The following is a 144,179-nucleotide window of genomic DNA, read 5'->3' as shown; positions in this document are numbered from 1 at the left end:
TAAAAATAATATTTTTTATTTGTCAGACGATAAAGTTTTGGTATAGTATATGTCAAACGTTGTTGAAATGTCATTAGTAGTTACAGTTTTCTTTCTTTGCTTTAAAAAGCTTGTCTTCGTGCGTAGAAATTAGTGCGTACTTTACTTGGGTGCGTACCTTACCGATGTCTTTACTTTTTTTAAAGCAGATTGAACAAATTTGGACCTGGTAGTAAGTATATTTTAAATATCAATAAAAAATAGGAAAAAGTTCCTTTAAATTTTGTTGAATATCGTGTGCCCCGATTCGTGCGTATAACCTGGTTTTGTTTTTAAGAATATATCAAAGAGCGAAATTAAAAATTATATTATAACAGTGAACCCTAATAAGAGTGTGTGTTCTGATGTCCCTAGTATTCGTTTTGTGAAGCTTAGTGCAAAATAATGGTTATGATTAACTTTAGGTAGGCACAAATATCAAAGTGTAATTCAATATACAGGAATTTTTCAGCTTTATTTTAAATAATTTTCAGTTTTATTTTGAAAATAAGTACATAAGCAGGGCTTCGTATATTGTACTTATACTACTGAATCTAATTTTAGGTGACTCTTCAACTGTATATAAAAGTGTCATTTCAACAATGCGACTTTTAAACTATTTTTTATTCTTTTAGTATTATGGTTATGTAGGTTACAAATCGCTGTGAATTGATTATAAAAACTAAGTCGGTTTTTAGGCATTATTTAACTCTAACGATAGTGTCATTTCAAATTATATTTTACATTAATAGATAAATTGATTGTTTCTGTTCTTTTCAAGAATACTAACATCGGTAAGCGAAAGATATTTTATAATAATAAATTCTATTTTTTGTTATATTATAAAGACATAGATTTTTAAAATACTTGAAAATCAGTATTAATAACTATATAAAATTAAATAAAACATAAATAATATTAGTTTAAACTATCTACTATTTTTATAAAATATATGTTAAATAGTTGTCATTCAAATATTATCCATCGTATTTAAAAACTTCATCATTGTTTTTTAAACTTTTACCTTTTTTCATTAAACTATTTTGTCATACAATAACTTACTTTAAAATTAAAGTGCTAGTACTTAGTTATATGTACAACACTACAGTAATATCAAGGACTTTATTTATTGAGCGAAGTTAAATAAAACTGTTAAATTTTTGAAGTAGGAAAAAAATTGCTGTTTGCTAATAAATCGTATAAAAACTATATAAATTTAAAATTACTGTTTATAAAAATTTCAACTCTAACATTTGTACCTTAATTTTAAAAAAGAAATATTTATTACTTTGACTTAAAAAATATATATAAATGAAACAATAAACAAACGAAAAAACAAAATAAACTTTTTTTGTATGAAAAATTTCACTTTTAAACATAAAGCTCCTGATAAAAAACAACTTTCATTTAATAACTGTAAAAAACTTTAAATAATCCTTTAATTAAAATTATATAGTTTGTAATGAAAAACAAGTACTTTTTAACAAAATCATTTAACTTGATTACAATGAACGTTGATTTAAACGAAATTAAAGAAATAAGTTTGTAGACTTAACTTTATACTCAAACATTAGTATACGTATCTAAGTTATAACTACAACGATAATTAATAAGAAAATTATTGAAAGTCTTTTATAACTTGTTAAAGACATTATTTAATGATTTGATACACACAAAAAAGCAAAACTATACTTATTTCATCTTAGATTTACAGATAGCTAGAAAAATCAAGGCTCATTGATGTGCCGGCTGAATAGTAAAGATTTGCAAGCCTCTAGGAATAAGTGATCAAGAGCCAAGAGCCATCTCTTTAACATAACATACTAGAATCTTTTTTTATTGTATAGTTTAATAGTAAGTTTTTTCTTATATGTCGATTTATAGTAATATTTAGTTGCAAATAAAATTCGAATAAAAAATCCATTCCGAAAAGTTAAATTTTTATTAAATTAATAAAGTTATCAATCTACAAACGGTTTATCATGCTTTCACATGAAGATTGACGACTGCAAGTTTTTCGGTTGTGACTGACTGATGAGTCCTAATAAGGACGAAACCGGTCTCAGTCTACCGAAACTTGTGGTTTGATGATCGAATTGACATGATCAACCCTTTTGTTAAACTTGAGCTTGTCTCACGGCAAACGAAAATCCAGGCTTCTGCTCTGCTGACTTTCGCCGATGTTTTTTGTTGATTAATATAGTTACTTATTTTATTATCATACTACCAGGGTAATTTTTAAATACATTTAAAAACAAGTAAGTATTTGCAAAAAAAAAGTAAATTGCTTGATATATTGTTTGTATATTAAAATGTTTAAAAGTTTATTAGAATTTTTGTGGTTAAGAACAACGTTAATTTTAACCACTTCCGATATTAAAACTAAATAATATTTTATTTCAAATACAATAGATATATTTTCACTGTAATCAAGTTAAATGATTTTGTTATAAAGTACTTGTTTTTCATTACAAACAGTATAATTTTAATTAAAAGATTGTTTAAATTATTTTGATTAATTAAAGTTTTTTACAGTTATTATATGAAAGTTGTTTTTTATCAGGAGCTTTATGTTTAAAATTAAAACTTTTCATAGAAAAAGAGTGTATTTTGTTTTTTCGTTTGTTTATTATTTCGTCTATGATTTTTTGTAAGTCCGAGTAATAAATATTTTATTAAAAAAGAATGACAGAACACATTTCATTTTCTTTAAATTTATTTTAGTACTTTTGTAGTAAGGCTCATCAGAAATAGTTTCTTACTGAATTGGAATGAATACAAATTGAAATAAAATCATACTGAAATTATAGTTTTAAGATATAAAATGACGTAATAATCAAATGTTAATTTTTATTTTTAAAATAAAACTGAAAATTATTTAAAATAAAGCTAAAAAATTCCTGTATATTGAACTACATTTTGATATTGGTGCCCACTTAAAGTTAATCATAACCCATGCTGAGGTAGTGCCAGTTTATAAAAATGGTAAAAAAGACGATGTAAATAATTATAGGGCTATTTATCTTTTGTCTCCTTTTTCTAAAATTTTTGAGTCATTAGTGTGTGAGACTGAGTGGTTACTTTCTGTCAAATGATTTACTGCACTACAAACAATATGGGTTTAGAAGAAATAGTACGACTGAATTAGCAGTAAATCAGATTGTTGAGGAACTAATTGACGCTGGTGAATAAAAAGGTAGATTGTTCTGCGTTCTTGGATCTTGCTAAAGCTTTTAATACTGTTAATCATAAAATTTCAGTATCAAAACTTAAATGTTATAATATAAAGTGCTCAATGTTAAATTTTAGGTTTTCTACAAAATAATCGACGCACATTATTCAACAATATTTACAGGAGCTTTTAGTAAATTTCACATTGATATTCTACTTATATTTGCTACAAGGTCCAAACTTCAAGGAGATACTTTTTAATAAGTCAAGACATCGATAAGGTACGCCTATAAGAAGTACGCAACCGCATAGAGTACGCTCTAAATTTTTATTTACTACCAGGTACAAAACAGTGCACCCAATTTATCTTTGATAACTAATGTGTTTTTAGAAACGTTATTAGATATTCATAACTATAAATACTTACAGATCACGGAAAGAAATCAAAGTTTTCAAATAAAACAAAATGTTGTAATTTCTGGTGACATTCCAACTTCGATTGACATTTCAAAGATTTGGTTTTACACACGAATCGGGGCACACGCTTTTTAGCATTATTTGCAGGAACTTTTTTTCTAATTTATAAGGTTATGCAACATACATTTACTAACAGGTCCAAATTTCTGTGATTTCAAAAAGTAAAGACGTCGTAAGGTACGCACCCGCGTAAGGTACGTACTATTAAAAAATTTTTTTTAACTCTTCATAATTAATTTCAGATACTTATTAAATACTTAAAATTTAAAAACTTTTTGCAAGTACTATCAGAGACGAAGACAAGCTCTTTAAAGCAAAGATAGAAAACTGTAACTACTAGTGACATTTCAACTACGTTTGACATTTTTACTATATCAAAACTTTATCGTCAAATAAATAAATGTTATTACTTTCATTAAACATGTATTTTATTAAAAGCAAATTAAAAAAAAAATTGATAATAAGTTTAAATTAGTCTAAGATAAGAATTTTTTTTATTTATCAGTAGACAAAAATGCAAATATTTAAAGAAATGAAACTCTAAAATTTATCAAACTTGAATAAAATATAATAACTTTTTAAGTTTAAACTACAGACCATTTTTTAAATAAATAAACAACTTAATTTAATTTCAAATTTGATTCATCAGTTTTTGACAGAAAAGAACCTTGATTAAAACGGTACAAGTTTAACTAAACAACTATAATACAACAACTGATCTAATATAGAAACACAAGTATATTTAACATAAGTATTTTAAAAACTAACACAAAATGAGTTTAGTTGTTGTTTTTTGTTTTTACACAGTTAAGGTTTTATAATTTTAACCACTGAATCGTAAAACAAGTGAAATTAAACAATGATATATAGCATAAATTGTTTAGAATTATTATAATAGGTTTAACATATGTTTTAAACCAGTTAACAGTAAACTTAAACGTATTTAACTGTACATCTGTATCAAGACTTCATTCGGGGTACACATGCTTAATTGTAATCAAACAATATATACACCTATTTGGGCACGACTGTTTTTTAACTCTTATTTGATTTCAATATTGTTAGAAAAGTTTTAGTATACATTTTGTTTGTAATTTACCAAGTAAATATAGTATTCAGAATTTTTGTTTGTGTTATCCGTTAAAGATAAATTTTTTTTTTTATTATATCGTAATATAGGGTTGGGCAACGTACAGCCCGCGAGCTGAATCCGGCCCGCAGAGTGAAAATAACCGGCCCCCGACCGTTTTTTAAACTTAATTGGAATCCGGCCCCAAATGAAAATGACCGACCCGCGACCGCGAGCGAAGTGACAGGCCCGAAAAGGGTGTAACAAATTTATTAACAATATATTAACTAAATTATTAACAATATAATATTACAATATAATAATAGTATAACAATATAATAATAATATAACAAATTTTTTATAAAAATATGTGTCATATTTTTACAAAACAAAATTATAAGAATCTCACTTTAAAAAAATGCTAAAAAAATATTTTATAAATTAATGTGTACTAATAACTACACTATTTTGTCCTAATATTTTTTGTTGTTCTAACTTTTTAAGCGTTTTATATCGTTAGGTAAACAATATTTTAAAGTATAAGCTTCAACCAAATTTCTAAGCTAAGTAAAAAACTAACAAACGATTATAAATATAAATCTTTAATTATTTCAAAATGAACTACTACTTGTATCGGAAAATTAGCCTCAAAAATACTTTAACTTTAACCTTTTTTGTTTAAAAACAGCTTCTGTCCATAAATACTTGTTTTGGAAACTTAAGATTACATTTTAAGCGTAACTACTATATTGACTGACTTGACTTTAGCAAAACATAATATTAATACTAAAGTAGTTAAAAAACTAAAAGTAGTATGAAAGTAGCTTGAAAGCTTGAAAGTAAAATTGAAAGTTTTATCGTATTATTAAGCACATACATACTGTGTGCAATAGTTTTTTTAATATGTTTAAACTATTTATCGAAGTTTTAGTTTAAATAAACAAGAAATTTTACGCATGCATAAACTTTTAGAGAAAATAAAATAAGTTAATCTAATTTTATTGTTATATAAAGCAAAAAATAGCAATCTCTGTAGTGGCTTTTTTTTAATACACGTTTTTAATATTGTTAACATCAATGTTTTACTTTTGTTTCGAATAAAAAACTAAAAAGAGCGTAGCAGTCGCCTTTTAATTACCATGAAACGGCTTTTTATAGCTAAGCTTTACTTAAACAATCATATTTAAGAAAATAATTTCGAAATTTCCAGGTTTAATTTTTAAGAAATGTTCAAATATTTTAAAACTAAATTGACTTGAAACTATTTTAATACTCTTAAAACCTTAATTGTATTAAAACGATCTAATATTTTTAAAATTTTATTTTCGGCAAACAAAGCAAATGAAAAAAGAAACAAAATCAAACTAAAACTTTGAGTAGTAACTTTACCATAAAAATATAGTATATTTGTTATACTTAATTAGTTTTAATTATTAATTACAAGTTGTTTTTATATTTATTTAAAAAAAAAGGTCTGTAGTTTAAGCTTAAAAAGTTATTTAAACTTATTTAGTTAAAACTTAAAAAGTTTGATAAATTTTACAGTTTAATTTATTTTGAATAGTTGCATTCTTATTTTTATCTACTGATAATAAAAATTAATTTTCTTTTTAAAACAGTTCTAGTACAAGTTTGACTAAACGTTGGTTTCACTAAATATATTACTAAACTTTTTTTTTTAAATTTATTTTGTTTAAGTCAATTACATGTTTCATAAAAATAACGATAAAATTTTGATATAATAAAAATGTCAAACGTAGTTGAAATGTCACTAGTAGTTACAGTTTTCTATCTTTGCTTTTAAGAGCTTGTCTTCGTCTCTGATAATACCTGCAAAAAGTTTTTAAATGTTAAGTCTTTAATAAGTATCTCAAACCAATTATGAAGAATTAAAATTTTTTTTTTAATAGTGCGTACCTTACGCGGGTGCGTACCTCTCAAAGTGCGTACCTTACGACGTCTTTACTTTTTGAAATCACAGAAATTTGGACCTGTTAGTAAATGTATATTGCATATCTTATAAAATAGAAAAAAGTTCCTGCAAATAATGCTAAAAAGCGTGTGCCCCGATTCGTGTGTAAAAATAATACAATCATTTGTATTTATTTTAAACTAAACTTTAGATATAAAATATTATTAATTTTGATAACTTAAAAAAGTATTAACAATAACTATTTTTATAAATAAATATAACTAAAATAACAAATAAATAAACTCATGCTCTGTTAAAAATTTGTAAGTTGATGCTGAATACTTTGAGAGGGTTTTAGGTTGACCATAGTTGTTTTACTCAAGTAAGTATGGTTCCTAGTTCCTACACACAATACAAGCCATTCAAAAAATAAATTTTTTAGTTGAAAGACCTAGAACAGGGCTTGTCCTAAACTCCTTCAAGTATTTGGGCCCTAAGTTGTGGTCTAGTGTTCCAGAAATTTATAAAAGCTTAAAAATGGATCAGTTTAAATATAGTTACAAAAATTCTTGTTGAGCCAGTATACTGAGTAGGTTTTGAGTGCTCTGGTTGAGTAGTTTTCGTTGCAAGCAGATTTTGCTTAATTGATTTTGGTTGTTATTTCTCTCAATATATGTGTAGTCAGTTTTGTTTGTGTTTACTCTGATTATAATTGGCTGGTTTTGGTCTGTTTATGGGGGAAGATAATTGTATAGTTGTGCATGATTGTTTGTTTGCTGTTTTCCAGTTTTGTTATATTTTAGTTGTTAGCTGTATATATTATTTACTGTTGCATAACTTTATTTTTTTTTCTTATTACTTTTATTAGACTAAAATTAATTCTACCAATAAAAGTTTCAGAAATTAAATTTTTCTTATTAGTTTTTTTAATTTAATTTTTCTGAGTAACATTTCAATAAAATAGTTAGTTATCAAGCTTTGAGATAGTTATTTAATGCTAATGTATTCATAATGATACTAGTTTAATGCATTTTCTCAACAACTGACTGTAGGTTCTACATGGTGGCAGTGATCACATGATTGGATTGTTGGTGTGATTTTTTGTTGTGGTGCCGGTGAACACTTACTTGGGGATTTGAGTTTCATGCAGGGTTGCCACTTTACCTGGAAACCTTGAAAAACCTGGAATTCGACAATTTAGGCAAAAATAATCTGGAAAAACCTGGAATTTAACAAACTTTGAAAAAAAACCTGGAAAAACCTGGAACTTTGATCAAAAAATCTGGAATTTTTAATAATTTTAACATTTCAAGTACTAAAATTTCAATTTGACAGAAAAAATCTGTCATATAATTAAGATTTATATGTCATTATCAAAATTTTTTTTTATTAAAAAAACACATTTAAAGTAACTTTATAGCTTCTTTTAAATGATTTTGTACTATTTAATACAATTTCTTTTATATAAATTAACTTAAAACTAAAAATTGACCCAAAAATATTTACTTTTAAAAACCTGGAAGAAATTTGGAAAACCTGGAAAAAATTTGGAAAAAACAAGTGGCAACCCTGTTCATGATTTTCTCACACTTTGTGGTTTTTAGTGTTGAGGTTTTAGCCTTGTGAGTGTTCTCCAAATAGCATGTCACCAAGGTTTTTTTTATTTGTTCATTAGATAGTTTTTTGTTTATTTTATATTTTGATAATTAAAGTTAAATATTAATGGTACAGGTAAAATTACATATGATGTAACACACTCACTTTTCCCCAGAAAACGTTTATTGTTGCAAGAGGTAGAGTTTGAAACTGATGTTTTTTTAACCATAAAAAAATATTTGAAAAATTTAAGATGACTCAGAACAGTTTTATTGACTCAAAGAGTGGTCCCTCTGTTACTCTGAGAAAGCCTTGATGCATAAATCATCAAGGCAAAAACACAATTAAAGTAGTTTATAGAATTTATGAATATAAGTAAACAAACGATTATTTTTTGTTTTTTAATACGATCAATTTTGTATTAAAATAAACATTATTATAACTGTTTTGCTTAATATGATTTTAAAGGTATATTTTAAATTTTTTCAAAAGAATTTTTATGGTCTAGCCAAACATGGAAGATAACTCAAATAAGACTCCAAGTGTTTGCACTGCAAAAATAACTGATAAAGATGATGATTTTATGTTTAAAGCTCCTGAAGCAAAAATTATCAAATTAGAAAATGTAACATGCAATGAAAGTAATACAACAAAATTATCTTTTTCATCAAAAGAAAGAACCAAAGATGATAATGCTTTAAAATTAGATGAAAGACTGAAAGCAGCTGAAAAGCGTCTTAAAATGCAGTAAGTTAAATCTCCAGCAATAAAGTAATTTTAATTAGGCCAAGTTTTAATGCTTGGTTTACTTTTTAGTAAACATATAACCTTTAGACACCTATCAAAGTTCTTGTAGGTCTATATTTGGGTAGGTGTCAAATATGCATTAAGAGACACTTTTGCACAAAGGGCAGGATTGCCACAAAATGTGGAATCCTGGAAAAACCTGGAATTTGACAATTAAGGCTAAAAAAAAACACCTGAAACTTGAGAAATTTTGAAAAAAAAACTGGAATATTGAGCAACATTCACAAAAAAACCTGGAATTTTAAACAACTTTCACAAAAAAAGGTAGTACAATTTTGACTTCACACCAAAAATCTATCATATAGATAAAAAATTTTTGTCTTCATTGAAATTTTTTTTATCAAAAATCAAATTTTAAGTAGCCTTACAGTATCTATTTAATTTAGTTATACTATTTAACGCAGTTTTTTTACCTTTAACTTAACTTTAAACTAAAAATAAACCCAAAAACCTGGAAGAAATTTCTCATAAATAGTGGTAGCCCTGGAAGGGTTACTTTTGCACAAATACACTTTTTCCCGCATCACTTTTGTACAATAGGTCACTTTTTCACAAAGACAATTTTTCACCTACTAAAGTTTTATTTATATATAAATTTTTCTCAGGTTTACTTAATTTGTTTTTATTTATAATATTAACGTTACCCCAACCCCTTACAGGGTTGCCACACACTCAGGGAACTCAGGGAATCTCAGGGAATTTTCAAACTGTAGAAAATCTCAGATAAACTCAGGGAATCTCAGGGAAACTCAGGGAATTTTGGCATTTTTCTTTTAACTCAGGGAAACTCAGGGAAGTTTTGATTTTTTCTCTAAATTTCAGGGAAGTTTTTGAAATCTCAGGGAAATTTTTTTCTAGATCTAGAATGAGGTTTAGTTATCCAGTTTCAATATTTTGTTCAAAAGTAGTAATTTTTATTATTTAAGTGGTTATTTAGACCACAAGATGGTTAGAGTCAAAGCAGGTAGCTGACAGAGCCATTTTAATTTGGCCTAATGTTGTTAAAATGGTGCAGTACTGGAAAAAACTGCCTGGTTACAAACAGCCACCAGGTCAAGATTTTATAACTATAAGCAATGCTATAAAGGATGATGTTGTGAAATTGAATTTTTTTAGCTTTGTTGCCTCAATTTTGGTTCCATATTTAACAAGCTATCAGGAAAACAGCCCAAGCATTCCTTTCATGTATGATGATATACAGAAGTTAGTATACAAGTTAATGAATATTGTTTTTACTACTTCTTTCATGGAAGCCCATTCAAATGGAAAAAAGCTACTTGAACTAAATAATGAGCATTTTCAAAATAAAAGTTTTCACAAAAAAGATGTAGAGTTAGGATGTGCTGCTTCTACTTTGATTCAAGATTTGCTAAATCAAGGTAAAGTTTCTAACATTTTTTTCAAGTCATTTCACAATGCCTGTAAACTTTTTATATTTCCTATAATAATAAAAATTAAAACAAGAATGACTGTTGGTTTGAATTTTTTAAGAAGGGCTGTTGTTTTAAATCTGGCATGTCTAATTAGAATGGGTAAAGACCGTTGTGTCAGAAACTTTACAAGGTTGGTCCAACAACTTGTCAGCATGAAGATACTAAAAGCAAAAGAGGGTGATGACAGCATTAATCAATACATTGATTTTTTAAGTTCTTCTAACACTCAAATACTTTTTGAAAATTTTCTTGAAAAAAGTCACAGTTTAGAACCTTTTATTTTGACACACTCGATATCCCAAGCAAATATAAAGATTTAACAAGAGTCCTTGAGGCTGTTTTTGTGCTTCACAATGGCCAGGCAAGTGTTGAACGGGGCTTTAGTTTAAATAAGGAAGTAATATCAACTAATATGGGAGAGATGACAATAAGGTCCCGAAGAATGATCAAAGATCATCTATATGCAAACAGTCTAGAATTAAGCACAGTTGAACTAAGTTCTGAATTGTTAAAATTTGTAAAATCTTCTAAGGCCCAATATTTGGCATATCTTGAGCAACAGCGCTTTGCTAAAAATGTTCCAAATAAAGGTTATGCTTTGAGCAAGTTAGGAGAACAAAAAAGTAAACTTACAAAGATTGAGTTTTTGAAAACAGTTTTTTTCATAAATTTAATGCAGAAGCATACACATACAACCTTCCTTTTATTATTAAAGAAGAAAAATGACAATGAGGTATTAATAATTTGTGTTAGAAGAGAATTTTTTTTTTTTAAGATTTGAAAAATACTCAGGGAAACTCAGGGAAATGTAAGGTTACTCAGGGAAATTTATGGTCACTCAGGGAAGATTTTTTGGCTCAAAGAGTGGCAACCCTGCCCTTACCTTAAGTCAATAACTTTTTTTTGTATTATTAAATATCATTGTTACTCCTAACCCTTACCTTTGGTCAGATTTTTATTTCAATAACTTTTTTCTTTTTTGGGATTAATTTTTTTTTACTCTTGTGCAAAATTGACCCATGGTGCAAAATTTTCTCTTCCTGCAAAAGTAACCCTTTGTGCATTTAAGACACTTTCTAAAAAGTGTCTTTGTACATATTTGACTTGTTAGGAACATTTTATATTTAACTTAAATTTAAAAAAAATTGAGTTTGTAAATAGCCTTGCCTTATGGCATAGGCCGTTTTATGATGATATAAAAACTCTGAGTTTAACATTGCAAGGTCAAAACCAATGGTCAAGACATTAAGATAATATTTCTATAATTTATGATTCATATTGTATTTTTCTCAATTTATTGTTCATAATGTATTTTTCTCAATTTATTGTTCATGTTGTATTTTTTTCTATTTTTTGTTCATTTTGAATTTTTTTCCTTTTATTTTACATGTTTATATTAGTTTACATTTGCTTACAAGATGCTTTACAGTATCTTTTCAATGTTTTTATACTATTTAACACAGTTTTTTTTACTATAAACTTAATTTTTAATAAAAAATAGAACTTAAAATAGGTACTTATAAAAACCTGGAGAAAATTTTCAAAACCTGGAAAAAATTCGCCAAAAACATTTGACAACCATGATAATAATTTTTACATAAATAAACCTTTACAAAATAACAAGAAATAATTGAAGGAAACTAGTTCAATCTTTTTCTGATGACCAATTGCAGCGGTATGAAATGTACAGAAGATCTTCATTTCCTAAAGCTCCATTTAAAAGATTGATGCACGATATATCTGGGTGTGCTATATCACAGAATGTTGTCATTGCAATGTCTGGTATAGCCAAGGTATGTTTTGTAAAATAAATAAATAGTACTATTTACAACTAGTACTTTTTTATTTTTTGATTGCAGGGTTGCCAAAAAACCTGGAAATACCTGGAATCTGACAGTTTGAACTAAAAAAACCTGTAATTTTAAACAATTTTTACATGAAAAGTAATAAAATTTTGGTTTGAAACAAAAAATATGTCATTTAAATAAAAAAGTTCTAATTATAATTATTTTTAAAATACATTTCAAAGTAGTTTTACAATATCTCTTTAAAGTTTTTCAGTAATATATACAGTATTTTACCTTAAACTTAATTTCATACTAAAAATAGACCCAAAAACTGTTACTTTTGAAAACCTAGAAAAAGTTTCTCAAAAACCTTTAGCAACCCAGTGGTTGTGCTTTTAACAACAATATTTATGTTTTTTATTGATTTCAAAGGTATCTTTTTATAATCTAATATTGTCAATTCATCACAAAGTGAGGTTATTGTTACTATATATTATTTAGATTTATAACAAAAATGTATATTAAAAGTTAGTTAAGGGCATAGGGTCCACTTTTATTTTTACAAGTTGATATTATCTTGTAGAGTTTTATCTTAGCTATCAGACATTTTTAACAACTTAAAAAATTCAAAGTAACTTATGAGATATAAGCGATCAAAGCTGGTGTACACAATCAGGGTTGCTACAAAGTCAGGAAAAAAAAAACAAGAATCAAGGAAAAGTGGGGGTTTTTGAAAATATGTCAGGAAGATTTGGAAAATTTATATTAACCTGCTTGTAATGATAAAGTTTATTATCTATATAAACTGCATTTTGCTAATGTTTAAAATATAAGCTTTTGCAATTCATTTTTTTGACAGGCTCTAATTAATTTTTAGAATAAATAAAAACTTGCCATGATCTCACGTGTGTATTTACTATGTAGTAGAGATACAAGTATTTTGCTTATAGGGTTTATTTATTGGGTATACCTTGATCATAAACAATTTTTGCATATATATCGATCTTACACAGATGGATCAAATTGCACAATGGAAGCAATATGATTTAATCCAGCAAAAAAACTGTTTTTTTAACCTGTATAGATTAAGATTAAAAACTTATCATAATTTCAAGTCTTTGTTTTGTATTTTTGAATCAGTTTTAATTAATAATTTGATTAAAAAGTCAGAAAAAGTCAAAATAAAGTCAGGATTTTTTTTTCAGCTCGATATGTGGCATCCCTGCTCAATAGGTTCCTAATAGGACCAAAAAGAAGAAAAAAGATTATTTCATTAAAAATTTATCTTTTCCTTTATTTTTAAACCAATATTCTTTGAAATTTCATAGAAAACCTTTAAATAAAAATAAAATTTAAATAGATTGAATGCAGGATTTTTTTTTTTAATAAAAATTTTATTTTTAAAAACACCTATTTATTATGTTTTTTTTATCTAATCACTGACTTGTAGTTTGTACAGTTTTCATATAAGAACCAGTAATATTTTTTGTAAAAGAAAAATGTTGGACATCCCTATACCCTTAAGTTTATAAAAATATGAAAATAAGTGATGAATTTTAAAATAAATTTTTATTAGTCATATGATTAACTGGAGGTAAAGGCATGTTTTTATGAATTTAAATGTGGCTCATTTAAAATCAGTATTAAAATAGTAGATAAGGACACTCAATTTAAAAGCTTTTGTTGTTTGCTCTATTAGTTTATTAAGTAAAATTACAAGTAAAATTTATAACTTTTACAATAACAGAGTAATTAATGAAAGTCAGTTTTAAAAACAATTTTCATTATATTTTATTCGAACAAAACATTAAAATCACAATTTTAGATACCAATTAACTGCAATTAAAAACTTTTTTCCATGTAACAGGTTTATTTGAGCAATGATTTCAAACTTATTTAATATCCTTTTTAAAACAAAATAGTAACCTACAAAAAAAAACAAAAAACAAGTTAACTTCAGAAACAATCATAAAATACTAATAAAAAACTAACCAAATGAAAAAAACCTAAGGAAAGTTTTTTTTTTGTAATTAATTGGTATCTAAAATCGTGTAAACATCTTTATTTTCATACTGTTAAAAATACAGTTCACTTATGCTAATTAAACACGCTATGAAAAAAAAGCAAAAACAGATCATAAGCATAAAAATATTCTTGAAAGAAAAACTAAATGTATATAGTTTCAACACAAGAACAGCAATATAGTCGATTTTTTTTGTCTGCATATTTTTAGTTTTTTTGATAGAATTCAAATTGATTCAAGTTCAATCGAATAAAAAATATTGCTACCATTTTATAACTTTTTTAAACTACAATTTTTGCACATTTAAGATAACTAACCAAATGTTTTCTTTAGAAACACATTTTGAACCATTTTTAACTTAAATTGATTTATCCTTTTCTCAATTAAATTGGTACTTATCAATACCTTTGCTAAAGTTTGGTGACTTATTTTTCATACTATGTGTAGGTAATAGGATCAAAGTAAAAAGAATCTGACCTTAGTTGCTAAATACGAACTACTAACCATTTGTTTAACGTTGTTCTCTATAAATGCTGTTTTTTTTAATAATTGTAACTTTAAACGTTATTGCACACTTTTCAGGACCAAATTTCGTTTTTACTCTCAAATTTTTAGGATGACATACAATTATTTCATTAGTTAAGTATTGAGAGTGTTCATTTTTGTTTAAGTAACTTTTACTTAATTAATTTCGATACCAAATCAGTCAGGAGAGCATATATATTTAAAAACTAGATGTTTAAATTAAGTTATTTATTTTTATACTTAATGCTGCATGTGATTACATATTTGGAAATATTTTTTTCTTTCTACGAATGTTCGTTCTGAAATTGAGAAAGGCAAACTCATTATTATTTTCCTTTTCTACTGTGAAATTTGTTGACTTGTAACTTATTATGTGTTGAAAACTTCATCCATACTCTTAGGATATTTTAAGCGTATTAATGTTATTTTTCAAATCAACATTTTCTTATAAAAATACTATTTATAAAAATTCTATCTTCTTTGCATTAATTAACCAGAGTCTTCAATTTTTAAAACACTGTTTAAATGAAGAGTAAAAATACAAATGCATTAAAATGAGCTAAATTTTACACAATTCTACAAATATTACATATCAAAAATGATTTGTTTGCAAAAAATACAAAAAAAAAGTTATTTAAAATTATATTTAATTACTCTATGCAGGGTTGCCAAATTACATGGAAAAACCTTGAAAAACCTGGAATTCGACAATTTAGGCAAAAATAAGCTAGAAAAACCTGGAATTTTGATCAAAAAACCTGGAAAAACCTGGAATTTTTGATAATTTTAACATTTTCAGTACTAAAATTTCAATTTGACACAAAAAATCCATCATATAAATAAGATTTTTTTGTCATTGTCAAAATTTGTTTTATTGAAAAACAAATTTAAAGTAATTTTACAGCATCTTTTAAATAGTTTTGTACTATTTAACACAGTTTCTTTTATAGAAATTAACTTAAAACTGAAAATAGACCAAAAATGTTTACTTTTAAAAACCTGGAAGAAATTTGGAAAACCTGGAAAAAATTTTGAAAAAACGAGTGGCAACCCTGTCTATGTATTAATTTAAATAATTTATTTGTTATGTAATAATTCTTCTTTTCTGTTAGGAGTTTAATTCCTTCTTCGAGTTACCAACCGAGGTACGCAGTGTTTACTAAGGTATTTTGACTCATTCTCTCAAAAGAGAAGTCTTAAAAGCATCACTTTTTGGATGAGCCTCAAAAGTAACCTTCAATTTCAACATAACCACACCAAAATAATTGTTTTACACAAATCTGGCGACGAGGTCATATCTCCCTTCTCCAAAGTCTAAGAAAATTACGTTTTTCACCAGTTTTTATTAAGGTGTTGTATTATAGTGCTTCATCTTGTTAGAAAGTAAAAGACTGTCCTTTGAAATATATTTACTTTTCTTAGAGTAACTGATACCGGAATTTTATTAGTGTAGAAGTATGTGTTTGTGTAAACCAGAGAGTTCCACCAGAGTCCAATAAAAAAAGCTGCAATTTTTCAGCAATGTACTTAGCTATGTGCCAGATTCACAGTTAGGTGATCTTAATCTTTTTATGAAACTGGCATTTAGCAAAAAATACCAAATCAAGCTTAAATTGATAGCTAAAATCAAAAATATTTATGAAATGTTTAGTTCCGCTCATGAAGTAAGCCTTTTGTTTTAATGTAATATAAATTAAGTTCTAACAAGTTAATGATTTAAAGTTAATGTTTGTTCTAAAATAAACTTTTTCTTCAATAAATCAGATATTTGTTGGAGAACTGATGGAAGAAGCAGCTGATGTGATGGATCAACTGGGTGAAACAACTCCAGTGCAACCAAAGCATATCAGAGAAGCACACAGAAGGTTAAAGTATAAGGATTCTTTTCCTTACACAAAAGACAACACTCCAACCCTTAATAAGTGAACTTCATACGTTTAAAAGAGTGTTAGAATAATTCTACAATTAAGAGGTGCCCAAGATCAAACTTGCTAAAAGTATTCTAGGCAAAATTATTTTGAATTTAAAAGAATTAAAAACTCTTACTATGATTATATTTTGTATTGAGATAGTTTAGTTTTAATGAAAAACGTATTAATAGTTAGTTGTAAAAAAATAATGTTTTTGATATATTTTGTTGTTTTTTTAAATTTAAAACTTTTTACAAGTTTTATGTTCTAAACTTCTTAATATATATATGTAATATAGATAAAGCATTTTTTAAAACTATCCTTGTATATCTAAAAGTGTATTTTTAATATTTTAAACAATGCTTTAAAAAAAGCTTTAGTTTCAAATAAGTTATGTTAATTTTTTTATTATAAAATGTTTATATAAACTAATCTATTAAAAAGACTTATATTTCGTAATTATTTAAAAAATTGTTATCAGAGTAACTTTAAATAAATATTTAATATGTTTTCAATTATTAAGTTCATCTTTTGTTTAATGATTTTTTGGAGAAGCAGTTTAAAATAAATTATTTTATAAGTTTTTCGTTTTAGTTTTCTTATTTAGGAAATACTTTTTTAGCTATTAGTTGCAATCTAAAGCGTTTGTTTTGTTATCTCATATTTTATTATTTGTATACTTTTTATAGCATTCATCATACACTATGTCTTATTTTTTAGTAATTTTTAATTATAAAATAGGTTGTGTACGTTTTAAATTATTTTTGTTAGAAAATAGTTAATCACATGTTTGATTTTTTCTTCTACACATATTTTTGCTAGATGGTTAAGGCTTATATTTTGGTGTAAAATTTATTTAACAATTCTACACATTAATTTCAAATGATATATCGTAAACTTTTTCTTTGTATTTATCTGACTAGAAAAATTAAAAGTTTGAATTCATCTTCGGAGAAAAAAAAAACTGGTTTAAAATGTAGAAGATAAACAAAAACAAAACTTTTATTGTTTTAAAATATCGATTTCCTATTGAGCCAGTTTTGTTTTTGTTATTTATAAAAACTAGTATTAGTTCCAAAAGTAAGGACAGCGCTATTGGTCCCCATTGGGAAACCATTCACTTAATAAGAAAAATAGGTTCTGTATCATTGATATTTGCCCAAAAATGGGCGACATTGCCTCTTCTGAGAAATCCTGATTTAATCTTTTTATTATTACTGATAAGATACTATTGAAAATATTAAAAGTAGTTAAATTACAAATCAGTTCAACTGTACAAAATTTTTTGAAAGCAAAAGTTTTTTAGTTGTATGAATTCACATATTTAAAATAGAAAGTTCTACTTTAAAATCTTTTAATAAAAAAAATGATATTTTTAAAATCTTCCATCTTAATTATAATTTATGTAAATAATTTATAGGAAAAAAAATATGTAGTAAAACTTCAGCATTACATAAGCATTAATACTTGTCAGCATGGGAAGTAAAATTTTAGTTAGTATTTTTAAAAAGTACACTTTAAGTTATAATTTTTTGTTTGTTTTTTACCTTTTAATAGCTGAAAAATAGTTTAATAAATTGCAGAAGTTATAATTATACAATTTATATTCTTATTTACATAATAGTACAAATTTTAAGTAAAAACATTTGAAGATGATTGATATTTAGACGCTAGAACAAAATAAATCGGAACCGATCATTTCTAACCCGATTACTACTAACCCAATCACTTCTAACCCGATCACTTCTAACCCAATTATTTCTAACCCTATCACTTCTAGCCTTATTCATCTAACCCATTTTACTAGTTTATTTTTATATCTAGGTTTCTTGCAAAAACAAACTAATCTTAATAAAATTATTAAACAAATAAAACAATTTTTAGTTACTATAAAACATATAGATTTTAAAGTGTTACGTAAAGAATATTTTTAGTATAAATTATAATTTTAGTATTAACATAACTTAATTTTTATTTATTTTTATTACACCATTTTTGATTTTTCATCCTACACATAACTTCAATTTGTTTTCATATTTTTTGTTTTTTTAGACTACTTTAACAGACGTTTTTCGTTAATCATATACAATTTACTAAACCGCTTACTTTACAACGTTTTGAAATCTTCTTTGTAGGATTTTAAAGTAAGCAGTTTTTACTGTATAAAAGATCTTATTGTTAATTAGTTAATTCACGTAGTTATAATAATTTTAACATAAGCAAATTTTCAAATACAAACCTTTACGACATAATATTCAGATACAAAAACTTTTATATTACGGTCTAAAAACTACATTGTAAGTCTGACGTAAATGTTGTACTGTTTCTGACTAATGTATTAATGTTTTATAGAAGGTTAGATTTAAGTTTCATCACAATATCTTATACAAATTGTTCTACAACTTGCCTATTAAGATAATAAAATTAAAACAAACAATTGTAGATATTAAATACTTTTGTTTTATTAAGTGGAAAAACATGATTTTTAGATATAACCTAGGTATTAAAACAGTTATATCGTATAACAAACCGCCAAAGTATGTTACGTCGATTGACCGTCTTAATTTCACACCATTAATGAGTTCCTACTTAGTCCCTGAGCAAAATAAAGTCCCTAATAGTTAAACAGACATGTTTATTTGTATAAAAAGTCCGAGGGTAATTCAATCTCGCCTAGGTAATCTTCTTCAAAACTTTCACTTTATTTTATATATTTTACGAAATGTTTCATTTACGACTTAAACTAGCACTTTAGTTGACAAATATTTCTTTAAAATTTACTTTATTATGAAGAGTTGAATTAAAATAAGTAAAAACGTAATAGTTACTAAAAAAAAATTTGAAATAGAATAATAAATTAATTATAGTTTAATTAAGTATAAATAGGGGCAAAAGTTTATGAAAACTCCTTTAAGTTCTTTAATTACTTTAATAAACTATTTTTTCAGACGATTATTACACGCAACATGTTTACTTTAGATTCATTACAGTAAAGCCAGCTTGAAGTCTATTGACTTTATTTTCGGTGTTTTTATTTTTTTTTTAGTTTTTATTTTTTTTTTACCATTACTGTTACCCCTAACACTTACCTTCGGTCAGTAGTTTTTATTAATTAAATTATCTTTATTTTTAATATATTTTTCCTTTAATCTTTTTACTCCCGTGCTAAAATGTAATTGGTGCAAATTTCGCTCCGTGAAATTTTGTTCTCGTGGAATTTAGTAACCTCGTGCAATTTAGACCCGTTCCCAAATTGTTGTGCTTTTGTAGTACCTTTATGTAAATTAGTCTCACAAATAATTTTAAAACCTTGAAGATTCGTAACGATAAAAATTATTATTAATGTCTTGTACATCATTGCTCTTTATGTTAATAATCTTTTAAACATTTCAAGGATTTGTTCTTTAGAATTTATTCGTTTTAAAATTTTAAAGTTTGAACAAGCCAATGTCCTGAAAAGAAGTTCGTTTTAAAGGCAAGTTGATGCAAAACATTAAGCAAATTTTAACAATAGATACATCATGTATTATTTATTCAAATAAAGCTTAGCCTTTAAAACTATGTCAGTAAACAACTATAATCATTAGTTCACTTGAAGCTTAAGTATTTTTAAGTTGTTGTTTTGGTAGCAAATTAAAGAATATTCTATACAAAATATTACTTGCATGTTTAATACTACTTTGAAACTAAATACTCGTCATGTTTTAAATTACGGTTTTTATTTTGATTTTTAGCTTGAAACGCAGAAAAAGTTAATATTCCGCTGGAGGCCGTACTACCAAGTCAAAATTTTGCCTTGAATTGTAGGTCAGTTTTATAATCCCAATAATCTGGGTAGAAGTCAAAAAACTGCGGCCCAGAAGCATGTTTCTAATACAAACGAGATGCGTTCGCTAAAGGTAAAATGCGGCACGCAAAAAAATTGACGTTAGACATTCTGGAGTTTAAAATGAAGACCAAAAAATCTTAGAAAGATATTAAACTTATTCTAGATTTTGTAGGGTTTAGAGTTTTTAAAACTTATAGTATTTTAGTAATTAAAATAAAGACTAAAAAAAATTATGTAGAAATTACGAGATATTTGAAACTTACACTAGGTATTTCCGGGTCTGTTATGAAGGATAAAAATTACTGCGGCCCGTGAATATTCCTATTTTTATAATTCGGCTCGCGAACACCAAATACCTGCTGAATCCTTGCCTACGGTATTCACGTGATAACTAAGATAACATATAATTGTAAAAACTTTTCTGAAAAAAGTTCTTCTGACAACTTAATAAACAGAATAACAAAGTAACTAAAAAAAAGAATTAAACGACCATTACTAAAAACTAAAAAAAACAGTAAATTTAAATGTACTTAAAATAAAATAAATCAAGAAAAATAAAAAGTGAATTTAATTATAAAACAGTAGTTTTACTTAATAAAACACTTTCAGGAGATAGTTTTTTTTATACAATTTTGGCATAAAGCTTGTTTATAAGCTTAGTTTTAACAGGTAGGTGTCAAAAAAAATTGAAGGGACACTTTTTCACAAAAACACTTTTGCAAAAAGACACATTTGGACGAAAGGTCACTTTTGAAAGGGGTAAATTATATTTATATACTTTTTTATTTCTTTTTTTTACTTATAGTCTTACCCTTGGTCGGTAGCTTTCTTTTTCTTCTTATTTTAATTTTTTTGCATGAATTAATTTTTACGATTATTTTTTATAACTATCGCTGTTATCCCTTACGTAAATGTACGGTCGGTAAATTTATTTACATACTGTTTTTTTTTATTATCGCTAATATTCCTATCCCTTACACTTGGTCAGTAATTAATTTTAATTAGTTTACTGACCAAGTTTTTTTATTAATTGAATTTTTTTAAACTCTTTTCCAAAGTTGTTACTCGTGCATAATTGTCACTGTACTAACTTGATCTTTCGTACATAAACGTCTATCGTGCAAAAGTGACTTTTCGTGCACATTTGACCCTTTGTGATCATTTGAACTGTCATGCTAAAAATATGTTCGAAGGAGCTGACTTATTAAAAACTTTATCAGTTATCGAGTTACACACCATAAATCCATAGACGTAGGATGATATGAACTTGTTTGAATGTTTTTCTTTTACTCTTGCATTTTTAAACGGATGATAAAAATAGTTCTGCAATATTAGTGAAAAGTCAAACTTTATTGCTATTTAGTTCTGTTTCATTATGAGGTTCTGCTGAGTGCAAGAAGCTAATAGCATTTTTCTGAAATTTTAAATTGTACTTCTTTAATTTTTTTAATGATTAGCCCACCTTTGTACACCAGGTCCTAAGACAAAGTTTTTTGTGCGTTTTTTATCCTTTAATAAACTTATTAAAATGACCGGAAGATTCTTTGTACACCAGGTGTGAGGACCAAACATTTTAAGCACTTTTTTTGTTGTTCAAAAAACGATATATATAAGTTTCACTTTTCAAGTGAAGATCTTGAGGTGAAAAAAACAAAAAAAGATCTAAAGAACTTTTTTTTACAGATAGATTTAAAATTAGTCTTTATTGATAATAATAAATTTTAATACTTATTTTCAAGTATTATGATGTGATAAGTATTTTTAAGTATTAATAAGTGTTTTTAATTATTATAATAGTAACAAGTATCTAAAAGTTATTTTAATTATGAGAATGGTAATTAGTAAAAACAAATGATTGTAAGTTTTTAGTACTTGAATAGTAATTAGTAATGATAAGTAATAATAAGAATTTTTATGTATTATGATAAAAAAATATTAATGATAAAATTAAGTCTAATTCAAGTTAATCTGAATAGACCAGTAATTTAATTTTTTTTTTTCACAATTGGTGTAATTTATATTGAACTCTATGCAATTTTTATTTTTAATAAACTTTATTATAGTTTATTGAACGACAAAAAAAAAGACGCTTAAAATATTTGGTCCTAGAACCTGGTGCACAAAGAACCTTTCGGTTATCGAGTTGTACACCACGGATACCTTTTAACGTCTTGTCCAGGACTTATGAATAAGATTCAACTATTAAATTTGAATTTAGTTCCAGCTAATGTCGATTGAATTTTATTTAGGCTTATGGTAAATGTTTATAAATTTTACAATATTTTATTTAAAAGTTTAGTTAAATTAGTCTAATTGTACTTTTTTAAAAACACTTTCGTTACCTTAATTTTGTCTTAATTAAACAAAAGTTAACCGTGCAAAAATGACGACATACAATATTGACACCCGTTCAAATAATTTGGCTGAAAATCTAACTTATTCAAAAACAAACTTCTAGCAGAGGTGAACAACTATTTTACGACTTGATGAAAAAATTAATTGATGAAAACTAAGGTTTTTCTAATGTTGTAAAATAAAAGCAATATGTGATTTAGTCGAAAGTTTCCAAAGTTGAAAATGAAACTCTTCGAGTTGCAAAATCATACAAAAATAGTTTTTAAAACTTTTTTTACTGGTTTATTTTGGACGAAAAGTTTCCTCTTTCAAGTTGTGAAATTTTGAAAATTATAAAAATATTTACATGGTTTATAAATTTTTTTTACAAAATAACTTACAAATATTTTCTCATTAAATTGTTTGCTAAAATTTTTTGATTTTTAGTAAAGTTAAATTCTTTTATTTTAGATCTACGTCATAAAAATCTACGAAAAAAAATCTCAACCTTAATAATATTTAAAAAAAAATTGCAAAAAAAAATTCAATTGCCTTTTTTTACGTCTATTCCAGTTCATTCAGGGGTTGCACAGGAAATAGGAAACCATTCAACACGCCACTGATCAGTATAGACTGTCGTAATTGATGTATACTTTTTATGTCTATTTTGAATATTTTTTTTTCTTAACATCTTTATCTAAAATTATATATCTACATATTTAGTGCTTATGTTAGTGAGCTTATCTTTTAAAATAATGCAGTTTATTTTTTAAACAAATCTTCTCCTATAATTTTTTATTATTGTTAATGCAAAAATGTTAAGTTTTTTGAACACGAAAAATAAATGCTTAAAAAATGGACTAAAAACCTTGCGTATAAAAAGAGCTTTTAATCAGCGAGTTTATATGATATGCTTAAGTATCTTCAGGTAATAAAATTTATTTTTGATACTTAAAATCTTAAACTTAAAAAAAAAGTAAAACAAAAACTAAATGGGATAATTGATTTAGTATTGTTTGCATAAATAAAATTGATATTAAGTGTTATTAACAACTTGTCTAAAAACAAGCAAAACTCAGTCGTGTTAGCTTCTTATAGCTTCTATTAAATAAATAAGTATAGATTGTTGTAGTTAAAAACTATGAGCTTATAGAAAAATAAACTCTAATTTTACAGCTGTAAATATAAAAAAAGGATGGTAAAGTAGTGTTAAATCAACTATTTTTAAATGTTTTTTTTTTTCGTTTGCTGTTTTGTATTTGTCAACACTTTTCTAGTTTTAAAGTAACGATGAGAGTCTATGTTAAATCATTTTAGGTTATTCCTTTTTAATATTTTATAGCTTATTGAACACCATAAAAAATTAACGCTAAAAATATGTTTGAAGAAACTGACCCAATTTAACACCATTTAATCGATATACCTAGGATGATTTAAACGTGTGTACATATTTTTCTTTTGATCTTACATTTTTGAACGGATGATAAAAACTATTCTGCAATTCTAGTGATAAGTCAAGAAAAATCAATGTTTTGCTGTCTAGTTCTATTTCATATGAGATTTTGTGAGTGCAAGAAGCTAATAGTACTTTCTAAGCGTTTAGATTTTTCTCCTTTAAGACTTTTTCATGATTAAAAACTGATCATCTCGATACAGACCAAACTTTATCGCAGAAGCTCACCTTTTATTTAGCAATAAAACTGCAACCAGTTCACAAATTTCAGCGCTACGGTATCATCAATAAACACTTTTCTGCGGTTTTTAGTCCACAGTTCTATTTTCTGGATAAGTAGAATTGATTCTTTTTAAACTTGAGGATATTTTTAATTTTCTGTTTGCTGATTTTATTGCTTTTTTTTTAAGTTTAGACCTATATTAAAAAAAATTCTGTGATATTTTGGTAAAGTTTTTCGATATTAAACCAGTATAAATAAATTTAAAAAAAGTATTTTGAAGTACAGTGGATTATAATAAAATTGAAAATATCTATTCTACTTATAAAAGGTTTTAGATTCAGCTTTATCACACATTATAAAAAAAGTTATTTTATTAGAATTTGACAACGTTGAAAAATTTTTCGACTGAAAAATGGTTATAAAAATAGTTTGTTTGTACTTTTATTATTATTTAAATAAGCTCTTTACTATACAATAAATTAAGCAACATTTTTTAGTTAAGACAAATAGTTATTAAAACTTATTGATAAAAATTTCCCGAAAATTGGTCTCTTCAAAAATATACTTTATAGAACAACCATCAAAACTAGTGGGTTTATAATAATATACATACTAATAGGTTTAAGTTGAGCAACGTACGTCCCTTAGTTAAGCAGAAACCTCTGGCACAAGTCTGCAAGATTACTAAAAGTTTTATGTCAACTGAACTTGTTTTTTCTTTCAAATTTGAAAGTTACGTTCAAGTATTTTTTGTAAAACTGTTGGACTTAAAAAAAGCATGCCTTTTCTTGCGTGTGATATACTTGTTTGCGTGAGAATAATTTGAGCAAAACAACTAAAATTGAGATTTTCATCAGTGGCGACTCCGTGGTATTTTTGGTTGTGGATGTGGAAAATTTTCAAACATTCCCTTAGCTTGAAACTTTTGTATTGAGCTAACTAAGGACCTTTTAAATAATAATACAATTATTACGTTTAATGTTTGTTTATTTAAATAACAAAATCTAAACTATTGTACAAAAAATTATACTAGTTTTAAAACATCAACATACACGTTATAACCCTCTGCTGTTATATTTTGGTCTACTTTATAGGTTTCTGCAGTTGTTGGGTTGTTTGTTAATATATGAGAGTCTGTTAACAGCTCGGGGTTACTTTGTTGGGCACGTCTACTAGAATTTGACGCCTTATCGGCCGAGTGTGCACGCTTCGCGTGCTTCTTTACCAGATTAGTGAGGCTGGTTGTCGAAAGGGTTTTGGGTTTTTTACTATTGGATCTCATTCTTCGAGGTGTTAACCAAACGTAGAGGTTCCGTGATGAAATAAATCGCAATTAACCGAGGTTGGTCTCAGTAATGCGAACAAGGGGCGTCGCGTGGGGTGTTACAATGCCGCAGCTCCATCATCTTAAAATTTTGTAAGAAAAAATCATGTATCTATAAAATTTTCGTTATTTTTTAGAACAAAATCTCTTATAAAACTCCAATTTAGAAAACGACCATTTTGCTAACTTCACTGCCGCAAACTCCTAGCTGAATGCCGCAAATGAACTCAAAAAAGCAAAATTTATTCATGAATTACCGCAAATTAAATATCCTGCGGTAAGTAAGCTAAGTTGAAAATTCCCTGTAACAGTACAGGTTTAAGTATCATTTCGCAAGTTATTGTAAACAAAAAATGAAAACAAAGCTAAGCAGAGCACAGGCAACTCGAGCAAAAGCAACTCGAGAAGAGGCAACAAGAGCAAAAGCAACTCGAGAAGAAGCAGCTCGAGAAGAGGCAACTCGAGAAGAGGCAACTCGAGAACAAGCAGCTAAAGAAGAGGCAAGACGAGAACAAGCAACTTGAGAAGAAGCAACTCGAGCAAAAGCAACTCGAGAAGAGGCAACTCGAGCAAAAGCAACTCGAGAAGGGGCAACTCGAAAAGAAGCAACTAGAGAAGAAGCAACTCGAGAAGAGGCAACTCGAGAAGAGGCAACTCGAGAAGAAGCAAATCGAGAAGAAGCAACTCGAGAAGAAGCAACTCGAGCAAAAGCAACTCTAGAAAAGGCAACTCGAGAACAAGCAACTGGAGAAGAAGAGGCACATCGAGAACAAGAAACTCGAAAAGAGGCAACTCGAGAAGAGGCAACTCGAGAACAAGCAACTCGAGAAGAAGCAACTCGAGAAAAGACAACTCGAAAAGAGGCAACTCGAGAAGAGGCAGCTCGAGAAGAGGCAACTCGAGAACAAGCAACTCAAGAAGAGGCAACTCGAGAACAAGCAACTCGGGAAAAAGCAACTCGAGAAAAGGCAACTCGAGCAAAAGCAACTCGAGAAGAGGCAACTCGAAAAGAAGCAACTCGAGAAGAGGCAAATCAAAAAGAAGCAACTCGAAAAAAGGCAACTCGAGAAGAGGCAACTCGAAAAGAAGCAACTCGAGAAGAAGCAACTCGAGAAGAGGCAACTCGACAAGAAGCAACTCGAGAAGAAGCAACTCGAGAAGAGGCAACTCGAGCAAAAGCAACTCGAGAAGAGGCAACTCGAGAACAAGCAACTCGAGAAGAGGTAACTCGAGAAGAGGTAACTCGAGAAGATTCAACTCGAGAAAAGGCAACTCGAGCAGAAGCAACTCTAGCAGAGGCAACTCGAGCAGGGACAACTCAAGTAGAGGCAAATCGATCACCTTCAACTCGAATTTTTTTTCTGCACCACCTAAGAAAATTACCACGCGACGCCACTGATGCAAACTGGAAGGAATTCACCGCAATTATCCAATGCTGAGCTCAGTAATGCGGACTGGAAATGAAATGGGATGAACCGAATCTGGTCTTGGTGACGAGAACTGGAATTCACCGCAATTAACCGAGGCTGGACTCAGTAATGCGGACTGGAAATGAGGTGTGATGAATCGAGGCTGGTCTTGGTATTACGTTGACGACTTACCATAGTCGATTTAAAGTAGTAAACACTTACTTTAATCAAATGTTATTTTTCGTAATTAACTTACAATATACTAATTTCAATAACTTAATTTTACTTAATTATATTTTATTGTTATTAGACAGTGAATTAGCACTCAAAATTTATTTTACAATTAAAAAATACAACACGATATAAAAAAGAGACACTCACACACGTGCAGGTCAGAGCTCAGATGGTTCGTTTGTCAATATGTCACTAAAATGAATCGAACTTGGTTTTCTTAAAACGTTACGAACCAAATCGAATGACTAGATTGAAACTGTCACACTCAAAGAATAACTGCAAAATGGCCGCCTTCGTCTAAATGCCTGCGTTCAACGTCTTCTAAAATGCGCAAGTCGCTAAATGCTTGTAGTCGTCTCGCGATAGTTCGGTATGCCTATAGTCGTCTAGTGATAGATCAGAATGCCTACGCCCTTCTCGCGGCGCTTGATTTTGTACTGTTTGCTAAACGCAGAAAAAGACTCCTCTCTTCTCTCGGAAAGCAGGCGCAATGCTTACAACGTCTTATAGAACAAAATATATTCAATTAACTTTGAAGATGTAACTAGATTTTTTTAAAGTTTCTGATATATATATAAAAGAAAAACTTTAAGGTTTTATTTCTCAGAATTTTGAAAAAGGCACTTAAATCTAATTTCCTTTAATTTTCAAATCATTTTTCTTCAAATTTTAAGGTATGTTATTTCAATATTTTAAAATCAATGATTGAATTTTTTTTTTGTACTAAATCAAAAAACTAACAAAAACTGTTTCCTACAGGTCCTTAAAAACTTATTGAAGTTTAGAAAAAAAAAAAGTAGATAAGCTTTTACAGATGTACTCTGTTTTTCTTTATATTTCGAAAGCTACATCTAGTTAAAAAAAAGGAAACAACTGGTAGCTTATTTTTTACATTAACAAGACGAACTTTAAAAAAGTGATCAACTCCCTCTCTCTATGGCCATAACAGGTTTAAATTTAAATTATTCTAATATTTTCTTTCATAAGGCATAGTTAGAAGTATGGAGCCCTTAAAGCCTAAAAATTTCGGTTATAAAAAAATGCAAAAATATTTGTTGTTTTTCTCAATATATATATTTTTTCAATTCTTAGATGTGGTTTTAAAAAGATAAACAAAAAGTTCTCAAACTACTTAAAACTAGTGCTTTATATATTGCTTGAAATACTAAAGCAACCAGTAGAGTTAAAAACTCACTAACTTCTAAAGAAAATTACTCAATTTTAGATTTTCAAATATTTTTATTAAAACTAACTTCGTAATAATGGAGTTTGATAATCAAATATTCACTTAAATTAAAAAAAAATCAAGTTATTTTAAACTTGTTGTAGATATATATTTTTTCTTAAACTATAAAAAAAGCGCTAAAACGTCAAAAAGTTTGGTCTAAGGACCTGGTGTACGAAAAAACCTTTCGGTTATCGAGTCGTACACCACATACTTTTACAGTTTCTTACGAGCAAAAAATTAAAAAATTTTTAATCTAAACTTTTAAACCTTAAGAAATAAAACAATCAATCTAATGAAAGAATAGAAAAGAAAATTTAACAAAAAATAACTAAGTTATGTGTTTACTTTAAAACGTTTTATTCGAAATGAACTTAAACACTTGTCTAATACAAAAAGTATTAAAATACAGTCTAAGCCTAAAACTTAAAAGAATAAAAATAGAATTAGAGAACTTTTTTAGAGTTATGAAATTAAGTTCAACTTAACTTATATATTGTTTATAAAACGATAAAAAAAGCGCTCAAAAAGTTTGGTCTAAGGACCTGGTGTACAAAGAAACCTTTCGGTTATAATATATATTTATATTGTTGTTTATTAAACGACAAAAAAGCGCACATTTAGTCCTTGGTCCTGGTCCACGAAAAAACCTTTCAATTATCGACTCGTACACCACGGATACTTTTTAACGAGTGTCCAGGACATTAAACACGATTTATAAAGCAAGATATACACTACTTATAGTAGACATAAAAATGAAACATAGGTAACAATTTTTTTAAAGAAGGTAAAATTGTAGTAAGCTGAAATACTATTACCTTCAATTTTATCAGTATTTTAAACTAAAAGTAAAATTTTTTATAACTGATTTAAAAAAAAAGTTTATTTATTAATAAACAAATAACTTTTTTTTTATAAACTTTATTACTTTTTTATAAAGTTAAATTAACAATAAAATCAACTTAGTTTTGATAAAAAAATATTTAAGAAAAAGTACTGTAATATTTACACACTATGTACGTAATGAAAAAAAAAACAATGAATAAAATAACAACAAAAAATTTCTTCTTTTAAAACTTATTTGAATACTTTTTAAGTCCAAAAACGTAACCATAAGGAAGCAAACAAAAAAAAAAGTTGCGAAATAAAATTAGAATAATTTATTATAAGTTAATTTGAGACAGTAATCTCAGCTTACCTTTTATTTATACACTTAATTCTCTGTTAAAAAGTACATCTTTCACTAAATTTTTATATGATTTTTATAGAAAATTCTGCAATTTAGACTGAACCAATGTTATTGTAACCAAGCAAATAAACTTTTAAATTAAAGTGTTTGGGTATTAGATTACATTTTCTATTAACTCCTTAAACAAAGGTAAATAAAAAAGAACACTTTTAAAGTAATCATTGAAGCTAGCTGGTAACAAATTATGGTTACACAAGGTAAACATAAAAAGACCTAAATCGTATAGATACAAACTTTTAACTTTTTTTGTTTTTAATTTTCTAACACTATCATCATACTTCTTATAATGTATGGATCTAAGTGCTTTGTCCTTTAAAAATTAATAAAGTGTTTAAACTTTATTTAACATTTTTATAATATACAAAAAAGAAACAAATATTAGAAATTAAGAGTCTAAGAGGATACTTTTAAGAACTAAACTGAAAAAAAAAGTTAATGGACTAATTTTCTTGGAAATTTATTGAACTTCTTAACTCTAGTGGTTTGTACAATAATAAACTAGATTTGTTTAAAAGTTTTCAATTTACTTAGATTTAAACTAGTCTTTTTGTATAGGGAGGCCCAAAACTGTATTAGAAGTATGAACTATGTTAGTTTTATAAAATTTTTTGGAGTTGATGAATTTTTCAACCCTACTAGTCGGAAGAAAAACACACTTTAATTTGTTTACTTGTCTTTTTGTATAGTGAGGTTCAGGGGCGTGTTTTGTCTAATTTCCTGTGAACCCCCTGAAAAAAAAAGAAAAAAAGATTCTTAGAATATCTTTAAAAACGTTATTTATTGACTTTGTTTTGGTTATTTGATAAACTTTGAAGAATGAATTTTAAATTTATGAAACTGAAAGATTAAAAAGTTGCAGTAACAAAAAATGCTCGTTTTTGCCCAGCTGAAATAGATTTTAAATAAAATTTCAATTATGATGTCATAATAGGTAAAAGTTTAAAAGTCGCATTTTTTTCTAGGAAACTTTTTACTAAGATGCTCTTAGTTCCCATTATAAATTGTTACTTAGAGTAAATAACTTTTGATTTTGTATTGTTTTTGAACTAGTAAGTACAATTTTACTTAAAAAATATCCAATATAGTCACTAAAGTTTTATTTTACTTAGTTTATTGTATATAATAGTGTTGTGTGAAGCTTTTGTGTTATGTTGTGTTTGTACTTTAACATTTATATTTTTTGTTTATGTGTCAACCAACTGGGTTTAAATAAACCTTGAAGAGTTCAATTCAGAGATTTTTCAAAATATTCTTTAGACAACTACACCACCTAGCAATTTATTCTTTTATCATTTAATGGTATTTTAATATAAGTTTTTTTATTTTTGTGTATCTGTTGGCCACAGAGTTGATTCTTGATTTTTTGAAATTTTTAACTCAAACAGATTTCAAAACCATCATTTGAATCTCTGCACCACCAGGCAAACATTTAAATAAAATTTAAAGATATTTTAATTTAATTGTAAAGTATAAACATTTTTTTTTAATTTCAATTTTTATAAATTAAACTACTTGAAAAAAAAGTTTTATCAATAGATATATAAATGTAAAGAGTTTAAAAATTAAAAGAAAAATTTTGAAGAAGTCCATCTAAACTAACATTTAAATCAGTGGCGTAGCGTGGTATTTTGGTCAGGGGGTGCGCAAATTTTTTTCATAAAAAATCCCCTAAATTAAAACTTTTGTAATTAGCTATAAAAAGATCTTTTTATAAGTAATACAATTGGAATAATTTTATTTAGTTAAATAAGCTGGAAGTAACTGTTTAAAAAAATACTTATATATTACAAAATTAAACAACTAAAATAAAGGATAAATTTCATTAGAATTACTTATGCTTGCACAAATGTTAACTTACTAAATGAAAATAGTTTTTACTACTTACAGTAATCTTTAAAAATGAATATATTCAATAAAACGAAAGTATCTGTTTTATTTACAGAAAAAAAAATCAATTTCTTTAATATACAACACAACAGTGATAACAACACCTCATTCAACATAATTTAAATAAAGTTACACAGAAGTTAAAAATGACCAACTTTATGACTGTTATTACAGTTTGTTACAACTTTGTAAAATAGTTAAAAGTATACTTTTTAAATTTAATTCATCTGATTGTATTTGTTTAAAATAAAAATCACAAACAAAGCTTATTTCTCATGGGCCGACACGCTTTTTCTTGTATGTTTACAAAAATAAAAACTAGCAGTAGTCTTAACATTTATTGTAGCATAAAAAAAAAAACTTGTAAAATTGTTTAATTTTCCTTTAGCGTGACGTATTTTTGTAAACTTTTTGTTGAAAAATCTGCCATAAGGTTATACTACAGCGGTGCACTACATTAATTGCGTGCTTTTTGAGTCTAAATTCTTATGAAGTTATAAAATTTTTCCTTATGGAGTTTTTCATCAACATCGGTGAGCACTTTCGTTTGCGCACCGAAACAGTATACTAGGCAATTTTCCTAACGTATCACTAATTGGTATTCAAAATTTCGTTTAACTTTTTGAATACTAGAGAAACATAGTTCAAAAAAGGCAAATTAATCAGAAAAAATAAACATATTACATTCTTTTTTTTTACTTCTTTTCTTTTTTGGGTGGCACGCATGCGCCAGTGTCCCTCCCCACGCTACGCCCCTGATTTAAATCATTTTTTTTTTATAAAAATTTATTGTAGTTTTTATTATTTTATAATATTGTTTCCTGATAAAATGGTTAAGTTTTTATAGAGTAAGTTAGTTATGTCTGTAATATGCAGTTTTAAACAACAAATTTCAATTTTGATATACATTTTGTAAGTTCATAACTAACATAAGGTTCTTTTAGTTTTTATAAAGCCTAAAAAATAAAAAAGTATTATATTTTTCTATTACTACTTATATGTTTTTATTTATTTCTAAGCAGAAAAAAAAAATTAAGCCCATAGTTTTTCGGCTAAATACTGCGTACTTTAACTGGCGGTGCATACCTAAGAAATGCGTACCTAAGCGGCAAATTAAGAACAAAAAAAATTGTGAACCCCCTTAGTAAGAAGTTTAGACTCACCCCTGGTGAGGTTAACACGATACTAAAAGTATGCACTATACTTATTTATCTAAAGTTGCTTATACTTGAGATAATTTTATAAGATATGTTAAACTATTAAAAAATGTGTATTTTTTCCGTATTAAAATACACAATTATAATAGTTTTAGTACCAATGAGCAGTTAAATCTCTTATAAGCTTCTGTTCTTAATTCCCATGTAAGTTATGGAATATTTTTTTTTAAATGCAGAGCAATTAAATGCAGTGGTAATTTATTTACCAGAAAGACAACTACTTTTTATGGGAACGAATCAAAATTGCACGAAGATACTTTTGCACAAAGACAAAATTGCACAAAAGTTAAAAAAAAACAGAAATACAAATGAAAAAAAGAAGTAACTGACCGGAGGTAACAGTGATAGTAAAAAAAAATAACTAACAAAAATTAGTAAGTAAAAAAGTTACTGACCGAGGTTAAGAGTGATAGTAAATTTAAAAAATTATAAAACTAAAATTCAACCCGTGCAAAAATGTCTGCTGGTGCAAATTTAACAGCTACCCACTTTTTATTTGTTCCTCAGAAAGGAACTTTTTGTTTACCATATATACATAGTTGAAAGAGACAAATCTAGCATGGAAATTAAAAGCTTTAAGCATAAAATGATATATTTTGTAACTTTTTTTTCATTTTTTTCTAGGAGGAACAACTGCTCTAGTGTTCCTGCATAGCCCCTGGTTGCTAAAATAATTGTATTATTTACTTTTTAGTCGTTCTTTAACAACATAATTTCAACACAACTTAGCGTTTATAGACAATAAAAAAATATTTTAAAACTTTTTAGAACTATGCGTCTCGCAGATTTGTTTTCTTATGTGTCCCATCAACTTAAATAGTTTCCTATCATTTTTAATTTTTGATCATACACCGTGGTTAACTAAACTACAAACAGTTTAATCATGAAAAAGTAAAGAAGAAACCTAGGTATTAATGTTAACTTGAGCATGCCTCATGGCACACAAAAGTCCAGGCTTTGGATTTGATGACTTTCGCCGATTTGTTTTTTATATCTAAGAGTTCTCAACTAAGTAAATGAAAATAGTTAACAGCATAACTTCAAAACAATTTAAACTAAATACATTTGGACATATCTTATTTTGTTAATCTGTTCGATAAACAAACCTAATATATTTATTTTACAGAGAAACGTCGTTAGTTAAATTAACTTAAGTAATTGGAAATTTTGTTATTATTAACTGACTATTCATTACTTTCATGTCATTTTGTATATGCCATTTTTTAAGAAACTGCGCTGATACTTTAATTACATAAAGTTTTTACTGCAACTAGTGTTTTAAATAGCATTAGTTTAAGTCTTAATAAAAAAAAGCATGATCAATTTGTTCAAAAAAAAATAGCTACCAGTTTTAGTACAACTTTTTTTCTACTTTTGGGTATTGAAATTTTTTCTGCTCATCACACATATCATTTAAACTATAATCAAAGTAAGCAGTAGATTTTAAAACAATTTAAAATTAAAAAAAAAACAATGATCTTCCTTTATTGTACAAACATATGTTTCTGTGTGTTAACGAATCAACACACTTCAACTGGGTTTTTAGTGGAAAGAATAACTAGGTTTAAAAACCCAGTTGAAGTGTGATGATTCTTAACTCAAGAAAATTATATTTTGAGTTGGAGTAAAAATCCTGACATAAAACTAACTCAGAAGTCGGCAGGAATTTGGTGATCGCGAGCCAAATTAAAAGAAACTAAACTGCGGCCCGCAGTCTTGGTTACAGTTTTTAAACTTCATAGCTGACCCAAAATATCTAGTGTGAGTTTTGATTATACCGATAACTTTACTTAATACCTTAATTCTTACTAAAAATCTCAAAACATTTAAGGTAAATTTTAAACATTTTCTTTCGCAGGCTAAACTAGCATGCTCGCGGGCTGCAGGTTATACTTTTTTATGAGCCGCATGTAATGCGCGAGCCGCAATTTACCGACACCTAAGCTAACTACTTAAACACAAAAACTTAATTGTACATAACTTGTAAAAAAATTAAACAACTTTGGTTTCTTTTCATACTTTACTATTAATCTAAAAGTAGGGTTAAAAAAAGAATAGAGACATTCTAAAAGGCAGCAATAAAATTACTCAAGAAATTATTCCATAGTATTGTTAATAACCAAAAAATAATTAATTACAAAAAGCTTTTAGTAAAATAGTGATGACTTCATTTTCATCAGTCTTTAAAACCAAACTTGCTTCAAAATTACCCTTTTTATTTGATCTAAAATAAACTGGGATAGTTGCATGGCATCTTGGTCTGCAAATTTTTATTTTAAGTTATTTTTTGCACTTACAACTAAAACTTATTAATTTCTCATTGTCAAAAATCGTTTAATCTCAAATACTAGATGATTGCAATTAAGTACTTATAGTACTGAGTTATTATGTTGATTTGAACTATCGCGTTTGAATAGGCGTAATTAAAAACTTGTAATTTTTGTTATTGTTACTTAAAAAAATGAAACGTCAAAATTTTACTTATTGGATATTAAATTGTAGGGATTTTTATTTTTATAGTTTGAGTTAGCAACACAAAATTCCATTTAAGTTGTCGGGTTCAAAATTTCGTAATTTGAAATATGTATATTGTAAAGTAGTGCACCTCTCATAAACATACTTTTAAACTCAAAAGTCGGGTTTTAATAACAACTAACTTACATAAAATGTTAGAAAAACGTGTTTTAAAATACTTATATTTTTCTATATTTGTCCAGTCGTTTTCTATTAAACATTAGGCAAGTAAGAACAGCATGAAAGCTTTCCGACAAATTTTATGTTTTAATATCTTGTATGGAGACAAGTAATTTAAATTAATTCCTTTTCAATTTATTTATACGCATAGGTTGTCAAAAATAAAAAAAATCTGAATACCTTATATACGTTTGTATTCTCTAACTAAAAACAGATTTCCTGAGTAATTTTTGAATCAAAATGGGTGCACTACTATTCAAACTCGGGTAATTCAAATTTCGATGACTCAAATTCTTAAAAATGTTTGAAAGGCCACCAGTGAAAAAGTAATACATATTTGAAATTGAAAAGGGGTTGTTGGTCAAGTTATTACCTACAAACCCATTTTTAGCAAAGTTTGTAGATATTACTAAAACAAATTTTAAAGTTTAGTAAATTTTAGTAACTTCAAAAACTATTTTTTGATAGTTTTAACTTTTAATTTTTTTACTGTCATAATTATCAGACTTACTAACTCTTTTATAATTAAAAAAAAATATTACTTTTGTTGGCTCTTAATTGTGACTCTTTCAGAATTTTTATAAGAAATCGAAATGTCGGAAATTGAATTGTCATGTAACCAATTAAAATAGATTTAAATTGGAAACCATGCATATGAACACTTGCAAGAATATAAATATATCAATTATTCTACTAATTTACTACACTTAGTTAATAATTTGACACCATTTTCAACAAATGCAAGCCAACTTTTGAGGTTTATTAAGCTTTGTTAATGACGCGTGTCGACATAAATTACCAATTTATAAATAAAAACTACAATAAATAAGTAATATAGTATCTGCAATTAAAAATACAAGTTATTTAAACATATAGAATATTAACATTATACTAACTAAATAAAATTTAATATTTATATAAAAGTACACGTAAACAATCAAATTAGCAACAAAACAAAACTATCAGTCCAAAACTTTTGGTTATACTATATCATTATTATACTAGTATTTTGTTAGTACATTTTTTCAACTTAAGTTTATTTGTTCTTTTTAGTTAATACAACACTGTCTAATAAGTATCACCATAAGCTTATTTAATGAAAGTATTTAAAATTTATTTGTGCTAAAGTTAAAAAACACTACTATTTTAGTCTATAACGATAGTCGATAAACAATGCAAACTCACGTTATTGTTATTAGCTTTCTATTGGCTATAAATGGAGCATTTAAAGTTTTAAGGACAATCTGTAAAATATTGTTCGATTTGATTTTGAAATGTATATGTATAAGAATTAATTTAAATTATAAGAAAACTTATCAAGTTTAAAAAATATTACTGTCAATAAAAATTTACTCAAAACTAATCATTTAAAACTCGAAACTCTGTTTACAACGAATATATAATGACACTTAAATAACTAACTTGTTCAAAGCATCTTAAGGATAAAACATTTATTAAAAACTACTTGATAAGTTGTAAATGTAAAATATTTTACATAGTAAAGATTGTTTAAAAATATATAGTACAGTCACCTTTTCTACTTTAGTTCGAACAAAACCCAAAAGTGCGAACTTAACAAATCATTATTTTTTCATTTTTACAGAATGTTTAAAAATATTTTATGTTATGAAAAGATATAAAATCGCTAAATAAAAACAGAAAACTAAATCAATCAGTTTAATTAACTTGTATTATTAAAGGGCTGCCATTGGTTTTTGGCAAACTTCCTCCAGGTTTTCTAAATTTCCTCCAGGTTTTTAAAAATACACATTTATGGGTATACTTTTAGTTTAAATTCAAGTTCGAGGTAAAAGCCTGTAATAAATTGTATAAAAAAATTTAAAAGATACTGTAAAGCTACTTTAATTGTGTTTTTTAATAAAGTTATTTTTATATATATGATAGATTTTTGTGTGAAGTCGAAATGTTACTACTTAACATGTAAAAATTGTTTAAAATTCCAGGTTTTTTAGTGATTTTTGTTCAAAATTTCAGGTTTTTAGCCTAAATTGTCAACTACCAGGTTTTTCAAGGATTCCAGGTTTCGTGGTAACCCTGAATTAATAAGAAAACACATTTTATAAAACAAAAAAATAATAAATCAATAACTAATGATTACTAACATTATGTTCATGTTTGTCTTTATTATATACAATCACCTTTTTACTGGCCAGGATTGATGTTTTGCAGTTTGAAAACTCAATGAAACAGTCTTCAACGTAAATGTTGTTTCTGTTATTTATTATTTCCTTTGGTTAAAATATTAAGAGTAGTAGAAGTTATAGTATTTTATCAAAACTTATATACAATTAGAACCAATAGAATCTATTTAAAGTAATAGTATGATTATTAAAAACAAAACTAAATTTTAATTTATAAAGGTAGCTTAAAAAACTCACAAATATTTGCATAAAAGTAGCAAATCATTTACATATTTGCTGAGTTAACAATTTTTATATTTCTACCTTCATCCCTAACCCAAATTAAAAAAAAAAAGATTTAATGGTTAAGTTTAAAAAAAGCATGAATCTTTTTTTTATCGCAGAGTTAGCAAATTGATTTGCTACTTTTAAGCAAGCTATTTGCGAGTTTTTCAAGCCATCCATTTGTAATAACTAAAGTTGTGAACTCTAGTTGTGTATTTGAAAAAAAAGTATTAATAAAAAAATTAAACCATAAACTTAAAATTATAAGTAATTAAAAAAATAGTTTTAAAGTAAAATGAACTTATTAATCAGGATTGTCACATTTTTTTTTTAAAGTTAACTTAAAGTGCTTTTAGAATTTATAGATTTATTTAAGCATTTGATTTCTCTTTTAGTGTAATCTTATGAGGCACTAAATGGCGGTGCTTTTTTGGTGCTTATTATTTAAATGTAATGTTGTCAGTATTAAAAAAGTATGAAGCACTAAATATAACCAACTATTGTACTGTGTACATTACAGTAAAGTCAACTCTATATAGTTTTACAATTTAAGGCCATGGGGGAGTCAAGGTAATTTGTTACAGAAATTAACATTAGCTTATTTATGAAAGCTGTAAGCATAAAGTAGCTTTTTATATGAAATTAAAACATTTAAGATAAAAACAGTTTTGTAAAAAATTTTCAACACAAACGAAAACTTAAATAACTTAATAGATATTTATGTTAGTTGCGTAATACAACTTAAAACAATAAGTTACAAGTTTTATTAGACAAATATCATACAGTCTTTTATAGTACTATAGTTGAAGCTTATTAATTAACATTTGTAAACTTATACTGTAAATGATTAATATTTATTGTAACTACTAAAACTTATTAATTTCTTCACTTATAGTTGTAGTTTGTATTTAAACAAGATTTATATACTCAAAATAACGCTTAAACCTGTCCAGGACACAGTCATTGTTTATTTGTGATTTTTCGACGGCGAAAAAGTAAATATAAATATCAAATAATTTTTTAGATAAAAATACAAAGTTTTTATCACATATAAGTCTAAAACGCTTTCAGGTTCAAAACACTCTTCGATAAATTTTTAAAAACTATTAGTTTACATTTAGAAAAAAAAACGCACACTCATCTTTAACTTTTTAAAGTACTTAGTTACACGGAGTTCTGAATAAATAAGTACTTTAAAAAGTTAAAGATGAGTGTGCATCTTTTTCTACAAGCTCGTTAGAATATTACAATAATAACAGTTTTCAAAGTACTTAATTTATTAAACTAATGCACGTTTCTCTGTGTTAAACTAATAACACAGTTACACGGAGTTCTGAATAAATGTGTTATTAGTTTAACACAGAGAAACTTACATTAGTTTAATAATTTAAGTACTTTGAAAACTGTTATTATTGTTATATTCTAACGAGCTTGTTTCGTTTGGGTCTCTTTTAAGTAAAAAATTAGCAACTGATAATCTTGAAAACTTAGAAAAAAAATATTATAAATATCTATTAATTACGTAAGGCTTTGAAAGAGATAATAGATTAATCTACGACTTGAAGTTGACCTGACAGCTCACCTCTTCATAAATTATTTTCCTAAAACTATAAAAATTTAAGAAAAAAGACTCTAAAAGAAAACTCAAACAATAAAAACTTAACGAGCAAAAGATACAAATTCTTGTTAAATGTCAAAATGGAGCACTGTAGGTGGGGTGCTACTACTATTATCTAACATTAACTGAGCCACATCATATTGTTAAAAATGGGTACCCGCTGTATGGGATAAAACAGGCTATTCTACAACTCTCTGTTTAGGCTCTTAAACCTATAAGTATTTCCAGCTTCTCAGGTTTTTTTTTGCGTCGAAGCGAAATATATCTGATCAATTTTGTTTAGTGAAGACATAGATGCCAGGATCGTTTTTATAGGAAGTGATCTTTAAATTTAGTAACTCGTAAACCATCGTCTGTTACAACCTGATTAGCTAAAACTGTATTGTTCCATAACATTTATCTTACTCAGTCAGTGAACAGAGCTTACGTTAATTTTCAAAACTGAAGAAAATAAGTCACCTGGTAATTTAAACTAGCCCAAAAAATTTACCAATCTGCAAAAATTAAACATTTGAAATGACGCGTGATAACGTCTTAGCGGTAAAGAGCAATTTAAACTACCTTTAAAGTTGTTCAACTTAATATGAAAGTATACAGATATTTTAATACTTCAAAAACAAAAGGGATGTTGAAATATGAGTGGTAACTGTATACAAGGAAATTTACGTTGGCCCACACCCCCTATGATTCTTTATGTGTTGCCACTTGTGTAAACCCATAAAACTTTAATTGGAAATAAGTATAAGAAAATCACAATCTAACTCAAAAACGGTTATATTGTTAAATATAAAAATTTCGAATATTTTGTGGAAATTTTCAAAATCGAACACATTTTGTTTTTGAAATTTACAGATTTGCACTATTACTACTATAACAGCCATCGTCAAGAAAAAACTTTCGTTAGTTTTAAAAATTGAAGTTACAACGCTCAGGATAGGCGCTTTGCTGGTCTAGGCTTCAGGTGGGAATTTATCGGGTTGGAATTGTATGCAGGTTGAAACTCAGCGTGTCCACCAACCACTATTTACAGAGCTAAAATCGTATCGAATTACAAAAAAGAAAGTTTGAAAAGTTTAAGCTTTAAATAAACGCGAGTTAGAAACGATCGGCTCTCATTATTTTATAACATGTGTTTTAATGAAGCTTGATAAATTTTAAATAACCAAAGGATTTTCATTTGTGTTAGTCATTTTACCATCAGATAATTAACTAGTTATAATAATACCAATTTCTTACTGTTATCAAACATAGTTTTTAATCATATACAACAAACAATGAAGGTGAAATGAAGTCCTACGTGGTTTATACTAATGTAGTAGAGTCAGTAATATCAATAAAAATGCTACATGGCGTACCACATCAAGGTAAAGAGTATATAATTTTTTAGTAAAACTTAATAAAACTTTTAATAATTTTTAAAAAATAAAAAGATTGAAATACAATAAAACGTTTTTAATAATTAAAAACCAAGTGTTTTTCCATATTTACCAAAGTTTAAGAGTATTTAAAGACATTACTGCTAAAATAGTGCCATAAAAGAGTCTTGTGACAACCCTGATAAAAAAAATTTAAACTAACAATTTTTTTTGTGGAAGCATACTGTTTTTGAAACTTGGCTTTTTTTGGGTGGTTCTATCAATCGCCTAAATAAAGTAATTTAACTTTTAATAAAAATAAACTCATTAAAAATAAATCTCTAGTAGAATACAAAATAATCCTACATATATCATTAATACTTAGATAATCTAGTTTGTACAAAGCATCCTCGCTTATCCGGCCCCTTCTAATCCGTTTCGGTTTTAGTCAAGAAGTAGAATTAAATAGTAAACCTAAAATCAATGACTTCCCTTTAAGACTAGAAACCGATACAATTAATCCATTTTACAGTGTGATTTGTTTTCTTTAAATTAATTTAAAAGTTTTTCAATTTTTTTTGTTTTAATTAGTTTTGTTTAAGTAAATCAAACTATATTAAACTAGCACAGAATTTAGTTTACGTTTTATTATATGCATTGCATAATAGGTTATTAAAGAAAAAACTATATTTTGTTCTTATCCGGCCATAATTACTAAAGAAGCATACCCAGCATGTCCGGATTAGCGATGATGCACTGTTATTACTTTTTATACCTTACTAAAAAAAAAACAGGAACTAACTTCAGCTTCAAGTGTGAAATTAACAGATTGAATATTTTTATGAACATCAGGATTGTAAAACTGTTAAATAACAAACTACTAATGAATAACGTACACAATTATTTCAATAAACTCATTTTTACGAAATTCAATAATACATGAAAATTGAAAAACTTATTATAAGGTTCCTGTGAATAACTTTACAACAATAACTAAATGTTAACGAAAAAAATCAAAAACTTACGAACATGCATAAAAAAAGAGCAATAAAAATGTTTAAACAAAACTAAGTTATATAAAACAACGGCATAGGGAGTGTCCACCTCATTTTTTAGAACTTATTTTCTAAATTGTTACTGAGGCTATAAGGTATTTTTAAATGCTTAACAAAATTCAAAGTAAGTTTTGAGGTATAAGCGTACAAAGTTGGTGTATTCAAAGATTTCTAATGGAAGGTGCAAACAAAAAGGCAAAAAAGACTATTTTACTAAAAATCTATCATCTCCTTCATTTTTTAACTAATTTACTTCAACTTTACAAAGTAAGTCCCTTACTAGTATTTTAATTTTTTCAGTGCAGAAATTTTTCTAATTTTGATGAATAAAATCTATAGAAAAAAATATTTTTGCTTTTTTCATCTATAAATTTTACTTTTTAAAATCATAAAAGTCTTTTTAACTATATAAGGAATGTTTCCTGAAAACTTGATATCTTTAGGTCAAAAATGAAGGAGAAAATAGTTCTTATTGAATTTTAAAATTTCGGAGAAAATTGAATAAGAAAATTTGCGTTCCATCGTTTATATTTAAAACCTTTTACTAAAAATTACAATTTCTAAAAATTTAAATAAACTGTTTTAATTCTACAAAACCTGGATTGTAGTTAATACTTAAAGCTAACACATTACAGCCAATTTTAACTTTTGTAAAAACAAAATGTTGGACTCCCTATGAACTTAAACAAAACTGAGATTGCGAATATAAAAAATATTTTTTTAGTATAGAATAATAAGAAAATAATAAGTTATTTTGTATGGATTAAAAATATCCTAGCAATTTTCATATATTAAACTTAAGTAAAATAATACGTTGTACTAAAGTAAACTAACTTTAACTTGCATATGTTTTAAAAAACTTCGAACTTGATTTGGTACAAATTTAAACTGTATCGAAGTTGAGCTACTAGCTCTTAAAATTTGAAATTTGCTGTTGAAATCTGGAAACTGAAAAGCCTCATCTTTGATGTTTGCTGTAATTAGCGTACATTTTGAGATTTACAAAAAATTGTCTTAAATATTCAAAAATCTAACGTCAATATATTTAAAAATATAACAAGTTATCAGGAACGATCACAGCAAACAGATGCTTAAAACACTAAAAAATTGTCTTAATTAGAGCTCAAAATAATAAAATTCCATGGTTAGGTGCAACAAAAATAGAAATTGATAATAATTCTATTTAAAAAAAATCTATAGATTTTGAAACGCTTTATCAGTTTTTAAATAATTAAAACTAAAATTTTTAATATTACAACTCTTAATAGTTATTTTTAGAATATAATTTAGTGTACGACATTATTTCTAAATTTTGTAAAACAATTGAAAGAGAAAAATCGTTTTAAAAAGATATTCTTAAATAATTTATTTTATAAAAATTCTTATTATAAACCATTTTATGTTCTATCTATATTCTTTATTAAGAAGTAATAATATTTAAACATAGATTTATCTGCTTTTATCAAATTTTCTTGGTATGCTTTCTATAACAATAATAAATAAATATAACAAGTTTTTTTTCTACAAGTTAATACTTTTTGTAAGGAAACTTTCTTTGTTTTATAAATTATAAATATTTAGCATGTGACAGAGTTCGTGCGCGAAATTTGTTTCATTTAGCCTGACTGGGACCAATTTAGCCTGACATTTTTTCAAAGTAAGGAAAATCCCCTTAATATGAAGTCATTTGAGATATTGGGAGGTCTTAATTAGTACTATTGTAGTCTCCGACTTCAACCAGCTTTATCTCAAAAATATTTTGAGCTTTTAAAATCTGCAAAAAGCAACTCATAGCTTAGTTACAACTCAATAAAATAAGACTTAATTCAGGGTTCGTGCGCGAAATTCCTTTTCATTTAGCCTGACAGAGACCTATTTAGCCTGACATTTTTTCAAAGTAAAAAAAATCACCTTCAGAAGGCATTTTAGGTATTGGGGGGTATTAATTAGCAAATTAACGCAATAAAAGTATTCACAAAACTACTTTTAAAGAAATAAAAATTTAAATGAATTATTTTTCAACACTTATCCATTGCTTACCCAGCAACTTGAATATTTTTAACTGGTCATTATAATTTCTGCTTCAATGAATTCATACCTTTATTAAATTTTGGGGCTTAGTTACATCCACCACTTATCACCCATATACAGGGTTCGTGTCAATTAGTACTTGAATTCGTCAATTATAAGTTACATGACTGGACCAGAAGCTTTTATTAAAACAGAAATGTGAATAAGTCTGTAAAAGAAAAACAAAATGTAGTTAAACACATCTCTCAAAAACTTTATGTTATCATTAAAGCATCTTAATTTTTGAAATAACAAATTAAACTAATCATGATATTACATACGCTATTTCAAAGAATCCTTTTAAACGAATACATAAAGATAAGTATTAAACACATGATCTGGACTCTAAAACTTATCTTTTCATTAACAACATAATTTTTGAAATAACTACTCAAACTAAAAAAACAGTTTAAGCTTTTTATGTTATTACATAAGCTATTCAAAAAAATCTTTATAAACGAATGAATAAAAAATATTTATACAACTTTATAATATATAATAAAATATATAATAAAAAACAGTTTAACCAACTAAGCTCTGAAAAACAAAGCTCATGTAAACAAATTCAGACAAACAGCAAAGTTGTTGAACTAAACTGTAATGTTTAAACTGTACTTTTTTATGAATTTTTATAATTATGACGTATATAATCTACTAAAAACAAAATAATGAAGATTCTTAAAATTATTTTAGAGATTCAACAAAAGGTTCTAAGCACTTATTTTTACAAATACTGACTGATTTTGTCTTTAATAACTAAATCTTTATTTAAAAATAAATTCACATCTCAATTTGATCTTAATTAAAAAAATTTCATGCATTTGAACTGACAAAAACTGAGATTCTCAAATTTTTAAACATAAAAACTGATTTAGCCTGACGTTTTTCAACTTTTTTCAAAAAAACTGATTTAGCCTGACTTAGCCTGACGCGCACGAACCCTGTTAATTGTGAAAAAGATGATTGACCCCCCTATGCCCTTAACATACCAAATTCAGTGATAAGTTTTAAAACAAGTGTTATATCTAATTTATTTCTAGTTGAAAATTCAATATATATTACTAAACAAAATTGTTAAATTTAATGAAGCACTAAGTAAAAACATTGTAACCAGAAAATTCATAATAAAACGGTGCATTGTCGTGTTTTCTTAAAATTTAAAATGAAACGCTTATACAAGTATTAAAATTCAAACAACAACTAAGTTGTTTACTAAACTGAATTGTATTTTTTATGAGTTTTTATAACTGTGACATATTTAATCTACTCAAAACAAAATAATGAAGATTCTTAAATTTATTTTAAAGATTCAACAAAAGGTTTTAAACATTTATTTTTACAAATACTTACTGATTTTGTCATTAATAACTAAATTTTTAATTAGAAATAAATTCAAATCTCAATTTGATCTAAAAAAGATTTCTCAAATTTTTTAAATCAAAAATTTTCAAACATTTGAACTGAGAAAAACTGAGATTCTCAAATTTTTAAATAAAAAACTGATTAAGCCTGACGTTTTGCAATTTTTTTCAAAAAAAACTTTTTTAGCCTGACTTAGCCGGACGCGCACGAACCCTGATGTAATATATTACGTTCGTTTATAAAATAATTATTACAGAGTTTTAAGTTGGCCAAATAATTTTATGAAAATTACAAGTTTTTGTAGAGACAATATTCAAAATTAAAAGCGAAAAGGTAAGTCTGTGAAGAAAGCTTAGTTATAATTTGGGGAGTCATAAAGTAAAATGATTGTTCTTACTCAGAGTGAGTAAGTCTAGTTTTACAAGACTATTATTTGTATAAATTAGTTTACTAAAATTAAAAGAATATTATTTAAAATCATAACAATTGAAAGTAAAAATGAGCAACATTTGCTGTTAAATTTTTTAAAGTTATAAAATAAAAAGTGAAAGCAATATATCTTTATTTTAAAGTTAAATAATATTGTTATTTTTTCCTAATTTGTCTAAATACTTTACTGAAAAATATTTACCACAAAACTTACTAACTAAAAGTTGTACGTAAACTTTATAATAATTAATTTATTCCTAAAAGAATTATTCATTCCGTTGTACATTATTAAAACCTGAAACTCATTTGTTACTTAACTTTCAATTATAGTTTAATGTTAGTTTAATCAGATTCTTTTAAACTTACATTTAACAAACGTTGTGGCTAGTTTCCATTGAACTAATAAGTTACTTATGTTTTCTATTTTCAAATCTCTTTCTGTTGTATAAAACAGTTATAAATTGTTTAAATAAAAGTAAATTTTCTATTGCATTATAAAAAACTACAGATATGATAATCGAAAATATTATAAAGCAATATAAAACCTAACACATTTTTATTATTAACTTAAAAATCAGCTCAAAACTATAGACGACCATATTCGAAAAACCACTTTTAAGCTTTATTGTTTATTAAACGTTATAACTTTACCTAAAAACTAGGTATACTAAAGTATTTGTTGAAGTACATTTTTTAAGGCTTACAAAAGTATCAATAACATTTTATTACAAAAATATAAACAAAAGTTAGAGTTGCCACTCTTTGAGCCAAAAAAAGCAAGCCTGCGTGACCAAAAACTATCCTTAGTTGAAAGTTTATAAGGAAAAAAAAGAGCAAAACAGTGAATTTTTTTTGGTAATCAAGCTTAAACACCAAAAAATATAAAAATAATAACACAAGGGCAAGATAAATTTTTTTTTTTTTAAGACAAGAAAACATTTTCAGTCAAAAAACTAGCTAAAGGTTTAGAAAATTTTTAAACTACCTTGAGTTTTACAAAAGTTTTAAACGAGTTATCTTGAGTAGCCTGAGTGTGTGGCAACCCTAATAAGTATTTTTCACAACGTTCCTCTGATTTAAAATTTAACTAAAACATAGAATAATGTGTAATTTAACTAACAAAAATGAAAACAAACAAATTGTGCAAGTTAAAATAAGTATAAGTTAATAGTACAAACGTTACAGTAATAATTAACTATTTAAGGTATACACAAAATCAAATAAAGACAGAAAACAAAATGGTAGAACACACTTTTGTTTATTTACAAAGTTAAATTAAATGTAAATTGAATCTCTATTTTTTTGATGACATCCAATTATTACTTTCGATTTTTTAATTTATTTTATCTTTAACTGATTAAAAATAATAAATATTCACCTATAGCAGAACTACTGTGAACAACTTTATAACTTTTATCATATTTTTTGTCAATGACAAAAAACTTAATTATGATTTAATTAATTTTCTGTCAATCTTTAGTTCATACTATCTATAAATACATTACTAGTTCCATCCAAGTAGTTTTGTTTGCAAGAACATAGAAACTTTTAGATCATATTAATTTTGTTTTGTGCGGGTATTTTTTTATTATTTTATACGTCAATAAATAAACTATTAGTTTCAAATAACCTACTTAGATTGAAATATCTGTAATAAATCACAACCAACTACTAAATTTGTTTCTTTGGTAATTATGGTTGAACTTTTCGATAGTTTCAAATAAAGAGGAAAATTTTAAAGATACATTTTAAGAAATGAGATGTTTTTTGTCTTAGCATTATTGAATTCAGGGGATACCCATTAAGTATGTTTTTTTTTCATTTTTAGGCTCGACTTCACGTTTATATGAACAAACTCTCGTGGCTCTATATGTAAAACCGATAGCTAAATTTGTTTTTAATTGAATTTGACTATAAATGTTAAAAGAAATATTGAGATCTACAAATATTATTTTTCTGTAAATTCTTGTGAAAAATTTCGTTTTTCCAAATAACATATAGTAATGCAAATTTATAACCAACTGCATTTTATGCAGTGAACTCTTAGTTAGTAGCAAAGTTTCAAAAAACAAAAAAAAAACGTTTTCTATAAAATGAAGAATTAAGGTGGTTGAATGATATTTCGAATTCATCCCCTGAACATCATTAATTCAATAGTTGCTAAGACAAAATTTAATCTCAATTTTATTTATAGTTTTCAAATCAAAATTGAGCTGCTTTGGAAAATACAGTACAATTCGAACATATATGTTCAAAATAAGTTCAAAAAAAGGCTGTGAATTGTTACACGTCTTTCAGTCAAAAAATAGTGTTTTAAACCAATAAACTATTTAAGATTCAAAAAAATATAAAATATACATCCGAATCAAAAATACGTGATCTACAATTTTTTTTTGTTTTTACAAACAAACATACGTGGATAGAACTAGCAAAAGGTTAATAAATAGAATCAAACAACACTTACTTGAAAATTTATTAACTAAATTACAGTTTTTAATATTGTAAATGTAAAAAAAAATCACAGGTATAGGTCAGAATTTAATTAATACTAGACATAGAATGCAAACAGTTATAAATTGGGTCGTTTAAAAATATTTTCAAATAGAAGGAATAGTTACGATAAATCAACTTCAGAAGCAATTTACATATAAGTTCTAAAACCTGAGTTTTTTACTTCAAAAAATAGTCTACTACTTTGTTATCTGATATCAACCATAACTGATTACAATAGATTGTATACCAGAAATTATCTATGCAAAATTAACTTTAATTTATTCACTTTATTAAATTTTAGTTTGTTATTTTTTTACCAGTTTATCTTTCATAGTTATTGTACACTATAAATATTCATTCATTTTATATATTATTGTTTCAATTTAATAAATCTAGATGGTTTTTTATTTAATCTGTATTTAACCATGATATTAACATTGAAGGGTGTGGGAAAAATACTTATAGTGTAATAGTTCAACTGATACATTTAGGTTATAAGTATGTTTTATATAAAGCATACAACTTGAACAGTTTCCAATTCGAGTTGTAGTAAATTTCAATTGGTTAGTAGATATTTTGATGAGATTGTTGTTGATAAATTCTTCAGATTTATCTTCAACCGTGTTGTGTGATTTTGATTTAACTATGGCTTTACAACTAGATGTTTTCTGAGTATCATAAAACAACAATTAGCTTCAGTAGCGTAATAACTTTATAACAAATAAGGTTGCAGATAATATATTATGCAGATTTTTTAATCATAAATTTCTAGTAAACTTATTTAAAAAAAGTCATGATATATAGAAGAGTTTTATCAAAATATTTATTTTTATGCAAAAAAAAATTCAAGGATATCTAGACAACTCATCTAGACTGACACACGTTTCGCTGTGTTAAACTAATAAACACATTAATTTTATTTTTTATCATTTATTCTTTGAAGTGCTTTTTTGTTTCAGAAACCCATTGAACAGTGTTATTAGTTTAAACTAAGAAATGTACATCAGTTTCAATGAAGCAAATACTTCGCAAATTTATCATATAAATACACACATGCTTTAAAACAAACCGTTTCATCATTTGGCTTCAAACTTGTTCTTTTTTCTTGTGATAAGTATGTTTCAAACTTAAATATATAAATATTTTTTAATTTCAGTAAAAATTTCAGTAGTTGATAAAAATTATATCAAATCTAACAACATAAATTTGATAAGATTAAGTAAATAAACAACTTACATTTAGTCGCAACAATACTAACACTTAAAAAATACACTTAATTGACGGTTAAAATAATTTTACAGACTTTAACTTACCTTACAAGTATCTGTTATACTTTTTGAATAACAGCGGTCTTCCAATAGTTCAAACTATAAAGATTATTTTCAAGTTTTATGTGAATTTTAAAATGTCATGTACAATAAAATTAACTCATTTAATTTTTTTTTAACAATCTTAAACCAAAGGCAAAAGCTTCAAGTTTTAAGCCAGGAAAAGGGGGGAATTTACAGTTTAGAGATAATTACACCATTTCTAAAAGTATCATAAATTATTATAATTTAAACTTTAATCCTACTCATTTCCAAGACTTAGTGCGTACCTTAAGCGGAGGCGTATCTTTTATAGGGGTAGGTGTCAAATTTGCACGAGCTTACACAATTCCACGAACACATTTTTGCACGGGTTGATTTTTTTTAGAAACTTTGATATTTTATTTTTTTATCAAATTTAATGACCCTCTGTGCAAAACTGTCACTCGTGCAAAACTGACCCTCCGTGCAATTTTGTATTCGTGAAATTATTACTCGTTCCCCTTTAATAGATGTCCCTAATGTAAAAAGATAGAACAAAGTTAAAGACAACAAATAAAAAAAGTAAGTTAACTTATACATTATTTTTTTGATTATTTTAAACAACCTTTAAAACAGTTTTGTCAAGTTGTTGATAGAAGTTTTTAACATCACATTTGTGTTTAATTTCATCATCCGTTGCATTGAAATAAGATTCTTAAATATTGTACATAGTTAAATTTTTTCAAACTTTTGTGGTATGCAAATGTGTAAACAATTAAGGGGTACAGACAGGTATTCCAAGCAAACCATAAAAGATAAATATTTAAAAATCATAGTTGCCAATGTGTAGTTTACTTACTTTTTAAAAAGTTAAAAAATACTATAAACATGGCTAAAATATGACCTTCCTGTTAATTTCTAAAATTTATCTATACTTTAGTGTTAAACACATAAAATTAAAACAAAATATGTTACCTTGATTAGAGAACGGTGATAGGAAGTCAATATATTTAATTTCATTTTTAAACCGACTTTGAATGTACTTTTCTGGTTTGACACCTCTTTTTTTAGCGACTTTAAGCAGCTGTCGGCTTAATTCGTTACCATGCCTGTATAAGTAAAAAAAAAAATGTTTAAAAATGACATAAATAACATACTTAATATTTTTTAATGATTTGTTAATGAAAACGCTAAAAATGCACTATAACAATTTTGCTTTTGAACTGGTCCATATGAAACAGTAATATTAAATACTTATTGGCAAAAAATGTATTACTAACAAGTAGTTTAAACATTAAGCTATCAAACTACGGCCAATTTAAACTTTTGTAAAAAATGTTGACACCTCTATGCCAGTGATAGAATGTATTTTTAGAACTTTCTACCAAAGATCTTCTTTAAAACACTTAGGGTTAATCAAATAAAAAAACTCAAGTGTAAATAAGCTATTTTTCTTTTTTAAGCTATCGAGATGACGTAATTAATATTGTTTATTAAACGACAAAAAGGGGTCGGTTGCAGTTGTAGGTTTAATGTTGTTTTTATTCATAACATTATGCAAATTTATGCAAATGAGGCAAAGTGACAGGACATTAATACCTTTATCCCTACCTTACCTTACCCAAATACATAATAAATAAACCAAAAAATTAAATATATTACCTAAAACTTAATATAAAAATAAGTAAAATATTAGCCAATCAGAAGCAACCTTAGATCTGCAACCGACGCACAATAAGGCGCTTAAAATATTTGGTAATATTCTAAAATTACTTAGGTTTTTTATAGGTGTGCACTACACCTCGAAAATGAATGGGATCAAAAAAAAGTTAAACAGTTTATAATACTACTATACAAAAACTAATTAACAGCATTATAAAAGGGTGACCTCTAGTTTTTTGGGATTTTTTCTGTGCCCCTTTTAGGTAAAAAAAGATAGATAATAATATATATACACTAGGTGTTTTAAATAGTTTAAAATAAATGAGAAGAAACTATGTTACAACTTTGAATGATTTTATTGTATTATAATCTATCTTAATTCTTTAAACAACTTTTTTCAAATTACTTGTCTTAAAATTGTTTTAAAGCCGAAGCACTGATAGTAACAAAAATTAAAACACTTTGTTATAATTATAAAACACTGCAGGCCATTTGCACAACTTTTCTTAATCGATTTAAAATTCTTATTTAAAGACAATCTTTTGTACTTAAACTATTCAGTAACTTTTTAAAATATAAAGAAAGATTGAAACAATCACATATTAAATAAATTGTAAAATAAAATTAAACTTTTTAAACTTACCAAATAATGATATATTGATTCTTTTCATGAGAGATAAAGTTAACGTGCAATTTTATGGTTTGATTAGGTTTAATGATGCAGCTTGAAGGTGAACAGATAATTTCTTTACTTTAAATATTAAAAAATAACATCAATGACTATCTTTTTGATTAAAGTTTAGTTTTTATCATCTCTAAAACTTTTAGAATTTTAACTGAAAAAAAAAAGTTTTAAAAAGTATTTAAAAATCAATTTATGACTAATTAATAACAAAAATAATAAAACAATCTATCATGTGTACTGTTATAGAAAGGTTATTCATTTTATTTTTATTACACTAACGTTTTCAAAAACAAATTGAGATTTATTTCCAAGTGATAAAAGTTAAATGAGTTTGAAAAGATATGGTTAGTAAAACAGTTTAAAAAATTAAGTTTAAATTTTGACGTATAAATACAGGATTTAAACAGATACACATTTTTACAGTCTAGCAAGCAAAGTTTGTATTTAGTTAAATCCTATATTCATACGTCATAATTTAACTTTTCTTTTAACTTCTTTCTTTTAACTGTTTTACTAACTATATATTTTCAAATTCATTTAGTTTTTATCACTTGAAAATGCATCATCTAACTGTAGTTTCAAAAACGCTCGTGTAATAAAAACAAAATGAGTAACCAAAACATACTAAGTTGCTAATGGTACATAAATTTATCAAAATAAACTATAACTAAGACAATCCCACTAGTAAATATAAAACTTACTTATTAGACTTTACAAGTATAAAAGCACTCCTTTTACCAGTATTGCTAACATTAATTGTTTTTTCAATGTCTTTATCTATAAAAAAATCATAGTTTAATTCAAATTCGAGTTAATATTACATGTAAAAGTCATTAAACTTTATGTACAACTTTACTAAAAACAATCGTTTCAAAAATTTAACAAACATGTGTTTACCCTACTAAATTTAGTAAGTTAATAGCAGCTTTTAAATAATAATACTTGTAACTGCATTTAAATAACTATTAAATTGTTAAAATATACAATATATAAAAGTATATACATAACTTTAAAATAACTTAATAAGGGTTTATAAACAAATTAATTATTGCAATTTTAGACTGACATGCCTCGGCGTAACATACAATTAACAGAATTTTTGGTAGATTTTTAATTTCTTAAATTTCAAACTATTTAATTGTTACTGTCCTGGAAAATATTTTAATATTTTGAGTGGTCGGAACTTGAACTGTCACGTAAGTGCTACAGAAATATTTAAAATTTTGCTTTCAGAGTTCTAGCTTACTCAACAAGCATTCTTCACTCACTGATAAGAAAATTGATACTAAAATCAACGCTTATCAAGTCTGCAAAACGAAAAACCTCATTAAACTCAAATTTGAGAAACAATATCTTATCACTCATATCATAATTCATTACACACTATTGTCTAACTACAAAAACCAAGTGCTTGTTTAGAAATAAATTCAAAACTTAATGAACTAATAAAAATTAATTAAACTTTTTTTTTATTCAGGATTTTTCTAGTTTTTGAACTAACAAAAACTGACATTTTGAAAATAATTCTTAACAATTTGATTTAGCCTGACGCGTATGAACCCTGCTTAATTTTGGTTAATTTCCTAGTGATTTTTATTTAAAAAAAATATTGTAACCTATTAATTTTTTCTAAATATATGTCCTAAGTCTATTTTAAGTAAACTTCATAACTATTATGATAATCTACAACAAGTTAGATAAAAATATACAAAACAAACTTGGTATGGGTACATTGTAAAAATCTTCGTTACCATCACAGTCGAACTTTAAATTATAATTACCGGTAAATGCTAACAATGGAACTGTGTACTTAACAGCCGTTGAAGAATTTCTAAAATTTTAAAAGAGAAAAATTGAATATTAACATATTTATTGTCTGTTAAGATGACTATACAACTATTAACTTGTCAATCTGATGTTTAATGCAGAGTTGAGCTCGATAAACACGATTATCCTCATCAGCTCTAAACGATATCGTGACATCATAATGTTTTTTAAGACCAAGTGATAAGTTTGTTTTGTTAAGTAATCGTTTATTTTCATCTATTATCTGAAAATACAAAAATATATGTATAAAAGTCTCATAACTAGTATTCTGTAGAAGTTTCCGGGAAACTTTGTTGATAAAATAAACTTTTACTTTAAATTAAAGAGCTAAAATTTGTATTTAAAAAATGCTTTAAAATTTCTTAAATCACAAAATAAAAACAGTAAAAACTCCTTAAATTTGACGTCGGTAATTAACTTTAAAAGTTTTAAGAAAAATTGCTAAATTAAAGTTAATATAAAATAAACGTTTTTTTTTCAAATTTTATTTTAAGAAAATGTTTCATCCAATAGGGCTCCTAAGTTATAAACCTGAATTTACGTTAAAAGCAATCTAATGAAAAATATTGTAAACAAAATAAAATTAGTTATTTTTACAAATCTAGAATTAATTGACAAGACCTATATATGGAATAAAGATTGTCTTATAAAAAAACGTAAAAAATTAAATACTGTAGGGACATCGACAAGGCACGCACTTTAAGAAGTACACACCAGTGTAAGATACGTAAGATTAGCAAAATCTCGATATAGAATGGGATAGAACAATTTTTAAAAAAGTATATATTAGTACAGTATAAATTAAGATTATAAAATGAAACTGACAAATGCAGAAATAATACAGCTACTATTTTTTTTAATATGTTAAGCCTATTTATTACATTTTTATATGTATATATTAGCCACTGTTAGGTGTTAAAAAGGTAAAAATAGTCTCAATATTGTAAAATACTATCTTTACGTAAAGTACGGGTTAAAAGTTCGTACCTTATTGATGTCCTCACTGAATAATAGATTTATATCCTTATAACTAGTTGAGAACTGTAATTGCTCGACTTAGAACAGAAAATTTAAAACAAAAACTTGTATTAAACTTAAATAAACTGTTAATATAAAAATAAAAATATAAACAAACACTGAAATATCGAGAATCCGAGCCGATTATAGACAAACTGACAAATGTTCTTTCGTTTTGATTACATAAAAATTCACTCATCAGTTTTAGTGACAGACACACTTTCTTGTCTACTTCAACGCATCCCCATCTGATCAAATACATAGCGTTTAAGTAAATTAAGCTTTAAAAAATACATAATCTAAAAACACTTTTAAGTTATATGGTATTTAAAATTTTACATATTCGCAATAAATAAGCAGAAAATAATATTTGTCATTCATCAAACAAAAACTGCTCAAATCTTAATATTTAAAACCTTTTTATCAACATTATTTTTATTAGTATTATAACAAATTCTGTTAAACTAAATCAACTTGAGTAGCTTCAATTTTAAAATTGTCTAAAAACAATTTAAAAAAGAATAAAGTACAATACTTCTTTAAAAATTAACAAACATCTAAACTAAACTAAATAAAACTTAAGCATAACAATTTTAATGTAAAAAAAATTAAATTTTTCAACCTCAATGAAGATTTGTTAGTAAGAATTTTTGATTTTACACATATAGTATTTGGTGATGAAGTTGTTATACAAGATTGCTTATAACTTGAAGGCACCTTATATTTCTGAGTAAGACCACAATCAGCTGTGAGTATCAACGACTTCGTTTGCTTTGATTCTATAGACTTTAAAACAAATTGTTACAGTAAAGTGCTCTGAAACCATACTTCATTATGACAGCAAACAATTAAGATAATTAATTTAAACAAATAATTTACTAAACGAAATTTTTAAATTTGTTTTAACTCAAATAAAATTACTTACGTTGAAAATAAGTTTTGCACGGATCAACTCATTATCAAAATCATGGGTAACAAAACATACATCAATTTTAAAAGAAGAATGGGCTGGTATAAAAAAGTTTTCATTTTCTAAACCAACAATGACAAATCTTTTTTGTGGACTAATGATATTGTAGTGCACATTCATACCCACATTACCAAGATTAACAATTTCAACTTCTTTAATAACATTTTCTTCTATAAAAAAAAAGAGAACGGTTTTTTTTTTGTATTTATATTTAATATTACTTGTACTAAAACAAATTACGATAAAAAATTGCGTTGATCAATTTTTGTCTGTTATAAAGAGGTAACCTGTAAAATAGTTTTAGAGTAATTATTGATTATTTCACTACTAAAAACTAAAAAATTGTCAATGTTTAGGTTATAATTTTTAAAAGTAAGTAATTGTAATATATGTACTACATACCTTAATTTTAAATATTTTATTGCTAAGGTTTAAAAACTTAACAAACATATTTATAAACAATAACAACATTAAAAAAATCATTATTGAAATTTAGAAAAATATTTGAGGAATTTTTTATTACAACAAATAATTTATGAAAAATGGTGTATAAACTGTTGTAATTTAAACTTAAGCTTTAATTATTTTTCTAGTCCCAAATCAAACAGTTAATTTTCAACTAATGTAGATACTAAGAGAAAAGTTTTCGATACTTTATTTATTCAAATTTTACTATAAGACTATTTTTCGCCAGGTACAACTCTTCTGTAAGGAATTAAAATTTTTACTGCATATAAAACAAATAAATGTTAGATAATATAAACTAAAAAAAGCGACCTATTCCAAACTCAATATTATCTTACAATCTTATAAATTTAACAACGAATTAAATTCAATAGATCCATTAATTTCAATTTATGTCTTAAATTAAATATATCATAATAAACATGTTTCTACTAATGCATGGTTGCCACTGATCAAGCTGAGAAAAATTTCCTGACTTTTCCTGACATTTTACCAAAATTTTCCTGACTTTTCTAAATCAGTTTTACTTATATAAATTGTTCACTTAGTTTAATAAAATACTACCCAAACAATTTAATATAAAATCTTTTAATAAAAAATTAATTGAAAAAGAATATACTTAAGTGATTGTAAAAAAACACGTAAAAAAGTAAACTATATATCTGTTGCATAAAATAGTTCCTCTTATCATTTAGTATAAAATTTGTAACAAATACATATATTCTTATTTACTTTAAAAACTTAAGTTACTCTACAAAAAATACAAACAATAAGTAAACTTAATCTTGGCATATACTTCTCTTATAACTTAATTTACAAATTTTAAAAATTTTGAAAAAATTATAAAGAGGTAAAGTATACACACCAGTTTGTTACATAAAATACTAAACTAACTGCTTAGTTATAAAGAACTCAATTATTTAAACAAAAAACACTTTGATTCTAAAATTAACTTTTGTGTTTATATCACAGTTTCACTATGGAATTGTCCTTGCTACAGATCATCAATACTAAAAAGCTTACAAAATCTGCTTGTTCAAGTAGGGTAGTTGTTCAATATTTAAATAGAAAACTTTTGCTGTTTTATAAAGGATATTTTACTAATTTATACCAGGTGAAGGCATTGAAAATAAAATTAAATAATTTTGTAAATTTCTCTGAAAATTTTGGAAATTTTTTCTGACTGTAAAGGACTTTTAATTAATTTTTACCATTTGAAGGCTTTAGAAAATAAGGAATTTTGTAAATTTAAACTGACAAAATATGACTTTTTTTTAAATCTTATTAAACTTCCTGACTTTTCCTGACTTTTTTCCAAAACCCCCCATTTTTTCCTGACTTTTGTCATTTTTTTAAATTTTTCCTGACTTTTCCTGATTTCCTGACTTTTCCTGACCGAGTGGCAACCCTGCTAATGGGATGCAGACCCTTATAGGTAAAACCTGCAAATGGAAACTTGCAAATGTGGCCCGCGAAATAAAAGTTTAAAAGCTTACAATAGATAATCTGGGATTCGAAAAGAAGAGAAAAAAGGTCTTACGTACATTTAACGGAATTTTTGAAACTCACACTAGATTTTGTAACTAGGAATAATTCCTATAACTACGGACCGAAAATATTTTATTTTTTGAAATTTAACCCACGACTACCAAAACCTTGCCGACCCCTGTCTTAATGCTTCAGTGTTATCATTTTATACCGAGACAAATTACTTGCATCATTTTTATTTGCATTTCGTCTTTATTATTTTACTACCTTATTGTTTTTAAAATTCTACTACCTAAATATCGGCTTAAGTTTACAATATAATATTTGCTTTATCTTCGTTTCTTTTTAGATTTAATTCTTCACCAAGTAATGTTTGTAAAATCACGGTTTAATTTTATTTTATATGTTCCTTTGATAGAGCCATTTAATATGATAACAAGTTCAATATTTTTAGTTTATAAAATTTAAATATTATGTTAAACTAGCGCATGAATCACTGCTTTCTTAATTATAAAAAAAAGATTAAATTCACATTGTTTAAATATTAACAAAAAAGGTGTTCATTTAGTATAACTAAGTTTCACTGTTAAGTGCAGATCTTCATGTATTGAAAACAGATAGATTTATATTAAGTCGTAATTAGTAAAGATAAAAAGTAATAAACATTTAAAAGTATTAGGATAGAAAGTAGTAATGTTAAATAATAATAGGTGTTTTTAAGTGTTAGGATAGTAATGAGTAACAATAATAAGTGTTTCAAGTATTAATCATAATAACCAAACGTTCAGTTACCAAATGTTTATTAGTAAAGCTATAGTTTCACTGTTTTATAGCAGATCTTCAGGTACAATAAATAAACGACGATTTAAAGCTGAACTTTGGTAACTGAACGTTTGATTATTATTATTATCGTTCACGTTTGTGTTTAAGCATTTTAATATTGTTGAGTTGGAGACTTCTATAGTACATTATATTTAAGTATAAATAAGGATAATATTAGTGCAAATTAAATATTTTATTAACGACCAAGTTTCAGTGGGAAAAAATTTACGACTTTGTCAAGTTATTCCTCTAATAAGCTCTTTACATTACAGTAAATTGAGCAACATTTTTAAGTTAAGACAAATAACTATATAAGCATTAATAATGTTAAATAATAGTAAGTTTTTGTAAATATTTTTAAGCCTTAGGAAAGTAATTAGTGGTGACAAAAAAAAATAGTTAAATATTAAATTTCAGTTTCAGTTTTATTATTTTTTTTACATTGGTTTTTAAGTATTATTACCAATCATAAGTACCATTGTTTAAATATGCTTGTATTTTTTAATATGGCTTTTGGTTGATGTCGCCTGACAATTTGGTTTTAACTGATTAGTCGACCATTATCTGTATCAATATGGTTATATTTTATTTACTATGTATGTTTTTGTGTAATAAATTGTATTAAACTTTTTGAATAGTAAGTATGTTAATATACAAAAAAGATGTTTCTAAGACAGGGGTCGGCAGGTAGTTGGTGCTCGCGGGCCAAATTTCAATTTTTCAAAATCTTCGCGGGCCACAGTTTTAGCTTTAGTGATATTTTACTAATCTTTTGGCTTTAGTTTTGGTCACATCAGAGATAGTTTTACTTTTATTCACTTTATTATTTTAAATGACTTTTAACTACACAAAGAATGCCTATTTAATATATAAATATCTATTGGAATAGAATTTAAATTATTTAATATACTTAAGTCTTAATAAAATGTGTACTTTTTTAAACACTTATGAAGTAAAACTTAATAAAAAAAATTATTATTTTACTTACAACCTAACTCTCTAAAAAAACCGAGCTTGAAAAACATTTATATATTTTTAATATTATAAACCACCTTTTCATATTTAAAAAAAATGTTAACACTTTGCATTCTTTAGAAAATTCAGTAATTAGTTAATTAAATATACTTAATACCTGTTTATTTTGTAGATAAGCTAAATCAATTTATTTTAGTGCTGGAATACTTCAATAGAATACCTTATTACTAATTAATTAGTCTTTTACACGATTGCCACTTTAAAAGCAAAATGGTTGAATTATATTTTAAGTTTATTATTCTAGCTTTAATACATACATGGTTGTTTTTCGTAACTACACAGTGATCAGAAAAAACTGTTAAGGCAAGTTATAAAGTAGCAAAAGTAATTACTAAAAAAAAAGATGCCGTTCAGAGTTGAAAAATTATTTAAATAACTTGTGTTAGGGTTAGTAGAAAATTTTTGTTTGATTCTTCGGTATCAACAAAAAGTCGAGTTTAGGAAATTTCTGAACATTATAAAGCCAACTAAACCAAATTAGGACTTAAATCAATCTGTTAAGATGTGAAAACTGATAAGACAGATATTGCTCATTTTAGAATTTTTATTACAGGTTGTATTACTAATTTTGACATTTTAGAAGAATTTTTAGGTTTAGTTCCAATACAAAGCACAAAAATAGGTAAATACATTTCAAAAGCAAAAGTGCAATGCACCAATATAAAGTTTTTAAAAGTACAAATTTTTGTTTCTATTTTCAGTATATGATTAAGTTAAAGGTAAAAAAACTGTCTTAAATAATATAAAAAAAATTAATAGATACTGTTAAGCTACTTTAAATGTGTTTTTTAATTAAGATTTTATTTATATTGTAGATTTTTGGTGTCAAATCGAAATTTTATTACTTTAAATGTAAAAACTAAATAGAATTCCAGGATTTTTCGATAATTTTCAAGCTCAAGGCTTTTAAAGATTTTTTAAGTATAAAATGTCAAATTCAAATCTTTTTCGGGATTTTTTGGCAATTTTAATTGTTCACACTTTTATGTATACATTTACTACAAATAATAGTTCAAATTATATCAGCTGCAAGACTTAAATTTTAAAATATATTTTAATTCAAACCAACACTGTGCATTGAACAAAACATTTATCATAAATCTAATTTACCACTCTTTAAAGCAAAAAAGTCAGTCCGAGGGACCAAAACTAGCCTGATATTTTAGAAAACAAAAAACAATTCAAGCCAAAAACTAAAAAAATGACTAAATTTGCCTAATATTTGAAGTCTTCAAATAGTCTTAGTCTAAGTGTGGGAATTTTTATTTGTTTATTCGGTCGAGTTTGAACTGTTTTGATTAAAAATTTACAAAACTTAATAAATTACCATTTTTCAATCTAGTTTGTATTAAATAGGTAGTTCGAAAAAACAGCAACTGTTTATATTAATATGCAACGCTAAAAAATTAACTTATTTTTCCAAAAAAACATTGTTTGAAAAATCAAAAAGTATACCTAACAAAAATGTTTTTTTAATTTATGTCATTTATATTGTTTTAAATGTGTCTGTAATTTTAAATTGTGTTAGATATTACATGTAGAAACAATAATCTTAGAAAATTATGCATAAACTAAATTTTATCTCGTAAAGTATTAAATGAAGAGTGGTTTAAAATATGAGCATCTTTGTTCATTGGTGTGCATAGGAATTAATTTAAAATGCAAAGAAAACTTATAAAAAATCAAAAGTGTCAAAACCAAAATAAAATTAACCTTATTTCTTCTTGTTATAATTATTATTATTACTATTATTATTACTATTTTTGATACTATTATTTTTTTTATTGTTATTTTTTTATTACTGTTATCATAACGTTATTTAAAGTTTTTTTGTGCACACTAGAATATAAAGTTTAGTAATAGAACATTTGTAATAGAAACTTAGGTATAAAAAACGTGTGAAAAAAAAAACTAAACTGTAAAGAAATGACATTTCAATTAATTACTTTGCATTACTTTTGTACAATATGGAAAACATTTGCATTCAGTTTTTCCCAAATAGGTTTTATATAACTATCTTACTAATTCAAAGCATTTTTTACACTCTTTTTTTAGAAAATAATTTGCTGTTGTTTAAAGAAAGTTATTATGAAATTGAGAAACAAAACCTGGTGGAATGCTAACCTGTCTTTTTCACATTTTTAAGCAAAAGTAGTAAAGTCTTTTAGTTATTTAAAAATGTTATACAGGAACTTAAAACTAAAATAATCAAACAGATTTAACTTTGATAAGTATAATTTTGCTCAGCGGGCCACATTTACATGCTCGCGGGCCACAAAATTTTCCTTTGCGGGCCGCATTCCATTCAAAAAAATAACGTGCTCGCGGGCCGCAATAGGCCCGCGGGCCGCAGTTTGCCGACCCCTGTTCTAAGAGTACATTAGCGAAACTAGCTTTATATAATAATAAGTAGTTTATATAGCGAATCATCAGGACTTCATATCACTACAATTAGATGCAATTTTACTCAACAATAATTGTTTCGGTTTGTTTAGCATTAAAAAAGTACAAATATTTATTATCATGCTTTGATGTTGGTTTGTAATATCTTTCATTTTTTTATTTATTTTATATGTATTTAAAAAAATTAATTTATATGTTAAGAGCTCTGATGATAAAAACAAAGTCGTATAATTAAATATAAATGGATATAGTCTCTAAAACTTTAATCAAAAATTTTAAACAAGTGTTTTGAGAATAATAAATTAATATAATGTTTAAACACTACATTTTAAAACAGTACTTATTAATCATGTAAAAAAGGCAAATTAAAAAAAAAGAGCTCACTTTGGTAATTATAATGGACTCCGTCAAGCTCAAGTGGTAAATGAAGATTGGCAAATCCTAGTTTTAATTTGATATATCGAGTAGTTATAATGTTGTTAGACATATCATTGATGTTTAACCTGCAGGAAACCTCAACTAGATTTTCTAAAACATAATATAATTAGTTTGTTACATAATATAAATATTATATTTAAAAATGTTAATTTTCGTGGTTATTGATAACATTTATTTACCGATCTAACAGGATTTTGCCAATATAGTATTGTTAGTATACATTTTAAAGTTAATTTTAATCTTAAAATTTAAAATAAAAAAATTATACAATGAAATAGTTAGCCAAAAAATATACGTTTCAAAACTAATGTTTAAACTAAAGTTAAAAAATAATAGCCATTTATATAAAAAATGTCATAACTAGTCATTACATCTAGTAGAACAGCTACACTTACTAAGAGCTTATTTATTTTAAAGATAACTTATTTTGAACATATCTTATGTAATAGATCTAGAATCTATGTGTAAAATTTAGTTATACTTATTGGTTTTTTTTTTCACTATTAGTTTCCTATTAAGAAAAACAACTAGTCAGTTTAGATTTGTAATATAGATTTATAGAAAAATAGTTTCGAAATTTTTTTCGTTCTGAGTATATGCACAAAGCATTGAAACTAAGTAAACGATTCGAAAAATAATTGTTTTTTTATATTATAAATTTTAAAGTATGTGAAATTAATTAAAATAAGTTTTGAAAATATTTTTAGGTGTTTAATAAAAGTTAATTTTAATACTTTCTTATTATATCAAAATCAGAAAAGAAGTTTGTCGCACCACTAACATGTAGATTAGCAATTATTTCTAATAGAAAAAATTTAAATAGTCAACAACCTTGTAAAAAATATCTAAAATCATATAATTAACTTAGTATGGTTAAAAAGTTTAGCTAGACGTTATTGATCATCTTAAATTTAGTAGAACTAGGCAGATATTGTCTAAATACCGGTTAATATAATTTTTTCATTATATAAACAAATATCATGGTAGTCAATGATTTTTAAATTTTCCTATAAGTTTCCTGATTTTAATCTAGGATTTCTAAGTTTTTTCTTATATTTCTAGTTTAATTTATGGTTTCTAAAGTTCAATTTTTATCATCCCTTTTAATGTTTAGTTCAATTAATGAAAAAAAAAGGTAATTTTAATAATCTAAGGTTACTAAACATAGTTTATAGTGTTATTTGATATTTAGTTTTATTCTGTATTAGTTCTTTTAGTCTAGTAATTTTTAGTCCTTAAAACTTTTTTTCTCATTTTATAGTTCTTCCAAGTTCCGTTTTCAGTACCAAACAAATATTTCTCAAGTATTGAACAACTACAAGTGATAAACAAGCTCTTATTGTTTATTATACAGTTTGTTATTTTTTATTATAAATTTTTTTAGTTTTAAAACAAATATAGAATGCTTAATACTATCATCCGCTCATTCATTTTTTGCTCAAAAGTATAAATAAATACAATAATAGTACTAGAACTCTATAGATTACTCAAGATCAGTGCTTCCCAAAGCAGCCCATATGGCCCCCTTGAGGCGCCATTTCAGAAATTTAGGCGACCATAAGCTGAAAAGGGACCAAAAGGGGATGTGAGTAATAAAGGGGCTATATGGAGGCTATAATTTGAAACTTACACTAATAATTCTGGAGTTGATGATGAAGAGCAAAAAAAGGTCTTAAGCGTATTTAAGAAAATAAATCTTGTCGGAGGGGGCCATAGTTTTTTTTTCTTTAAAGGGGACCTTATAAAAAAATTTTTGGAAGACCGTGCTCTAGATTAAGAATACTATAGTTTAATTATATAAATAACTACTAACAGTTTACACCATTACTGATAGATTTAAACTTAGTATAAACTTTTAACTCGAGTAACAAGAAACATAAGCCTTAATCAGTGAGTAGAGCATATTTAAGATGGTTTTCAAGCACGCCACTTGTGTGCAAACAGCTGAAAAGGTATCAGGATGTAGTAAACCTATTGGACAAGTAATTACGAGCCAAATACATTATCTAATCATCCAATGTGATATCATACAACCCAAATGTGTTAGCAGAAGAATATGAAGCATTTTTTACAGAAGTTAACACAGGCTATTATAAAAAAAAATAAACTGTTTAAAATACAAAAGAAAAATTCTATGTATAAACTACAAGTTTCTATGAAATATTAAAAATTCATAAAATTTTAAGATACAGTAGCTTTTTTATTCACACATGTAATACTTAATTTTTACAAAACAAACAATGCTTTTTACAAAACACAATTATATTCCAACAATTTTCTTCAGTGTGTTACAATTGTTACAAAATAAAGAAAACATTTTACTTATACAGCCTAATAATTGCATCATAAATTAGTTGGTCAACCAAAACAAAAAAGTAATCAAAATTCTAAATAAACAATTAAACATAACATAAGAGCTCTAATTAACTAAACAACGATAAAGAATAATTAAATTCTCTCTGTTTACACAATTTTGGTTTATTTAAATGAATGTATATGGCTTTTATTGATAGAGTTTTTAAAACTGAAATTAATAGGTTAAATTTCACATAACAGGGTTGCCACTCGTTTTTCCAGGTTTTCCAAATTTCTTCCGAGTTTTTAAAAGTACACATTTTTGGGTCTATTTTTTTGTTTAAAGTTAAGTTCAAGGTAAGAAACTGTGTTAATTAATATAAAAACATTGAAAAGATACTGTAAAACTACTTTAAATATGTTTTTTAGTAAAGAAAAAATTTAATGATGACAATTTTTTTTTACATGAAAAAATTGTCCGAAAACTTAAGTCTTTCCATGACTATTGTTCAACAATCTAAGTTTTTTCAAAAAGCATCAAAATATTTTAAATTTAAGATTTCCAACACAAAAAATTTAAGATTAAAACTAAAGATTTTAGATAGCTGAGAAAAAGATAAAGAAAAAAACTAAGTATGACAATCTTATGGCCATATGAACTCTTGTTTGTAAAATACTATTATAAAAAATTTAATTGTCATATACATAAAAATCTTCATATAAAAGTAAAAGTTCAAGGATATTTAAAATATTTTAACTTTTAGTTCTTTCCCCTAATTATCAAACTTAAAGATAACTGGCTACTTTGATATGAATATTAAACACTTCCTTTAAAACTTAAGAAATAAGTTTTTCAACAAGAGATATACCTTTGTGAATGTAATCGGATTCATCGGTTTTAATAAACATATAAATTGTTCTTTTCTCCAATGCTTGCAATACTAAGTCATATGGTCCTAGAAAATTTTTAAATAGAACATTAAATAGTACATTTCGCTATATTGACCTCTCAACACAGTATTTATTGAAAAAAATGCAAGATACGCTTATTTCTAAATAAGGACACCTAAAGTGTCCAACTTCTTATGTAAACTAACTTAGCTTAATAAAAATAAGCTTTCTACCATAACTATTAAGAAATAATTATGCTTACAATAATTTTTCTTTGAAAAATAGAGAATATTTTACAGATATAAATTAATTGTTTGTTTCAGTTTAATAACCAGTAAAAACATTACTAGTAAATTGTTAGTTTTTAGTTTAAAACTATGTTATCAAATTATAAAGTAAAACTTAAGCTTTTGTAAAAAAAAAGTAAGATGAAAAGAAAAATTTGTATTTTTTCTCAATTTTCACCCGTTTAGTTTATGAAATCTATAAAAAATTTGAATATAAAACCAATTTTTAAACCTACAAGTACTAATTTCCGATGGAAAATTGTAAAAGTAAACCAAAAAAAATTCAAGCTAAAGTTTTTTAACATATTCTAGCGAATCAAGTTCAATAAAAACAACTTGCTCAGTACTTATTCTTTATTGAACAAAAACTCCGTTTAACGTATATGTGGAAAAATATTTTTGAAAAGAACAATCAGAAATATCTGGCCTGCGATATAATTGTAATCAATTTGAACAATACCAATAAATTTAAGCCTTTTTATAACAAAAAATTTGTAAAGTGCTATTTATTTGACTTTCAGTACACAGTAATTCTTATTAAAGGACCATATAAATACACTTATGATTTTCTTTATTCTTTAAGTTTTGTAGAATATTTTTTTAAATTACACGGTCAACGATGAACTTTTTAACAAGTCAAGCTCGTAAATTACCATGTCTGGTAAACCTGATCGGCCGACTAAAAAATTATAGCGTTTATACTCATTTGCAGTTGAAAAAATACAAGGGACAAATTAAGAATTGAAGGTAATATTGAAGTTTTTATATACATATAACATTTTAAAACTTATATTTAATTAAGTAAAGTAAAATATTTAGTATTATTACAACTAAAGTGTAAGCAATCAGTATTTCAATTATTCTGCCATTGTAATTTAAAATAAAAAAGAGTATAATAAAATTACAACTATAAAACTATTTTTAAATGTAATAACTGCGGTAAACAAACCCTTAATGTTTTCATTTGTATAGAAACTGATCACATTATGTGAACAAGTTGAACTCAAAGAGATTGCAGTTTCAAAATCATTTTTGTTTATAATTCTGCAAAGTAAATTATAAGCATATTTAAATCTAAAAATATAATTTTCCAACTTTTCTACAATAGCTATTTTTTACAGCTTAAAATGAGTTTGTAGTTAGTTAGGCTTACACATACAATATACAGTCTAAAAACATGCATATTTTATCTAAAAATTTTTATTAATTGAAAATTAATTCAAGTACATTACAAAACAGATGCGAAAAAAAAATATATAACTTTAAATACTGCTTTTCATACAACTATATTAAAAAATTCTTCATGACGTCTAACCTTTTGTTTCGTTTTAAATGCTTGTCTAACGACAAAATAGTATTTTGACACTTAAATAAAAACAACAGCATCGGTATTACAAGCTAAAAAGTTTTAGAAAAACACTACTATAGGAAGGTTTTAAAACGTATCTATATACCATTTGCAACTTATTATTGATAGATTACTCATTTTATTTTATACTTCATTTCACAAAGCTTTTCAAAACTATACTAGTTTCATTTTCAAGTGATAAATGTTAAATGAATTTGAAAAACTTTGTGGTAAGTAAACAGTTAAAAAAATTACTTTAAATTCTGACGTATGAATAAATTCAAATAATTACAAAATGTTAGAGATTTAGCAAGTAAATTTAAAGTAAAGATATGTTAATAAATAAATTGTTAATAATTTTGCTTTTCCATTTAATGCTACTAGCGTATTTAGCTTGAGTCGCTCTTCCTCAATCAATATTGATTCCAGGCTGTAGAGTTCGTTTTGTTTACATCGTTTCAAAACTTTGCACGTTTTGAACTATGTCAGAGTCTTGACAGTGTGTACAATTAAAAAGATGTTCAAATATTGCGCTGTTTTTATCTGATCCGCAGTGGTCTGTAATTTGTCGGAAGATTTGCCGTGATGTTTCTCCAATGTAGGAGATGCTCTGATCTGCAGAGCAGGTGTATTTATAAATAACATTTACGTCAAATACTTCCGAGCATTTACTTTTGTTGCTAAAGTAGTCAGAAAGTGTTATGCTGGTGTAGGCCGGTTAATAACAATGTTGTGTTTTTGAAATATGGATGCTATTCGTTTTTGGAATCTTATTGAACAACTACCTATGTAAACCGTTGAGAAATAAGAGCAGTTTTCAATTTCTGTTTTCTTTTCAACTTTTGTGTTTATATTTTTATTTTGTTTAAATGTTGAGTAGTCGATTTTATGAGCTTGAAGGAATCTTTTGATTTTGGACTCTATAAGGTATTTTGGAGACTGATTCTTAAGCAATAAGTTTTTAACTTTTGTGAGTTCTTCTTTAACAGCGGTAAAATTTGAGCATATCTTTAGCGCTCTGTTTAGATAAAATTTTATTAAACCGAGTTTCCAAAGTTTTGGACAAATATTAGTGTATTGCATTAGTAGACCTGTGTCTCTTGCTTTTCTGTAAACATTTGTGTGTTGTTGCTTTGATACTTGCTTTACTTCAGTGTTGAGAAACAGAAGTTTTCCGTCAACGGATCTTTCTAAAGTGAATTTTAAGTTTGGGTGTAGAGTATTCATTTTATGATAGAAGTTAATTAAATAAGTTTTGTTTTGTGTGACTATGAATATATCATCTACATAGTGTAGAATAGAGGTTTTGTTTTTGGACTTGTTTGTAACTGTTAGTTTTCTTTTGATGCTACAAACCAATTCGCTAGGATTGGGGCTAATGGGCTATCCATTGCAACACCGTTTATTTGTTTGTAGACTTTTTCATCATAAAGTAAATTACTTTGGGTGCACAACTGTAAAACTTTTCTTAATATATTTTTATTAACTTAAGCTTCTTTAAAAATTGATTTGGTATTAGTGTCATCAATTTTTGTTAAAATGTCTTCAATTACTTCTTTTAGCGGAACGTAAGTATATAGGCTTTTGATGTCTAAACTAGCGAAAGTGATGAATGTTTTATATTTAGCATGGATATTTTGTTAAAAAATTAATTTGATGATGAAACACTATATTTGTCATAGTCATACAAACAACTTTTTATTCGTTTCTCTAACCATTTAGCTAGATTGTACTCTGGAGTGTTAATAGCTGATAATACTGGGGTCTTAGTGGATAATTTTCTTTGTGTGTTTTTCCTACAGCATATAATTTGCCCGGTTGTGATCCTTGTGGATAGATGTTGTAATAGGTTTTTTGGTTTACTACGTTTATAATATAATTTCTGCAATAATAAATGACTTTGTTTTCTTGTATAATCCATGGGACTTATTTGCAACCATTTGTGTTTACGGAATTAAGATTATACTTTTTTTTTCTTGAAAACTGTTTTTGTCTAGAACAATTTTGTCTAACCTTTTTAAATAATCCAACTTATTTAAGACTACAACTTCATTGCCTTTATTCATTTTACATACAACTGTTGATGAGTATTTTGAGAGATTGCTAAGTGTTTTATGTATTAAGGGCATGGGCGGTGAACACCTTTTTCTGAAATTTGATCTTATTTTATATAGTTTTTACTAAGCTACAAAATGCTTTTAACAGATTTTAAAAATTCAAAATATTTTTTGAGATATAGCCGGGTCAAAGTCGGAGGCAACAATAGGTTACTTATGGGAGGCGCAAACTAAAACGGCAAAAATAGACTATTTCACTAAAAATCTATCTTCTCCTACGTTTTTTGAGAAAACTACTTTAAACTTTTAGGAAATGTTCCTTGATATATTTAGAAAATTCTGTCGGAAAAAAATTTAAAAAAATTAAAAATAAAAATTTTATTAAAAATAAACAAAAAAAACTACTTTTTTTTGTTTTTTTGTTATAATTTTTTTATTTTTTTTTATTTTGTTCCGACAAAATTTTCTAAATATTGCAAGGAACATTTTCTGATAATTTAAGGTAGTTATCTCAATGTTTTGATCTGTAAAAAGCACCTTGTAGCTTAGTAAAAACTATATAAAATAAAATAAAATTTCAAAAAAAAGTTGTTTACACCCCTTATGCCCTTAATTGGTTAAGTCTGGCTTCACATTTGTTTTGTGCATCATAAATAATTTTTTCTGTTGTATCACGAAGATCGATCTTCTCATTAAAAGTTAGGTTAATTTTGTTACTTGTTGAAATTTTCCTTATTTCAGTGTCTATATTGGCAGGTAGTTTAACTCTGTCCATGCTTTTGGATAAAATACTATGTTTAAGTCCATATTCAAGAGTGTTGTTGAGTGAGTTTTTTCGAGCTAATATTTACGATAGTATACAAGATGTTTTTGTTATTCTTAATCCATAAGTTATAAAGCTTTTTGTTATGTCTTTTAATTGTGCTCTTTTTACAAATAGGTATTAAATTATTTGTTAGATTATTTCTAAACGCAATGAATTTGAATGTATATCAATTTCAGAACATATCTTTACTTAAGTTTTACTTGGTAAATCTCTAAAGTTTGTATTTATTTGAATTTATTCATACGTCATAACTAAAACTTATTTTTTTAACTGTTTACTAATCAAAAAAAATTTCGAAATTCATTTAACATTTATCACTTGAAAATGAAACTAGTATAGTTTTGAAAAGCTTTGTGAAATTAAATATAAAATAAAATGAGTAATTTAAGAAAAATATAGAACAATTTTAATAATTTTCTTTAACTTCAACAAAAAAATATAAATAAAAGTACTCTTACTCTACAGGAATATTCTTTTTAAAACCATAAGTAAAATCTCCGAGGTAAACTATACTTTCAGAACTTCCACTAATTTGCAATGTAATATCAGGCTTTTGAACAATTGCTGATACATCAATACATCCAATTTTAAAAGATTTTTTTTGATTGCTCTTTAAAAATTCAGCTTCGATCTTTTGAAAAAATAACTTAAGACAAATAAATTTACACGTTTAGATATGTTTTTAGTTGACATAAACAAATTTTTTTTTAATATGCGTATTAATAATAACTTTCAGAACAAAAACCTTTCAACAAGTATAAAGAGCAAAACGTTTATTAATTCAAGCTAGAAAGAAAGGAGTAATGGTTTAATTATAGTAAAAACAGACAATTTATCACTTACTAAAAGCTCAAAACCGCAAAAAAAAACAATGAATGTTCAGTTATTAACAAACTTTATACAAACACTTTTATCTTAGAGAATAAACAACTATTAATTATATAAGTTACTGTAAAATATAAAAACCTGTAATTTAAACTGAAAAAATTCTTCATAACAACTGTTTATTTTCAATTGTAAATCTGAGCTCTGATATGGTTGAATTAGTAATTGATTGCTAAACTCAAATAGCTCGTTCACATTTCCAAACTTTAAATTTAGTCTATCGAGCTCAAAAATATTTATACCTACCTAAATTATATATTTTTTTGTAGTTAAGTAAGTTTATACCTTTAAGTATTTGATTTAATTTCAGTTATAAAATTACTTTGAATAACTTTTAATAAAATAACAACAATAAAATCAACTAAAGAGAAAATAATAATAATAATTTATTTGTTTTTGAAGCTCACTTTTATATAATGAGCAGATTTATTGTATATAGGGATTTTTCTAATTTCTTCTTTGTTTAAACAAACATTTCCAAATTTTACACATGTAGAATATTCCAATGAATCTTTTAATGAATCTGTTTGTTATACTTTACTTAGTTTACAACAAAATGAATATTAGAAGAATTAAAGATTTTAGTACCTTTTATTTAGACAAAAATTAGAGTAGTTAAATACAACTAATTTTAAAAATATAAATTAATTTGAAGAAGTTTAGCCTATTGAGGGCTTTTTATAATTTTTCATAGTTAACAACGTTTATTCAAAAAAATGTTTACTTATCATTTAAAACAAAATAAAACCACTTCATAAATTGTTTTTAAAAATATTCAGTCTTAATATCAATCTTAAACTATTGTTTAGAATTCTTTGATGCACAATTTTAGTTTGATCAACAAGCAATAAGAAGAATTGTAAAACACAAAAGAAACAATAAGTAAAAGCACAGGCTAAAAGGAATAGATTAGAGATCGAATGATCGCTTGGGAATTGATCGGGTTGGGATTAATCGGGTGGGAATTGATCTGGATGGTAACATATTCTGGTAGCAACTGTGCGTGGGTTGGATTGTGTGCAGGTTGGAATTGTTAGTATATCTAGTAAACCAGTTTCTAGACAGCTTATACTAAATGTTGCATACTTAAAACATTAGCATTATACTTTATTCATAGTTTTTACATTAAAGGCGGCGAAATCCGGCCCATGGAGGGTAAAAGTAAGGCCTATGTAAGGTAATACCTGCGGTCCTTTAGCATGTAAATGTGGCTCGCAAATTAAAGCTTTTGAAACTTTCACTAGATATGCTGAGCTTAAAAGTGAAGAAAAAAAAATCTTACCTAAAGTTTACATGAGAATTGAAATTTACATTAGATAGTCTAAGGTAGGGGTGAGCAACGTTTTTAATCGGCGTTTTTTATCTTAATTAGAAACTACTATTATCTGACCGAATCTAACTTTTAAAAACGCTTCGGATCCGGCCGGATACTAATTATATGGGTCTGGTAGATCCCTATTTCAAATCCATTTAATTAACGAAAATTTCTCAAGTATGACATTTTAAGTTAATGTTTATTAAGTACTTAGATTTCTATATTTATTATAAGCCTGGGCAGAACTAATATTAATTTTATAAATACAATAATTTGATTACTAAAAATTACTTGAGACAAACTTTGACTTGTTAGATTTAACATAAACTTTTTCAATTCTTTTAGTTTTAAATTTTTTCTAAGAGTATTGTCAAACTGAAATTCATCGTCACATCAAACTCAATGTAAAGTTAAACTATGACAAAAATGTACTTTTCCGTCGATCTCACTGGTTGTTCTGTATTTGCAAGTGTTGCAAAATGCGTCAAGTTATTCTTACCGAAATGGGGAGAAAATAGTTAGAACTTTAACCTTTATGCATTTACTACAGAGTAAATTTCATTAGAATGGATGCAAAATATCAGAGACAATCCTTATTGGAAAATGAGTAAAATCTTTATACTTTATTTCATTGAAACAAATTTCTAAATTTGCGGTTTTAGGTCACAAACGCTTCTTAAAACTTCCCTTAAACTTTATTGAAATGTAAATTTGAGTAGTTTCACTAAAAATAGTTTTCAATTACTTTTTAAAAATAATAAGTAACTGTTTTTCTTAATATTGACATAAACAACTCTCTATTTATTCGGAAAGATTGTCATTTTTGACTCGTCCATTTTTTATGAATGTCATTAACATGGTACAATGCCAAAGTTAGATATGTAAAATATCAGGTTTAAATAAAAACTTTGCATTGGGTATTTTGACAAAAGTATATTCCAACTGAGTTTGAAAACAACAAAATAATAGGACAAAATCTCTTTTTATAACTATATATAAATTGAATTAAAAAAAATTTTTAAACAAGATTTTAAAGTTTAACTTTTACATTTTGTTTTGTAAAAATATGTTACAAAGTTTTATACAAGTTTATTTGAAATATTGACCTTGGCGGGACGGTCACTTCACTCGCAGGCCAGTCATTTTTATCCGAGGCCGAATTCCATTGAATTTGAAAAAATTTAGGGGCCGAGTCTTTTCAAATCTGCGGGCAAGATTCGGCCCGTGGGCCGTACGTTTTTCAACTCCTAACCTAAGGTTCGAGTGTAAAAAGAAACAATAAGTAAAAGCACAGGCTAAAAGGAATAGATTAGAGATCGAATGATCGCTTGGGAATTGATCGGGTTGGGATTAATCGGGTGGGAATTGATCTGGATGGTAATATATTCTGGTAGCAACTGTGCGTGGGTTGGATTGTGTGCAGGTAACTACGACTGAGTTCGCAATATTTTTATCTAAAAATTTAGTCCGAGACCACTAAATGCCTACAACGCCTGATATACATTGTTAACGTATTTCATTTACGTCAATTAAGTTAATACTAGACTTTTAAACTTAGTTAAATATTAACTCTATTCAAAAATATAACACTAATGTGAACTTAATTTTCAATAAAGTTTAATAAAACTTTAATTTGACTAAAACTAGTGCTTTGTTAAGTACCAATTCGATATAAAAGATAAATAGATTGTAGAAATAGATGTTATTAAGTTCATCGTTTTAAAAACTAACCGCTACTTGGTTGATTGTGCAAATGATGGTCAGCTAGGAGGTAATGAACATCGTTTTTGCTTATGATCTCAGTCAGTAGTTTGGAATCATTTACGACCAATATTAGCTGTCTTCTTTGCTGGTCAATACAACTTGAACATTTTGAGCCTGTGTAAACTGATTGTGATTATACTACAAGTAGCAAAATGATACATTTGTAACCACTTTAGTTGTAAAAATAAGTTTAAACTCTATTTGGTGATGCTATTTTTTGCACTAACTAATTGTTGCTATTACATGGAAGCTATAGTACGTCTTTAAGACTTTATAGATTACCTTTAAAGTAACTCTGATAATATTGTTATTTAGTAATTTAGCTAACAGTAAATTAATAGTTTATAAAAGAAGTTTTTTGGTAAAACTATACTTCGATTATTAACAACGGTTACTTAAAAGTCAATTTAAAAAAAAAAAACAAACCTTGTGTCGAAATACTATCACGCTTACTTTCATCTTGCACATCTTGAAACGAAGTTTGCAAAGCAACATTACTGAATCTCTGACCATCGGATTTTTCTTCAAAATTTTCTGATTCTTTATAGGATTGAATACTACATAACTCACTATCAGGTTTTAGTGTTTTGAAAGCTTGTGAAAGTCTATTATTTTCTTCCGAATCATTTTTAAAAGTCGAATTAGTGCTGACAAATTTATTTATGACAGTGCAACTAAAACTTTGTGGAATATCATTTACATCACAATTATTACGTGATTCATTCTCCTCGAAACTAGCAACTCCATGAAAATTTTGAGAGTTGTTGTTAAGTTCAGATTCTTTGAAAACATTTTTTTCTTTTTCTCTATAAATAGCGTTGTAATTTTTTGGCATTGTTAGAAAGGAATTGTGTGATTTAACATCTTCAGGGCTTGAATGATCTAATGGTTTTAAATTTGGGATAAAATCCAGAAGAGCTTCATATGAATTTTCATTTCTGGTGTAAAATTTATGGTATAAAATATATATAATTCAAAAACTTCAGAACTATTTTTAAAAATTTATCCAAAAATCACATATTTGAATAACATAAAGTTCAAAAATTACAAAACAATTAACTAATTACACAAAAAAAAACTTCTCTAGTTTATTAATAAAAAATTTAGTTAAATAATATTTTTAGACAAATACATATTAAAAAATGACACAAACAGAATATATTGGCATAAAATCAATTTTTATTTATATATATTAGTATTACAAAAAGTATTACACACTTCAAAATTTCATAGAAAACTTAAGTTTTTTTTTATATAAATTTTCAGTGCAACGAAATCAAATATATCATTTCGTAGTTTTAGAAAGGTTGCGAAACAAGCTAAAGTTGTCGAAAAAATGAACAAAACTTAAAAGTTTTTGTAAACAAAATATTGTAAAATTAAACAACTTTTATTTAAAAAAAGAGCATTCTTTTGATTGTTTATAAAACAGACAAGTTTTCGAAAGAGTTGCAGCAGTTGTGTGTGAGGCAGTCTAGTTATTTTATGTTTTTACGGTAAAAGTGATAAATAACAGCCGATTTTAGTTGTATAAAACAATTGTTGGAGACAATAATGCTTTTAGTTAGTGTTCTTTTGTGTTTCATTGTTTATAATTTTCATTACAGTAACCTCTCGCTTATTTACGCACATCGTGTCCACAGAAAAAGTGCGTAAAGATATGAGAGATCGTAAAGATACGAGAGGTACCAAATATTCTTACTATAATGGCTGTTATTTGATAATGATTCTAGTTAAAAGCATACTGGGGACTTTTTTACTTTTAACATATTTTTTATTTTGTTTATATATATATGAAAACAAAAGATAAAACTATACATATATTAAAAAAAAAGGAATTCGAATTTATATAAAATAACTTGTAGAAAAATTTTACTAATTTTGGTGATAAGTAGATTTTATCTTTCTCTTTATTTATATGTGACTTATTAGATACTTAACATTTACATTGTAGTCTAGTAAGCAAATTCAGTTTTTAATTAAGCATTTGTTTACAATTAAGAAATGGTGAGGTGTCTATATTAAAATTTGTTTCTATAGCCTTTTACAAAAACATACATTTGGTGCTGTGCTGGATTTCTTCTTTCAAACAAAAATATATAAAACATAAGAAAATTTTTTGAGTAACTGGTGCTGATGAGCATTACGAAGAATTGAAGGCAACGTGCGAAAAATATCAACGCTTGCTGTGTTACAGAAGATGAACTTAAATTAAAAAAAGCGTCAATTGAAAATCACTGATATTTTTACTAAAAAAATCAATTGAGATTTGTGCTAAGTGTAAGCTCTATATTTATTAAGTATGAATGCTACTTTTTGCTTGGAAGTTTTGTTAGATTTCTTTTTTAGATGTTTATTCATATAAAGGGCAAGAGTGCTGTATTATTTATTTGTGTTTTAAAATTTCGTTATACTTTCATCATTTAAATCAGTCATATTTCTTTTAAAATTTTAACTTTATCTTCATTGTTAACAAAATTGCTGATATACTAATAACTAAATGTTTTTCAATTAGTCAAGGAAGATAAGTTTACAAAGTCTAAATATATAGAGAGGTGAGTTAGCATTTAAAAACATATTTTTAATTAAAAATATATACAATAAACCTAATTTATGCAATATTAAAAAATAAATAAAAAAATTTTTGTTAAGTTTTTAGAATTCTAAAATGCGTAACTAAACGAGAGTGCGTAACGTCACGAGTGCGTAAAGATGCGAGAGGTTACTATACTTATAGTTTCAGTCTAGCTTTTGTTTGTTGTGTCGTGTTATTTTAAAAAAATATATAACTTGTTTTATATCCAGTTAATACAATGTCATATCTCATTTGTAATTATAATATAAGACAATTGCTAAATACAAGGGTACACAGATAACAATATCCTCTTCTATCCTTTACAACCTCTCTTAACCGGCAAGCAAAACCTTAGAGTGTTTCATTAGTCCCACATAAATTTTAAACACTATTAAGATATAAAATATAAACTTTTACTTTTTAGCTTTTGAAAATTTAATATACACATAGTAATAATTTTACTTTTTAAAATTTGCTGTTTTAAAGCAATATTGAGAAGTGGGTATAGTTGAATGATTTTTAAAAACTTTCTTTATTTTTATAGTTTTATTTTAGCTATAAAATAATCATAAACACTTACAGTTTTAGAATTATAAGAAATCAAAACTAGCGTTTTTTACAGGTCCCATATATAATGCGCAATTTAAAAAACTAAAATAAACTTTTTAACTAAAAACCGATCTTCTTTTTAATTTTTAATCAATTTTCTTTAAGTTTTTACAATTAGTCCATTACTAATATTCAAATAGTTTTATGAAAAACCACTTTTTTTTCTTTTTTATCCAAAAGTTTTATTCTTTTAAATTAAAAAAATTCAAACACTAGAGACACATTTTCAACTACTTAAGGAATGATTCCTAAAATTCAAGGTCTTAAGCTAAAAAATAAAAAAAACTTAGTTAATTTAAAAATTTCTGAGAAAATCGAGGTCCAAACATTTGTATTAGAAACCTTTAAGGAAAACAACATTTCAAAAGTTAAACGAAAATTTTACATCTTATAATTCATACCTTAAGATTAAATCTAAGTATTTATTTTAACTTTAAAGGAAAACCTTTCCCCTTTGTAAGTTAACAAATATTAAACTTTTACGTTGTTTTGAAATTTGGCTAAAATAAAAGAAAATATACGGTTATTTTTTTTTCCTTTTTACTTTACACCTTACTAATTGACCCTGTTAATCTATTGTATTTTGTAAACGACTTTTAACTTGTTTTAACAATAAGAAGTATGTTTCAAAAGAGATAAAAGTCTTTAAAGTAATATGGCAATAAAAATTGGAAAAACTCCCACAGGTTAAAGTAGAATATTTTTTACTCTATAAGATTATCAAATGTACACGTTTTTTATAAAAGTCAAAACTTCAAGGATGAAAAAATGCTTAAATTTTAAAGATATTACATAGCTTTTAGAAAACTTTCAAGGCTTTTTATAAAATATTGAATTTCATAATATGCCATGGTTTTTTGAAATTCATAATATTTTATTAAACTTCAGAATTCCGTGATTTATGACCATCCTGTATACTTAGCTGTAATATAATCTGATTTTATCAAGAAACCTATAATTTTTATTTGACAAAACTAAGATACATTTTTGAAACATATATTGAAACTTGATTACGTATATTTATTATTTAAACTGATAGCTTCAAAAATTTTTTTAAATAGGGTTTCCCAAAGACGATTTTGTCCACTTCGGGAAACCATGTTACAAATTATGTTAAGTTTCATTTTGGTTTAAAATTACTGCTGAACATACAAAAAACATTTAACCAGCTAGTCATAAGTTTTCTACAGTAAATTTCAATTCATGTATCAATCGAATTAAACAACAAAAATCAAACTTACAAGTTAGTTGTGAGCTTTTGTGAAGGTATAATTGTAGGTGTATTTTCTGGTAATTTTTTATTTTTATAGACTTTTAGATAAATTAATATAAATTATATTAAATCCAATGGAAAAAATCGAAAAGTAAATTTACAACATTAAAAAAACAATCTAAATCTATGAATAAGATAAAAGTTTTCAAAAAATATAACATTTTTAATCTTCTATTGACCAAACTTTTAATAAAATTTATGTACTTCAACAGTGTTAAAAGCTGTAATTAAATTAATTTGAATAACAAATGACAATATCTAAATTTGATAGAATTAAACTATGTGTTTAAAATCATGCAATTTTCTTATCATTATTTAAGCTATATGAATGAAGGCATAATTTTGAGATATAAGTTAATATAATATTAAACTTTGCTAACTTATCTTAACAATTTCCGATATAAAGGCATTCAAGATTAATGCTTATAAAATGCTGTAATCAAAACTATTGAACAGTTTTATAAAATTTAAAACAAAGTCTACTGAAAAATAGTTTTACTAAACTAAATTGCAAACTGGTTTTAAATCATAAGTTAATATCTAGTTAATTTTTTTTAAATCATCAGCCTTAGTTTTAATATATTCAGTATCTATTTACTTTTTTAAATTACTAAAACATACTTAATTGGTATTTTTATAATTATAATAGTTCATTATAAATCAAACTTACTGCTTCCTACATCAGCACTTTCTAAATTTTTACACTGCAACCTCTGATGCAATTGCAACACTTTCTCTCTAAAAGTTGTTAATTAAACAGTGGATAAATGGATAAAAGTGGATAACAAAATCAGATAAAAAATTACAGTTGGTTAATCAATTGTTAATAATCTTTTTATTAAACCGTTCCTACTTGACTAGTTTAGAATTTTTTTGTTTCACATGTATTAAAATTAAAAGCAGTAATGTCTTAACTTATTTTTTTAGATTCTTAAATTTATTTCAGCAAATAATTACAAAATAACAGATAAGAAGTTAAAATTGAACAGTAAATTTAGTCGCAATGACCGAAATCAGGGTTTTCCAAACCCCTTTTCACAATCGCCACTCTTTTAGAAAATTTAACAATGATCGCCTTCATTCATTATAAACCCCAGAATGCCTAGTGCAAGTTTCAAACCCTCTGTAAATTGTACCTAAAACCATTTTAATTCTTAATTACAAACCTGAGAACATATAGTGTAAGTTAGTTGTTGCCGCCTTACAAGCTGCCTTAAATTAATGTGTTCCAGGTGTTCTGATTTTAATCCAGCTTTTTTGTATTTCTCCCAGAACTTAAACTTTTTAGTAATTTATTAAGTACAAGTTTTTTCTTTTTCTTTTATTTTACATTAAGAACATAATTAAAAGCTACTCCAAGCTAAAAAAGTGGTTCCGAAAATTAAAAACTACTCAAAGCAATTTTATATATCTTTAATTTTATTGCAACTTGTACTTTACATGGTTGCCACAGATCAAGCTGAGAAAAATTTCCTGTCTTTTTCTCAACTTTTTACCAAATGTTTTTTGATTTTTCTAAATCAAACTCTTAATTTAAAATTGTTCTAAAATACAAAATCTAACTTTTGAAACTATATATAGCTTTCAATCTAATTTCAATACAGGTTAAAACAAGTTATTTTTTTTGCTGAATTGAATCATCAAACTTCCACTACACCACTTGAACCATTTGTGTATGATTGATGCATTTGCAATAAACAGCTCTATCAGCAAAATACTTGTATTATTACCTTATAAACACAGCATGTCTGAAATTAGACACAATTTTTTTGGCATTTCCTAGCATAAGTTTTACTAATATAAATTGTTCACTTAGTTTAATAAAATATTACCCAAATTATTTAAAATAAAATCCCTAACCTAATATTCAATTAAAAAACTATATACAAAGTAACTGTAAAAAAAAGATAAAAAAGTAAACTATATAAATGTTGTATAAAATATTATCTTATCATTTAGTATAAAATTTGTAACAAAAAAATATATTCTTATTTACTTTAAAAACTTAAGTTACTCTACAAAAAATACAAACAATAAGTAAACTTAATCTTGTCATATACTTTCTTTTAACTTATTTTATAAATTTAAACAAGTTTGAAAAAATTATTAAGAGATAAAGTATACACACCAGTTTGTTACATAAAATACTAAACTAACTGCTTTATTATAAAGAACTAAATTATTTACTTAAACAAAGAACACATTGATACTAAAATCATGCTAGAAAGACTTTTGAGTGTATATCACAGTTTCACTATGGAAGTGTCCTTGCTACAAATCATCAATACTAAAAAGCTTACAAAATCTGCTTGTTCAAGTAGGGTACTTGTTCAATATGTTAATAGACAAATTTTGCAGTTTTATAAAGGATATTTTACTAATTAAACCAGTTAAAGGCATTCGAAATTAAATAATTTTGTAAATTTCAGGAAAATTTTGAAATTTTTTCTGACTTTAAAGGATTTTTAATTAATTTTTACCATTTGAAGGCTTCGCAAAATAAAAAATTTTGTAAATTTAAACTGACAAAATCTGACTTTTTTTAATTTTCATCAAATTTCCTGACATTTTCATGACTTTTTTACAAAAACCCCATTTTTTCCTGACTTTTGTCATTTTTTAAAATTTTTCCTGACTTTTCCTGATTTCCTGACTTTTTCTGACCATGTGGTAACCCTGACTTTATTATAGATAATTTTTCATGTTCGTTTCAAAAGATTAAGCTTTATTTATTATTTTCAACAAATATTACCATGATAAAAGCTCTTTGTAAAAAAATGATGGACATTTTTATTTGAAAAAGTTCACTATCAGCAACTTTAGATGTTGGTAACAGTCAGTCTGTTTTTTCTACCACATTTTCTTATAATATTTCCATTACAGCATACAGTTGTTCATAACAATGTAAAACAAAACAATACTTACAAGTAGCTGCTGTTTTCAATTAAAATAAAAACGCATATTATAAATTTTGGATACAGTTGTAACTTAACTTCGTCTACAGATAGGCGTTCGTTTATAAGAATATAATAAGGCTGTAGGAAATATATAAATATTTTTACAAAACTTAACATGGTATAAAATCTTAAAATAAGAGCTTTATGTAGTTTTTATAGAATACTAGAACTTTATTGAACTTCTAATTAACAGCCATTTTTGGAAAAAGTTTTGTACTCAACCATTGAGAGTTTGAATTTTTCATTGTTGTATTACAAAAGTCTAAAAATTCACTAATACTCTATTAACATTTCTATCTTATCAGCAAAAGACTTACAATATATAAATTACTGATCATTAGCTTTTAGCAATCACCGGTTTAACTGCTAAAAGTATTTTAAAACTACAAAGCTTATTCAAGTACAATATTTGTTAAAAACTAGTCTCATAGCTATAGAAACTCTGTACGTAAGATTTAAATACTAAAAGATACGATTTTTGTGACAAAACTTCAATGATAATGCCTGTTTTTTTTTTTAATTTTTCTTAAAGTTACGAAAATTTAAAAACGAAAAAAAATGGAGCTAAGATTAAATTAAGAAAACTTAAGAAGATTGGTCAAAAATTGTAGAATTGATAGTTTTTTTTTTCTATTTAGTTTAAATTACTTTAAGTTTTTTTTTAATTACAATAATGTTTCATTTAAATAAAACTGAAAGATAAAATAATGTTGTCGTTAAAGTTAAAAATTATAGGATAAAAAAGGAAGTTCAAAAAATCTTTCAAAATTCCAGAAATATATATCACTTTTTTTCAAAGTTCAAGGTTATTCGATGATTCTTTTTATTGATTTTAAAGTCAATGATTTTTAGCTAACAATGTACTGTTCAAATCTAAGAAATTAAACAGTTCTTTGAAAGAGCAACCAATTTCCTTTAGATAAAACAAGTTATCTGCACTTAAAATATATGTTCACTTTTTAAATAAATAAAAAATTTACGAAATATAATGTTAGCCCTTCTCTTAACTTAAAAACTGAACTTGTTCATTTAAAAGTTGGTAGAATTTATTTATACGTAAGCATTTATAATAATCATGTTTTTTAAACTAAATTATAATCTATTTTCACATGCTTTTTATAAAACGAGTGTTAAGTTAGCTTGGTAACGTTTTTCAACAATTTTAAAAAAATGTCCAAACTTTAGTTCCAATTTTTTTCCTTATCTTAATAGTTAAATAAAAACTTTTTTTAGAGAGCGGTCCTTTGTTTAAAATACACAAAAAAATCCATTGGATTGGGGCTTGATTTTTAGTGTGGGGCCCCTTAGAAAAAATAAGTTTTTTTATCAATTTTTACTTAGCTCGAATTAAAAAAATAATAATTATTTTTTTTTTTTAATATTTGTATTAATTAGTAAATAAATTCTGTACAACACTTTTTTTTCCAACTGTTAATATTTTGTACTATTTAGCCTTATTCTAGAATTCCTAATTCCGGAATAAGGCCAAACAGTACGAAATATGAGTTTTGTTATCAATTTTTACTTACCTCGAAATAAAAACAAAAAAATAAATTAAATTAAGTTTTTTTTGTTTCATTTTTATATTTATATGTGAATAATGTTATACTTTTTTTTTTCAATTATTAACATTTTGTTTTATTTGGCCTTATTTCGGAATTAGGAAATCTAGAATAAGGCTAAATAGTACAAAATATTAACAATTGGAAAAAAAAAGTGTTGTACAGAATTTATTTACTAATAAATATGAAAATTAAAATTAAAAAAAAAAAAATTATTTTTTTTTTAATTCGAGCTAAGTAAAAATAGATAAAAAAACTCAGTTTTTCTAAGGGGCCCCACACGAGTCAAGCCCCAATCGAATAGATTTTTTTTGTATACTAAAGACAAAGGACCGCTTTTTAAAAAAAAAATATTTTGCTATTAAGGTAAAGAAAATAATTGGACCTAAAGTTTAAACATTTTTTTTTTAATTTTTGAAAAACGTTACTAAGCTAACTTCACACTCGTTTTTATAAACATAGTAATTGTAAATAACTTTCACTAATGACAGTGCTAAGAAAAGTATCAACTGTGTCTTATTATTTTTAAATTCCAAAATGTAAAAGATTTTTCTTATTAAGTATAACTAAATAAAAATACATATATTTTAGTTTTTTAAATATGTAAAAAATTAAATTTTAATCTAATTTTTTTACAAAGAACAATAAATATCTAAACAAATTCATAAATAAACGATTACTTTTTGAAATTTAAAAGTAATCGTTAATTATTGTCATCCATTTAATCAAGTTAAAAGTGATGCAAAAACTTTCATAGTTTTTCAAAGTTGTTATTCAAAGAAATAGTAACACTATTGATAGAAGCTTGTATTCAGTCGGTTTTTATGACATTTCAGCACTTATTTAAATACAATGGATTAAATTTTGAACAATTACTTTACAAATAACAAAATAAAACACAAAAGTAAGTTAAAAGCAACATTAGGTAAAATATTTCAAATACTTTCTTTTTTTTTTGTTTTTTTTTTTGAAACTTACTCGGATAAAGTCCCTTGTAAAATTTCATGAGTAGACATTTCAGTATGAATTATTGAACTAAGTTTAGCTTGATTTGGGTACTTTGATTTTAACTTGCTATTTATAACATCACTTTCTGTTAAAAAAATAGTTAAGTCAATTTTCAAAAATCAAATTAGGGACTTCGAATCTAAGCACTATATCTCGAAAATGATTAGAATCAAAATTTTATCAATTTTTTTTTTTATTAATATTTTATAAAACAAATCTAATTCACTTTAACAAAGATGATACAGTAAGTTTTAAGAACTCAAACAATTAATCATGTGTATATTTCTTTACCCTCATATTTACATAAGTTGAAAAATATTTTATTTCTGAAGAATTATCAATTTAATTTTTAGAACTTTCATTCTTAGACTAATAAATACTAATCAATTTAATATTTTACATATTAAAACCTTTAACAGCATTTTCATCATCATTTTTAATATTCAATGAATTCAAACAGGGCAAAATGGTTTCATCTAATTTTTTGTTAAGTGATAAATTAGTTTTACTATATTCTTGATTTCCTAAACTACAAGTACCAACTATAGAGCTCATTTTGGTCGGATGTGGAGACCAAGTAACTTTTTTAGTAGTTTTTGTCGGAAGAGCTGTTAATTTAATAGCCAAGTCAACTAAGGCGTAGATAATTTTTTTTAAGTAAATTGTCAAAATTTAAAATTAATAAGTTTTTGCTCTAAACTTATAAACTTATTATAATTTGAAATGCTAATAAGAAATTTTAAATATATAAACGAGTAATTTTATGAATTTAAAACCTAATTTATTTTCAATAAATCTATAATATTTATTTTAAAACTTTACTTACGAGTTTTGTCATTGCAATTGTTCGAACTTTCTTCTTTCGCGTCACTGAAAATAAATATAGTACTGTTTCAAATGTAAAATAAGTGATATAGACAAGTGTAATAAACTTTACCAAGCTGATGAAGTGTAGAAAATATAAACTTTACTGCTTTAGTATTTTTTGAAAGTTTTCAAACTCTTTTTTTAATAATCATTTGATTTACACGAAATGCATCTATTACTGTTGCTATATTATTTATTATAAGTATTTATTAAAATTCTACATATGGAGACAAACACTTTTACTTAACATTTTTTTTCCATATATTTTTACGAGTGTGATTAATTTGTTTGTTCTAAATCATGATAACTTATTAAAGTAAAATAACTACCATATTGATATTCAAAAAATATTTACCTTTTAACTAAATTTAAAAATCTCTCAAAATATTCTCAAATTCTTTTAAAGAATACATTACATACATAAGTAGAGATATAAATAATTGCACTTTATGTGTTTGCAGCCAGCTACATTTTGTTTTATTTAACTAATTGGAAATATTAGAATGCTTAGGATTAAACTTTTGAAATTGCAAACTAACTGACATAATCACTAAAAAATTCAACAAAACAAACTTAAATAATTTTTAAAAGTCTTTTAAACCAAATTGTACGTAAAAACTTTTACGTTATTTATTATTTTGTTACTAACAAATGACTTATTTTAAACGTAGTAAAATAAGGTATTTTATTAATTAAACACTTGTTTCTTATAATATATATACTTTTACTTTATTCTATTTGTTTTATTGAACTCTTAATTTTTTAATTGATAAAATTTTGTATTTTAAAACGATTTAAAAAAACAGACAAACTTTATTTTTAAGGTCTGTATTACGAAAATTGAAGCGATGCAGTAGTTTTGTAAAAATATATACATTATTAAAGTTAAGCTGTAAGTAAACTTTGTTTGTTAAATATATACATCAAACGACCATATTACGACTATACAACATTAACACATTTGTTTGGCAAATAAACATATTTTACTCATCTTAGTAGCTTTGAAAAGCAAAAATTACAAATAAAACGTAATGACAGCTCAATTAATTTTTTTTTAATAAAAAGTTCTTAAAATAAAAACCACTAAACATTCATAAATGTCTAAAATATTAAGTATGCAAGGGATTGGTAAAAAACTATTTTGTTTAATTTTTTATACCTACATTTAAACAACCAGTTGCTTTTTACCGTTTTTAAAATTACGAAGAGGTTCATGAAATATAAGCGATTTGAGAGTTCTATAAGTTCCTTATAGAAGGCGCAAACTAAAAAGAGAAAGAAAGAAAAAATGTTGCTCCTCTTACAGTTTTTGAGCAACCGTTTCTGAACTTTCTCAGTTTAATCTTCATTGAACTTTTAAAAAACCACTCGGAAACAACTAATTAATTTTCAACTAAAATACTAATCAGTAATTAAATTAAAAAAAAACTTTACTTTATTTGTTAACCCTAATGTTTTTATTTTTCATTTGGTTAAAAAGCTATCAAACAGTTTTTCGTAAATATTACAAGAAACGATCACTAAAAATTTAAGTATTTAAAAAAAATTCAATAATTTTTCAAATATTGGGAAAACTAATGACGGAAAATTACGGTCAATAGACTTTTTTCGAAATCTTTAACAATAAAATAACTATATAATAAAATCTAATTGAATTTTTATCTTATTAGTAATATTTTATTTTCAGTTTGTTATAAACAAAACAATGTTTCACTTTTATATTAAATATAATAGGTCATCACTTGTTTAAACAATTCTTATTCAAATAGAATAAATATAATTCTATTTGAATAAGACCTATTTTTTCAACTGAGGATCTTTTATATTTTAATATAAGAGTAAAACATTGTTTTGTTTATAATAAACTGCGAAAACAAAATATAATTAATCTCCTTAAAGTTTCTTAAGTTGAGAACTTTCCATTGTTTAATTTAAAGCAAATTACAAAACCATATTACTAATAAACTGAATTATTAGTCATATTTCTAAGTTCATTTAAGAGTTTCAATTTTAATTCTAGTAAAACATCTCGGACCGACCCCTATGGCCTTAGAATATCAAAAAAATTTAAAACAAATTACTTGTTACTAAACAAAACATTTTCAGATTAAAAAACAATTTGTATAAAATCTAAATAAAGATAATTTTATACAAAGCTTGCTTTTGAGATTTTATCTATCCAATTCAAAGACTTGTTTACTTTAGAAAAATCACACTGACAATTACGTTACATGTTTAAAACATTTTCAAAATTTACTTTTATGTGTTATTTATTTTCTACTTAGATTTATTTTGTACTAAAATACATTAAAAAAAACTATAGAACTTAAAAAACATTTTCAACTGCTTGTTAGCTTCATTTATCTTTTGTCTCTTAGAGTTAATCTTTTGTTTGTAGTGTTCATGAATAACATGGGCTACTTGATCACTTTTCATGTTAACGTCCGTCTTGTCGGTAATTATTTGAGATAAACTATCAATGACACTATCATCTGGTTTATTTAATTTGTTTATTTAAAACTTAAGTTATTTTCTATTTTAAAGACTGACTATTCATGATATAAAAAATAACCGTTTAATCATTAAGAATATGTGAACAAAATACTTATTCAGTTAGTTCACACTTACTAGTAACTTCAGATATGTTAGTTTTTTCGTTTAAATCTTTTATGTAAGTTCTATTACAGAGTACTGAATCGTTTGAATTGGAACAATCAATAGGTGTGTCAAATGATAAACCAAACGAAGGTCTTTCTGTTTTACTAGGGGGTGTAGTACCCATAAATCCTGATTTTTCCGGAATTTTACACGATCCACGTCGCAAATATTCTCCAATTGAAACTTTTGAACCATCTAAAAAAAATCTGTATTGTTGTATAAATACATAGTATAATTGTTTATTTATATTTTTGATTTTTATTTTCAACTTTAACTTAATTTTTTAAATTGTTAATCTATTCGCACAGTACTTTTCTTTATTGAACTAAAATGTTCTCTGTCTTAAACAATTTAACACAGTTCCACTGAGTTTTTTTATGTATTTCAGCAAACTTGCTTCGCTAGGATCTGTATTTAAATATACAAAACTATAAGTTAATGGTTTGTAACTACAAATCCTAGCGAAGCAATAATTAAAAAAATAAAAATGACTAAAACATAATCAGAAAAAAAATATTGAAAATAAAATTTCTTAATAAGTTTTTAGGCATTTCTTTAAACTATAAAACTGTTTCTTTCTATACTTGAGATAAACACAATAAAACTAAATCGTTTTTAGCACTTGCATTCAATTTTTAATCTAACACACCTAAGGTAAGGTTGACATTAGTGGATGCTACTGTGAAATCTTCAACGCCAGGTTCCTCAACTTTTCCTATTTTGAATTTGTTTTCATCTTCGAATTCTTTTTCCTCTAATGACCAAGCTTTCTCAGCTATACAAAAATTATCATTAACTTTCTTGAAACGGAGAACTTTTAAAACTAAGGATCTTTTTTTCATTTTACTCCTTTAAAATATCTATCTTTATGCAATCAAACTCATTTTTCACATGTGATAACATGTTTACCATTTCACTTAAGACTGGCGTTACACCAATATAATTGACCTTTTTTAAGTAATAAAAATATGATACAGGATCTTTAAGACTAATTAGCCTTACATCGTGCGCTGATAAGCTTCTAGAGACTTTGACCCCTACCAAGATGTACTCCTTTTATGAGATAAATATTTGAGCTGCAAACAAGTCTGGCAAAAGATAAAAGGTTCCAAAATTGAATAGACCAAGTAACTCGCGCGGTGGCAGATAGCTTCAGGGAACTCAAAAAATATATAATGGCTTTTCTAGAATACCCAAAGGTTAATGACACTATCTAACGAAAAATACTTCTTACATCTCTGTTATACAAATAGAAATTAAGTTTAATAATTAGATAATGTGTCTATTTTCATTCATATAAGCCGATTAAAGGAATTTGTATAAAAGCTGTAAATAAAAAAAGCGATATAAGCTGAAAATGTAAAACTTAAAAAGGACTTACACAACGCATTTTCCTAGCATATTTACGCTTGTAATATACATTGACTGCTTTATAATAACTCTAGAGGTGTCGGGTAGGCACAGGTCAGAAAAAATACAGATAATAAACTAGACCATTCAACAGTTCTAATAGCTTCAATGGAATTTATGCTTATGGTATAAGTTTATTTTTTTGTTTTAGGGAATCTTTCGACTTAATGTAAATATTAGTCTTTATATTATATATAAATTAGTTTTAATTTATGAACTTTAGATCAGATTTTTTTAGAAAGCCCGGTTCAATACCATTTTTTAGATTGTTTTCAAAGCGCGTACTTAAGTAGAAGATTACTATATTTAAAAATTCATAAAATGAAGAATCAATTGATAAAACTGCAGTTTGATTATTTGTTATTTCCTTTTTGCTAATAAACTTTTATTCAAGCCCTACAGAAAGAGCACAGTAACCAATCAAGAATTTATAGATTTTAAATAAAAATGTTTATAAATCAGAACTGTTGAATGTAAAAAGAACTATTAGAATCATAGCTCTTATACATTTTGGTAAGAAACTTCAGGCAGAATATTAACTGAGAAGTTTTAAATATCATAAACTACAACACATAAATTTGATAAAAACATTTTGAATTGAAATATATAAAATAAAATTAAAAAAAATAGCTGTTAAACTTAAAGTTTTCTTACTATTATTGCTGAAGAAAGACGAAATATTAAGATTTGATTGCATTTGAGATTCAAATTCAAAAGGTATTGGCGAACGATCCTGAAATTAATAGTTCATCAGTGTAATTCAGGTTTATCTTACTAAAACTTATTTTTTACCATGCAATCAACTATTTATTCAACTATACTCAAGTTATAGAATGGTAAGAAAACATGTAAATGCTTCTTAGTTTTCTCTTAATGGGTTACTTAAAAACAGTGAACTAAAAAATAATTTCATTAAAAAAACATTTGTTATTCTATTTAATAAGAAATAAAATCAAAACTTAATAATAAACCGAAATTAACAAACATATTTTTTTAAACCTTAAAAACTTCCATAACGAAAACCTCAAGATTAAAACAAATATAACTAACAACCACAGTAGGCCAATCACTGAATGGATCAGTTTCTATGCTACTAGATAAAGTGTTAGTGCACGATGTTTCTCTCTGTATAAAAATACAATTTCAAAATATCACAAAAATCTAGTGTACTGACTTAACAATTTTTATTTTGATAACTTTATATCTTTATCAATATTGCTTTCATAAATTACTAAAGGAATATGTTAAGAAAAATATCCGATTGAATCATAAGTTTCTGCGCCATTAAATGATTCTATGCATTTGCTTTTTTTTCACAAGTTTCACTATTGTAAACTGAAAAAGATATTGAAAAGTGTAAAACTAAAACATTTTTGTTCTGATATTGGTAGTTATTTATAAGTTTTACACATAAATCAAAAGATTTAATAAAAATGTTTTTAGGAATACTAGTATAAAACTTTACTATATCAAACTTATTTTTATAAGCCAGTAAATAATATTGTAATTTTTGCTATTTAATCTTCATTAGTTTAGTTTAAAATATAATCCTACAGTTAGGTATATTTTATCTTACTTTAATATATCTACACTAGAATAACTTACAAAAGATGGTAAATATAAATAAAAAGTATGTAATAAAAGTGTAATAAAAGAAGGATATTGTATAATTTGTTATTATTTTATATTCCAGTGAGCTTGTTTCGCTAAGATCTTTTGTTAACAAACGATTAAATTTATATTTTGAACAAGTATTTATTTCGGTCATCATTAACAAAGTTGACATGTTACGCGCTTTCAAATATATATAATAAACTTCACCACACGACCAACAACAACAGTAGCTGAGACAACCCACGACCGGTTTCGTCCTTTATAGAGACTCAATACATGAGTAAAATAAGGACGAAATCGGTGGTGGTTTATCTCGTATGCTGTTGTTGTTGGCCGTGTGGTGAAGTTTTTTTTTAGTTTATTAATATACAGCCTATTTTGTAAATAAGATTTTCTTTGTGATCTTAAACATTTATAAAACACTGTTTTTCTTATAACTTTTTTATTTTACGTCCTATATTACAAACTTAATTTAAGATGAAGGTTTCGTCATTAAGTATATAAATGGTATAATTTTGCTAGTAATTTTAAATTCTTAAGTGATATTGTCTTTTAAGATTTATCAAAGTGAGTTTTGTCCACAAAATACACTTTTGGATTTATCTGCAAACAAAACAGTTCGATGACTCTATTTTATTTAACAGTTTTTAAACTTATTTTGGAAATTAAAATCATTAATCGGAAACTTGAAATCGTTTATTATTTCGTAAAACAAAATATCAAAATCTACCTAAAATTTAGTCATTATACAATAAAAATTTCATACAGCTGCACTTGCAGTTTCAAAGTTAAATAATACCAATAAACTTCAAGTTTTAATAATAAATCATGTAACTGACCCAAAGAACCTTAAATTATTTATTCAGTTAAGTCATTCTTTCTGAGGATAGGTCGGATGTTTACTAACTGAATTCAACGCAATCGTAAATTAGAGTCTTTCTTTTAACTATTAATTATATAATTCTGTGCTAAATAAACCGTATAGAACTATAAAACATGGTTGCTAAAAGTATTTTGAAATATTAACAGGTTTAATTTTCTTCAGGGTTTCGAAAATACAATTTTATTTGTCTATTTTTAGTATAAAAATTCATTTAAGGCAAAAAAAAGTGCTAAATACTATATAAACGTTGAAAAAATACTGTAATCCTAATTTAAACGAGTTTTATAATATACTTAACTCTGAGACAAAAAAAGTTATCGTATATAATAGATTTTTTTTTAATAATCTAATTTTCATAATTTTCATACAAAAGTTGTTTAAATTTCGAGGTTTTGCCAATTTTTTTTACCAAATTGCAGGTTTTTCTAGGATTCCAGGTTTTTGGCAACCATATATAAAAATAACTTTAAATAATAAATCTAATAAACATTTACTTGCTTAACTAAAATTCATTTTATTAAGGTTGCCAAATGTTTTTAGCACATTTTCTCCAGGTTTTTTAAAGTACACATTTTTGGATATATTTTTAGTTTAAAGTTAAGTTTAATGTATGAAACTGTATAAAATAGTATAAAAACATTGGAAAGATACTTTAAATAGTTTTTTTTTAGTTTTGAAGATGACAAAATTTTATCTATATTGCTTTATTTAGTTTAGGTTTTATTTATGAGTCAAACCGAAATTTTACTACTTAACATATTAAATTTGTAAAAAATTCCAGGTTTCAAGGCAACCCTAGTTTACTAATCCACCGGTTTTATTAAGGTTTCCAAAAATATTCAGAACAGAAAAAAACGTTTAAGTATAAATTTAAACAAATAAAAAAAGGCAACAACTGTGTTGGGTTAACCAAAGCATTGAAAAAATTAAACTATAACTAACAAAAACTTTTTTAAGAAAAGGTTTAGTTAAATATAAACAAAAAAATATTTGTAATAATTAATTATAGACCTAATTATAGACTTAACAATATTAATTATAGATAGAGCAAATCATGAAAAGACATACTTGTATTTTTATTAAAACCAATATTTTTTGTATGCAAATACTTTATTCTACTAACGGAATTTCGTTGCATATATAATATGAGCAGCTCTACAAAGTTTGGGTAGGTGTCAAGTATGCACGAAAGGATACTTTTGCACGGGTTTTTTTTTTTATTAATTTTATTTTTTTAACAATTTTTATTATCCCTGTTACCTCTAAACTTACCCTCAGTCAATAACTTGTTTTTTTTTTCTTTTTTTTACTACTTTTTTTTTTTCACTGATATTTTATATATTTTTTTTTTTAGTTAATTTTTATTTTTTCTATCACTGTTACCCCTAACCCTTACCGTTGGTCGGTAACTTTTTTTTTATCTTTTTGTAGTTTTAGTTATAGTTTTATTTTTTTATTTAGTGCTATTTATTTTTTTACTCTCGTGCATAAGAGTCTTCGTGAAAAAATATTTCTTCGTTCAAAAGTGTTATTAAGCATATTTGACCCGTTCTCACAGTCTAGTCCAGGGTTTCCCAAAGTGTGCGGTACCACATCCCTAGGGGCGACTTAGTAAGTCGGGGGGCAATAACTAGTAAAAGGGCAAAAAGGGTTGAGGGAGATTTTAAAATTTTAAGCATTCATAACTTTTATACTTTTTACTTGTTATTTTACTAATTGCAGCTTGCTATCGAATATTTAACCCTGAGGTAAAACTTAAACAAAAAAAGTTCTTTTTGTTTACGTAAAACATATTAAAAAATTAAGTGCTTAGGAGTACTATTTTCAAGTAAATTACATATTTTAATTCATATCTTTTCTCATTTAACAACTACACAGGTCATAGATGAATGGAGTCCCTCTCACCATCTCATAACCTGACATATATGCTATTTCGGATCATAAATTGTTTGTAAAAATCTATGTTATCTTTTATAAACTATTACTCATGGTATTTCCAATTGCTTTTTGAAAAGTCACTTAGTTAGACTAAAAAATAAAACGATACTGAAGTCGATATTTTAATAGAATAAAAAAATTGTTGTAATTAACTAAGATATATTTTGAAATCAATACTTTGTTTTTGAGATTGCACTAATAAATTAAAAAAAGTAACTTTTGATTATCATGTACTCAAATGGTAATCAAATATTTTAAGTATAGGTATGTGGGTAGCTGTCAAATTTGCACGAGTGCATAAAATTGCACGAAGATACTTTTGCTCGCAGACACTTTTGTACGAGCAGACAATTTTTCACGGAGACATTTTTGCACGGGTTGAATTCTTCTTCTTATATTTAATTTTTTATTAGCTTTAGTTAGTATTGTTTTAATATATTTATTTTTTGTCTTTTTATTAATATATATTTTAGTTTTTTTTCTGTTTATTTTTTTACTCTTGTGTAAAAATGTAACTCGTGCAAAATTGACCCTTGGTACAAAATTGTATTTGAGCAATTTTGTTCCCTCGTGCAATTTTGTCTTCGTGCAAAAGTATCTTAGTGCAATTTTGTACACTCGTGCAATTTTGTTCTCGTGCAATTTAGTCCCCTAGTGCAATTTAGTAACCTCTTGAAATTTTCTTTTCGTACAACTTTGACCCATTCCTAGGTAGCGTATATGCAAATTCGTTATTATAAGTATTTGATAATCACAATAATTTAAGTATATTGTGCGGCTTAAACACAAACTTTTGCACGGGCTAATTTTTTTAAACTTATTTTAGCATTAGCTACTAAATGTCCGAAACTCGCTATATCATAGATTATTATTATGTCATGTTTCAGTTAAGATTTTAGATGGGTAACGTACGGTCCAGACCCAGTTAAATTTCGGCCCACTAAGTAACTTGAAAACTACTTGTGCAAAACTAAGAAAATTTAGTTTTTTGATAATTAATATTTTGAAATACACTTTAATTTGGTTTTCAGTTCACAATAGCACTTCCTAGGTTACAATAACACTACATAATTTTATTACAATTTTGCTCGAGTTTTTAAACTTCTTATATGATAGTCTTTTAAATAACGCAGCCCGCAAGTAGATTTTTTTAAAGTCAAAACGATAAAGGACTTTTTAGTGAATATGAAATTCTGACAAAAAAAGTTGTCCACCACTAACCTAAAGGGTTCATTAGTTTCAAAACATTTTATATTTATACAGAATTGATTACAGAATGCATAAGGCTTTTTAATAATTAAGTATTTTTACATACTTTATTAGTTTTATTAGTTTTTTAGATTTATTTAAGCACTGAAGAGGTCTTTGACCGAAACTTAGTTTGTAAAATAAATTTTTGAAAGAATAAATATATTACTTCTCCTCCAGCAGTTGAGATCTCTCTATTTGTTTTCTTAAAACCAAAACATATTATACTTTATTAGCTTGTAATAAAATAACTGCAAACTACTTTGAACACAGCCCAAAAGTGCATGCCTAAAAAGTAGCAGTCTAAATTACATTTCAAACACAACTTTTTTTGCTCAAAAGTGCGTACTCAAGAGGAAAACTACTGTATAAAATCATTGGGGGTAATTTTTTTTTTTCAAATTTACGAAAAGGGGGCGATTTAGTATATGAGTTTGGGAAACCCTGGTTTAGTCCTTTAACTAATAGATCGAAATAAGATTACCAGGAAGTGTTAGTCCGAGCACGAATTGAAGTACAACGATGGGGAAGTAAAAATAATTATTTATTTTACGCCACCCACCATATTGCTAAATGGTTGTCCGAAACTATGGTACAACGCACAAGTATCATAAAAATTTCAAAAGAAAGTCATTGAAAACTCCATAGTTATGCATGCCGGGCAACAAGAGCAATACAATGTTTTACAACCAGATAATGTTGGAAGAAAGTTGAAAAAACCAAATATACGTAACTGTAAATAAAGATTTATGTTCGATGACAAAAGTTCATTAAAAAATTTTGACTATAGAGCAACAGTGAGGACAGCATAGTGCTTAAGCAATACGTTTTTATTAATTTTTGATATAGTTTACTTCGAAATGGAAAATTTTTGCCCAAACAAAAACATATATAACTCAAAACACGGCTGTACTCTTTGTAACAAGGAAAATGAGATAACAAAATTAAATCAAAATCGTGCGTTAAATAACAGGAAAGAACTTTGTAAGTACTTTTCTAAGTGCTATAATAAATGGGTAGGCGTCAAAAAAGCACTAAGACACTTTTGCACGATGGGTCATTTTTGCACGAAGACACTTTTGCACGGATTGAAACTTTGATTTTTTTACTATCACTGTCACCCCTAGCCCTTACCCTTGATCGGTAACTTTTATATTCTTCTTATAGTTATTTTGGTTTTTTATATTTTTATTTTTCTATTTTTTACTATCACTGTTACCCCTAAGCCCTACCCTTGTTCGAATTTTTATTCTTCTTATTAATCTATTTTATATTAGTATTTTATTATATTTACTATCGCCCTTTTCCCTTACCCTTGGTCAGTATTTTTTTATTACTTACGTGCAAAATTGTCACTCGTGCAAAAATTTCTTTTTGCAAAATTTTCCCTTCATGTAAAAGTGCCTTCATGCATATTTGACCCGTCCCAATTATAAATAATCTTGAACATTCAAGCCACTCTAATGCATCTGCTTAAAATTTAATAAATCGATGACGCATAGGACTAAATCTGTATGGTAACTTAAAAAGAGCTACCTCTGAACAAATGTCAGGAATTGTCTTTCAGTAAAATAGAGGATCTTCATAAGATAATAATCCAGCTACACCCAGTCTCCTTACTTTTGCAAGAGAGTATCATAAACAATCGCAGCAATAAGTAGAACTACATATATGATAGTAATTTGAATTCTTTATATTCCACCGTAGTGTCATCTTCCAATTATTATGCTAAAATAAACAAATAAACCATGTTTGATCATGTTTAAACAATGATACCAAATCACTGTTATTTTGATCTAGTTTATTTTAATTCAAAAAAGATTGTGTTTAAGGGAAAATTTCAGAAAGAGACGCATGCAAATACTATGGAATTTTAATACAGTTTAGGTAAAGAGAAAATAAAGAGTCAACACTCCTGATGTAATGTTGAATTAAGTTAATAATTTAGCTATATAAACCAGCCACAGTGTGATTGCAGTGAGTTCTAGTTAAGACCGTCCAGATTTGGACTTAATTATTATTCTTATTTTTTGTTGTAAAGTTCTTTTTAAATAATGCTAATTATTTATAATTGAATTTTTGATTTTAATTCCAAGTAGTTATTCTTAATTTAATTATACAGGATTATAGTATATTCCTCTTAGATTTAATTCTTGTGTAAAAGTTTTGACCACAATTAAGTATTTTTTAAAGTATGGTGTTCTTTATTTTTTTAGTGTTTGATATGTTATTTAAAATATAACCAAAAAATTCATGCCTAGATTTTGTAATTAGTGTAGAATATCTTAAAGTATAGTTTATCTCTAAGTTAAATTTAAATTTAATTATGGTATTTAGTGTGGTTGTGCACTACTTTATAATCTTACAGTATCTTTTAATTTTCGTTTGTTTTGTTAATTAAGTGACTGATGAGCTGGCCGACAAGTAAAAGCAAGTAAAATAATAGTTTAACTAAAACATTCATTTTATTTTTTAAATGTACAGGAACTATTAGCTTTTGTTGGAATTGTCTTTCTTAACAATTGCTTAACAAATAGAACTACATATATATAAATATTCATAACTTTACTGATTGTAGTATAAAAAATATTTATTTCAAAACTTAATTAAAATATAGCTTTAGATAAAAGAGAAATCTTATGGTAAAGTAATTGCCAACATTTTACAAAGTAATATTTCAAACAACATTAAACGTTTAGGCCATCCTGTCATATAACTTATAAGTTTTATACATTATGTATTTTTAAAGCTTAATATACATAAACGCTATTGTTTGATCTGCTTTAAAACTGATTATACTAATGATATAATATTTACTAACTTTTACCTTAAATGTGTAATTTTTAATCTAAGTTTCGTTTTTAAATTAAAAGACTGATAAGCAAGATTGCAAGTTAGTGAAAAAACTGTACAACAAAAAAAATTGTTTGAGAAAATATGAAAAACTAAGTAAAGATTAGGGAACTTAATAAATCTGGTTTGGTGGTCCATGGCTCAAATTAAGTCTACTAAATTTTTTTTGGTAAACCAGGTATATTTAAGTGTCGCATTCTTTTTGGCATCTTTAGTAAAATCTTGAATTGCATTATCATGTCTCGTACTTATTCTAGAATTACGTCAAAGTCCTTTTTGTTACTTTTTGTTCATTTTGACTAACTTAGCACACAGTAGGCCAGAATCACGCTGAAATAGACATAGGCCTTAATAATGAATTTTAAAAAAATACTTTAAAATACCATTTTTAAGTTACGAAAATAGAAATGAGATACTTTGAAGTAAAAACAACTTTTAAAGATATCAAAGTTTGACTCGTGCAGAAATTCTTAAAAATCGTCTTGCGCCAACTGGCATAACTTCTGTTGGAAACGGAGTTTTTATAATTTGTTTGGAGCTGCAACTAAGATAGGGTCTTGGCTTTCTGCCGACTTATTTCAAAGAATAGTTCAAAAAAAATTCCCTAGCTCGATTTGCTGGTCCACTGGGTAGAAGTGAGATTTTTTTTTAAATCGACTACTGAGGAAGTTGGGAGGTGATACTTATATCTTTTTTTTTTTGTAATTTGCATTTATTAAATAAATTTCATATATAAATTTTTTTTAAACTACTACATTTAACGAAAGATAAATTAATTGCTTAAAACATATTAGCATCAACCATTTAAACTTTATTAAGTAGCGTAACTATGGATAAAAATCTATACTATTGCAGTTTACATGTGTTTTAAAAATTTATCGTTTATATTTCTAAAACAAAAAAATTTTTTAATACTTTTCCTTGCTATTGGAGTTATATTTACTAAAACTAAAATATTATTAGACTAAGTAAAAACATTTATAATTAACTAAAAAACTATTCGGTGTATAGCTCTCATAGAAGTTTATAAAAACCTATAAAACTCCCTTATTATTTATAATTTTTGTGCAGCGCATTTACTTTAAAAATAAAGAGGGTTTTGTTAATGTTTAAGCTATTCATTATTTGTTTTACAGAACTCTTTTTAGCATCGGAATTTCAGTAGTAACGTTTTAATTAGTTAACTTAGAAATTGTTCTGTTGAATCCAGTTTATTTTCAGTTTTATTACATGTTGAAATTTATTTACGTTTAAAATCATCATTATGCTCAGTCATCTACTAAGTAGTTAACTTTATTAATAAATTATGTAGTTATTTTAAGATTAAAATATATTAATTTAGTTGTATTTTAGTTTATGTTGATGCCTAGGACCACCGTCGGACAATAATCAACATTGATTATAATAAAAGATACTAAAAAATAAATTCAAACTAACACTATCAAGTTCAATAGACGATTTGTTTAAGGTATTTTCATTACAACAAGAAGATAAAAGCTGCAAATTTGTTGTATCAGTATTTTCTTTAAAAACAAGAGTGCTTTCATCTTTACTAATAACAGTTGAATCTTCCGTTTTTAAGGTTGATGCTATATTCTGAAAACATGCTTAACGATTTAGCAAAATAAAACTATAAAAGAATCTTGTAAAAATTAGTAATGTAAAACATAGATAGTAAAAAAAAACCAAACATATTGTAGATTTCTGCTTAGTTTACACGTAGTATATTCAGGCTAAAATAAATTTGTATCTAATATTTTCCAGCAGAATGCAGCTAAAAAAGTAAAAGCAGAAAAACTAATAAAACATAATAAAGTTTGTAGATAACTAAAATTATTAAAATAATTAAGGGTAATAAGTATCATTTATACATGTGTTTGTTTAAAGTAAAAATTATAAGAAAAAAGACTTTATACTGTTATCATAAAATTTTATTTTTAAAGATTATTAAATACAATACAATGTTACACTCCTATAGTAATTTATAAGAGGTCTTCAGTTGTTAAATAAATCTTAATCAAATAGATAATTTTTTAATAATCTGCAAAATATAATTTAATTTTTATATTTATAGCAACATAAGTTGAAAACTTTTTATTGTTAAATCAATTTGAGTACTTTCGAAGTAAGGCTAGTCAAAAATTGTATCTTAGTAAATTAAACTGAATTGAAATTGAAATATAAGTGTACTGTAGTTTAAAGTTTACAAATATAAAATGACGTAATAATTAAGTGTAAAAATTAACTGAATGCTTATACTAAAGAGCTTTGCTGTACTAATAAAACTTGGTAGATTTTAATCAAACTAAAAGAACCAGCAATAAAAATGAAAATAAAATTACATTTAAAGAAAAAAAAAAGTTATATGAGAAACTGATTACTTTAAAATTACTTATTATGAGGATTTAAAAAGTCTTGTTTGGTAAAAGAACTTTTTCAGTTTACATAAACTCGGCATTAAAGATTGAATGCATAAGGCTTTCAGAATATGTAGCTGAAAAGAGTTCTCCGCTCTCACTAAAACTGAAAAGTTCTCTTTTTTATAATTTAGAAATATATATCACAGGGTAGCCACTCGTTTTTCAAATTTTTTTCAAGGTTTTTTAAATTTCTTCCAGGTTTTTAAAAGTAAACATTTTTGGGTCTATTTTTAGTTTTAAGTTAAGTTTAATGTAAGAAACTGTGTTAAATAGTATAAAAACATTGAAAAGATACTAAAAGTTACTTTAAATTTGTTTTTAAATAGAAAATTAATTGTTTTGATGATGACAAAAAAATCTTGTTAATATGATAGATTTTTTGTATAAAACTGAAAGTTTACTACTGAAAATGTTAAAATTGTAAAAAATTCCAGGTTTTTCCAGGTTTTTTTCAAAATTTCTCAAATTCCAGGTTTTTCCAGGTTATTTTAGCCTAAATTGTCAAATTCCAGGTTTTTCCAGGTTTCCAGGTAAAGTGGCAACCCTGTATATATATATATATAAAATAAGGTTATTATTTAAACTTGAACACCTTCTACTGAGCCCATTTAAAGGGCTTTTAAATAATTTATTACAAAAATAGGATTTTAAAAATACTGGTACACATGTTTCATAAGACTAGACGCCTTAATGATCAGCCATTTAAATTAAAAATAAAAAACACTTTGCTAAACATACATGCAAAAGTTATACAAATAAACAAAAAACAGTATGACGTAATATTGTGAATAACAAAAATTCAGTACAAAAATCGATCTACCATCTAGTTTTCAAACAACTAAAATTAACAAAATACAATAATTTTGAAGTATTTTACAGTCACTTAAATGTTGTTTTTGTTAATTTTAGTTGTTTGAAAGTTAGATGGTAAATTTATGTTTGTACTGAATTTTTGTTATTTACAATATTACGTCATACTGTTTTTTGTTTATTTGTATAACTTTTGCATGTATGTTTGGCAAAGTGCTTTTTATTTTATATATATATATATATAAAATATTGCGAACTGGTTGGCCTATATATTTTAGATATATTGAAGAAGGAAAAGATTTTTAGAGATGGTAACCTTGGTATATACCGTGACGATGGTTTAGCAGTGATGGATATTCTACCCGGACCAGATATGGAGAGAAAAGTCAAACATCTAAGAAAAGTCTCTAAAAACATTGGTTTTGATATCACCATCGAAGTCAATCTGTTTGTAACAGACTTCTTAGATGTTACTTTAGATCTTCAAAATTAAAGCCATAAGCCGTATAGAAAACCAAATGCGCATACGGTTTATGTGAATAGCAGGTCAAACCATCCAGAGCATGTATTAAAACACATACCGGTGGTAGTGAATAACCGCCTCCAGAAGATTTCTAGCAGTCAAAGCATTTTCAAGGAAACAACCCAACAATACCAGGAAGCTATAAGAGAAAGTGGGTACGATCACGAGTTAGCCTATAGCCACAAAAGCGAGAAGGGTAAGAACAAGAAAAGAAGGAGAAGAAATATTTATATTTCAACGCTCCATTCTGCAAAAGTGTGGCAACACGGGTTGGGAAGCGCTTCCTAGAGATTGTGGACAATAACTTTACTGAAAACCATCCATATTGTAAAGTTTTTAACAGGAAGACACTAAAAGTGTTCTACTCCTGCATGCCAAACATGAAACAACTTATAATGGCACACAATCGAAAGATGTTAGACACGCAGGACAAAGAGAGGCGAATGTGTGACTGCAAAAAACAAGAATGCCCGGTAAATGGAAGTTGCTTAATGGAAAATATTATATATAAAGCTACAGTCATAACTGAAAACCAGACCAAGTTTTATGTTGGCTCGACTGGATTATCGTTCAAGAATCGCTACACAAAGCACAAATACAGCTTCAAACACGAAAAACATAAAAATACGACAACTTTATCGCAGTACATTTGGAAACTAAAAAATAACGAAGTTAAATTTAAACCTCAGTGGGAAATATTAACAAGAACGAAAAATAAATATAGTTTTAAAAACGGTTGTAAATTGTGTAATGCGGAAAAAATCGAAATTTTAAAAGTTAATAAATCAGAATCTCTAAACAAAAGAAACGAATTAGAAACTGGCTGCATACATTATCTAAAACAATTTATCTAAAAACTCTGTAATAATTTTGTCTAAAATCAACTATCTATTATTACGTATTACCTAATTTTGTATAATTTTATTGCTGTACTTACAAGTTGCTTTTCATTGAATAAAACTTGGCTGAAGACGCGTATTAAACGCAGAAACAGCTGTACCAAGCAAAAGTTTATTTTGTGTATTTTAAATTATATATATATATAAAAATGCTGGAACATATGTTTCATAAAGACAAAAAAGATTGTCTCTAATTTTCAGCCAGTTCAAATTTAAGATAAAAAGCACTTTGGTAAACAAAGATGCAAAAGTTTACAAAAAAACAAAAACAAATGACGTAGAAACTGAACATTGTACATTACAAATATTCAGCACAAAAATCGATCTACCATCTAATTAATCAAACAACTAAAATTGACGAAAACAACAGTTAATTGACTAAAAAATACTTCAAAATTTGTTGTATTTTAAAAGGAGCTTTTTCATATGTCGAAACGACGATATGAATTCACTCCTTTTATTTAAACAGCCTTCCTTTTTTAACGCATACATAACGGCTGTTGATTCTTTTAAGCACAGCCTATTAACAGGGTTGTTACCATCTGCTTTTGGCTGTGCTCTTTTTATCACCTCCCAAATTAATTTAAAATCAATGTTTTTGCGCTTAAGGCCGCAAACAATATGCTAACCATTAACATACTTTTAAAAATATAAATAAAAAACAAAGCACGCGTTTATCGGATTATGTCTGGAGCTTTTTTCACAGGTACGGAAAAAGGCCAAACATGGAGTGGAGTATTTTTCAAAGATCAAACATGCATCCAACGGAGTAAGTAGAATTTGCCCAACTTCCAATACAGAAAGAGCAGTAATTGCAGCGGAAGATAAAGACCTACTTCTGAATAAGCGGCAAGATTTATCGAATATTTGTCCCCACAACCGACGATTCTAGTTTAAATAACTCTGTCTACTTATGTACTTATTTGTTTCACATCATTCACATTTACAATCACAAACACTTGCAAATTTAATACTTCATGTTTTTAAGCTGCATAAATTATTGATCAATTTGTTAAATTTATTATGACGTAACATTTCTGCACAACTCAATTTAATTTTCATTTTAAAAACTCGCCTATTCTTAGATCCTATCCTATTATTTTAATAAAATGTGTATTTTTGTATTTTTGTTAAATTTATTATGACGTAACATTTCTGCACAACTCAATTTAATTTTCATTTTAAAAACTCGCCTATTCTTAGATCCTATCCTATTATTTTAATATAATTTGTATTTTTGTAGACAGTTTTATAATTTTATGTTTTTATTCCACATAAACACTATACATAATCATACATCCTCCATACATAGACTCCGTAGATCTGTTCTTAAATTTATTTGAGAGCAGTGAAACGCCGTTAGTCGGAATAAAGTTTTAACACAAAAACATCTGTGGTATATATATATATATACAAAATAAGGTTAATGTTCAAACTTAAACACCTTCTACTGAGCCAAATTGAAGTAGTACAGTGCTTTTTATTTTGAATTTAACTGGCTGATGATTAAAGCTTTATGAAAAATTAAAGCTAACACATGTCCAGAATTTTTAAAACCGCCATTTCAATAAATTATATATATACATGCATATATAAAATTAAGTTATTTAACTTGATAAATCTTGAAGCTTCTATATATATATAATATATATAGAACTAAAATACACAAAATAAACTTTTGCTTGGTACAGCTGTTTCTGCGTTTAATACGCGTCTTCAGCCAAGTTTTATTCAATGAAAAGCAACTTGTAAGTACAGCAAAAAAAATATACAAAATTAGGTATTACGTAATAATAGATAGTTGATTTTAGACAAAATCATTAACAGAGTTTTAGATAAATTATTTTCGATAATGTATGCAGCCAGTTTCTAATTCGTTTCTTTTGTTTAGAGATTCTGATTTTTTAACTTTTAAAATTTCGATTTTTTCCGCATTGCACAATTTACATCCGTTTTTTAAACTATATTTATTTTTCGTTTTTGTTAATATTTCCCACTGAGGTTTAAATTTAACTTCGTTATTTTTTAGTTTCCAAATGTACTGCGATAAAGTTGTCGTATTTTTATGTTTTTCGTGTTTGAAGCTGTACTTGTGCTTTGTGTAGCGATTCTTGAACGATAGTCCAGTCGAGCTAACATAAAACTTGGTCTGGTTTTCAGTTATGACTGTAGCTTTATATATAATATTTTCCATTAAGCAACTTCCATTTACCGGGCATTCTTGTTTTTTGCAGTCACACATTCGCCTCTCTTTGTCCTGCGTGTCTAACATCTTTCGATTGTGTGCCATTATAAGTTGTTTCATGTTTGGCATGCAGGAGTAGAACACTTTTAGTGTCTTCCTGTTAAAAACTTTACAATATGGATGGTTTTCAGTAAAGTTATTGTCCACAATCTCTAGGAAGCGCTTCCCAACCCGTGTTGCCACACTTTTGCAGAATGGAGCGTTGAAATATAAATATTTCTTCTCCTTCTTTTCTTGTTCTTACCCTTCTCGCTTTTGTGGCTATAGGCTAACTCGTGATCGTACCCACTTTCTCTTATAGCTTCCTGGTATTGTTGGGTTGTTTCCTTGAAAATGCTTTGACTGCTAGAAATCTTCTGGAGGCGGTTATTCACTACCACCGGTATGTGTTTTAACACATGCTCTGGATGGTTTGACCTGCTATTCACATAAACCGTATGCGCATTTGGTTTTCTATACGGCTTATGGCTTTAATTTTGAAGATCTAAAGTTACATCTAAGAAGTCTGTTACAAACAGAGTGGCTTCGATGGTGACATCAAAACCAACATTTTAAAAACTTTTCTTATATACATTTCATTTATATATATATACATATGTATATTTATTTATATATATATAATTAAGTTATTTTACTTGATAAATTAAATCTTTCGCAATGAGCCCACCTTAAGGGTTTTATTAATAAATTAATCATCGAAGTCAATGTGGCTGCGCTGGATGCTGTAAATATAATTTGAAAGGGGGCAATTGCCGTTCAGAGAACATCGTTTACAAGGCCACAGTTAACTCTGGCGTTGAGACGAGGTTCTATGTCGGCTTGTGCTCGACTCAGTTTAGATTCAGGTATGCCAATCATAAAAATCTATTTAATGCGGCATATATGAAAATGACACTGAACTTTCGAAGTATGTTTTTGGCTGAAAGCGCAGCGGCATTGACTTTGAAATATCCTGGGAAGTTATAAAAAGAGCACAGCCTATAGCTGACTTTAATAACCCAATATGTAGGCTGTGTCTCAAAGAAGCAACAGAGTTGTATATGCACTGAAAGACAAGAGATGCCTAAATAAAAGAAGTGAGTTTGTATCGTCTTGTAGACATATAAAAAAATCGCTTTTAAAGTTTAACAAGTTTTAATTTCATCTTAAAATAATCTAAATTTCAATTTGTATCTTAATTTTATCTTTATCTCTTTCAATTATCTTTCCTAATATATAGTTACTCACTGAAGTTTTATAAATTTTTGCCAGTTTATTGTCGATTGGTAAATTAATTTTTGCACAAGCCGTTTTGCATGATTTTTAGTAGTTCCAAAATTACGTCATAATCCATTAATGCTAAATTTTAACTTTCATTTGTGTATTTTGTTTTGTGCTTTATTTTAAACTTGTTTTGAAGCTGATGAGTGCATAGGCACGAAACTCGAGTCCTTTGAGTTTTACATCTTTAAATAAACCTTTATATATATATATATATATATAAATGTGTTTTGTTATATTTTTAAATAAGTTATGACCGTAAAAAAGTTGTTCAAATTTAGTGCGAAAAACTATAAAAAAGAGAGCTTTTCAGTCTTAGTGAGAGCGGAGAACTCTTTTCAGCTACATATTCTGGAAGCCTTATACACTCAATCTTTAATGCCCAGTTTATGTAAACTGAAAAAGTTCGTATACCTAGCAAGACTTTTTAAATCCTTATACTAAGTAATTTTAAAGTAATCAGTTTCTCGTAAACTTTTTTTTTCTTTAGATGTAATTTTATTTTCATATATAATGAAAATATGAAATAAACACTACTACAAAGTTTTGTTGGTATTTTCTATGTCATGGAAACATCTTCACCCAAGGAAAAAATTGTCTGGGTGCCGAAAAAGGAGTTAAAGTCATTAATAGCTAGCCGGATTCAGCCTGTTTTGTATAATTATGTTTTAATTTTGGGTTGCCAAAGATCTTGGAAAAACTTTTTCAGGTTTTCTAAACTTCTTCTAGGTTTTTGAAAGCATTTTATTTAGTACAAAATAAGTTTAAGGTGAAAAAACTGTCTTAAATAAAACAAAAATATTTTTTAATTTAATGTGTATATAATAAATAAAATTCTGAATGACACAATAAAATTATTTTATATGACATATTTTTTATACCTAATCAAAACTTTATCATTTTGCATGTAAAAATTGTTTAAAATTCCAGGACTGTGAATGTTTTGTAGTGATTTTGTTCAAAATTCCGGGTTTTTCCAATTTTTTTTTTGCTTATTTTGTCAAATTCCATATTTTTTGACAACCCTGTTTTTACCGTTTAATAAAATTGAATTAGGCTTTTTGATATGAGAGTACAAAGAAGGAGAATTCAAATATTTTATTATAGAAGGACCAAAATAAATAGGTAAAAATATGACTATTAGGTTGGAAGTATATCTCCTGCTATAATTTTTAAGCAATTATTCCTAAACTTTCTCAGTTTAATCTTAATTTAGTAACTAAAAACACTATTCTAGAACTTTTTTTTATTCTCTATTAAATCTCTATTAAATATAAATAAAGGAACATGTTTTTGGTCATAAAATTATTAATTAAATTTTCTATTAAAAATATAAATTTAAGTGTTTGTTAACAAAAGATCCTAGTGAAACAAGTTCACTGGATTATATAATAAAAACAAATTATACAGTATCCTTCAATAAAAGAACAATAAAAGAAGGATACTGTATAATTTGTTTTTATTAATTAGATTTTCTAATTTTTTAAAAATACTTTTTTCTTATAATGCAAGAAAAATTTCTTAAAATATGAGGTTAATTGATTAAAAAATAAAGGAGAAGATATATTATTGGTAAATTTTCCAAAACTTCGAGAATATCAGAAATATAATAAATATCTTCTTCATACGTTTGTATTGAAAACTTTTAACACAGCTGATTATATCTCAAAAGTTTTTTTTATTTTATTCAGTAAAAAGTATATTGTAATATATTACTTAATGTAAGGGCTAATGTTAAAATTGTTTATTGTTGCACCCCTCCCTATGGTCTAAAATTGGTTACATGACAATTTAAATTCGGACAACTCAAATTTTTAAAAATTACGTAGCAATATTTTAGAAAATAGTTTATATTTAAGGCGGTTGCAGATCTACTTACAGGGTTGCTAAATGTGTTTTGCAAATTTTCTCCAGGTTTTCAAAAGTACACATTTTTGGGTCTTTTTTAGTTTAAAGTTAAGTTTAAGGTAAGAAACTATATTAAATAGTATAAAAACATTGAAAAGATACTCTTAAGCTACTTTAAATATGTTTTTAATTAAAAAAGTACTTTGATGACGACAAAAAAAATGTTATCTATATGATAAATGTTTTGAGTCAAATCAAAATTTTACTGCTTGACGTCTTAAAATTGTTATTGTTCCAGGTTTTTCCAGGTTTTTTAGCCTAAATTGTCAAGTTCCAGATTTTTCCAGGTTTCAAGAATTTTGGCAACCATGTATTTAATAATATTATGACAGTAATTAAAAAAAAAACAAATAAGAGAATTTTAAAAATTATTAGAAAATACTTTATTTTATAACTTGTATTAGCCATATCCAGGGTTGCCCCACACACTCAGGGAGATCAGGAAATTTTGATTAATTTTTTTTTAACTCAGGAAAACTCAGGGCAGTTTTGATTTTTTCTAAAAATTTCAGGGAAATTTTAAGATTTTTAAAAAAATCTCAGCGAATTTTTTTTTAAATCTAGAATGAGATTTAGTTAATCCAGTTTCAAAATTTTGTTCAAAACAGTTAATTTTATTTATTTTTAAGTGCTTATAAATAAGCACTTAAAAAAAAGTTTAAAAATAAAGAACTAGTTCTGCGGCTAGTTCTTCAATATTCTTAGAATTAACATTGTATTTTCTAATAAATGATAAAATTTTTAAGGATTTGAAAAAAACTCAGGGAAACTCAGGGAAGTTTAAGGTTAAGGGAAGTTTCTAGTCTATTAAACTAATTATTAATAATCTAACAAGTGAATATTCAATAAAACCTAATGATCAAACAATTAAAATTAATGAAGAAGCTACTAAAATATTATCCAACTATAATACAAAAAATAGAAAGATTCCCAAGTTCCTCAAAGCTGAAGCATTCATAACTGTCAAGGACCACAAAACTAATTTCCCCCATAACATTAGTTACAGAACAATCAACCCATCAAAACCTTTTCTTGGTAAAATTGCTAAAATAAATTTACAAACCCACATTGACAAAATAAGATCTAAATCAAATCTTACCCAATGGTTAAATTCTGATGAAGTTATAAAGTGGTTCAATAATTTCAATGATGAATCCCATAAATGCTTCATTAACTTTGATATAAAAAAATTTTACCCTTCAATAAAAAAAGAACACCTCACCAAAGCTATTAAATTTGCAGAAAAATACACAACCTTCAACAAACAAGAAACAGACACCCTTATGCACACTTGCCAAACCATTATATTTTATGACAACAGAATCTGGACCAAAAAAACAAATAACAATAACTTTGATATAGCTATGGGTTCATTCCAGGGCGCCGAGGTCTGCGATTTAATAGGCTTATACATCCTAAGCGAAATATCCCCAATCACAGGTCTATCAAATATAGGCTTATATAGAGATGATGGTCTTGCAATTATAAAACAACCCTCTGGAACCACCCTTGAAAAAATTAAAAAGTCCCTTTAAAATGTCTTCAATAGGCTTTGAAATTACAATTGATATTGGCAACACTAGCACAGAATTTCTTGACGTCTCCCTGGACCTATCCCTAAACACCTACAGTCCCTACCGTAAACCTAATTCCAAAACTAGCTACATCAACAACAATTCCAACCATCCCAAAAATATACGTAACAATATACCAAAATGATTAAAAAAAAGATTATGCAAACTATCTAAAAATGAAGAAGTTTTTAATAACATTAAAGGTTTATACCAAAATGCACTAAACAAAAGTAATTTTAAATATAATTTAGTCTACAAACATTTTAATAGTACAAACATTAACAAAATTAGAAAAAGAAATTGCATTTATTACAATCCCCCCTTTTGTAAATCTGTACAGACTAAAATTGGCAAACTTTTCCTGGATTTAGTAGATAAACATTTTAAGAAAGACAGCATCTATCACAAAATAATCAACAGAAATTCTATAAAAATATCATACTGCTGCACACCAAATATTAAGGCCCTTATAAACTCACACAACAAAAAACTCACGAAAAAATCAGATAAAAACGAAAAACTTTGTAACTGTAGAACAAAAACAAACTGCCCCGTGGATAACAAGTGTTGCCTAAGTAATGTCATATATCAAGCTAAAGTTTCCACATCCGTAAATGACCACAAAATTTACATTGATTCAACCAAAAGAACATTTAAGTCTAGATATAATGAACACAAAACCTCTTTCCCAAAACCTTTTAAAAGCAAACCCAAAAATTGTACCCAACTAACAAATCACCTATGGGATCTATACAGTAACCATATAAAATACTCAATTGAATGGAAAATAATAGAATCAGTAAAATCTAACACAAACCATACTAACATGTGCACTTTATGTAACCTAGAAAGACTACATATAGCCCTAGCAGACAAAAGAAAAACCTTAAACAAGAGAAACGAACTGATAACCCAATGCCCACATTACTTAAATGAATATTTATAATTTATATCTCACATAGGTTTCAATTTTATCAAGATATTTTGTTATTTGTGCATGTATTATAATATTATTCCCATTCTCAGTCTTAAACTGTTAAAACTATTTTATTTTTATTTTTTCTCTTTTTCAAGTCTGTTTATTAGTTAAATATATATTATTAAGATATAAGATAAATTGTGCATGCCTTATAATATACCCATTTCCAGTTGTAAATCATAATTATTGGAGAATTAGTATAATCTTTTTTTTTTTTGGGTTGGATTATTAGTAGTTTATACTGTTTTTGATTATCTCTCAACTAAATATATTTAATTTTTTATCTTATTTCTTAAATTTAATATCTGAAATTTAACCCTCATTCTATTTTTCGCTTATCTAATATTTTTCACAAAAAGCCATTTTATTCTTTGTCATCATAATACAACTGTGTTAACAACAACAATGCTTTCATAAAACTTTTAATGTTTACTCCCTGGTTTTATTTTGAACATTATTACATTATTAACTTATTATTAGAACTGTGTGCTTAATAATATGTATCTACTACTCCATAACTTCTAACTCTGTAAAAGTTTTTATCTTTTTAAATCCATTAGATATCAATACCCCACTGTATACTATGGTTTAATTGTATTGTTTGTAGACTATAATTTGATAGCTTTTAAATTAAAGGTTGTTTTGCATCAATATAATTTTTAATTTATTTATAAATTTTTTTTGTATATAAACTTAACTCAAACCAATTTTTTATTATTTGTCATTTTTAAATTATTATTTTACTACAGATTTACAATTTGAAAATCCGCTCTGCGGTGAAACTGAGTAATTGTTTGTTCTCAAAAATAATAAATTATTAAGTTTCTAGTCACTCAGGGAAGATTTTTTGACCCAAAGAGTGGCAACCCTGCATATCTCAGTATTTAAAACTTTACAAAAAAAATTTTATTGGTAATTGATAAGTTTACAAGAAATATATACTATTTTTGAGATATAACCTTTGAAAAAAATTTGCATTTAAATAATTTGCATTGTCGAAATTTGAACCGTCCAAATTTGAATTGTCGTGCACCCGCTTAAATTACCTTACTATTGCAATTTAAGTTAAAAAATAGTCTTAGATTTTAAATTTTAGACAATACACACTAAGTATTTTCTATGCAGGAGACAGTTGTCTCATAATTATATACACTACACAGATATATGCAACGCTAAAATATATTATTAATAAACATATATTTGTCATAGCTAAACAAACTATAAATATCTAGAAAATGTGCTTGCAACCTATTTTATTAGAGAACAGGTCAAATATGCACAAAGATATTTTAGCACAAACAGTAAAGTATGCACAAAGGGACACTTTTGCACGAAGGGTAATTTTTGCACGATAGTAAATAAAAATAAAAAAGGATAAATTAATAAAAAAACATAGATAAATAAAAAGTTACCGATCAAGGGGTAACAGTGATTAAAAAAAAATTAACTAGTTTTTTTTTTCAATAAAAGAAAACAAACAAAACGAAAAAGTAAAAAGATAAATTAATTAAAAAAAAGTTACCAAATGAAGTTAAGGGTTAGGGGTAACAGTGATAGTAAAAATAAATTAATTAAGAAACTAAATCAATAAAAAAACTATCAACCCTTGCAAAATGTCTTCGTGCAAAAGTGTCCCTTCGTTCATATTTTACACCTACTTATTTTTTAATACCTTACAGTTATTACTTTATTTAGGCACTGACGAGGTCTTTGACCGAAAATTAGTTTGTAAATTAAATTCTTGAAAGAATGAATTCATTTTTTCTCCTCAAGTAGTTGAGATCTTTTAATTTTTTTTCTTAAAACCAAAACATAAAATATCTTACAGTTATGTGAAACAGCAAATAACAGCATTAATTTTCTCAAAAAAAAAATTAAGAAAAGACCTGTACAAGAACTAACGGGTTTGTTGATCACATATATTTTTTACAGATAGCTCTTGAAATTAAACTTTGAAAAATTTAAAATAAACAATTATTCACAAACATTAGTAGAAGATATTGCACTATCCAGTTCATCAAAATGAGAAGAAAAGTTTGACTGAACATTTGTGAGCAACGATGGCTTTAAGTATTTTGTTGGTATTTTTTCTTCAAACAATTCAATATTATTCACAGTATTGTTTTGACTTGTTGCTATTGTGTACTCACTACCAGGTGCTATTGTTTCGCAATTTTTTGGGTAACTGTCATTAAGATCAGTATCAATCTTTTTGTTTTCAAGAAAGTCTTTAGTATCTGAAACGAATATGAAATGTATGATTCGCAAACTAAACGAATTCTAGTTAACAAAAAAAAAGTGAAGGATATAACTAAGAACTTTTTTAACATAAACAAAGAAATATTAAACATAATTCATTAATATGTATTACTAAGTAATAAATATATGTGTTTTTTTTTTTTTTAATTTTTATAAATGCTGAGTTTTTAGAATACAAACATTAATGTTTTACTGAACTATTATACTTTGGACATATGGGGGTCCAACATTTAAAAAAAAATAACATTGGCTCTTATATAAAAAACTTAAGTACAAATTACAAGCAAGTTTTTATAGAATCTATTAAACTTATACAACTTTTAAAATATTACAATTTTTGTAAAAAGTTTTCAATACAAACGTATAGACCGCAATTTATTCGAGGTCAATTTTCTCAGAAACTTAAAAATCACTAAAAATTATATTCTTCTTCATTTTTTAAGCTAGAGAACTCAAACTTTGAGGAAACGATCCTTTTATAGTTTAAAAGTTATGCGTTTTTAAAAGTACTAAAAAAATTCCTGTATTAAATATATTTTCAATTTAAACATGGACTTTTTGTGAAAAGTTGCATAAGATTGGTTAAGAAAATATATGAAATAGATTTTTAGTGAAAAAGTCTTTTTTTGCGTTTTTGGTTTATGCCTTCCATTAGGAATCTATTGAGCACACCGACTTTAATCGCTTATATCTCAAAAGTTACTTTGAATTATTATAAGCACTTAAAAATGTTTGATAGCTCAGAAAAAAACTCTAGAAAATAAGATCAGCATGTAAAAATCAAGGTATGCATTAATTACTAAAATTATTTAACAAAGCTGCTTTTTTTTTGAAGCAAACAAAAAAACTTAATTATAGTTTAATTTTTGGGTAAAGCTTTAAAAGATCAAAAAATTAAATTATTAGCGTACATACAAGTAAGCTTTACTTAACTGCAGGTGTTACTTTAACCTACCTATGCTTTATTCCTGATTTATAAAAGGAAGACTGGTAAAACGTGATTAGATTTTTAAAGCAGCTAAAAAACTTCCTATTTTTAGTACGAAAAATTGTTAAAATCAAAAAGCTGAGGTGCTTAAAAATATTCAGTTGCAGAATAAGTGAGTAAATGTATTTATTCCAACCTAAATATAACAGCAAAAACTCAAACATATAAGCTTGATAAGTACACTTTAGATTTTCTATAAATTTCATTTACATTTTAGAAACTAATCATCGAGTCAATAGCTCTAGCTCATTGGCGTTAAGTTTACTATTAAGCATAATTAAAAACTTTAACGAAAACAACAAAAAAACAATTGTTTGTTAAATAATAGCCAAGATGAGGAATGTTTAACTGATTATTAACCTTTAATACCTAAAAATAACATCATTTAAAATCAAGTTAAATATAGTTGAAAGGCGTCTAAAGGATTCGGGTACGGGTCACTTTTGCACAAGCGTCACTTTGGCACGAGCAAGCACTTTTCCACGGTAACTCTTTTGCACAAAGAGACACTTGTGCATGGCGTCACTTTTGCACGGCGACTCTTTTGCACAAAGAGTCACTTGTACGCGGCGTCACTTTTGCACGACGACATTTTTACACAATGACAATTTTTCACGGCAGCACTTTTGCACAACGATGCTTTTGCACGGCGTCACATTTTTTGATAAAAATTACTTATTAATTTTACTAACATAAATGTAATTCAAATCAAACTTTTCCAACTTTATTCAAAATTCTTCAACTTTTTTGCAAGAAACTAATTAATTAGGAAGTTTGTTTAATATCTCAACTGACCGATTAAAAAATAATTATGCCAAACCTCATTATTCAAATGATGTTTGCATGTAATTTTTTTGCTATTTTCTCTCAGTAAGTAATTAGTTCTATAATGTTCAAAAATTGATTGTATTTTGTTTGACCGTTTTTCACCGTTAATTAGTTTGAAAAAAGTAATGAGGTCAAATTTAAGTGTCCTCTATTCTAATGATTTAATATTAAGTTTTGTTAGTCTATCAAGGTAAGACATATAAGAAATATTGCAGCGGTTGTAGATTAACCTGGAATATTTTCTCTGAACAGTTTTTATATGGTTGATATCTTTTTCAAATTATGGAGACCAAATTGGTGTGTTATATTTTAAATTAAGACGAATTTAAATGAGGAAAAACTTTTAAAGGATGTTTATATCCGTAGACTTAAAGCTCTTTAAATCTTTATAAGATGTAGTTGTTGCAATTCGGTTAAGGTAATTAGTATAGTGGTTCCATTAAAAAAATTTAGCAATAAAAATTCAAAGATCTTTAAACACTTTAGTTGAAAGTAAATTTATATTGTTTATTTTAAATTGAAAAGTAGAGATAGTAGTATTTTTTAATGTTTAGAACTTGACATTTACTAGAGTTTAAGTTTAATGTTCTATCCTTAGACCAATCGTAAATTTTATTTAAGGAATATTGTTCGATTGGCTAAACATTTTTTGTCATCTGCGGAGAGGTTAATGTTGCTGCTAACATCAACTTCTGAGGCTTTATCATTTATGTTAATATTAAATAATAGTGGACAATAATACCTCCTTGAGGGACTCCATAATAAACAGGTAAATATTCTGAAAATGTGTTATTAAATACTACTTTTTAAGGTCTATCGTTTAGAAACTCTTTTAACTAACTACCCAGACTGCTATAAATTTTGTATTGTGATAATGTTTTAATATATTTAAAATGAGAGACAGAATCGAAAGCTTTTACTCTGTATAGATTACTTAGTAGACTTATTGCTTAAAAAAGACACCAACCAAGAGTGTAAGCAATTTAGTAATTGAAAACAGGATTTTCAGTTAGGGAGAAAATCAAATTGTTTTTGGAGAATAACGTTGTTTAAGAAATAAGATGATCAAGTATTTTTATAGCAACTATATGTCCAAAGATTCTGCAAAAGATAATTGTCAAAGAAATGGTCTGAAATTTGAAGGGCTGTATTTGCTACCTTTTTTGTGTATTGGTATTACATATGAAATTTTACATTGTTTTGGCACAAGAGATATTTTGCCAGAAAACAATTAAAGACTAGTGACATTGGAAAAATTATAGAAAAAGTAGTACTTTTAATAAAATACGAAGGAATATTATCTGGTGTTCTTACTAGTTTATCTTTTAAAAGATTGACAGATTTAATTACTTCATCATTGCTTATTAAAAAAATTGCGCTTTTAGACTGTTTTTATCAATAAGTTGAAAATTTTTGTTTTCATCATCTTTATTAAATACTTTTGGGAAGGCCTTACTTATAAAGAAGCTTTATCGAAATCAGATATTATTGTATCTTTTTAAGTAAGGCCTTCCCAAAAGTATTTAATAAAGATGATGAAAATAAAAATTTGTTTTCGTCATGTAATACTAAATAAGCAGGTGCTATCTTAAGCTTAGATTTTACATAACAGTAATTTTTTTGAATTTATGTTCTGAAAATAACCTAAATCTATTGTGTGCAACTTTTTTTTCTATATATAAAATGTACTATAAATAAAACTAATTTATTCTTATAAGAATTTATTTTACAAATTAATTTTCGGTCAATGACTTCGTCAGTGCTTGAATAAATCTTATTCAAATAGAATGTTCTAGCAAAAAGATTTATTTAAGCACTGACGAGGTCTTTGACCGAAACTTAGTTTGTAAAATAAATTTTGGAAAGAATAAGTTTATTATTTCTCCTCCAGTAGTTGAGATCTCTCTATTTTTTTCTTAAAACCAAAACATATTATAAATAAAATCAAGTAATTAAACGAAGTTAATTACCTTTTTTAAGAATTAATACTCAAAGTTAAAAACCTATTTGTAAATTTTTTATAAAATATTTTCTATTAGTTATTTTTTATTAAATCTTAATTTAAAAGTAGTGCACAATAAAAAAAAATTAAAAAAAAAAACTGTATAAAATATCTTTTAGTAATCTATGAATTTAAATAGTTTTTTGAAATGATGCGCAAACTTCTAAATTTTTGGTAGACTTAACCATTAACTACCAAAATTAATTATAATCAATCAAGTTATACGTTTAAAGATTATATTATATAAATATATAATAAATTTTTTGATTAGAAAAAATATACAACTAAGTAATTTATTTTCTACCCAATCATCTTTATTTTTTTGTTGTTTACGATTAAAAGGTTCCACAACAAACGAACAAAAAGAAAAATAAACAAAATAAGAATATCTAAAGTTTTTCTAACGTTAAGTTTTAAGAGATCACTCTCCAAAATTCAATTATGTTGCAGCTATCATTAAAGTTAAAAACGATCGATGAATTCTATCATCTGCCTGTTTATATTTTAACTGTTTCCAAGCAGGCTTTATTCCAGAAACAACGTGCTCTATGCTCAGGTCTATGTAATTTTAAATTGCTTTTTGATAAAAGTTACTATTGCTAAAAATCGGATAACATATTTTTTTAGTTTGGTTTAAAATGTTACATACACTTTATGCAATCGTAATACTTCTTTAAAGTATGTACATCAAATGAAAAATACTTAAGTATTATAAATCAGTCAAAAGATTTGTGTTTTAAAGCCCTACTAGATTAAGTTTATATTTCTGTTTAAAAGTCAACGAATTTCAGTGTATTTTTATCTTAGTCTTCATAGTTGTTTTAATCTAAAATGATGATAAAAAATCAACTTATCTATTTTATTTAAATTAAGATTATAAATATAATTAAAGTGAATTGCAGTACATTATTATATTGTTCTACGTAAAACTTTAAATAAAAACATTACATTAAAATCTCATTAAAAAGCTATCACATTTTATTCATTCAAAATAATTTGCGTTTTTAATCGAATTTTATTTAAGTTGATGAAAACAAAGTTACATATTTAATTCATTTAAATTTTTATCAAATAAAGTAAAAATTAGAAGCGTGCAAAAGTGAAGTTCGGTTCAAAATTTAACAATTGTTTAAATTTTCCCAGTGCATAAATATTTCCGTGAAAATATAACGCCATGCAAAAGTGACGCTTTGCAAAAATGTCGCCATGCAAATTTAACGTCGTGCAATAAGTGACGCGGTGCAAAAATATTGACGTGTAAAAATGTCGCCGTGCAAAAATGACCCTGCGTGCAAAAGTGTCCCCTCGTGCAAAAGAGTCGCCGTGCAAAAGTGTCCTTGACTAAAAGTGTCCCCTTGTGCAAAAGTGACACCTCGTGCAAAAAAGACACCCACCCAAAAGATTCACCTATACTAGCTTGGCCTACATTAGCCTAAAATTTAAAACTATTCTGTAAGCCAGTGCTTCTGAAATGGGGTTCCGCGAAGCCTTTCGAAATTTCAAAAAGAAATTTGAAAAAAAAAACATAAATCAAAAAACTTCAAAAAAAATGGAATACATAAAATGTAAAACATATATAATTATAGCATTCCTTGATCTGCTTAGTGTGTATCTAGCGGTAAGACTTTTAATGGGTACTCATTATTGTAAGGTGTCCTTGTTGCGCAAATTTTAGCAAATTTTTTGAAAATCTATTTTTAGCGAAGTCATGAAAATACTGGTATATTCACTAAAGCAAACAATGTAGGAGCAATCAAAACAAATTCGAAATGTTTACATAATAAAACTAAATAAAAAATCTTTATCAGAAACTTATTTCTGGTATATTATATTGTTTCAAATGCTGTAAAAATGTTTAAAAAGATGTCTGTTAGCTTGATTTAAAATTTAATATGCATAAGGCTTATTTTTACTTAAAAAATGCTACTATAATTTAGAAAAAAATCTGGCCAGGCCTATAAGATTTTAACAGAAATTGAATTTGAAATAGTTTTATTAGACTCACATGATAAAAAATGACACTCTAATTTTTAAAGTTGTGGCCAGGTCTTTAAAATTTCAAGAGAAATTGAGTTTAAAATATTTTTTTAAATTTACATGATAAAAGTCTTTAAATTTCTATGTGTTAGCCAAGTTTTAAAGTTTGTTATTTAAGTATTAAATGCTTTTTCTGTTTAATTATAATAATTCAATGATTGTTTTTTGATATTCATTTATAAAAAAACATCTAAAGAAAGTAACAAAAAAATTTTTAATATTAAAAAATGATGTTATTTTTAAATTTATGATTTTAAAATAAAAAATATAAGATAATGATTTGCTTAATCAAGGTTTTTTTTTATGTAATTTTAGTTGCAACATTTTTTTGTTGAAACATTACTGTTATGTTTATTGTTCTACTATTATTATTGTTATTGTATATTGTTCCATTAAATTTTACATATAACGTTTAATATTACATTAATATTATATTAAACATTTTATGTAAAATTAAATTAGGGGTTCCGCGGAAATGTTGAACTTTGGAAAAGGGTTCCGCCACTAGAAAAAGGTTCAGAAGCACTGCTGTAAGCATCATCTGCTTGTTCCGAGATACTTCAAAAAAAGAAGAGTTTTTTACTTTAGCTTAACACTATATAAAACCGAGCGAGGCATGTATGGAGAGTTTTTGCAGTTTTATGAATATTCTTAGATAAAGCTTTAAAACTTTCAGCGCAGTTTTTGAATATTCATGAGTAGAATGATAAAACTTCCGTCGTAGTTAAGCGTCGCAGCTTTTTGTTTAAAGCGAATGCGCTTTGCATTTGCAGGTTCATTCGCTTTTCGTTCTGGTTAGCTATCATTGTTAGCAAGAGTAGTTACAATTAAAGCAAACGCTTTTTTGTTTTAGCAGGCACTTTTTAGACTCTTGGTGAACAAGATTTAACTGCTTTTTATTAGAATCGTGTATTGTTTGACCTAGTAACAACCAAAACATAGATAGAGTTAGTTTAACATTAGTTTAACATAGGGGTGGGCAACGTACGGCCCGCGGGCCAGATCCGGCCCCAAGAGTCAAAATGACCGGCCCCCAAACCATTTTAAAATTTAAATGGAATCCGGCCCGCAAACAAAATTTATCTGGCCCGCGAGTGAATGATCCGGCCCGCTAGAAATTTTCAAAATTTATATGAAACCCTATAAGCCAATGTAAATATTACAAAATTTGTACAAAACTTTTTTTGAATTATTTTCACAAAATAAGCTGTAAGACTTTAACCTGAAACCATTTTTAAAAATGGCTTTTAATTTTTGTAGTAATAAAAACACTCTTTTGTTATAGGTAATTAATAAATTGATTCAAAATTTTAAAACACAAGATAAATTAGCATCCAGCCGGATTCAAGTCTTTTGAAATTAGTTCTATTCGGATACGAAACCTTGTCTAAAATTAGTATTTATCCGGATCCGGATAACATTTTTGAATAAAGATCCGGATCTAAAAAAAAGTCCAACTGGATCCAGTAGATCACTTACTCGAAATGCTCCTGCCCGCTGAGGACTATTTTATTTTGGATCGGGCCCGTTAATTATTTACGTTGCCCACCCCTAGTTTAACAGAATGTGTTTTGGTCTAGTTGTGAACGTCACTTAGATTGTATTTTAGCAATTATATGCGTTCAGCTTTCGTTGTTTTTAGCGACTGTTACTCAGCATTGCACTTATATTTTAGTCCACTGAATTCAGTAAAAACCGCTGAGAAACGACAGCAAGTGTAGTTTACACTTTACAGGTTTCGTCGCTCGCTTACAATCATTTTTTCAAGCTCTTTTCGAGTTAATATAGTAAGGTACACGTTAAAAAAACTAAGTTTAAATTTAAGATTTACTTATTAGTCTATATTGAGATTATATATTAAGCTATTTTTTAGAATCATTGTAGATTAATTTAAGTAATTGCGGAATGACGCATAAGTTAATAGAATACAATTCTGAATTAGCCTTAAAGATTTGCAAAACATTTTTAACTACAAAAATCGGCGAAAGTCTGCAGGACTTTCTTATGCCGTGAGACAAACTCAAGTTTTACAAAAAGGTTATCATACCAATTCGATCATCAGACAACAAGCCTTTGATAGACTGGTACTGGTTTTGTATTTATTAAGACTCATCAGTCAGACACAACCGAAAAACCTGCAGTCTTCAATCTACAAGCGGTTTATCATGATTAACTAGTGGACAATGAATTAAACGAAGCACGGCAAAAGACAATGCTGACGTCACTAATCAATACCAGTAAACTTCATGCGAAAGCAAGATTAAACCGTTTGTAGATTGACAATGCAGATTTTTTGGTGGTGACTAACTGAGGAATCCTAGTATGGACTAAACCAGTGGTCGGCACGCTATTTCGAATCCGTGAACCTTAAATCACAAAATTAAAATTCTATGCACCACAATTTGCATTCTAAAGCGCCGCTAGTGTTTAAGAATATGTAAACACTTTTAATCATTTTTTTACTAATAACCTTTAAATTTACCAGTTTACCCTATCCATTTTAATAAACTTTAATATTGATGATCTAATTTTTACAACAACCAGAGTTTTAGTATTTAAAATTTAATAAGTAAGTTTGACACTATTACATGTTAACCTCTTTTGAGTCAGAAAATAAGCCTGAGTGACTAAAGACTGGACTTTGTACACTAGCTAATCATAAAGAGTGGTATGTATAAGCAAAAACTAATTTAAATTACAATGAAAATTAGACATTTATAGATCTTGAATTATTTAAATATTAATAATTAATTACAAATTAAAAAATTTCAAGTAAAGTAACAGTTGAAGGTTTTTAAAAGATATCAAAATAAACCCAAGATTTTTAATAAATTTATAACTAGTCTCAGTCAAGATGAGTTTTTGTAAATATATTAAAACTAGCCTCAGTTGGTCTAGGTTTTTCATGATCTAAAACTAGACTTAATTATTATTAGAGAGCTAAGTATGTGACAGTTCTGATATTATTGACCCTTCCTATACTTTAACTTTTTTATAAGTAAAACATATTTGAATTTTTTTGGCCTAGCTAATTTTTTGTCAAATATCAGTTGATTAAGCTGATTAATATAGTGTTTTTAATGTAGCAAAACGCTTTTAAACAATAAGAGCTAATAAAATTAAACATTAATAGAATACTAACCGTTTTATTTTGTTTTAAGAATGTATGAGATTTGCTCACTTCTGTTTTTCTTTGGGCGGTTAAGGGTGGAAGAATTTTTACATAAGGTAACAGAATAGAGCTAGGAGAGTACAAAAAAAATCGTTTTATTAACAACAAAATGGTCAATTAGATATCAAGGTTGAATATGTCTTAAATGTAAAAAGGTTAAAAATAAACTTTAATTTACTTTCTGCGCGAAAAAAAAAAAATTATGTAGCCCAAAATAAATTTCATGCACCCCAAAAGTCCCGTGCATCCTAAAAGAAATTTCATGTACACTAGTGTACACCGTGCCGACCACTGGACTAAACCAGTCTCAGTCTACCGAAAGCTTGTAATCGATTTAGTAAAAACAACTTTTATTTCAAACTGTTGTAACAGGTATGAACTGTTAAACCCAAACCTGTATTTATTACGGCCATTATCAAGAAAGTCAAGATGCTTCGCGCCATAAGTAACTTAACACGACCATCACAACAGTATCCAAGACAACCTACGACCGGTTTCGTCCTCATCAGGCAGGAATAGTCGCGAGAAACCGCTGTTCAGATCTAACCGAGCGCAGACTATAATCTCACGATAAGCTGACAATATCTGAGACGTTGGGCTGTGAATGATATAACTGTATCAAATTTTTCAACTCTACTCACAAATGGTAGCTTCAGTGGTTTGTACTTAAGTCCGCTTGGTTAAATGTAAACAGCAGTTTCTCGCGAGTATGCCTGCCTGATGTCTTAAAGAGGACGAAACCGGTCGTAGGTTGTCTCGGATAATGTTGTCGATAGTGGTAAAGTTTACTATTGTTGAACTTTGGTAATATTTATTACTAAAAAGAAAAATTAAGCATCTTGTAACTTTTAAGTATAAACATTGATAAAATTGTCTACAAATAAAATCAAGAGTAAAGGCAAAGTTAATACTTACCATTAGAAGCTAACTGGGATGAAAAACGTGAGTGAAATGTTGTAATATCTGATGGCTTAAAATACTTGGTTGGTATTTTGTCTTCATATAATACAATGTTGTTTACAGTATTGTTTTTGCTCGTTGCGAGAGTATACTCACTATCGGCTACTATGGTGTTACAACTTTTTGATAAGTCATCACTAAGAGAAACTTCATTGTTGTTTTGAAGATAAATTTTAGCATCTAAAATAAAAACGCTTTTCATTGTCTTATTGTAAAATTATTAAAAAAAAACTAAAGTCAAGTTGACAAAAAAAATCCTACAACTATTGCATCATTTTGTAAGTCTAACTTTAATAGTCTTGGTTGGATCAGGAGTTATAAGCCTTTAATGAGAAATGGGCTATATAAGTAATAAAAAAAAAATTATAATCCACAAAATTAAAAATATGTTCATAAAGTTACTTTTATGAAAATAACGCAAATTTAAGGACTTTAAAAGTGCTTAAAATTGCGTAACTATCATATACCTATTTACTAACTAACAAAATTAAAACTAACTATTTGGTGCAAGATCAGAGAACATCATTGATTTTTTTAAAATTGTAGATGTATTGCTTTTGTTTTCCACATGTAAATTGTAATCCTCCTTATTCTGTTAAAAAAATGATAATAATAATATAGTAACATTAGTTAGCAACTGATTAATAAAAAAAATAACTAAATGATCTATACATTTTCATCATCAAGGTGTGCACCTGTGCAATGAGCACATTTATGTACAAATAAATTATTTTACTGTGCAGAGATACTTAGATTTATGATATAACTGTTTTCAAAATAGTTCGTATTTCATCTTATTTCAATTTCTAAAGCTAACTTATGACATTCTAAATAGTGTTAATTCTATTACAAATTAAATAAAAAATAAATAAATAAAGCAAAGGTTTTGGTAGTAGAGAAGGATACTTGTATTTATCTAGCGAGCACAGATTTTTTGTACTTACTCTCCACAGCTTTTGAAAACTTTAAGAAGCACTAATATAAAAAAATCTTGAACTTTTTTAATTCAATACTTAAACATTAGCACTTAAATAAACGGCTAAAACAACGGCAACAGTCTATGTTATAATCTGCGACTTGACTTTGTTTTTAGGACTCATTAGGCAGATATAGACACGATGAACGTTTCTATAAACCTAATTAAACATGCTAAGAATTTTAACACTAAAACGTCCATTTTTTTATCAGTAAGGAAAATTGATGCAAATAAATTATTACATCTCAACCTCTTCTTTAATATTAATAGCTTCAATATGAGGCTATCGCAAATTACAGAATTTTACTGGTTTCTTTACCAGCTCATGACTTTGTTCAATTGACAACTATATAGAAAAAGAAAGTTCTGCTTATACGAGAATTAAAATTAAACAAGCAAAACTTGTTCAAATTCAACTAAGACTAGAAATACTTTTTAAGAAAAATAATTTCACATTAAGCAAAAGTCATTAAAATAAAAGAAACACTTGATTCAAGCATTTATTAAAATGAAATTGTTTGTTAATTTAAATGCTAAAATAATTTTGCATTACAGAACTTAATATAAGGTCAAAGTATATTGAAAGTAGATTTATAATTTACATTTAGTTATATAAGAACACTTAAAGTATAAAATTTAAGTCAGATTTTACAGAATATATTAACTTGGTTAACTTTAGACATGTAGTTTTCTTTAGAAAAACTTTTACGATCCAAGCGTAACATATGGACAGCAATTTTTCATCCTCATTTTTCTGTGAAACTTTAAAACTCACTAAAAGTCTATCTACTTTTTAGGTTTCATAAGCTAGTGACTTTAAACTTCTAGAATACATTCTTTAAATAGTATTAAAAAATCAGGTAAGAAATTGTTTACATTATAGTTGTAAATTGTGACAAAAAAAGAAAAAAGGTAGATTTATAAAACTGTAAATATAATAAAGAACTTCGTTCATGGAAATTATTCAAACACATGGAACGAACTGACTGAAAAAACTTAATGGGTTAAAATATAAAGCGGAGGTAAGTTTTTATTTTTTGCTCTTTTTGATTGCGCCTTACATAAAAACCTCATTAAAAGCACTGGCTTATATTGTTTATATCACAAAAGTTACTATGATTTTTCTAAGCAGTAAAAATTGTTTGATAGTTTATATTCAAAAATTTAAAATTAAACTTGTAAAATACAAATTAGACATCCTATGGTCTTAATCTTTACTCATATGTTTTAAAATCTTTTTTTTTTTAAACTAACCTCGTTTTTTATCGTATTTTCATATTCTGCTGTAAATTTTGAAGGAGTGTTTGAAGCATTAGAACTTAGCTCAGACTTGTGGTCCTCATTTTCTGTAAAATAAAAATTGTCAATTTTAAATTTAACTGGTCGGTCATGAATAATTAAGCATAAAAAATTACTAAACTCTAACCTGCATAATTATCTGTATTGGAGGAGAAACTTGAATTGCAACTAAATTGAAAGGAGTCAAGTTCATGTAAGTGCTTGGATGATAACTGTACTTCTGCATCAATATCTTCATCGTCTATATGTGTATTTTTTAGCTATATATTTTTTAATTCAACTACATTTACTTTATTAATTAAATTAATTTTATTTTAACAAATCTCAGTTTTCTTAAATACAAAAAGTTTTTATTTTTATATGTTTTTATAACAGCCATAACTAAGATGGTGAGATTTTTGGTTGAAACTTAATGTAAAATTAATAAAATTATAATATAATAAGATACAACTTAAGGCCATAGGGGGGGTCCACTTTGTTTTTTACAACTTGATCTTATTTTGTAGAATTTAATCTGAGCTATCAGACACTTTTAACCGCTTAAAAAAACTCAAAGTAACTTTTGAGATATAAGCGATCAAAAAAAGGGCGTTCAATAGGTTCCTTATGGAAGGCAAAAACTAAAAATGCGAAAAAAGACTATTTCACTAAAAATCTATCTCCTCCTTCATTTTTAGAGTAATCTTTCTCAAATTTTTACAGAATGTGTATCATTAAACTTTAAAGAGATCTATTGTAGGAATTTTTTTAATTTTGAGAAAAAAAAATTATTGTCAAAAAACTACCCTTTTTTTTTAGTTTTTTGTGGATAAAATTTTTATTTTTCAAAATTTCAAAAATTCCAACATTCAGATTCTTCAAAATATTAAAAGGAACATTTCCTGAAAATTTGAAGTCTAAAGGTCAAAAAATAAAGGAGGAGATAGGTTTTTAGTGAATTTTTAAATTTCCGAGAAAATTGACCCCGAAAAATTTGCGGTCCATACGTTTGTATCGGAAACTTTTTACAAAAAATAAAATATCTCAAAAGCTAAATTATATTTTTGAATTTTATAAAAACAGGCTTGTAGTTTGTATTTAAAGCTTTCATATAAAAGCCAAAGTTATTTTTTGTAAAAAAAAGTCGGACCCCCCCCCCCTATGGCCTTAATAAAACATTAAAAATTGATATTTAAATAAGCAAAGCCCGTCTGAAAATCAAAACAAGTAGTATTCTAATCGAATTTGAGTAGAATAAGTATTTGCATACCAAAACTATTGCTTTTATATTATTACTAGAAAATAAACTATAAGTATTTTACATCAATTAACCTGCTTCTTGTAAGGGAATATTTTCCTTGTTTTTGGAAGTATTTTCTCTACTAGTAATGTGAATTAAACTAGCTGTACTTCGAAATTCTGAAAAATTGTAAAATAAAAGAAACTAACCAATTTAAACCATATACTTATTTGACTCTTAAATAAATCTATAGTTCCCTATTTGTTTGAAAACTGTATATAGGGTTCAAAATATAACTCTATAACTTTCAGTTTTAATCCATGGTAGTTTAATTAAAAGTTTAGTCTTAATCTGTATTCTTAAATTTAGTTATTTACCATCAAAAGCGTTACTGTCAAGCAGACTTAGTGAAGATCCATTTGTAAAACTTCGTTCGTGTCTGTAAAAAATATTGAAATTTGAGTTTAACAAGTTAAAGAAATAAACTATTGCAACTTTTGTGTGTTGACTTAGATGTATGTTTAATTTGTCATTTAATTATCTACTTGTTTATAACTTATTTATATATTCTGTTTCAAAATTATTAAAATATTAAAACAATATGTCTCAACTCTACACATAACATTTAAAAGAGAGATATTTTGTTCATTTAAAATACTGTCATTCATGCTGAAAAATACTTACTGTTAGAGGTAGTTACAAAATATAATATCAATACAAATAGTAGGGTTGGGCAACATACGGCATGCAGGGCAAAAATGACCGGCCCGCCCAGATCAATATTACAAAATTTGTATAAAACTTTGTATCAAATTTCAACAAAACAAAACGCAAGAGTTAGAATTTAGAAACATGTTAAATTTATTTTGTTAATATATTACTACTAATAAAAACACAATTTTGTCCTAATTTTGTTTTTAACTTAGTTGGAATATTCTTTTGTCAAATTACCTTGAGAAAATGTTTTTATCTTATATCTGATATTTTACATATTTACCTTTGTCAATCTACCATGTCAATGACTTTCATAAACAATGGACAAGTCAAAAATGACATTTTTACCCTAAAAAACAATGAGTTGTTTATATCAATAACACGAAAAATATTTTTTTATCTCCAAACAAATAGTTTACAACTATTTCAGTCAAACTGCTTAACTTTACAATTCAACAATGATTAGGAAAAGTTTCATATTGCATTTGGGTCTTAAAGCCGCAAAAACAGCAACTATTAAAAGCAATAAAAAAGTATAAACGTTATACTCAATATTCCAATAAAGGTTGGTCCTCATATTTTGCAATTAGGTGAATTTGTTTAGGCATATGAACGAACCAAATACCAAACTAATAGGGAAGGGTACTTTCGCTCATGAAATGTACCCTGTAGTTAAGGCATAAAGGTTAAATGTAAACAATTTTCTCCCAATCTCAGTAAGAATAACTTGACACATTTTCAACACTTGCAAATAAAGAACAATCAGTGACATCAACGGAAACGTACATAATGTTATATTTTCAGCTGATAATGAGTTTGGTGTGACAATGAACTTTAGTAAAACAGTGCTCTCATAGAAATATTAAAACAAAAAACATTTATGATATACTTAACAAGTTTACTTATTGATATACTTAAGAGTTTGTCTCGAGTAAGTTTTAGTTTCTAATTATTGCATTTATATAGTTATTTGCCTTAACTAAAAAAGAATGCTCAATTTACTGGGGTGTAAATAATAGTTTTGTTAATGTTTTGTTGACTCTTGGCTTAAAATCACAATTTTAGACAATTCTTAATTCCATTTAGATAAATTTCAAGGTATAAATATGTATTTTTTAAAAAGCTCTGAATCCAGTTTTTTTCCTTTTTCTTTGACTCATTATATTAATATAAATTCAATTCGTTTTAAAAACTAGTACCAGTTTCACCTAGTTATACTCTGACATACTTGAATTTTCGAATATGCAACATTTTAGTTTTTGTTTATATTTTTCACGCATGAATAAGTTTCCAAATAACAGTATAAATAACTAACATTGTTATGTGCAGTTTAATATTTTATTTTTGCTTGAAAAGATTGCAATTTTTTGCCACCAAAACCGGTCGCCAATAAAATATATAATTTGAATAAATCTATTTAATAACACTTATAAATGATTATTAATTCTGCCCAGCGTTGTAATAAATAAATCTAAATATCTAATAACAGGGTTCGTGCGCGATTTTTTTTCATTTAGCCTGACTGGATCAATTTAGCCTGACATTTTTTCAAAGTAAGTAAAATCCCCTTTAGAAGTTATTTTAGGTATGGGGGGTCTTGATTAGTACTATTGTAGTCTCCGACTTCAACCAGCTTGAACTCAAAAATAGTTTGAGCTTTAAAAGTCTGCAAAGAGCAACTCATAGCTTAGTTACAACTCAATAAAATAAGACTAAATTAGGAAAAGGGTGATTGACCCCCCCCCCCGTATGCCCTTAACATAACAAATTCAGTGATAAGTTGTAAAATAAGTTTTATATCTGATCTGTTACTAGTGTAAAAATTCAATATATATTATTAAACACAATTTTTTAATTTAATTAAGCACTAAGTAAAAACATTATAACCAGAAGATATATAATAAAACTATGTGCATTGTCGTGTTTTATTAAAATTTAAAATTCAATGCTTAACAAGTATTAAAATAAGTAAAATATGTTTATTATAGTAATTTGACTAATACTTAAAATTGATACACAATTATAATTCCTAAACTCTAAATAAATACAGTGATTGTTGATATCATATCAGATTTAAAGAGGTTACACTTAACTTAAAAAAAAACCTTTAATATTTTGTTCTTGTATAGAAAAATGAATTGTACTTAAAACTTGTACTCAGACAAAACTTAGTACTTATATCTTAAAGCTAAGTTTTAGTGTTGTGAATATCTTTAATAACTTAAAACAAACAGTAAATATAATAATAAACTGCTAAGAGTTTTAATCTAAAAAGTATTTGGTATAAGGCCTTAAATTGGAAATTAAAACAATTCAACTAACTAAGCTCTGAAAAACATAGCTTATGTAAACAAATTCAAACAAACAGCTAAGTTGTTTAACTAAACTGTAATGTTGAAACTGTATTTTTTATGAATTTTCATAATTATGACGTATATAATTTACACAAAACAAAATAATGAAGATTTTTTTTTGAGATTCAACAAAAGGTTTTAAGAATTTATTTTTACAAATACGGACTGATTTTGTCTTTAATAACTAAATCTTTATTTAGAAATAAATTCACATTTCCATTTGATCTTAAAAGATTTCTCAATTTTTTTTTATCAAAAATTTTCAAGCATTTGAACTGAGAAAAACTGAGATTCTCAAATTTTTAAATATAAAAATTGATTTAGCCTGACGTTTTTTAACTTTTTTCAAAAAAACTGATTTAGCCTGACTTAGACTGATTTAGCCTGACGCGCACAAACCCTGTAATAAATATCAAAAATAAGATGTCATAATTGAGAATCTTTTGTGAGTAAACTTGAAATAGTGATCAACCGGATCCAGATAATGACTTTTAATTAGGATCCGGCCAGATCCGGATCTAAAAAGGGATTATCCGACCGATTCCATATACTAGATCCAGAAGATTACTGATTCAAACGCTCCAGCCCATCAAGGACTAAATTTTTCCCGATCTGGTCTGTTGATTTAAAACCTTACCCAATCATAAGAAAAGGAAAAACTTGAATTAAATTAGAAAAAACAAATTTTATAATTAAATGACATATAAACTACAAAATATAAATAAATCAAATAAAAGACAATTACAAAACAAAAAAAAATGCTTTTATATAATTTAAAAATTTAAACTTAGAAACCCTAAAAAATATGCAGAAATTATAATATAATTAGAACACATAAATGAGGGAACGGGTCTAAATTGCGCAAAGACAAAATTGCATGAGGTTACTAAATTGCACGTGGGGACTAAATTGCACAAGAACAAAATTGCACGAAGATACTTTTGCACGAAGACTAGTTTGCATGCGGACACAAAACTGCACAAGAGGACAAAATTGCACGAAGACTATTTTGCACGGAAGGTAAATTTTGCACGGAATGTCAACTTTGCACGACAGACAGTTTTGCACAGAGGGTCAATTTTTCACAAAAAAATACTTACTTAAAATAACTAAATAAAAATATATTAAACCCTTTATATTTTATTAAAAAAATAATAAGCATGTATTAGTGTAATTAATTTCAATTTAATTAGGTTTATATTAATTTTATTTATTTATCTGTCTTAATTTATTTAGATTTTTTTTCAATTGAAAGTAAACTATATGTTTAAAATTTGATATAAATTATAAAAAGTTTTTAATAAAAATAAAACTGGAATTTTGATTTAATAAAAGTTATCCTTATTAAAGAATAAACATGTATTGATGTAAACTTAAATTAAATTAAAATTATACTAAATTTCAATATGAAATAAAAAAAATATAAAAATAATAATAAATAATATTCACATGGGTAGGTATTTAAAATTGCACAAGCGTACAAAATTGCACAAAGATACTTTTGCACAGAAAAAAACAAGCCTGCAAAGTAGTGAGACAATTAGATAAATTTAGAAAGGATAAAATCCGTCTGGTGAAATTTCTATTGTGCATTGTACAGAAAGTTCTGTTATGGTTGTGTACTGCCATAAAATATACTTAAAATTGTTTATTTTTTTGTTTTGTATAAAAATTTTAAACACAATTTATATATCATTATTTTCTATTTGTTTAAACTTTATCTTAGTTGCATCATTAACTGCACGCGTTATACTCTAATTAGCTTTTAAGTTTTTCCTGCTCTGTTTTTTCTCTTTATCCAACCCGGACTTGCAAAAAAGCACTGTCAGAAGCTATTTTCTTCTTACATTTTTAGAAGAAAAAATAGATACAAGCTTTTGACCAAAATGAAACAAACAAAATAATACAACAGCTACAATTATTCAATTTCTATTTTTAACATAAAAAAATATTTATTAACTTAAACAATTTTTTTTCGGTTAGTTTATTTTAATAATGGTTAGAATCTAATTCTATAATCTAGTTTTTATTTTTACTTACATAAATTTTTTTTGATTGATTTTTTGTTTAACTATTAAATTAATTAATTTTGACTTTTATAATTATTATTATTTCTTTTAAACTTACTTAGTTATTTATTTCATTTAGTGTGACTTTTTTTATTATTTTATTAACTTTTTTTTGGACTTTTATTTAATGTGTTTATTATTTAATTTAATAATTTTTAATTTTTAAAAATCTCATTTATTTTTTGATTTTTTTTAAATTCATTTATTATTTAGTTATTTGATTTTTTAAATTCTGACTTTTTTTATTATTTGTTTAAATATATTTAACTTTTATTTTGTCATTTTTTACTTAAAAATAATAATTTTTTTTTTAAATTTTAAACATATGTCTGCTAATTTTAATTTTTATACATAAAACAAGTCTTTTTCAACAACATATATATTTCAACAATTTTCTTCAGTGTGATTACAATTGTAACAAGGTAAAACAAATTTTAAACTTATATAGCCTTTCTAATTATATGAGAAATTATCAATCAATTAGCAAAAAAAAGCCTAAACTATAACACAAAAATTAAAAACAACAAGGAAAACGTAATTAACTGTAACAATTTAAAACAAAACAAAATTAGTCTAATTTAAACAAGGATAATGAGTAATCAAATTCTCTTTGTTTGCATAATTCTGGCTTGTTTAAGTGAATATAAATAGCTTCTATTTTAATTAAATCAAAAATGTTCGTGCAACTTCTTAAAACTTTGAACTTTGTCTCACTGTAATTATTACCACATTTAGGATTTTTTACTAAGTGCTCTGAAATTGATGATCTTTTTGTTGCGTTTAAGGAAGCAAAACGCAACAAAAAGATCATCAATTTCAGAGCACTTAGTAAAAAATCCTAAATGTGGTAATAATTACAGTGAGACAAAGTTCAAAGTTTTAAGAAGTTGCACGAACATTTTTGATTTAATTAAAATAGAAGCTATTTATATTCACTTAAACAAGCCAGAATTATGCAAACAAAGAGAATTTGATTACTCATTATCCTTGTTTAAATTAGACTAATTTTGTTTTGTTTTAAATTGTTACAGTTAATTACGTTTTCCTTGTTGTTTTTAATTTTTGTGTTATAGTTTAGGCTTTTTTTTGCTAATTGATTGATAATTTCTCATATAATTAGAAAGGCTATATAAGTTTAAAATTTGTTTTACCTTGTTACAATTGTAATCACACTGAAGAAAATTGTTGAAATATATATGTTGTTGAAAAAGACTTGTTTTATGTATAAAAATTTTTTTTTACTTATTTTTTTTTTTTACTTAGTTATTATTTTTTACTTGTTTATTGTTTGATTTGTTACTTTTTAATTAGTTTTTTTTTTTTTTGTAATTTTTAATTTAAAATTTATTACTTATTTATTTCAATTTTTTTTTATTATTTAGTTATTTAATTTTTTAATTCTGATTTTTTATTTCTTTAAAAATTATATAAATTTTTTCCGTATTTTTTTTTATTTAGTTATTAATTTTTTTAATTCTGATTTTTTTTTTAATGTTGTATAAATTTTTTTCATGCAAAATTGTCTTTGTGCAAAAGTGTCTACGCGCAATTCTGAACCCTCCCTGGGAAGGATACAAAACCTGTGCAAAATTGTTACTTGTGCAAAAGTGTCTGCGTGCAAAAGTGAACCTTTGTGAAATTTTGTCTACGTGAAATTTTATCTTTGGGCAGATTTGTGCTCTCGTGCAAATAAGTCTTTGTGCAAAAGTATCTTCGTGCAATTTTGTGTTTTTGTGCAATTTTGTCTCCTTGTACAATTTTGTATGCTCGCGCAATTTAGACAGCTACCCCATAAATGATATAAGCCATCATGTTGTGTAATAAAAGTTGTAACGAATCACTCATCACATTTATGTTTTGTTTTATTTCAGAAGAGTTAAAGTTAAAGAACTTTAAAGTGACGTCACAATTAGTATTGAAAATAGAAAATGAGAAAAAGAAGCGTGAAGTAAATTTAAGAGGAAGAGTTTAAAACTGAGCTTGCAGACGCGAGTCGGATTTGACGTGGAAACGGCACAACGACGAAGAAGCGAGTGAGCCGGCAAGGCAAATGAAGCTTATTTGAGACTTTAGGTAATTAAACAAGGATAGGAAACTTTATCAACGATTCTATTTTCTGTCCATATCAAGAAAATGTTTAGTAGTTAGTATATGTGCCTACTGGGCTCTTTAGAAGTCATTGGTAATTCAATTAATTGTATTTTCATTTATTTTACTTATTTTACAGTGTGTTTATTAATCTTATATATTACATAAATCACGTGCACTAATATAACCAGTTTTATAACATTGTTTATATAGTAAGTACTAGTATATTAAATTAAGCCGGCGTTCCACCTGAACGTCTGTAATACTTTAAATAACCGTTCATCTTATTTAAGAGCAGCTTAACAATACTTACCGTCATCATCGTAATTGATGACAATTACAAAGTAACTAAATAAATTATCAATTTATATAATTTAAAAATAATCGAGGCATTCCACAAGAAAAAATTTCAGTGTACCCCTAGAAAACATAGTTCTTCAATAAAAAAAAAAAACAGTAAGTCAGTTAAATTCATACTATGTATACAAAACATAAATAGATATTGTAATTTTCATATTCTCAAGAAACACAACTAACTTAATTTAAAAAGAACTAATTGCAAAATTTAATAGATAACCCAAGCTTGCAATTTAAGAGAGTGTCAACAGAAGAAGAAAAAAAGTTAGAACTTTTAAGATAAAACAAAAACTTCATAAAAACAGGATTCAAAACAGTAAATTGTGTAAAAACAGCAGCAATTTTTTAATGGTACCTCTTACAATCCATCACACAGTGTGCTGGTAAGCAATGATTGACTCTTTTGATACTTAAATTAATAGTTATACGTTGTTAAGGGCAGGGGGTCCAACATTTTTTTTTTACAAAATTAACACTGGTTTTTATTTGAAAGTTAAGAGTATATACTATAACACAATTTTTATAGAACAAAAAATATTTACTAACTTTTGAGATATAATCAGTTACATAAAAATTTAGATACAACTGTAAGGAATCAAAAATTTTCGAGACTGTTTTCTCAGAATTTTAAAAAATTTACAAAAAATATATATTCTGCATTTTTTAAGCCTTTAACCTTAAACTTTCCGGAAATATTATATAGAAAAATTCAAATGTAACAATAAAAAAAATCAGGGTTGCCACTTTTGAAGTAAAAAAACTCTTGAGTGAGCAAAAACTTTCCTGAGTCACCTTGAGTTTTTTTTCAAATCCTTAACAAAAAAAATGTCTCTGGTGCAAACTACTTATACCTCATTTTCATTTTATTTATTGATAACTGAAAGGTATGTTGTATGTGTATGCATCTGCATTGTTCACTTAACTTATGAGAAATACTATTTTTGAATATTATATCACACTAGTCTATACTCATTCTTTAATTTTTTTAATGAAACAAGCATTTATAAGTTATAAAAAACATATTTATCTATAAATTAAGGACGTATAAAACAATATAAGTTTACTAGACTATATAAGTAACTAAAATTATAAAGTTAAACTTTTTATTGTATAGTTAAACTTTTATATCTTGAAACTGATTAAGTTTAATAAAAACTAAAATCATGTCAAGTATTAATTACAGATTTTAAACAAAAACTAAAATGTTATTTCTGAGAATAGTGAAGAACTAGCGGCTAAGCTAAAAAAATAAAAAAGCATTTCAAAATTAATAAATATTATGTTTTTGAACAAAATTGGGTGGGTATACAAAATAACCATATCTTAAAACTGGATCAACTAAATCTCAATTCTAGATCTAGAAAATAATATGCTCTGAGACTTGTGAAAAAATATTCTATCTTTAGATTTTTATAAAACATCAAAACTGCCTTTAGTCATTCTGAGTTTTAGAAAATGACAAAATATCTTGAGCTATCTCGAGCTACCATGAGATTTTCTATAATTTAAAAATATCTTGAGTTTCCTTGAGTCTGACTTTGTCCCATCATATCTCAAAAACTAACTTTCATTAAAAAAACGGTAAAAAACAATTGTTAGCTAAATTTAAGATCTAAAAAAAAAGGTAAACATGCGAAAAAGAGGGAATTTCTCCTCTATGCCCTAAACTAAAATAGAACTTAGTTTCTTCTTATCAAAACTGGTTTTGTTTTTTTGTTTTTTTTTTGCTTGAAGTTCTTCAAAAGTTATGTAAGTTTAAATATGCATAACATTAATTAATTTTTATTTCAAAAACTACCTAAAATACTTCTTATTTTCTCTATAAAATTAAGTTTGCAACAGCCACACAAAAAAATTTAAAATAATTATATACGTCAATTTTTTTTATGTTCGGTATAGTTCCCGTTGAAAAATAACTACGACAAGTATATTACTTACTGATTAGGAACTTAATATTTACTCAAAACAGAAATAAACAATTGTCAGTTCTCTTTCAGAAGCAGAAATTTATAAGCTTATTATAACTAATTATACTTTACTTTATTTTCCGCAAAAACATGCTAATTATAAGATAAATTAGCAATTTAAAGTTCAACACAGTAAAAAAAATCAATTTTTTAAGAAATTCAGAATTTTAAAGTATTAAAACTTTCAATACATACTGATTAAAATTAAGACTATAAAAACTAAACGTTTATTAATTTTTTTCAAGAAAATCAGAAGTTTTCAAGATTTGATATCACAAAAACTGACAGTTTTCAGATTTTTCTTAAAGAACTTTTATAGCCTGATATAGCCTGACATGTATGAACCCTTTTGCTTAAATATTTTAAAAGTTCAATTTTTTATCAAGTTTTTACCTTTGGTTAATTTTAAGTTTACTTAAAACTTTATTTTTTTCCTTTTTAATTCACCTATATGTAATTTTTTTTATAATCTTAAACGTTTGTATTCTATTAATTTTACGGTAAACATAACTTTAAAACAGTTAAGAACTACTTAATCTACATTTTTAACCTTTTAAAACTACTTACAATTGGCTTTTTATGACAAACTATTCATGAATAAATTTTTAAAGATTTTTTATACTTAACTTAATTTCATACTATGTTAATGTCAGTTTTTGGCTTTTTTTTTTGTGGTGAGTGCTGAACTAATTGAAATTTAAACTTTCTTAACTTTCAAAATGAGTAATTTATAAACAAATTTTCTGAGCAGTATTATGAAATTAATCAAAAACAATTATGTTTGATATAATAATATTATTCAAGTATAATTGAAAACAAGACGAATAAACACTCAAGAAATAAATAATTATTCGAATCATCAAAGCACATATACAATGAAGCACTAAAGAGAAGTGAATACAACAAAGAAAATAAATACATCAACAAAAACAATATCACAACCAAAAAGGTAAAAATAGAAAACGAAAAGTACTGTGGTTTAATCCACCATATGACAAGGCAATAAAAACAAACATATGCAAAAATTTCATCAACATAATAAACAAGCATTTTGGTGAAAAGAGAAAAATGAAGAAATTCATCAACAAAAATAATGTAGCTATGAAAAAACTAAAAAACAGCTACTCATTCATGCTTAACATTGAAAACATAATCAAATGTCATAACTCTAAGATCCTCCAGGCCAATAAAGATAAAAATAGTTCGAAAAGGTGCAACTGCAGAAAAAAAACACGAATATTCATTTAAAAAATGAATATAGAAAAGAAAATGTTTGATATGAAGCAAAAATAGAGTCTAACAACTACAATAAAGTATATATATGACTACTAACAGAAAATGAAATCAAAAAAAGAATCGCAGTGCATAAAACAACATTTTAGATTGACCCAGAAAAAAAGAACATTATAAAATATAAAACTCAATCGAACTATCTAAAGAAATCCACAAATTAAAAGAAAAAAACCAATGATTTCAGATCCTTTGGAGAAGCATCAAACAAATCCGAAAATCCAGACAAGGAAAAGACACATGCAAACATGTACTAAAACTTCCAAAAAAATTATGGGGAATCCATAAAATGAAGCAACTTTATAGGGAAATTATCAAAAAGAAAACAATTAATTTTCAATGTTACGAACATACTTTTAAGGTAGATGAAGTAAAATATGTCATTAACCGTTTATAAGCAGTCTTAATAAGAAATTCACGAAAGTCTGAGGGTTTTGAGCTCTAATTTTAGTTAAATAAGCAAACTTTAGATAATAATGTTTAAATTAAAAGAGAGAAAAAATTGTCTGCTAGCTGGCGCCATATGGTCACAGTTTTGTACTAAGACTGCATATATTATGAATTGATAAACATAAATATTAATTTACATGTTTTTTCACCATGTGGTGTTGCTGATTTGGTTTTCAAATTTCAATCATCAAGCAAAAAAAAACTAATTTCTTGGGATTTCTATTCTATTTTAACCTAGCCAAATAATAGAGTAAAAATATTTTTTTATTTACATTAAGCATATTCTGAGTCATTAGTTTTTTTGAAGGGCATAGGGAGTCCAAATTTTTTTTAACTAAAACTAAAATTGGATCTTATATGAAAGTACTTTCTCTAAAAAATTGAAGAAGATTGTTTAAAACATTAAGGAGATAGATTTTTAGCTAAATGATCTTTTTTTGCGTTTTTGGTTTGCACCTTCCATTAAGAACCTATTGAGGTCACCGGTTTTGATCACTCATATCTCAAAAATTACTTTGAATTTATTCAAGCGCTTAAAAATGTCTTATAGGTCAGATAAAACTCTATAAAATAAGATGTAAAAATCAAGGTGAACCCCCCTATGCCCTTAGTAATCAAACTCATTACATTTTTTTTTTTTGAATATTTCAAGTTTGATTTATGCTTGTTTACATTTTATTATACTTTAATTTCTCAAATGAAGAAACATTATTAGTTATTTGATTTATTAGATTTAAAAAAATACTCTCCTACTTTTTAAAATAAAAAAGTATTTTTATATGTTTTTGGAGATTCCTAAAAGTTTAGGACTAGTTACATCCCTGACTTAAACTGTCAAGACAAGACTGAAATTATTAAAAAATTATACTATTTTTGCCAGTTCATAATTATGGTTTCTACTTTTTTTTGATCTTAGCATAAGAGCTTGTTGTTATAATAATGGCCTAATATACATTACTTTACTGATCCCATATTGTTTTTTTTTTTTGAAAATGTAAACATGTTTACAAAATATATGTATATATTAATGGCTACTTAAATTAATCTAATCTAATTTATGAAACTCCTTTTTATCAAAAAAAAATAGTTTTCTTAACATCAAATTATTAAAATTAAATTATAGTAAGAAATTTAATATAGAATTGATTTGCATAAAATCTTAACTACAATATACAACTTAGTGGTACTTAAAGCTATTATTATTAAAAAAAAAAGATAAATACTACTTTACAGATACTAAAAAATAGTATTTTTGACAACAAGGGCGCAAAAGTTTATGTATGTATAGTTTTCCAACATAATTACATAACAAATTTAAATTCAGTAGAATAAATACTCCTTGATCTTAATTTTATTATAATAGAGTTTATATAACAACAATGAATTAACAACAAAAGGTATGTCCAGTATAGAAATACACTTTCATTAATTTTTATAAGTTACTCAGTTTTGAAAACTTCATTTTATTTTTATAAAACATTCATAACTTAGTAAGTCTCTAAAAATCAAATCTATAGAATTTTTTATTTGAACAACATTCAAAATTTATTTCAATTACAATTTTGTAAGGTAAAATAAATTATAGACTGACTTGCAAGAATCACTACCATTTCTGTTAGATGTTGAGCAAAGTACTGGGTCAGGTGATTGAATAGTTTTTTCTGAAAAAAATTCATTTCCAGTATAGACTGAGTACCTTTTATTATCATTCATCCAAATTGATTTATACTATCTGCAAGTTATTTAATGCTTGTCAGCGTCCTAAGACAATGTAATATGTTTTAAATTTAAGAAAAATGTATATATGCTTTATACAAAAGTTGAATTAATTAAAAGCACAGTAGTTTTAAACCTTCAATTACAAATAGCTTGATAAAATGGTAAGAAAAAATTTAACCTTACTACTACAACCTTGTAGCTTATTTAAAACTTAATAAGATAAGACAAATTGTGAAAAAGGTTAATCATGCCCTTAATCAAAATTTACATGATTAAAATCAACATTTTAATGTATTTGTAAACAACAATTTATAAAAAACGTTATTAAAAATGTTTGTTACCATACTTAATTAAATAAATACCTTATTATTGTTATATAAATTTGCAGTAGTTTTATTTTTTGTATACTTGGTTTTGAAATTTTAGAGTTACTTAAAAAAAGATAAAGTTATTTGAAAGCAATCAAAAGGCAAAGAATATCTTACTTTATAACATGGGTCTACTTGAAAGCTGCTACTGCTTTTAGTTATAAAAACAGTGTTCTTTGCAACTACAGTATAGTTACAATTCTGAATACTGTTGACCACATACAATAAACTATAACAACAAACCTTATTTTATAAACTTGGACATAAAACCTTTGGTAGAGAAAATGTTACATTAAAAACAACTAGTCAAAGTTCTTAAGCAAGACTTAGCAACTTTCAGGGTTGCCACTCGTTTTTTCAAAATTTTTTCTAAGTTTTTTAAGTTTCTTCCAGGTTTTAAAAGTACAAATCTTTTGGTCTGTAAATTTTTATGTTTAAATCTAATTACTATATAAGGAACTGTGTTAATTAGTATAAAAACATTAAAAAGATATAGTAAAGTTAGTTTAAATGTGTTTTTTGATAAAAAAATTTTTGATGATGACAAAAAACCTTATTTATAGGATAAATTTTTTGTGTCCAATTGAAATTTTACTATTAAAAATGTTAAAATTATTCAAAATTCCAGGTTTTTCCAGGTATTTTGATCTAAATTCCAGATTTTTCAAGGTTTTTTTCAAAACTTCTCAAATTCCAGTTTTTCCAGGTTATTTTTGTCTAAATTGTCGAATTCCAGGTTTTTCCAGGTTTCCAGGTAAAGTGACAACCCTGAACTTTTGACTGACAGGCTTAAATTTGGAACAATATTTTTTCTGACACTTGTTGGTCAGTGGAGATAGTTTAATGATTTGATAAAAAGACAAAGCATTTTAATAAAGGACTTTTTGGTAAATAAGGGACTCTTTTGGACAAGAAGTCACTATGCACGGAAATTGAAAATGTTAAATAAAATAAAGAAAAAATATTATTAAAAAAAACAAAAAAATAAAATCAATGAAAAAAAAAAGTTATCAACCAAGGGTAAGGGGTAACAGTGATAGTAAAAATTAAAAATAAAAAAGAATAAAAAAAGAGTTACTGACTGAAGGTAAGGGCTAACAGTGATAGTTTTTAAAACAAATATAAATAAAATAATATTTACAAAAATTATTAATAAAAAAATAATAATAACAATAATAAATTATTAAATAAAAATCAAAAAAAAGATTATTGACTAAGGGTAAGGGACAACAGTGATAGTAAAAATAAAATAATAAAAAATTCAACTCTTGTGTGTGGCCCTTGTGGAAAAAAGTCTATGTGCAAAAGTGTCTTAAGGCAAAATTGACCCTTTGTAAAAAAGTTTCTTTTTATGCATATTTGACACCTACTCAACTATTAAACATATTAAGGACATTTCTTTTGCAAAAAATAATACTGGAGCTTATATGAAAGCTTTAAGTATTAATTATCAGACGGATTTTTGTTAAATAAGAAAGTTTTAATTAATTCTTAAGATGTAAATAAAAACAAATTGTACAGTAATCTTCCTTTATTGTACCTTTTTATGGGTAACCTATAAAAAGGTACAATAAAGAAAGATTAATGTACAATTTGTTTTTATTTATATTCCAGTGAGGTTACTTCACTAGGATCTTTTGTTAGCAAACAATTTAACCTATATTTTCGAACAGTTATCAGGGTTGCCACTCGTTTTTTCAAAAATTTTTCCAGGTTTTCCAAATTTCTTCCAGGTTTTTAAAAGTATACATTTTTGTATCTATTTATAGTTTAGAGTTAAGTTAAAGGTAAGAAACTGTGTTAAATTGTATAAAAACATTTAAAAGATACTGTAAAGCTACTTTAAATATGTTTTTTGATAAAAAATATTTTTGATGATAACAAAAATCTTTAATTTATATGATAGATTTTTATAATCAAATTGAAATTTGATTACTAAATATGTGAAAATTGTTAAAATTCCAGGTTTTTCCAGGTTTTTTTTTGCATAAATTGTCTAATTCCAGGTTTTTAAAGGTTTTTCCAGGTTTCCAGGTGAAGTGGCAACCCCGAGTTATACTTTTAAGATGTAGTCATTTTTATGAAAAGTTTACAATACTAATATATGAACCAAAATTTTTACACAATCAATTTATTCAGATACTTAAAAACTTACTAAAAATCTATATTCTTAATTTTTACAAGATTGCAAGGGTTTTTGAGAAATTTCGTCCAGGATTTCAAAAGTACAAATTTTCGGGTCTATGTTAAGTATAAAAATAATTTTAAGGTAAAAAACTGTCTTAATTAGTATGACAACATTGAAAATGTATTGCAAAGCTACTTTAAATGTGTATTTCATTAAAAAATATATAATAACAAAAAAAACTATCTAGTTTAACTTTTTCTCAAATCCTTTAAAAAAATTGCATCTGACACAACTATTTATGATTATTATTCATTATTCTTAATAACTAAGGGCATAGGGGGGTTCAACTTGATTTTTACAAGTTGATCTTATTTTATAGAGTTTTATCTGAGCTATCAGACATTTTTAACCGCTTGAAAAAATTCAAAGTAATTTTTGAGATATAAGCGGTCAAAGTCAGTGACCTCAATAGGTTCCTTATAGAACGTACAAACTAAAAACGCAAAAAAAGACCCGTTCACTAAAAATCTATCTCCTCCTTCATTTTTTGAGCAATTTTCTTTAAATCTTCACAGAAAGTGTATTATTAAATTTTAAAAAGATTAAATGCAGGAATCTTTTTAATTTTGAAAAATAAAATATTTATTAAAAAAAAACACCTTTTTTTTTGTAAATTTTATCTAAATTTTTTTTTTTAATTTTTTTAAAATTCCAACATTCAAAGTCTTTTAAACTATAAAAGGAACGTTTTCTGAAAGTTTAAGGTCTCTAGCTCCAAAAATGAGGGAAAGATAGATTTTTAGTGATTTATTCAATTTCCAAGAAAATTGACCCAAAAAATTTGCCGTCCATTCATTTGTTTGTATCGGAAAATTTTAATCAAAATTACAATATCTCAAAAGTTAAATAAGATTTTCTAATTCTATAAAAACTGACTTGTAGTTTGTACTTGAACCTTTCATATAAGACCAAATGTTATTTTTAGTAAAAAAATGTTGGACCCCCCATATGCCCTTAAATAAAAAGTTGTATGGGCATACATTTGCATTAGATGTTTACTAAACTTAGGAGAAATACTGCTTTTGATTATTCAAAATAAAAAGTTAACTTAATTGAGATTAAAAAAGAAAACTTTTGGATAATTTTACTAACGATGTTATTTAACTTTATACATAATAATAGAAAGTAGTTTTTTTAACTTTTTAATAGACCAACTTCAGTCTTACCACATAAAATACTTGCTTGCATGAATAAACTTCTACCATAATAACAAATCATGATAGCAAATTACAATATCAAAATATTGAAACTGGATCAACTAAATATCATTCTAGATTAGGGGTGGGCAACGTACGGCCCGCGGGCCGGATCCGGCCCGCAAAGTGAAAATGACCGGCTCCCAAACATTTTTTAAGTTTAAATTGAAACCGGCCCGCAGACAAAATTGATCCGGCCCGTGAGTAGATGATCCGGCCCGCTAAGCATTTTCAAAAATTATATGAAATCCTGCCAACCAATGTAAATATTACTAAATTTGTAAAAACCTTTTAAGAACTATTTTAATAAAACAAAAATGTAAACTTTAACCCTGAAAACATTTGTAAACTTGGCTTTTTATATTTGTGGTGATAAAAACACTCTTTTGTTAAAGTATCTTTTTCTGTTTCGAGTCAGTTGAAGTAATCCTTTCTTAAACTATCCAAAAACAGTTGTTTGCTGAACTAACTTTGATGATCTTACCTTTTTATAAAAAATGGACGTGTTAAAAATTGCTGTCTTTCCCAGATGTGTAGTGAGTCTTTTTTATACTTGTTTAGAAAAGTTAAAAAAAATATTTTTATGCATTGACAATTATTTTAAGTCAAACTGATCAACATTAAATTTTAATAACATATATTAAGTTGAGACTACAGTTTCCACTCTTTTCTGCTATTGATTTATTTATTACTTTTTGATTAATTTTATGGTTAAGTTTAGTGATGACCAACTGATGACAATAGTTTTACTTGATAATGAGTTTGGTCGTCGTTTTGCAGACTTTCAACAACTAATAGAAGAATTCGATAATGTGTCATCATAGTTGACGTTTGACACCAAAAATGCACCGAGCAATATACAGTTAGAACTGCTAAATTTCAATGTGACAGTACACTAAAAAAATTCAAACCTTAAAATTTGACAGATTTTACGCCCCATTTAACAAGTCAAAGTTTGTTAATTTATAAAAGATGCCAATGAAGTTACTTGTTCTGTTTGGGTCTAGATATATTTGCAAACAAACATTCTCAACCATGTATATAAACAAAAAATAGCTGCGTTCAAATCTTACTGATACCAATCTGCAGTCATTACAGAGAATATCTACTTCGAATATACTTCCAGATTTTAAACAACTTCTTAAAAACTTTGAAGATCCACAAATGCCTCATTGATTTCTTTTTAGTGTAATTATTCTTTCTAAACTCTTTTAACCTTACAT

At 26.1% G+C, this 144,179-nt stretch overlaps 2 protein-coding genes across 5 annotated transcripts; one reads left to right on the top strand and one right to left on the bottom strand.

Annotated features, from left to right (window-relative positions):
* The first annotated feature begins 8,709 nt into the window (after positions 1-8,709).
* Positions 8,710-17,044, top strand: LOC145836060 (transcription initiation factor TFIID subunit 11-like). Its single transcript, XM_082943855.1, has 3 exons — positions 8,710-8,990; positions 12,120-12,276; positions 16,583-17,044. Exons 1-3 carry the CDS (start codon positions 8,758-8,760, stop codon positions 16,742-16,744), a joined length of 552 nt encoding a protein of 183 aa, XP_082799981.1. The 5' UTR covers positions 8,710-8,757; the 3' UTR covers positions 16,745-17,044.
* An 18,085-nt stretch (positions 17,045-35,129) lies between these two features.
* LOC145835392 (uncharacterized) lies at positions 35,130-139,213 on the bottom strand. Of its 4 annotated transcripts, XM_082942957.1 has the most exons (46): positions 139,077-139,213; positions 126,574-126,635; positions 126,289-126,375; positions 125,105-125,218; positions 124,933-125,024; positions 123,201-123,294; positions 122,658-122,882; positions 112,443-112,693; positions 99,276-99,434; positions 90,353-90,427; positions 89,957-90,035; positions 88,542-88,667; positions 87,863-88,087; positions 87,570-87,726; positions 85,194-85,237; positions 84,778-84,975; positions 84,338-84,452; positions 79,511-79,578; positions 78,809-78,854; positions 74,810-75,321; positions 74,351-74,497; positions 71,712-71,827; positions 71,386-71,550; positions 70,878-71,050; positions 67,138-67,232; positions 65,880-65,966; positions 62,662-62,805; positions 56,020-56,234; positions 55,717-55,880; positions 55,213-55,342; positions 54,155-54,300; positions 53,969-54,081; positions 52,952-53,027; positions 52,209-52,316; positions 50,879-51,012; positions 50,529-50,617; positions 49,928-49,981; positions 49,684-49,740; positions 49,138-49,282; positions 46,488-46,559; positions 43,095-43,234; positions 42,008-42,067; positions 41,429-41,493; positions 37,930-38,038; positions 36,992-37,050; positions 35,130-35,372 (listed from the first exon to the last, which is right to left on the bottom strand). In XM_082942957.1, the coding sequence occupies exons 1-46, from the start codon at positions 139,196-139,198 to the stop codon at positions 35,243-35,245; spliced, it is 5,844 nt and encodes a 1,947-aa protein (XP_082799083.1). In that variant the 5' UTR covers positions 139,199-139,213; the 3' UTR covers positions 35,130-35,242. The 4 variants fall into 4 exon arrangements, with proteins under 4 accessions (XP_082799083.1, XP_082799084.1, XP_082799087.1 ...); XM_082942958.1 differs by lacking the exon at positions 49,928-49,981; XM_082942961.1 differs by lacking the exon at positions 62,662-62,805.
* Positions 139,214-144,179: the final 4,966 nt, after the last annotated feature.

The sequence above is a fragment of the Thalia democratica genome, chromosome 5 (assembly GCF_965202585.1).
Source record: "Thalia democratica chromosome 5, ktThaDemo2.hap1.1, whole genome shotgun sequence".
In the NCBI taxonomy this organism is placed as follows: domain Eukaryota; kingdom Metazoa; phylum Chordata; class Thaliacea; order Salpida; family Salpidae; genus Thalia; species Thalia democratica.
Note: the sequence above shows the minus strand (reverse complement) of the source record. Positions and strands in the feature narration are given on the sequence as shown.

Bases quoted from the DNA above. Each gene is read 5' to 3' on its own strand.
- LOC145835392 (XM_082942957.1), bottom strand. From the start codon at position 139,198: ATGAATGATAATAAAAGGTACTCAGTCTATACTGGAAATGAATTTTTT. The intron at 78,855-79,510 runs GTAAGTTTGATT...AAAAATTACCAG, and splicing joins AAGTGCTGATGTAGGAAGCA to AAAATACACCTACAATTATA. The intron at 38,039-41,428 runs GTTAGTTTAAAT...AATAAATAACAG, and splicing joins ATGCTTCCACAAAAAAAATT to AAACAACATTTACGTTGAAG.
- LOC145836060 (XM_082943855.1), top strand. From the start codon at position 8,758: ATGGAAGATAACTCAAATAAGACTCCAAGTGTTTGCACTGCAAAAATA. The intron at 8,991-12,119 runs GTAAGTTAAATC...AAATAATTGAAG, and splicing joins GAAAAGCGTCTTAAAATGCA to GAAACTAGTTCAATCTTTTT. The intron at 12,277-16,582 runs GTATGTTTTGTA...TCAATAAATCAG, and splicing joins CAATGTCTGGTATAGCCAAG to ATATTTGTTGGAGAACTGAT.